This window comes from Heliconius melpomene, chromosome 2 (assembly GCF_056956725.1).
Source record: "Heliconius melpomene rosina isolate 202511_hmr_F chromosome 2, ASM5695672v1, whole genome shotgun sequence".
NCBI classification, from domain to species: Eukaryota; Metazoa; Arthropoda; class Insecta; order Lepidoptera; family Nymphalidae; genus Heliconius; species Heliconius melpomene.
Window position 1 is genome coordinate 5,894,703 of NC_140390.1, and position 123,558 is coordinate 6,018,260.

Genomic DNA, 123,558 nt, shown 5'->3' on the forward strand with positions numbered 1-123,558 from the left:
CGTTGATAGATTAGAATATTAAGAACATATTTAGAAGAGAGTCACTGGTTTTTTGTATTTGCTGATAATTTAGAAAAGCACCAATCCCAATCTTAAAAACATCCTATCCTTTGATAATTCGAGGCGAGTCTCACCTCATATTATCAAAGGATAAATGTCCCTAAGATTTTAGTTGATTTTAGTTAGTTCAATTCAAAGAAATTACTCCCAATAAAAAGTATATTTTTGAAACTAGTAGGCTTTTTGGAAACGTGGGTCATCTATCCCGATTTCCCCTGCTCAGAGGAGGGAACGCTATCGACGTACACATTTGCCTCCCGCTTATCGTATTTGCGTCAACGTCATGTTCTATGGAGGGAGCCCTCACGCCTGTTATCCCATTTACTTCGAATATACTGAGTTGAATATCGTCGGTTAGCACTAAGTGCTACTTGAGGATTAAATGCATATTTCCTTTTTTGGTTTAGTTGTGTTTGGTGGTGGTGGATTCTTCTAAGCTGGTATATTACACAGATTGATCTATTGGACTATCTATATTTCTGTACTAATATTGTTTTAGCTGGTAAGTTTGTATGGTTGAAGGCGGTTAACTCGGGAAGTACCGGTACGGTAAGTATCGGATACTAGTTTCGTGTGATAATATTTTATAATCATTATTGAGGTCCTCGTGGCACAGCGGCACAAGGGTGTGACTGATGTGACCGTGACGGTTGTGAGTTCGTTCCTCTGTCGAGGAAATGAAATATTTATTTACATTTATATTTTCATTTATTTGCTCTGATGTCGAGGCAAAGAGCAGCGTTGAGTTCCGCTACTCATTACGTAATGTCTTCAAAATTTGGCGGAAAGTGGGGAACAGAGTGTCTTAACACTAGATTCCCTGTGTATACCCTGCTTTGTGTGCGATCCATCGTGAACCTGATTTAATTTAATTTTAAAATTTAATTTTAGTCATTATTATCAAATATTATTTTAAATTCATTAAGTTCAAAACACTTCATTCTCCGTTTTCGCTCCATTTAGAGACATAATGAAAGTAATATATTTTTCAACTTTACGCTATATATTGAGTGATGAAACTAAACTTCAACTAATATTAATATTCTGTTAAATAAACTTCCCCTTATTATTATTGAGATCTTCGCCAGATAAAAGTCTATCATAATTATAACAACACCCCCACAGTGTTTTTATTCAGCTCTTTAAGCCTTCCAATTTATCTCCAAGCATGAAAGCTGTGAAGCGAAACACAAAGCGAAATAAACGGCAAAGAAAACCTTTTTCCGCATCCCTTCAGTCAATTAGGTAAATTTAGATTTCAACTTCCGGTATCAATCACAGTGCACAAAGAAAGATTTCAGTTACTGTTTAAATTGCAATGTAACTATTATTAATATTATATTTCTATTGAACAATTGAGTTTCACCACTCAACACGTAACGCCTCCAGGATTCGGCGGAGTGTTTTAACACTAGGTTCTCAGATTCCCATATGCGGGATACAGCGTGAATCTAAATTAAGTAATATATCTATACTAATATAATAAAGCGGAAGAGTTTGTTTGTTTGTTTGTTTGTTTGTCTGAACGCTAAGATCTCTGGATCTACTGGATCAATTTACTTTGTTTTTGTTTTGTATGAAAGCTGCATTATTCAGAAGTGCTATAGGCTGTATAACATTACATTACACATATATACTAATAAATTAAAATACTTTCTAATTTGACATGCAATTTATTCTGCCATGTTAATAACAACCGTCGTTGCTAAGCACCGGTTTGCAAAGTCTCTTTGTTGTTTTAACCTTTAAGTATGGACGTCGGGTCTGACAGACCAGACAGTTCTACGAATTCTACAAATCGGCCACTTCTCGGTGACCTCCGCCACTGAGCCTCTCAGTACCTTTCGTATTAATGACAAAATGAATGTAGATAGCAGTGGTTGTGTCTCTGGGTTCAAAACACGTGAGTATTTAACTTTCTAAACGCGGCCTGGGTCTGTCAGACCCGACGTCCATGTTTCCCATACATGAATGATTTCAAAACGCCATATATTTTTATAATATTACAAAATATACTTTAATATTTTAATTGTATTATTTGTATTCAAATGCTTTTATTGTTATATATCATATATTATTTTGCATTGTTTGTTATATATTTTAGTAATATAAATATTATTTACCTAAAAAAGATTCAATTTTTTTAGTTTTTATGATAAAATGGAAAAAAATTATCGACCTAGCACGTCAGGGACAAAAATATCGGTACTTTATAATCAACATCAAACAAAAGAATTGGACGACGACATTTTATAAAAAAAATAGCACTTTATCAAATAAAAAGACGCGTTTCGTGTACTAAACTACTCTAAGAATTGAAAATGACTTTGACTCGCGTTTCGCGATCTGATCTATCATTTATTGAACATGAAGCTAAAAAAATAGTTTTGGGTTCTTGAAAAACATGTACACTTTGCCCCCAAAAGATATATAGAAAGACAACACATACTTATGTTGACTGCAATCGTCCTGTTAACCAACAATGTTGAAAGCCATTGTGTATAGATGTTCAATTGTAGCTTATCTTGAGGTGTTGTCAAAATTTTTATTTTATACCATAAGATTTAATTTCTGTATTTTTTTTAATCGTTAGACTTTATATTTTGTTAAAAAAATATTTATTTTATTATCTGTCTTTTTTTTATAGTATTATTTTCTTAAGAGTCATCCCATGTGGCCAAAGACTGAAATTGTGACTTTAAGTTACTTAAATCGTTGTGATGCGTAAAGTTTAATAAAAAGCGATTTTATTTATATTGATTTTGTTTGATTAGAGGCTATTCATGTAAACTAAGACATAAAATTGTCTTCTTCCTTTAAAAAACCGACGGAAAATAACCGATAAATACACTGGTCTGACAGACCCGACGTCCATATGTGTGTTATAAAAAAATCACGTCCATAGTTAAAGGTTAAGAAAACGTCACCCAAAATGAACTTATATTTTGATATTCATCCTTATAAAATAAATATATTATATGATATTTAATAAATATTCTTATAGTTCAAGCAGGCGTAGCCGCGTCCGGGTCCACTAGTTCGTAATAAAATAGCAATATCGCACTGGAGGACAAGTGCAGTGAAGTTTAAGAATGTCTTTTTTAAGTATACTCTAGAGGTCCAAGTTTTTTTTATCGGCATTTAATCCATAGTTACTAGAAGCTATTATAGGAGAAAATAAATGTGCTAGTAGAAATCTGGGACTAGACGGATGTGGGTTTCCCAATCGGGGTATGAAGTATTATGAATTCCTTGCTCTGGTCATGACAAGACAGAGAGAATTCTCTGTACCTACCTCATAAAAATATTCTTATTTATGTAAAAGAAGTTCAATCAAAATAAACAAAAGAATAAGATAGACGCATTTTGTTCTAGCAATATTGCAATAAAATCTTACAAATAAAATAAAGAAAAACTTTTCAAAATCTTTGGAGTTTTATTTTCCAGTTAGTTTTTCTTTGAATGAAGCCGCGGGAATTGCTTAGTTTTCTTAAATTGGAAAACTTATAGCTTCGCTTGTTGTACCGCAAGCATTATGATGCTTCCAAAGTGTTATATGTATTATTTCATAGCAACTTTCTTGGTAATATGAAATTTATTCTTCAAGTATCGATTTTTATTGATATTATTTTATTTTTATATTACATACAAAACAAAATATTTTACTGGTAATTAATATGGAGATTTTAATATTATTATTCCTTTTTATTCAGCTTTGAGTGACGGAACTTAACGCCGTTCTTTGTTTTGGCACCAGAGTGAATAAATTAAAATATAAATTCAAATAAATATACGAAAGTATATGGAAATATTAATTCTATAAAGATTACTCTATCAGGAAATAATGTGACATTATTCTTCACCATCACTTCATAAAAAAAAGTTACAAATGAAATTCAATTACTGTAAACATTCTCCTTTTCTCCGTCTCCCTTTTACCGCTTTGTCGAGATTTACAAATCTAATCAATTAAGCTGTAAAAAATGTTGACTTTGGTTTTAGCTGATAGATGCTGAAACGAAATTGTGAAGAACGGAATCCCAATAATTTGTTTTTCCGCCCGCCCCGTTCTTGTTTACAAAGGGGGTTTATTTAATATTGGGAAGCTTTGATATATTTTAAGCATTTTTTTTTAAGTTTTAAGAAAGAAAATATTTTTTTTAGTCACAAGGATGTGACTGTAACGACGCTTGTGGGTTCGATCCCCACTCGCGGAAATGAAATATTTATTTACGTTTATACTTTCATTTCTTCGCTCTGGTGTCGAGGCAAACAGCGGTGTTGAGTTTCACCACCTAACATGCAATGCCTCCAGTACTGGGAAAGTGTCCCACGTTGCTAGAGAAAGTACCGCGTTAAATTCCGCCTCTCTAGAATTAGGTGAAACCAGGAGGAACAGACTGTCAACACCCGCTTAGCTGCTACGCGAGAAGAACAAGAGGCTGTACATATACTATTTTGTGAAGATTCTTCGTAGATATACAAATTACATCTATCTATATATATAAAATCGAAAGGTCACTCACTCATCACGAAATCTCAGAAACTACAAGTGCTAGGAATCTCAAATTTTGCATAAGAGTTACTTATAGGACGTAGGTGCTCGCTAAGACGGGAATTTGCAATATTCGATTTCTAAGGGGTTGTTTTTGGGGTCGAAAGTTTGTATGAAACTTCGTTACTACAAATGCTAGGAGTCTCAAATTTTGCATAGACGTCACTAGGACGTAGTCATGGAGACAGAAATTAATAATAACATAGTTCACGCGGGTGAAACCGCGAGCGGGCCGCTAGTATAGTATATATGTAACATATTTGAACAATTATTAATTAGAAACAAGAATGTTATGTATTGTATATTGTTAAATTAAACTTAGATTGATTTCAGTAGGTCGAGTTATGCTAATTTGCATAACATTAAATTGAACATGTAACTGTAATAGATATGTCGTTTGTAATTTAACTAATATTATGTGGGTAGCTAGTCTTGTTTACTGGAATTACTTATGTAATAAATGATTATATTATAATGTAAACGCGGCGTTGAGTTACGCCCCACAACACGCAATGCTTGGGGAACGGAATGTCTTATTTACGTTTTTGGACCTCATACTTTTGCACAGCCTTCATAAAAAAAAATATTACCAAAAAAATATGTCTTCGTAGCTCAGAAGGGAATTAGAAATATATGGACATACACATAATATATACCTAATATCGGGAAAATGAAGAAACGTAGAGTTTTAACACTAGGTTCTTTAGTGTTTGATACATAGCGCTTAAAGAAGGATGTCCCATTTTAATAACATGTATTTTAAGTAGAATATAAGCCCTAAATATTATTTAGTTATAAAATACTAACACATTTTTCTCAAGAAACACGCGGAAAAACGGTATAATATTTTTCTAATATAAAGGAAATTTATTAAGGAAACTTTTATCTTATGTCCCACAGGAACTCTATATTTTTCTCATACGTACACATTTATTTTTTCTAAGTTTTCATACACTAATATTCTTTTAAATGTTATATTATAGCTAGCAGAATTTTTTTTATAATTTTTTTTTTAGGTTATTGCCAATTTAAACAAATATCATAAATATTTTCAACCAGTGGGATATAGGCAACCAAACTACCCAAATATTATTTCAAATCAAATCAGCTTCACTCCGTATCCCGCACAAAGCAAGGTAGGCAGAAAGATTGTTGAGACACCCCATTTTCCACTTACTGCCGATTGGCATCCCGTGTGGCGTATGGCGGAACTCAACGCCGCAGCCTCGACAGCAGATTAAAACAAATATATAAATTTAAATAAATATTTTATTCCTCGAATGGGGATCGAACCCACAACCAGTTGCGTTTACAGTCACACTTTGTGCCCCAGAGGTAAGACTAGCCTCTGTAATCATAATCTAATGTCAATTTAAACAAATAACATAAAAACCTTTCAACCAATGGGATATAGGCAACCAAACTACTTAAATATAATTTGAGATCAAATCACTTTCACGCTGTATCCCGCACACAGCAAGGTAGGCAGAGAGATTATTGAGACACTTCATTCCCCACTTACTGTCGACTGGCATCCCGTGTTGAATGGCGGAACTCAACGCTGCAGCCTCGACACCAGAGTTTAACAGAAATATAAATTTAAAAAAATATTTTATTTCCTCGTGTGAGGATCGAACCTACAACCAGTCGCGTTTACACTTTGTGCCCCAGAGGCAAGACTAGCCTCTGTAATCATAATCTAATGTCAATTTAAACAAATATCATAAATATTTTCAACCAGTGGGATATAGGCAACCAAACTACCCAAATATAATTTGTGAGGCTCAATTATAAGAATTTACTGCTCGCACGGGAGAGGGCTGACAGGTAGACGGTGAATTATACCTCAACCCGGTCAAGTGGATATGACTTCGCGTAATGCATGCGATTTATATAGCCGTATTAGCGACCCGTTCTCGTTTATTTCGGGTTTTTCTGTTAAAAAATTGATATTCTTTGTTTTTTTTTGTTTTTTGTCAGTCAATACGCAATCTTTTTTTTATTTGACATACCGGTCAAGCGCGAGTTGGACTCGCCATGGAGGTTTTCGTACTAATTTCAGGATTTGTAGGGCATCGGGCAGAACAGCGTATAAAATTTCACAAACTTAAGTTTGCGCACGCTTATTTTATTACGTATGAAATTAACTACAACTGTTACAAGTTTGTAATCTATTTCATCATCTATGGAATACCTATATTTTTCACTTTGAAATGTTTTAAGTACTGAATTATTACTACCTGTAGATGACAGCAGCCTGACAGATTCCGTTTATTTCTTCTTAGATAGGGAACCCTAAAAATGGAAATTGCAGGATCACTTCTACATCTATTTCTATTTAAAGCTTTAATTTTTTACTAACGTGACGTAATGGAGGTTAATGTATTTATCAGTCTTGTTATGTATATTTTAGTGACGATGTACCGATGACCGACGATATAATGCTGTTGACCGGTTAAAATAATTCTTGCGTCAATCGTTTCGAGCTTACAAGTATATATAAGAACACGACTATAATAAAAAGGAAAACCAGTTTTTATATTTAAAAAAAAACAAAAAAAATCGAGAAACTACGTCAATGTGGGGTACCGTTGAAAAGGTAGGTGCTCAAAATTGTTTAGGTTCCTTTAATATTTTTTCACTTTACAGGTACTGGTACTTATTTACATTTGGTTTTCGTTTCTCTGCCCTTATAGCGCAGAGGGTAGTTCTATAGCTGCCGATACGCAATTCCTAGTGGTAAAACATAAATTCAAATTCAAATAATCTGTTTTACGATATCGCCAGTCGGAGTTTAATTATTTTATTTTTTTCTCTGCCTGGCTTTCCGTCACTCTCAAATTTTGAACGGATAACGAAATTTCTCGACACTACACGCATGCTACATGATGCTAAAAATATGCATCGACTATACTACTAGAAATAACTGAGATTGACAAAATTACTAAATATTTTCTGTCATCCAAATAAAAAGCAACTGAGTTGCACGGCCGGACTTTGAGTAATGACGCCACATTCGTGAGGTCGTACGCATATTGCGCTGTGCACTACAAAAACTGTAGAGATACTCATAATTAAAAAAAAAAACAGTGATTATTATTTTGTAATTTATAGTTATTCTATAAATTACAAAATAATAATCACTGTTTTTTTCGAATCGAAAGTTAAAATTAAATTATTAAAATTCATCAAATAAATCATCTTCACGCTGTATCTCGCTCACAGCAGGGTAGGCAGAGGTAGGACCGATCATCTTGGGAATATTGGGGAAGGTCCTTGTCCGGCAATGAGTGGAATTTCAGCTTAACTTGGCAGACCCATATTCTTCAGTTATATATTATATTATTTTACACAAACAACATTACTATAATTAATATCTTTTCTTCTTTTGGTAGTATAATAACAGCCCCCAGAAACGCATTATGTTTAAGCAGTTCGAAGAAATTTAAAAAATTGAACATCTCACCGAATGAAAAATGAATTTAAAATCATAGCGTTCTTTTACACAGTAGGTACAAACGTCAACGTTATTCATTTAATTGATTCAACAAATTAATATGAATGTATGAATGAAATTAAAACATAAAAATGTACATAAAATTAATCATCAATTCAATATCAGACTGGAAAGTGAGTTTAAGCGTGTAATTCAGTTTTGGTTGATTTAGTTAATAGCTGCACGTCGATGAACAATGATATGGCGTCATATTCAATTATAATATTTCAGTTTTTTACAATAAAATATATATGATAAGCAAAAAGAAACTTTTTTTTAATTTTTTTTTTATTATCAGCTTTACGCTGTATCCCGCATACAGCACACACAATACTAATAACATTATTTTTGCTCCTACATCTGCCAAAAAACAAATAAAAATGAAAATTTTCTTCTCTCATCTTTTACTATCCTTTTTCGTAAAACACTGCGTACAATGACTGTGTTCGTTTGAAACATATTATTAATATATGTAAAATGAATATTATAAACCAATCACAAACTAGAAATATAAACGATCATGTCCACTCAAAATATTTTAAAAACAATACGGTCAATAGCTTTCTATGTTCCATTTGAGGATGTCTCAGCAGTATTTCCAGGCAACGTAAGCTATTTTCATTTTGATCAGTCATTCTATTTATCAATCCATCCAATTATTCTACTAAAAGAAGGAATAATATTATCACCTATTAAGATAATTACATAATATGCTAATTAAAAGTCAATTTTTTTATGAAAATAAGTTCGTATAACAATTGTTTTATTTGCAAGAAATGTTTTAAGTACCTTTTAGTTGTATTTGTCTTTAAATTATTAATAGTAATGTATAATTCGGAGATTCTTAATGTAATGCCTTTATTTTTTATGTATGTATAATGTTATGGACGATGTCTCCGTTAAATGTGAAAAAAATATTATATTTTATTTTATGGCGACTAACAAAATTAAGATCTGATAATATATTTATAGCTTCTATATAAAATATAAGCAAAAAAAAACCGGTCAAGTGCGAGTCGTATTCTCCCACAGATGGTTTCGTATCAATTTTAGAATATCGTTTGTGGAACATAAATTAAGTTTGCAAACTTAAGTTTGCGAGCATATGTACTCATTTTGTATGCAATGAATACCGAAAAAAACTGAAATGTACCACAAATATAATTTATTCTCATAATATAAAACATTCTCTTGCCTAAACAGCAGTCCACATAACATCATCTAATCCACCTCCAGCCGTAGGTACCAGTAAAGTTAACTGTGATGCATTGCCTTTCGTCAGGCTCCATTGCGAACACCTCCATTGACAAATGGACTGGATACACGCGTGATTTAACCCTAACACGAGCTGACTTGATGGATCACATATAATATGGTATAGTAAATATGTATATGTAATATAAGCAAATGAATACTTCCTGTTTATCTTTTGTTTTGCTTAGTTATTTGTATTTTTGCGAGAATCCTCTATTTTTCTCAAAAATATAAGTAAGTAAGTTAGATGTCTGTCATCTGTTGGATCAAGAACCAGATGCAGAAGGCAGCGTGTATTGTGAGGAGGTTCCTGTCTCAAAGCAGAGGACAGAGGGTGTAGATATAAGGTTGTTCTGCCTACATTGCAATGAGAGAACTGTAGGCAGAGAGAACCTAGTGTTTAGACACTTCGTTCTCCACTTTCCGCCGAATTCTGTTTTGGGCTTCGCCAGAGTCGCGTATAAATATTTAAAACAAAAACGATCGCATTGAATCCACTCTGTCGAAATTATTTTTCGATAGCAATGGTTAAAGGAATAAAACTTCTATTATTAAGATATAGGAACTGCAAGTTCCAATTTATCACTTCTCCCAAAAAAAAAATTGGCCAAAGATAAAAAAAAGAACTAAGTCTTTCCAAATCCACAATCAAGTGACGTATAAAGAATTCACAAAATGCCTACTGCATTAACAATGACGTGATATATGGCCTTTCGTCGGGCTCCACTGCTACCTCATTCTCTGACAAATGTAGGTACTGGATTTACGTGTCATTTAACACTAACTGGAATTGCTAGCGTGAAGGGCCGTGTCGATATGTGTGGGTTCACGCTTTTTCCCGCATCACAGATCTTTAAGATAATATATTCTTTATTGCACTAAAAAAATTACATAATAAACGATATATAAAGACATTTCGTGTACAAAGGTGGACTTATCTCTATAAGAGATCTCTTCCAGTTGCTGCTCTCTGATTTCTGCTCGATTGCTGTTCACCACCGCGCTCAGTTTTTCAAAACAGTATTAGATATGTTTTCTTGGGTGGTGGACGTTAGCTTTGAACAGATATGTTCATGTATAAGTATTTTTTAAAATCTTTAGTAAAATTTCTGGGCTGGGCTTGTGCCCAGACTTGTGTCTATGGGATGGACAAAGACCAACATGCCCTCCCCAGTCTTGCACCCAAGCAAATCAGAGAAATGAAACTAATTAAATTTAATCAGTGGAGAGCAAGCCCACAACTATAGAATTTTCAGACAGGCGGTGTAGTACGTTTCATAAAAGAATATAGTACGACTATAATTATATACATAGGTCCTTTCCTAATTTAGCAACCTTGCCTTAGTAGAAAATGTCTCTACTCTGCCATATACGTGATACTGCGTGAAGAAAAAAATACATAATTATTTTATATTAACATTTAACGACGATTAATATTGTACGTATAAAATTTTTATGTTGATAGCTCTTATATGACTACAGTGTAAATTTATTATTTTATGCTCATGTTTATTTTACGCTGTTATAGCTCATTTAAAACGCAAATATATGTTTTTATAAATTTTTCTTCGCCAGGATTGTATCAGAATCCGAAATTCAGGTTTTTCATTAAATAGTGCCTTCGAAAAATTACTAATAACAAGAAATAATGTTTCACTTTTGACATTTTTAAAGTGTTATTCTACATCTAGGTAAGAAATTGATTCGTGTCACTTAATTTTCTGCATCTGTTTTGTTAGATTTTAGAGTATTATATTTTAATGTGTAAATATAAAATGTATTAATAAAATACTTAGAAAAACTTCAATAATGATAGGTTAATGTCTTGCTGCCCTAAAATTTTCCACACAATTTTAATATTTCTATACCAAAAATGTATATGAAAGGCGTACTTAAAAAATTAAAAAAATATATATAAATTTAAAAAATTCCAAAAAAAACTTTTCACTCAGCGTTTCAGAAAAGAATACGTGACCTTTGTAAAATAAAAGTCCAATCTCCTCGCGTCCGGAGTGAGGAGCAACTTTTCAATCTAATTCACTAACTCCCATTGTGGAGGTCCATTCCAGGGCTCGTTAAATGGGGGCCCGGATATTACTGTGTTCAGTAGAAAAAACATTATTTGTTTACATAGCCTAAGAATATACTAGTCACGTTATATAAAACTAGCGGACGAACGCACCTTCGCTTGCGTATTTTGGGGTTGAATTCTAATAAATCATAAAACATGTGTTCAATGAAATGTTTTTAAGTCTAAATTTCTAATTTTATATTAATCCAGATTAGATCCAGTTTGTATAGAGAAAAGATTTTTCCATACAAACTTTCAACCCCTTATTTGCACCCTTAGGGGGTGAATTCTAGAAAACCATGAAACACGTGTTCAATTAAATACTTTTAAGAATCTAAATTTATTTTTTTATAAAAATCGATGCCGATTTAAAATTTTTTCCATACAAACTTTCAACCCCTATTTCACCCCTTTAAGGTTGAAATTTTTCAAAATCCCTTCTTAGTGGATGTCCAGATTACAAAAGTAAACATCTGTCCAAATTCCACGTTTCTACGCACAGCGGTTAAAGCTGTGCGTGCGTCTTACCTCAGTCAGTGAGGACAAGTCCTTTTATATACTCGTATATAGATATCTTTTATTATTGTATAGAACTGCTTAACAGTATTTTTTTTTTTATATTTACTTATATATTATGGAAATATTTATTTACGTTTATATTTCCATTGGATCAAGTGTGGTGGCGAGAATTGGGGAAGGCCTATGTCCAGCAGTGGACAAAAGATGGCCGTTGATGATGATATTGATGATATTTCCATTTCTTCGTTCTGGTCGAGGCAAAGCGCGGCGTTGAGTTTTGCTCTCAACACGAAATACCTCCAAAATTCGGTAGAAAGTGGGTATCGGAGTGTCTTAACACTAAGTTCTCTCTGCCTACCGTGCTGTGTGCGGGATACAGCGTGAAACTGTTTTTTTTTTAAATTTAGCTTTTCAAAGTGATTGGAATTATTATACGAGTATATTCTTTCCTTCCTTTTGTTTGTTGAATCACTTCTACATCTAGAGCACTTTGACGGTTTCCAAGTCAGTTATAATTTTTTTTAAAGTACATTTTCATTGAGTCGCGAATTGCTTGCGATATGTTATATCGTGATTACTAGTCCTTTTTAAACGACTTCTGTGAAAGGAGGAGGTTATCAATTCAACTGTATATTTTTAATTATATAGATTAATAAACAATATCTAAAAACTGTATAAAAGTAGTAAATATTTGATATCTCTGATTTATTCGAGATTATAATAGACAAGACAACTTTTAAAAGTATATATAAAACTCAAATAATTGACAAGCCCTGACATAAAAGACAGACTCTCTTTAAAATTTCACTCAACCAATTCGACTGCAAATTGGGAGTTACAAAGAGTGAGTTAACAAATTCAACCACCTGTTCCTAAATTTCTGGCAATTTCTAAATGAGTTTAGTTTTGCTTAACTTTGACGCTGTCCATTTAAATTAGGCATTATTTTGGTATAAAAGAGAAGTTTAGTGCTTCTATAAGACTTTTCTTAAAAGAAATAAAGTATTTTTCATAGAGCAATAAGTTTTTGGACATGTTGATATAGTAAATAACATATAATTTCATATAATATCCAAGAACTCTTAAATATAATATGAAGAATTGTCATAAATAAAAAACTTACTACTTACATCGGTACCCCACTTTCCGCTGAATTCTGTTGAGTTGCCTGCGCGACGATGTCCTCAAAAATAATTTAACACTAGAAGCGCCGAAGATTGAGACCCCTCTTGAACCGCCGTCGAGACAAATTTCTCCTATTATGCTTATTATATCGATTGTTGAAATAAGACAAGAAAGTTAATAATCAAATAATTTATAAAATGTACAGAGCACGTTTAATAATTAATTTAAAATCAATTCTTATTCTTTAAACATAAAAGTAGCACAAACAAGCACAAATTAAAAATCCTATACGTTAAATATATTTACTTACATATACGCACTTACCCTGGATGGAAAAGTAAGGCAGGTTTACTTTTATACAAAAACTATATACATACTAAAATTTTAAAAAGTTAATAATAATGACAACAAAATTAACATCATAAAGAATTAACTGAACCATATTTGTTTTAATCAGCAATATGACGTATACAGAACACTGGTTTTATTATAATTATGGTACAATAAAAATATTATATGGAGGACCCTTGATTTTTGTTAATATTTTTGTATAAAGATTATCATCCATCTGGTTTAGTGTTGCCAGGAAGGATATTTTTTCGGTTGTTTGTATTAAAGTCTATTTAAAATATCATATTATGTAGTAAAAATTAAATTAAAATCAATTTCACGCTGTATCCCGCACACAGCAGGGTAGGCAGAGGGAACCTAGTGTTAAGGCACTCCGTTTTCCACTTTGAGTGGCAGAACTCGTCGCCTGGTGTTTTTGCATTAGTACGAAAGCGAATAAATTCATATATTAATAAAAGATAATTCATTCCCCTGACTAAGAATGGAACCACGACCCTCGCGTTAAATTCACACGCTTGTGCCCATGCGTCGACGGCGTCAATATTAATATATATTTCTAAATTATATTATTTTTAAAAGCATGTAAATAAAAAATAGCCTAGACGGTCGACATTGATCTGACATTACGAGCTCAACGAGTCGTTAAAGGGCAAATGGTCAGACAATCTGTCTATATTTTGAATAAAAAAATAATAAAAAACTTTATTTGACCTTAAAAGTTTCAGTCATAATTTGAATTGATTTACACTGTTCTATTCATATAGGTATATCTACATAAAAGTAGACTCAACGGTTCAGGATTCGATTCCTATTTGGGGAAATGAATTATATTAGCTTTCCACCACTGCCTACCACCCCGTTATATGTTTGTGAGGTATATAGTGAAATTAAAAAATGTTATATATATTAATTTTAAAGTATTTTCTTTCTAGTATTGTAATGAAAATATTTTTCCCAAAAAATAAAAAATAATCTTACAAGAGCCTATATGATGCTTTGAAACGATCTTAAGCACCAATCAGAATTTTACAACTTCAATTTGTATTGATATAGGCATAACCAGTTAGGCAGAAAGAATATTATATACTCTCCATTCTCCGCCAAAATCCGCCAATTAGTGGGACTTCACACCGCAGTTTTCACAAGGAATTTTAAATTAAAAACCAATTTAAAACTATCCTGAGACTGCCAGATTGCATTTTGTATGAAAGTTTAATAAGATCAGCTATTTAAATGGATTCAGGTAGAAAATATCGCGTGGAAATCGTCTAGCATTAGTGGGTACTTGCATTACCGTTGCAATACAACTGCATTAGCTTTATAGTGGGTTCATACAATATTACAACGGATTTAGGCAAAGTGTTTTAGAATCAATGCCTAATGCGCCTATTTCAGTGAATTTCAACTGAAAATTGCATTCACTTTGTGTAAAATTAGGTTTCTATTCAGAATAAATTTCGAATCTGGTTGTTCGTTTTATTTTATGTTTTGGTTGCTATTTTTAGGTTATTTTATGTAATTATTTTTAATTTTTAATTAAAATTGCTACTTTCAATGTAAACTCATAAATTTCATTAAAACATCAATATGAAAATCGAAATGGTTTTTTAATTTCTTGTATCTATATTAAATTGAAAAGAAAGAAGAAAATTAAATATCCCGTGACGGCTCTAGAATTTGGCGGAAAGTGGAGAAGGAAGTATCTCATTGGGAGCCTAGTGTCTTAATAGGTTCCCAAGCTGGGTGAAGCTGAATCCGTGAATTTGAAGTTTATTTTTGTATTAGAATTAAGCATAACATATATTATTTAATTTTATTATATAAATTTGACCTAATTGAAAGTTCTGGATTGGCCTTAAAAACAAATATCCCAGAGTTGTAAAACAACTCCCGCTGTCCGCACCCTCATTTGCAAACTATACACACTGTAGTGACCGCGATGAATATTTAAATACATTTTAGTTGAATTAACATTTAAAATTTAAATTTTTAATACTAAATATTTAAATTGGTAATTGACAATTGTTACAGTGTTTTTTTCTTTTTCACTAACACTAACTAAATAATCACCAAAATATAATAGATTTAGTTCGATTTTGAGTATTTTTCGAACTTTTTCAGCGATTTGGTGGGTAGAGAAGAAGAGGGTACTCCGTCCCTAAGATAATGGTATAAGTGTGTGACTGTAAACGCGACGGGTGTGAGTTCGATTCCCAGTAAGGGAAATTAAATTAATATTTTAATTTTCTCATTCTGGTAACAAGAGAAAGCGCAGCGAAAATTCAGATAATGAAATATCTTAACACTACGTTGCTTCTACACCGTGAAGTTAAAAAAAATTAAGACAGTATGTAAATATAATAAACGTAAAATAGATGGTAAAATAGAATACAAAGGAAATTAACAATTGAAACTAGAAATTAATTACATTAACTGGACTTATAAGTGTCTGACCCTTTGTAGATCCCAACGAGTCCCATTGAAATACGCGTATATGCGTGTTTCCTCTTAATTCTAATAAAATTTCGCTAAGTGATAAATGTTTAAAACAGATGTCCATTTCGGACAAGGATCTATTGTTACTAAAAAGTAATTTTATTATGTTTTTATAATATATAAATAAAGTTTGTAAGATATGTCCTGGAGTGTGATTGTTCTAGTGTTGAGGTTCGCGGCGTTGAGTTACGTCAACAGGCAATGCCTCCAAAATTCGTGGAAAAGTGGGGAGTGGAGTGTATTAACAACAGACTCTCTCGGCCTACCCTGCTGCATGCGGGATATAGCGTCAACCTGAATACATATACAGAGTGGAATTGTCAGCACCACTTTAAATAAAACCACAGTTTTAACTACTCTATAAAAGCCTAATATAATTCGGGAAAAAAAATAATTCCCAAAAATGAAAAAGTTTTTTTTTCAAACAAAATAAATAATAAAATTATCGTTTTAAAATAAAACACCATTTGTATAGTATAACATAGGCACATAAGCATACACTTACCTGTCAAATCGGAAACGTCGCACACGTACGTGTGCGTCACACGAAATACAGGTATGGATAAAAATCGTGAAATGAAAAAAAAATCCTATGTCCAAACTGTTGAGGTACCTTGATTAATTTCTTGGGTGTGGGTTTGAAATATATTACCCTATATGCAGTTTCAATAAAAGAAGCGCTGCCTCTTCCACCCTGTATAATATTCTCACTAATTAAAGCGTTAGTGCTTAGGTACACTACTAAGCTGTGACATATAAAATTCAAATTATTTTTTTAAAGTTTTAGTGTTAAGAAATACAATTAAATATAGCTACTTCTTTAAATTAGACGACCTTTCATCTTTCAAGAAAAAAACTGAAAGAAATTTACATTTCAAAAATATAATTCATTCATTTGGTAAATATACAATTTGTTATACAAACAACCGAATATCGAATACTAAAAACATTTGTGTTTAAAATTTGCCTTAAATAACGGAGGGTAAGCCGCGGTTATTTATTCTGGAACGACTTTTAATCAAGCTTCATTTAAGGTTATTTACAAAATAACAATATTTTTCTGTGGGAGATGAAACTCGAGTGTAAATATTAGCGTTGTATTTGAATGGTTAAATAAATTTAAAGAAAGAAATATGTTGATGATGAGAGACGGAGCCAACCCTCAAAAAAGGTTGTGTGCACCACCACCTTAAATTGGCTAGGTGCGAGTCGAGGTAGGAACTTATGATCTCTTTTCGCTTTCTCGTAAAATATGTATATATTTTCCATATGATATAGATAGTATGAAAATAAATTTAAAATTTTTCAGCAAAGAAATTTGAAATTCTCAGCAATAACATTAAATATTTAAGCAAATCGTCACTAATATTATAGACTGTATTAAAGATAGTGCCAATTCTTTTTCCTAATCACTTATAGAATATATGTGCCATTTTTTATCTTAGTTTTTACGTTAGGCAATCTAGTAGGTATCTATGTGTGCACACGCACACTACAATAATGGACCAATCAGAACAAAGCATTAGTACTGTAACGATATTGACAGATGCTCTATTATAATATTAAATTTCGAATTAGATTATATTACGATGTATTCTTACTTTCTTAATTATTAACAATAACCTGTCTTATAGCATAATATTATAATCAAAGAAATACTGCTAAGAATGTAAATAGAAACAATTTTAATTTTAAATATGTTTATTAATTTCATAGCAATCTGTCTGTTTCTGTTTTTTTATAAAGTTATAATTTTCAAAAAACTTTATTCAATTGTATTTTCAATTTTTTCCCTGTAATCCTTTTAATGAGTTAAATTTTTCAATAAAGTTTGTTTATTTCTTTCCAAGTTAAATTAATAAAGAACTTTTATTTCTGTTGTTGAAAACAATCTTTGATGTCAAGAACAGTGTTTCACCAATAAAATATTTCAAATTCAAAGTAGGTATTTATGCAAAGATGAAAACAATTTCTGGCACAACTTACAACACTTTTAAAGGGAACGATGAAATTATGCCTTTTTAAGGAAATGTTTAAGAACCTTTTATTAATTAAGTTACACTAGTCACTAAATGTTTTTATTTAACTTACTTATATAGACAATGTCATTTCATCTAAGCGAGATTCAAATCTACAACTAACATGTACGTTATTATAAGAGCTTTTATCTTCAAAAAGATTTTTTTTATTATAAAGTAAGAAATTTAATAAAATTGTATTTAGAATATAAAAGAAAAATAAAAAAAATAGTTTTTGGTCGTAGCTATTTCATAGTTACGAACTGTCTGGAGTAGCATCTGGTTCCCGTCACGTGACATCGTTAGTGTTAAGCACTTTTGTCTGTCTTCTACACGAGGGTCTCAGAAAGGGGCAATAAACTTTAGTAAACCTTAAATTATATGTTTTAGGTAATTTAAAAATTACAAGTGCAAGTACTACGCAGCTACGATTCCTTTTCGGGGATATTTTTATATTTATTTTGTTTATTTTCATTTCTTTTTTCTATTTATTTTTATTTTTCTTAAATTTTTTTATAAGGTCGTACGGCCTTTAGTACTACCACCCAATAAACAATGTCTTGGATGCGGAGCTTTGATATTAGCTTTCCTTGTCTTTAAATTGAACTTAAATTAATTTTTAACAAAAACAAAAACCGACTTCTAACAACGAACTAAAAAGTGAAAAATAATTATATAAAGATTTTATAATTTTGAAGTCGGTGTCAAGCTAATGCTACAACACCTTTACTACAATATCTAATTACTAAGCCTGTTTGTTTTACTTGGCACCGACTTCAAAATTATAAAATCTTTGTAAAATTATTTTTCACTTTTTAGTTCGTTGTTAGAAGTCGGTTTTTGTTTTTGTTAAAAATTAATTTATTTTACGATTTTCAGTGATGGGTAGATCTTAAAATGATGCTTCTTGAACGAGTGGTGACGGTGGTGGTAGTGGTTGTCAACGAGTGGTTGTGATTGTTCTATGTAAAACTTCATTTAATTAGGTATTATTTTTGTGCAAAGTTACATTTTGGTATATTGACAAGAACATACATAAAAAGTATTCGGGTAAATTCGGAATCTCCCTTTTTTGCAGTTGGTTGAAAATGAGAACATCCTCTTTTTTGAGATTGGTTGAAAAGAAATGCAACGATCAGGAATCTCATTTCTGACATCAATTTAAAAAGTTTTTGCTTGTAACTATTACAGTATAATCAATTTTTTAAGAAAAAAAACAAACTTTCTCAATTTTCTCCGGATTCCATAATCGAAACCTAACCAAACTTTCACAAAATTATCCTTGAAGTGTATCCTTTCAAATAAAAAAAGAATCATCAAAATCGGTTGGCGCAACATTGAGTTATTCGGCTATTAGTCGCGCACATGCCTAATGCAAATTTAAGACTTATGTGATTTTCTCATGGATACCATTGTCAGACAGGGACCAAAAAAAAATGGGACCATTCGGGAAGCTGTACCTTTCAAACAAAAAAAAAATATCAAAATCGGTTCACCCAGTTAAAAGTTATGAGGTAACAAACATAAAAAAAAAAAAAAAATAAAAAAAAAAAAAAAAAATACAGTCGAATTGATAATCTCCTTTTCTTACAGAAGTCGGTTAAAAAATAATTTGAACTGGATTTGAACCCGAGCTTCTTGGAAACTGTCCAAGCGCTTTAACCATTAAGCCATACGTTCTCATCAAGCTTTTTTTTTATTGCAGATAGGCAAGCATTTATCCGCTGCCTGACCTGGTGGTAAGTGACGATAGGAACCATGGTGGAGCATGCTTGCCTAGATATGCCTATTCACTCTTGCCTTGAAAAGGGCCAAATTGTATTTATCAGGGAACAGTTCAGCAAGCAAGGAATTCCACTCTTTAGTTGTTCGCATTAAGAAAGTGAAGGCGATGCGCTGAGTGCGAAAAGGAAGAATATCGATGGTATATGGGTGCAATCCCAGCCTACGTCTAGTGCCCCGCAGATGGAAAGGAGAAGAGGGTACCAGATGAACTCTTGGGCACTTGCACCTTTATAAATGCACAAAATATTCTAAAAAAACAGAACTGGTCTTTTAAATTGAGTAAAATATTTACAAAGCTATTAAATCTATACTCAACCCAACAATCTAAAGAAACTCTCTGTAGCAAAACATCTCATTAATTCAATCGTTAGACGCGTTTATTTTACTTAAGACTGTAATATATTTTGCAGGTATTAATTAAGTGGACTATTCGCGATGTGTGCTTGTTAATACCTCGCTTTTGAGCATTTGCATATGAATCGTGGAGGGTGCAAAGTTAATGGCCCATGTGATGAGGATGTAGGGAGTAATGTGTGATGTACCCATCAGTGTAAAATGTGAAGAATGATATAAACGGTTCTTGCAAAAAAATTACATTAAGTTACTATGGAAATAAATATTAAGGAAGACCTATTAAGAAGAAAATAATACTATAAGGGTTCTATTTTTAATTTTTGAGATACAGAACGATAAATAACGACGTTGACACAAAAGACAGTGTAAACAATAATGGGTAATAGGTAGGCAGAGGGAACCTAGTGTTATGACACTCGTTCCCCACTTTCCGCTGAATTATGTTAAGTAGCGGAAGCGGACATCAAAGCGAAGAAAAGAAAATATAAATGTAAATAATTATTTTATTTCCTCGACTGGAGATAGAATCCACAACCAGTCTATTTTACACACACTTTGGCTTCTGCGCCACGAGAGGCTCTCTTGTAAAAATTTAAATCTTACTATATGGATTAAAAATCCAGAAATAAAATAAAAATCCTATAAAATTTAATGTTAAAAAATCATCTATCAAAACGTATGCAAAAGCTGAATAAACGTAAATTAGTACTATGACATATGATAACAAACTTTTGAAACCTAACTGACAAAGAACACGTGTTATGCATACAAATGTATGCAAATGATGAATCCAATACGCGTTGGATATTTTTAACAATATAGACCAATTAGAATCAGAGTCGATTGTTAACAGGATGGGTAAAAGAAAGACAGATGGTCCAGGTTCGAATCCGAGTAAAGAAAACTTTATTTAGAGGGAATACAGTTGAAAATAGAAACTATGTATGAGAATTGTAATTTGTTTTAGAATTAATTTTGTAAAACTAATTACATTTTTGTTTTTTGTTATCTATTACAACTATGGATTTAATTCTAGTTTTTCGAGTTTTTCAAAACTGTATTGTTCTATTTTTTATAAAGCACTACAGAGCCGCAAAATCTAATTGTCGTATATACATTAAAAATAAAAAATCAAATCAAATCAGCTTCACGCTGAATCCCGCACACAGCAGGTTAGGCAGAGGGAACCTAGTGTTATAACATTCCATTCCCCACTTTCTGCTGAATTCTGGAGGCATAGCGTGTTGAGTGGAAGAACTCAACGCCACGATTTGCCGCGACACCAGTGCGAAGAAATGGAAATATAAACGTAAATAAATATTTCATTTCCTCGAGTGGGGATCGAACCCACGACCGTTGTGTTACAGTCATTCCCTCGTGCCGCTGGGCCACTATAGCCTCAAATTACAGTATTTTACCTATAAAATAAAAGAATAGTTGTGTAATTACTTTCGTTCGTTAAATTTTATTTCTATTCTAATTCGCAAAGCGCGAGTAAACATTAAACATGTATATATTGTTTTTTTTATTGGAATCGCAAATATTTATTCTGCTGGGATTTCCTCACTTTGTTTACCACCGACAGCTAAGCTATATTTTGTTTTAGATTTAATACTTTTATCCTATTCTAGTCTGCTGGTATAGATATTTAAATTATATATATTTTATGTTTTCTCTAAAATTGATATACCAATTTTAATAATATTTAGAGTTCGTGAAAAATGTTTTTAAATAGTTAATTTAATGTTTTTTATTATTTTACCTCTTATTTTAGTTTCACGCACTATCCCTCACATCGCAGGATAGGCAAAGGGAACGTGGGAATACTCTGTTCCCTTAAAAACACTTTCATTTTCCATTTCCTTCCGAGTGGTGAAACTCGATGCTGCTAAGCTATTATTTTAATTTATTTATTAGCTATTTTTAACTATAATTAATAGCTATTAGCAAAATTAATAATCGTTTATTTAATTTATATGAAAACAAAATCCCCACTTTAGTTTAATAATTAACAACCTATTTTTAACTGAAACATTAGAGATTCATTTCCAAATAACATTGTGTTGAGTTCAAGGAGTTTTAATTAAAATATCTTTGAAGTAGAAAACCGTGGGGTAATTTGCTCCTGACATTAATCTGAAACGTTAAAGCTTAACCGACTTAACCGAGGCAAGAGCACTTTGATTATGAACTGAAAACATTAGTGAATGATACGAATGGAGTATTTGACGTCAAAAACATTTGTGATTTTCTTTGGTTGGCCTGTAAAATATAGTTGTTGAAATAGTTTAGTTTTAAATATTCTGTTTTTCGTCTGCATGCTATAACTGCTTAGTGGCAAGACCTTCCGTTCAATACTTTCAGTTAAAATTTGAGATATTGGCACGAGCGTGTGAACAATTCGATGGGTAGTGTCTGCCCACCCTGCTGATGAAAAAAAAAATTACCTGTTAAATGGCTCAACTTTACGAGGAATGAAAAGAATTTATCTTGGCGAGTGGATTGAACGCCCTACATTTAAATCCAGCCGCTTTTCCACCGTGCCACGATGGTCTATCTAAATGTTAATACTAAAATATTATTTAACTACAATTGTTTTATTTTTTTTGGGAAATTATTGTTGTAATGTATTATTTACGTAATAGCGAATAATTACGATTTATCTATTCATTATTTTAAAAGATTACTATCGTTATTCCACCGGAAAACTTATCAAAGTCCAAAAAATCTAACAATTGCTCTATCAAAATATCCCACCGTTTTAAAATATTGCAAAAAGTATCTAATTCTTTTAAAATTATTATTTACTGTAATTATTAGGTCTTAGGTTGCCTACCAAGGTAGGTATATAGCATAGTAATTATAACAGAAATATAAAAATTATATTATGATCAAATAGTGTCGAGGCAAAGCGCGGCGTTAAGATCCGCCACTCAACATGAACGCCTGCAGATGTCGGTGGAAAGTGGGGAACAGTGTCTTAACATTAGGTTCCCTCTGCCTTCCCAACTGTGTGTGGTATACAGCGTGTAACTGATTTGATTTATTTTATTTACAAAATTAACAAAAATCCTTTAATTTTAATTAATTTAAATAAAAATTAATAGTAGTAAGCTGTAAATCGTTGTCAATTAAGAACAATAACTACAAAAAGTCAGTCAGTCAGTACAGTTTTCTAATTAATATTAAAATTCAATTCGGATTGCATCTCGTTCCAACGCGAACTTTAATTTAGTTTGTCTGTATTCGGTGATCCTATTTACTATAAAAACTGGGGAAATTGAATTTTTATTATTTTTTTAATATCTCCCCGCTTCAGGAAAAACCGGGTCAATTAGTTTGTAAATGGTAACAAATGGGTTCCAATTTGCTCTGGCTATGCTTTTCTCGTTTTTTTTATTTTTATGCATCTCCTGCATTTTATAGTGCACTGAAAGTACCTTATAAAAAGTCACTCGTATAGTGTATACACAACAATCAATATGTTATTTCTGGATGAAAAATAGATGATTTTTGGATGAAATCGTATTATTCATCCAGATGGAAATGGATTTATTTTTAGACCCATTGTATTAAAATGTCTGAATGTAAACGCGACGGTTATCCTTTCGATTCTAACTTGTGGGAAATTTACTGTTGTTGCCTTGCTCTGGTAACAAGGCAAAGCACGGCGTTAAGTTTCGCTACTCATCGTTCCGTAGAATGAAGTGTCTTAAGTTCCGTTTCATCACTAGGTTCGCTCTTTCTACCTTGTTATAAGCGGGAGGTAAAATGCTAAAAAGTATCTCTAGGTTCTCCAGACCTCGTGCCTCGTCAAAAAGTCTAAAATCTCTCTATCTAGTGGTGCAATAATAAATTATGGATCTATAAAAGAGTAGAATCTAGTACCTTTTACAGTATTCACATCACTTTTAAGGCAGTTTTACTATCTGACGTAAATTATATATTTTTGCATTTAGATGGTTTGCCGTCAGTCAACGGTATTCAGATAGGAATAAAACATAATGTTTTAAATCAATATTTAGGTAAGTACCCTAGTGACAATCTGTAATTTTACTGTACTTTTTTTTTACTTCACGCCGTATCCCGCACACAGCAGGATCAGCAGAGAGAACCTTGTTTTCTGGAAATTCTGGACAAATTGCGTGTTGAGTGGCAGAACTCAACACTTTGCCTCGTCACCAGAGCGAAGAAATGGAAATATAAACTTAAACAAATATTTCTTCACTTCATCGAGTGGGGAACTGTTCTTATAGATATAATATAATTTAAATATATTTTAAATATTTTATAAAACCTGACTAATAGCCTTGAGTGGAAGAAAGGGGGGGAAGCAACGATGGTTATAAATATAATAAATACAGATATGAATCAATCAGTAGAACCATAAATCTGAAGAACTCCAATTTCACAAATAGCTTTCAATAAATCATTTTCATACGTTAATGGTCTTTATAATTTGTAACGAGCGTCTCAATATTTGAGTGGTGTTTGTATGTAATAGATGGTAAGTGATTGGAAGCCGATGAAGGAGGCTTCAGTTAAGCTACTTTGGAAAAATTTAAATTATGATGCTATACTAGCGGCCCGCCCGCGGCGTCGCCTGCGTGAACTACGTTATTATTAATTTCTGTCTCCATGAGAACCTACGTCCTATAAGTGACGACCATCCAAAATTTGAGATTCCTAGCATTTGTAGTAACGAAGTTTCATACAAACTTTCAACCCCAAAAACAACCCCTTAGAAGTCGAATATTGAAAATTCCCGTCTTAGCGAGCACCTACGTCCTATAAGTAACTCCTATGCAAAATTTCAGATTCCCAGCACATGTAGTTTCTGAGATTTCGTGATGAGTGAGTGACCTTTCGATTTTATATATATAGATATTATTTTTTATTTATTTATGAATTAAACCACAGAGTGTGATCCAATTTAGGCGACACCTGGTGTACCAGCCAATCTTGAAAGTATACCATATAGTTAATAAATCTAGGATTAACCAGCGAATTTACAAACTTATTGTTTTAGACATCAAATTTAAAGTAAAAAACCTACATATATAATGAAACACATAATTTAGAACACCTTCATTTATATCAATTAGCTATAAACTAGATTAGAAATTATAATACTCTGGAATAATTGTTAAACTTTATTAATAAATTTCAAAATGTTTGTTTTCAACATAATATCTCTTTATTACTAAAAGTGTCATACATTTTCATAACACCAAAACATAATTTCTAACAACATAACATAAATAATTAACTAATTACTTACCCGTATAGTATCTATAGATAATTGTTTTTTAACAAATGTGAGTAATTAGATTAAAAAATATATTTTTATTAAATTTGTCATTAATTTACGAAATACTATTTGTTGTTATTTTTAAACAAATGACTGGACATGAGAACTGAATGGCGTAGTACATTCAACTTAAGGTTGTCCGACCCCGGGTCCTTCTCGCCGTTCTCTCCTCTCTCCCGTTTCGCGGATGACTCTGCTCCCCGCATCTCGCGGGCAGTGGTGGTCGAGGAGGAGCACCGTGAGGTTATATTTCTAGCTAGCGGACGCGCGCAGCTACGCTTGCTTATTTAGGGGTGAATTCTAATAAACCACGAAACATGTGTTCAATGAAATATTTTTAAGAGTCTAAATTTCAAATTTTATAATAATCGGTGGCGTTTTAAAGATTTTTCCATACAAACTTTCAACCCCTTATTTGCACCCTTAGGGGAAGAATTCTGGAAAACCATGAAACACGTATTCAATTAAATACTTTCAAAAATCTAAATTTCAAATTTTATAAAAATCGATGCCGATTTAATTTTTTTTCCATACAAACTTTCAACCCTTTTTTCTCCCCTTTAGGGTTAATATGTTTCAAAATCTCTTCTTAGTGGATGTCCAGATTACGAAAGTAAACATCTGTCCAAATTTCGCATTTCTACCATGAGCGGTTACGGCTGTGCGTGCGTCTTACCTCAGTCAGCGAGGACAAGTCCTTTTATATATATAGATAACCGTTGGAAAGCCTGGCTTTAGTTCAATTTTGTTTGAAGAAGATTTAATTTATATAATAACATTTAAGGCGTAATGATTAATAGAAAATGTATTTGTAATAATTAATAAATGTAATGTAAACTTTTTCTACAAATTTCTTTCATAATTCACGATCCATAAGCAAAACTGTCAAATCTATCATTTCATTGCAACACTGTCAAAATCATCACTCAATATCCATGTCGCAAATATAAAGAAAGAAAAATTTTAATATAAAAAAAAGAAGAAAATTCAACAATTTTGAAAATAATATGAATATTTAGGATCAGCCATAGCCAACCAGCTACAATGTACGAACCGTAAAGTTGTAATATGGGTCGAAAGCGCGACACGAGCTGTGGACTAAGTTTCAATTTGAACCAGCTCCTGATGATAGTAGGTTCTCTAGTCATCCTTGTCTTACTATTTCTTATTGTCTGTCATATAGTTAACGGACGAGTTTGATATGGGGAGGAAAAACGAGGTCTGCTATAATATCGATTTACTCCAAATACTGTTAATAGCGTTCGCTTTCGTAACCCTTCTAGTTGTTATGAGCTGGATGTGCAAATATTTTCAAGGAACTTAGGTATCATCAAGAACCTAAAGTATTTAGATATTTTGTCAAAAGGAAACAGAAATATTATTTTAAATCTTACGCCATACGCCAGGAATCAATCAAAAATGAGTAATAAATGCGGCTTATATTTTAATCTGAACCAACTTTTAACTGTCATTGGTTCAATGGTGGTCCTCGGTATGCTATTCTTCTTAATTTGCAACATATTTATGGGTAAAGAAGGGTAACTATATAAAAAAAATGGCAAACCAGGACGATTCATGTCATTTTATATACATCGCCTTCTCGTTTGTACTGTGGCTTATTTCAATGAAATATTTGTGTAAATATATGCAAGAATTACCTCCATAGTTAAATTTTCATATTATAACCATTTTGCGGTTGACCGCATATTTTGAGATCGCCACAGACCAAAATTAAATTGTAATTGCAATCAACGTTTATGCTCATTTGTATAAACAATCTAAAAGTATTAAAATGTAAGTTATTTGTATACATTGATATGTAAAATTGTAACTGAAATAAAGCTTGGTTAATGTGTTTTGTATTTCTTTATTTAAAAAGTGAGGTTTAGAAAACAGGAAATTTAAATTCAAATAAAAGAAAATATCAAAAAGGGTTCTTCCTCGGTCTGGCTGTTGATTCAGATTTTATTTCGAACTTTTATTAATTAAGCGGATTAAGGTGAGCGAAGGGTGTTAACAGCTTCTCCATTTCTTTAAAAAATATGAATTGCACAAAATTATTATATTCTTAATATTAATTATACAGGGTGTCCCAGGAGCCAACGATAAAACGAAACCAGGTGATAGACCAAGTCGTGACAGTTATGAGAAAAATATAAAAAAAAATCTTTGTCATGTATTTTTCATATTATATTGATTTTAAAAAATATCGCAAAAACCGACACCCTGTGATGGTTTTTCAAGTCCCAGGACTACAAATATTACTCTTTGTTCATTTTTTTTTCTGTAATGTAATCATGAGTAACCCTTCTGTGAATTACAGTTTAAGATTTAAACATACCTGCATCAGTTTTCAATAAAATGTGGTGTTTTTGCCAAACATTAAATTCAAAATATTTAGTACACCCAACTTTAACCGACTGTACTATAAAAAAAATGTACTACACTGTTTTTGCAAGTAACTTTAAAAGTTGGCGCATTTAATCTGGATTCCGAAATGGTACGACACTTGCTGGATTACTTCTTTGTTGAAGAGAGAAAAATCGAAATACACGATAATCGGGATGACGTTCAGCTTTTTGGTATCTTTTCCGATACATTCTAGCTGCAGCATTTGCGTTACATAACCATTCTCTATGAATGAAATGCATATTGGCAATGTGTCAAAGACCGAGTATATCGCCTGCAAGACCCCGGACTCGAGCACTGTCCTTATAAGTCTTGGGTCATCCCCTAAGTTGGAAAAGTTCAGGTACCTTGGATCCGTCATGCACGAGTCTGGAGTCATCGATCACGATCTCTATAAGACGGATAAGAGTTTGGAAAGTATCCTGCGATCACAGAGCACACCAGTGACCTCCCTAAACTAAACACTTAGCCCAGGCAACGCTTATCCGACTTAGGGGCTGGTCCAGGAATTATAAGAACAGTGCTCGAATCCGGGCTCTCGCAGGCCATATACTCGGTTTATGACACGTTGCCAATATGCATTTCATTCATGGAGAATGGTTATGTAACGCAAATGCTGCAGCTAGAATGTATCGGAAAAGATACCAAAAAGCTGAACGTCATCCCGATTATCGGGTATTTCGATTTTTCTCTCTTCAACAAAGAAGTAATCCAGCAAGTGTCGTACCATTTCGGAATCCAGATTAAATGCGCCAACTTTTAAAGTTACTTGCAAAAACAGTGTAGTACATTTTTTTTATAGTACAGTCGGTTAAAGTTGGGTGTACTAAATATTTTGAATTTAATGTTTGGCAAAAGCACGATATTTTATTGAAAACTGATGCAGGTATGTTTCAATCTTAAACTGTAATTCACAGAAGGGTTACTCATGATTACATTACAGAAAAAAAAATGAACAAAGAGTAATATTTGTAGTCCTGGGACTTGAAAAACCATCACAGGGTGTCGGTTTTTGCGATATTTTTTAAAATCAATATAATATGAAAAATACATGACAAAGATTTTTTTTATATTTTTCTCATAACTGTCACGACTTGGTCTATCACCTGGTTTCGTTTTATCGTTGGCTCCTGGGACACCCTGTATATTTATACATTTTGAAGCGTGCCATTGTAAACGAAACAAAAGATAATGGGTTCGATTCCCTCTCGAGGAAATTTAATATTTAATATTATCATTTCTACGCTCTGGTATTAAGGCAAAGCGCGGCTGAATTCCTCCAATCAACACCCAATGCCACACAACTGTTGTCAACTATTTGTCATATTTTATATGTTTATTACTATAGATAATCATTATAAAATAATCTTATAAAGTCAATCAAATATAATAGCATAAGGCACCAATGTCAAAGTTCAAGTGTCAACTAATTACCTATAAATAAATATTTATTTATAAGTAACATAATGCTACATTATAGATTATAATAGTATTTTAGAAAAAGCGGAGAGTTAATTAATATTTCATTAAATTGAAACTTTAAAAACTGAAACTTAGCAGATTTAACATAATTAAATAAATACTAGTTTATTTTTACAAGTAAATCGCGCGACAAGCTTTTATGATCATATAAATTGTGTACAATGAGGTTATGAGTTGATAGTTAAAATTTAAAAGACAAATTTTATTTTCTCCTTTTTAAAGGGATTAAATAAAAGCTTTTTTTAAAAATTATTTTTTGCTTTTAATTTATACATAACGATTTTTTATTAAATAATATCTTAAAATAAGAATATAATTTTATATTTGGCACCTAAATTATACATTCCTTCACTAAAAACATGTTCGACTCTTTAGAGACTTTACTAGAATTAGCGAGACACTTCGTTCTCCGCGGAACTTTGTGTGTTGAATTGCGGCGTTCAACGCTGGCTTTTACTAACACCGTTGGCTATATTTAAGCCCGTATTTATAAACCGCTCTCAAGTGAAGTCGATCTTGAGATGACGTTTTAATTCATAAATATATGAATTCAAACTTGAAAGTAGTTTATAAATACGGGGCATAGTATTTACTGCCTAATATAGTTTTATAGAGACAGTTAAGTTAAAAAAAAAAAAAAAACAGTCGGATTGATAACCTCCTTTTCTTACAGAAGTCGGTTAAAAATTGTAACCAAATTTAAAATGGTTAATAGGTATACATCAAGAAAATTATGAAAGGTCTGTTAGACCTTATACAATTTTGAAGTTTCCCTAGAAGTATTTTATAGTGTTTTCGTATAAAAATAATACCTAATAGAGAAAAAGTGAACAGAACCCGCTACCACATCACCGTTATCACGTTGCAACTCCGCTTTGCTCGCGTATAATATATTTAAATTAGTCTTCTGGAATATTTTGAGCGATTTTGACATAGCATTTTAAAATATACCTTTTTTAAACAAATTATCATAAAAAAAAAACATATTCCACTAGATTTAAATTTAAATTTAAATTATCATTAGATATAATGTCCCATTAATTTTATTATAAATATCCGTGCTCTATACAAACAATACATTTCACATGAAAATATTTTATTCATATTTTTTATAATGACTTTGAATAATAGAATACTTTTAACATTAACATCAGGCGTCCATTTTTGTTTTCCTGTAAAAAAATATAAAATAATTAGATAATTTATAATGTGTTTTTCTTAAGATAATCCCACATTATATATGTACATACATAAATGCCGGCATGGCGCACGTGAGTGGTTTTGGGTTCGATTCCCTCTGGAGGAAATGTTTAATATTTTCATTTCTTCCCTCTGGTATTCATTTCGCTTCTCAATACACAATGCCCTAGAATTTATCGAGAAATGGGGAACGAAGTGTTAAAACACTAGTTTCCCTCCGCCTACTCTGCTGTGTGCGGGGTACAGCGTGTTGCTGGAAAAAAATATTTGTACACAAACTCACACCACGTAATTGTCCTGAAACTGTTAAAAAAATGAATATATAAAATGAAATTATTGACTAAATCCAAAATTATATACAGATATATTATTTTATATTATTTACAAATATTCTAAATATTTTACAATACATATTTACAACTCGAAATGGTTTGATTTGTTAGGTTCTCACTAGATTATAGAAAACCACCATTTATATACAAAAACAGAACCCTTATTTTTTCTTCGTCTTTTTTCACAATGTTAACTTTTTTTACCTTTTACGCTGTATCAAGCACGTATCAGGGCAGGCAGAGGGAACCTGGGAACCTAGTGTTAAGTCACTCCGTTCCGATGTCGACACTTCTCTTCCACACTTTCCGCCGAATTCTGGAGGCATTGTGAGTAGAGTGGAGGAATTCAACGCCGCGTTTAGCCTCGTCACCAGAGCTAAGAAGTATTAAATATTTCATTCCCACAACTGGGAATCGAAGCCACAACCATTACAACCGTTTACAGTTGCACCCTTTTGTACGATACTACCCTCATATAGAACATAATATCATAACAAAATTGGGATATGAACGTCGAAATCGAACAATCCCATGAAATTTACATTTACTTCAGCAGAGTTGACAGAGGGGACCTCATGTTAAAACACTTCCCAATTTTCGAGACATTATGTGTTGAGCGGCGGAACTAAACGCCGCGCTGTTTTTATTAGAGGGCGAAGAAAATAGCTCATTCCCTCTCGTGGGAATCGAACTTATGTTCATATTTACACTTATTAGTACCGTCACCAAAAGCCCACTAATGAAACAGCGATATCAGTTTTAAACCTTTTAATTGTTGAATATCTTAAATTCTAAACATCCCATCAACTACTAATTTACTATTAAAACAAAAATCCTAGACACAAATAGTTTGATAAACTCGACGACGTTGATTATCAGTAAATATAATTAATTAACTCCATTTTTTAAACCCCCGACGCAAAAAACTAAATTATAACTGCATGAGTTTGTTTTTCCAAATGGATGAACCAGTTCTGATTTAGTTTTTTCGTTTAAAAGGTGACTCGAATGGAATCGCGTGTTCTTACTTATGATTTAAGAAAACGTCGGTTCCGTCGTTTGAAGAATATCAGCTCTTTTCTAGTTGTTTGTTTTCCTTTTAAAAGGTTTTTGTGTCGGGGGTTTTGAAATATCAATTATGATAATTGATATTTTATCATGCATCTATTTTTACGAGGTGGGCATAGCGAATATTGGATTAAATGCCATTTTTTTTTCTCCATTCTCTTATGGACTATTTTATATCTTATTAATTACTAAATCTAATTAGCCCGGAAAACATCTATATTTTTAATAAGCCTTATCTTCCTAATGGTATTTAGAGCCACTTAAAAGAAAAACGCAAGACAAACACCAACTTTGTTAAGATGAAGATTCTTGTGTTTTAATTTTAATTACTTAATAGTTAGACTATGTAATTATTTGAGCTTTAGAATATCTTTGCCCACCCCAAATAAATATTATAGATATAACTAAAATATATATTTTTAGACACCAAAAGATTTGAGAAGACATTGCTTATAGTACAGTTTGAGTAAACGAGTATGTCGAAAAGAGTATGTATGTACAAGTTAATAATATAGGAATATTTCATGAGGTTTGGCTTGAAGTTCATATTTTAAAAAGATATGAAAATCTTAAGGAGAACGTTGAAAATTTGTAAAAAAAATTGTAAAATTATTGTTATACAGTGCCAACCATTTTGACAAAAATTGAGTTAAATATTAAATAAATTGACGTAATTATGGAGTATTACCATTTATCTACCTAACCAAATATACTAAAGGAAGTACAACCTAAATATCTGACAAGCGCTTCTTTGGCTTAGAGCATGCAGTGCTAAATCTATACACAAATATTAAATATAATAATATTAGTATAGCTTTCCCGTAAACCCGTAAATTACTGTTTTTTGTACTTTCTGATGGCCTTCCTGCGTGTGTTCTCCATTGTGCGGACGGTTAGCCATGTGACAAATTGACTAGAAATACAATTCAACTGCTCGACTACGCCGAAGAAAATCACGTGAGGGAAGTATCCAGGTGTTCTAGAAGTAATTCCGACCAAAGACAATGCAGATTTGACGAATGTTTTGGCAGTGGGTGCCATAAGGCCACTGCGACGGATGCCGGACATATTGGAGCAGACGAAGCCGGGCAACACGCATTGTATAATAATACCCTGTTTGGAGTATTCCATTTCGAGCCCTTCAGTAAACTTGTCCACGAAAGCCTGTAAGAGAGGGTTATGTTATATAATACAGCTAATGTATCGTGGCCGCCTTGAAGTTAGGCTGTAAGCTATGCGCATTGTAGAGTCGGGATCCTAATTATCAAGAGTGGGAGAAAAATCCTAAAATGAAAACTGCGCAGTCCATCTCCAGCTAACTTCAGTGCGGCCACGAGACATCGGAACTACCTGCTGTACGTATACGACTAAATCAGTACTAGATTAGGTATAGCCTTGTGGAAGTTAATTTACATATATAACAAGTAATATTGTATATATGTATATAATTGATTTGTATGTATGTGTAACTGTAACGCGGCGGTTGTGGATTCGATCCCTACTCGGAGAAATAAATTATTATTTATTAATATTTTCATTTCTTCGCTCTGGCACCAAGGCAAAAGGCCGGCGTTGAGTTTCACCATTCAATAGCGAATGTCTCAAAAAAATTGGAGGAGGAGGATTTTTTGGCAGGAATGTGAATAATATAATATTTATTGTAATTTAAGAGGTTTTTCATTTCAAGCTTAAAATATTCTCGTTAATTGTACATTGATAAATCTTTATTGACGTCAAGAACATAAATATTTTAATTACTTTTTGAAATTCGATAGCAAAAAAATATATAAAATTAAATTTACACACTCACACGATTGTAATATTTTAAGAAAAAAAAAACTTATTCAAATCCCATCACGTTCAAAATATTCTTGTTTTCTCAAAAAGTATTATTCCACTTTATAAGTGTATTAACACTATAAAAATGTTAAAACTAAACTAAACTAAAGAAACAGTATTCTCTCTCTTCTTATATATAGCGCTTAAATGATTTCCGATAGGCGTGGGTTCGAATCCTAGCTGGATTTTTCAAATTTTACAACATTTTCAATAAAAAAAAGTAATAAAATATGTATTCTCATACCTTAGAAGCAGCATATACAGTAAGAAGAGGGCTGGGTATCATAGAGGATCCAGATCCTATGTTAACGACCACACCCTTCCCACGTTTCACCATAGCGGGTAAGACCATGCCAGTCATCCGCGTCACAGATACCATGTTAGCTTTTAAGATATTGCCGATTGATTGCTCCCTGGTGGCAAAACAGATAAATTATAATATGTATTGCGTTAAGTTATATTTTTTAACAGTTCCTTGATTTCTCCTATATATAGATAGATAGCAGAGGAGAAAACCGAGAGATGAGAGCCAATCTGAGAGGTCTAACCACCGAGGCCGCAAAAGATCTTGCAAAGTGGAGTAGGTTGAGTAGGAAGACAGACCCTGGCAATAGCCGGGATTAATGCCAGGAAGAAGAAGCAGAGGAGAAAACCGCCGAAAAAACCCAGTTCTTTCCTTTTACTGATATTTGAGACATTGAATAGCGGTACTCAACACCGCGTATTGTTTTAGCAGTTTATCGCCTTCGAATAGGTACTTGAGTTTCCAGTAGGACGTTGGTAGATTAGCGAAAAGTTCTAGAAACGATGACAATTATGTGAGGTAACTCTTAATTATAACGATATTCCATTAAAATAACTGTAAGATATTGGAATCGAAAGACAGGTCCTATTCATGGCATAGACATTAAGCACCATAAAATTAGAGGTGCATTTTATTCTTACGAAGCCATAAAAATTAACAATTTGAACATTCCCAACAATGAGAATCAAAGCCACAACTAACCATCCCCTATATATTTTTTAGAAAAAAACTGTTCTTTCTTAAGTATAAAATAACACTTTCAAAAATATTCAAGAAGCACAGGTTCAAACTCGTTCGTTTAAAATTTATATAAAAAAATCTTCTTAATCTTTTTTTTTCTAACTACCCACAAGTTGTTGGAACCAATAACTCTCTAGCCATTGATTCTCACTTTCCAAACACTAGGACCTAGGTTAGCATAGAAGGTATAATATTTCAATTTCACTTATTTACAGGAACACCTGCCGCCATTCGTTTCGAATATCGTTCTGAACGCGGTTTCTGTTCAATTTTCAATCGGTTGATATTAAAAGCAACTATCGGTGGTCTAAAATATTTTAGGAAATATTGTATTTTTAAAAAGAACTTTTAAAGTTGAAAATAATCGTATTTTTTTTATATATTTTTTTACTCTTATTTTTATTTGAAAAACATGCTATTTATAAAAAATATAATGAAAATTATCAGGAAATAAAAATCTTATCCGTGACCTAAACTCTTACAATGATACATTTTTTTGTCATTATAGAGTTAATTTAATTGTATCTCAAATCTAAAGTCAATTCTGGAATTAACAAAAATAAAAAAATACAATCCAAAACTGACATCCTCCTTTTACGTAAGTCGGTTAAAAATTCAGCTTTAAATAAAAAAAAATAAATGACTTTTAAAGGTGAATACACTAAACACTGTATAATAAACAAGACTAACCTTCACATTTCCTTGTTATTTACTGTTTATTATTATTATATGAATAAAAATGAACAAAAAGTAATAAAATAGATTTAATGATGTACAAAGATTAATTATTACGTTAAATAAACTATTTTTATGATTTATCTTACATATATTTACTTATTTTTATCTATGCTTATCAGTTACTAATGTTAACATATCCTAATTAATAATCTTTAGCGTAACTCAAATCCGCGTTTCGTCTTATTATCGGAGATAGAAAAAGAAAATATTCTTGGAGGAATCGAACCCACAAGAACGTTGTAAGCGTCTCTGTGTCAAAAATAAATATATCTATACTAGTGGCCCCGACCCGGCAACGCCTGCTTGAATTATAAGAATATTTATTAAATATTATATAATATATTTATTTTTATAAGGATGAATATCATAATATAATTTCATTTTGGGTGACGTTTTCTTAAACCAACAAAAAAACTTTGCAAACCGGTGCTTAGCAACGACGGTTGTTATTAACATGGCAGAATAAATTGCATGTCAAATTAGAAAGTATTTTAATTTATTAGTACATATGTGTAATGTAATATTATATAGCCTATAGCACTTCTGAAGGATGCAGCTTTCATACAAAACAAAAACATAATAAATCGGACCAGTAGATCCAGAGATCTTAGCGTTCAAACAAACAAACAAACTCTTCCGCTTTATTATATTAGTATAGATAGGTAAAGAAACCACAGAAACAACAGAAACTTACCAATTGGGTACATCCAAAAAATATTCAGGATATAAATATGAAATGCCGACATTATTCACGAGAGTGCCTATCTCTAGATCGGCAATCTCTTTAGATATCTTATCGTAAATGCTCTCGTCGTCGCAGAAGTCCACTTGGATTATCTTTGTGCTCACTTTAAAGTCATTTTCTGTGAAAATTATTATTGTAAGTAACGTTTTAATTAAAAAAGAGTTTATGTTTGCATTTTTTATCCATTATGGACGTTCATATTATATTTTTATTTAGCTTCATGTACACATAGCAGGTAGGCAGAGGAAACCTGAGAACCTAGTGTCGAAACACTCTGTCTCCATTTACATACTTTTGTTTCCCACTTTCCGTTAAAATCTGGAGGCATTTGCTCTTGAGACGTCGGGCTTACCGTCGCGCGTTGCCTCGTTACCAGAGCGACGAAGAAATGAAAATTGTTTCATTTCTTCGAGTGGGAATCGAACCCAAAACCTACTTCACACATTTAGTCTATGAAAAAATACTAAGTAATTATTACAATATATGTAAAATAGTTAAAATTAAACGTTTACCAATTTCCGCTGCCGTCGTCTTCAATTTGTCCACAGATCGACTGACTAGAATGATATCACAACCACGTGATGCCAGCTGCAACAAAGAGCATATTTGTACTTTTTTTTTTACACACCGTATCCACATAGGGTAGGCAGAGGGAACCTGGGAACCTTATGTTAAGACATTAAAAAGGAAAATATTTTAATGGGAAAGGAGTCTTTTTAATGGGGAAGGGAGAATTCGTCTTTATCGTACATTATATCGTTATATCGTAAATTAATCTTATTCATTTCATTATTAATATTTTTCTCCGCTTTCCGCTAATAATAAACAAACCATTCCTCAGAGAGAGAGTCTAACAACCACTGTTAAGAGTCCGGTACCCTGGTGATATTGAATTTACCAGTATTAGATATCTATCTATACATCAAATATATTAAGTAGTAGTAATAAGTTTCACAATTGTTTTTTTTTTATTCTGGATAATATTATTATTTTTTTTTTTTTTTATGGTAAAAGGACAAGGCAAACGAGCGTTAGGGTCAATAGATAGATTTAAAATTAGAATTTAATTTTTTTAATTTATTTTAATTTAATAGATTTAAAATTAAAATAAAAATTAAAAGTATCTATATATTTAATTTCCACCCTCTACTTAAGTACTAGAGCATGATAATGCTAGGGACATTTTATAAAATTTTAAATAGTTGAATTATTATTTTGACCGTAAAATATATATCTTAGTCCGAATTAAGCACACAATACCTCCAAAATTCGGGGGAAAGTGGGGAACGGAGTGTCTTAACACTAGGTTCCCTCTTCCTATCCTGCTGCGGGATACAGCGTGAAGCTGATTTTTTATACGAAAGAAATAAAATTCCAAAATAAACATTTAACCTTCCAATAGACCTCAAGCTAAAATACTTAATTACTATACGGAATTTTGAATTTTAATTTCTTCCGTTCTAGTCAAGTTCGTTTCCTGCTTATCTATAAATTTATGTAAATTTAACTAAATCAACGCATCTAGTACCATTATACAATGAATAAGAACTAGGTCGAATAAGTTATTATATAATATATTTTTCTAATACAAAATTTAATAAAAGTAATGTAAACAAATAAAATGAAATGAGACGCTTTTTCTTAGCTTCACGTTTAATATCCTACACATAGCAGGGTCTGCAGAGGGAACCTGGGAGCCTAGTGTTAAAACACTACGTTCCTATTAAGACAAACGCCGAGTTCCGGAGTCATTGCGTGTTGGGTGGCGAATTACGAAAAGAAAATTATAAATATTTAATTTCCTCGAGTGGGAATCGAACTCACAACCTGTCGCCACGGCTGGCCTTGTGTAGTTTTAATTTATTTGTTTACATTAGAATTTATAACTTTATATATAATATATTTTTTATTACGCAGGTATAACGACGATGATATTTAATAATATATTGGAATAATCAAATCCACTTCAACAATTGTAGAATAATTTCAAAACTTGACAAGTATTGTTAAGATGTATGAATAAATATGAATAATTACGTCTGCCTTCAATTTAATAACACAATAATAAACTATAGAAAAAAATAAAAGTTAGTTATTTTATTATAAGGATATTTTTTTGATTTCAAAATTTTGAATTCTATGACCAATTTACTTCTTTATCTACATTTTTTGTTGAATATATTTTCCAAAAATATATATTTACGAAACTTTAAATGATAATTAATAAATATTATTACTTCAAATTAAGCATATTATTGAAAAAATGAAAAAAAAAGGCCATGTTCTAATTTTTTAACATAATTAAACATAATGTTATATTTTCAAATGATACTTATAATTATAATTATTAATTTTTAATTATTACAAGCAAAAAATTATATTAAAAAAATATATACAAACCTGCCTGGCGTATTCCTTTCCGATTCCATCCGTGCAGCCCGTGACCACTGCAACAAAAGAAAACATATTAAATATTTAATTTCTTTGCGGCTTTTCGCACATTTATCTTTAAAATCAAATCAGCTTCACGCTGTATCCCGCAAACAGCAGGGTAGGCAGTGGGAACCTAGTGGTCAGACACTCCGTTCCCCGTTCCCACTTTCTGCCGAATTCTGCAGGTACGAGAGCGAAGAATTAAAAAAAAATCAATAAATATTTCATTTCCTCGAGTGGGGATGGAACCCAAAACCGTCGCGTTGCATTTATTTGTTTTAACGTCCTTTTTAATTAGAAATAATTAGTCATAGGCTTTTCACCATCACGTCTTACCCTGCCTAGAGTGGACCTTCATTTTTCACCAGAATTTCGCGCTTTTGGTACCTATATCTATTATTTGAGAAGAAAAATTAAAACAGGTAATTACTTTTCCAAACATAACGATTTACTTCGATTATTTTCTTAAATAACTCTTAACAACGCAAGAGTCCAAGATGCACTTTTGAAGACCAGACTGGTACAATATCAATATAAACATCCCAAGACGACTACGACTTAATAAATAATGAGAAAATCCAATAAAACAACTGCATAATAATAGTATATATAAATAAAAAACATAAAATCAACATTTGTGTCGACATATATTTACTTTTCAAGTTAAAAAGGAATATCGTTAGCTCTCCCACCTGTTTTTATTTTACTTTAGCCGAGGTTTGTTCTTCGCTCCCATTTGTTTGGATACGTTCAGAGATTCTCTGCTCTATGGCATTGCAGTGAAAGTTTAGGATTTTAGTTGGCAAAAGAAACTTTCTTTGGAGCGTGTGGCGTCCCGAAATAAAAATGTTATTATACTGATAACAGAAATTTTCGCTTAAAAGTGTAAAAAACTTGTTTATTAATTTACTATAGTATCTTCACTTGTTCTAGCTACCAAAATTTCCATTCTTTTGCTGGTGAATTTTCAATTATTTTTTAATTGGTTAAAAGTTAAGGAAATACCGAAACAAACAATATTTTAATTTTAAATATCTGAGCAGTATTTTTTTTATACACTATTATTTATTTATTATTTATTCCTACTACAATTAATTAACAACTAAATGTTAGCTATATGTGAATTTTAATTTTGCTAAATAAATGCATATGAAAAATATAAACGATATATTTGAATGTAGAAACCTTCCTACGTATTAATTTTTAGCCCTGGTGTCGAGGCAGAGCGGTGTTGAATTTCGCTTCTCAACACGCAACGCCATCTAAATTTGACGGAAACTGAATACGGAAAACGGAATTTCTTAACACTAGTTTCCCTCTGTCTATTTTACTGTGCGCGGAATACATATACCTCAATGATTGTATTTACCAAAATTATTTTCACTTCCCCATTATGGTCGACAAAGAATAGCGTATGTACAGTATGGGGAAAGTGAGAGTGTCCTAACACTAACATCTCAGAATCCGCTCCTACAATGTTATAATAAAAAAAAACACCTAATTAAATCATCTTTAATAACATCATCCCAAACGCATGCCAACCAATGATAGTAGCGTACCAACCAATAAGTTAAATCTAATTTCTGTTTCAAATTCAACATGGCGAGAGTATAATCGTATATCCACCGGATAAAGCCAAGTCAACAATTCACGTTGGAAGCTCCAATTTACATAATTTGCAATTGATAACGCCAGCAGTTAGAGCAGCAGACACGTCTGGAGTTTGGGAGTCAACATGGCTGTCTGGATCTTGGTGGGGCTTGATTGGGAATGTTAATTGATCCATATGTATTTGTGATATTATTTAATTATTTGTGGCACAAGCATGTGACGGTTGCGGGTTCGATTCTCATTTTTATTTTCATTTCTTCGCTCTGGTACCAAGGCAAAGCGAGGTTTTGAGATCCGCCACTCAACACGCAGTGCCTCCAGAATTCGGCGGAAAATAGGGAACAAATATCTTCACTATAGCAATAGTTCTTACCACGAGACACTTATTTTCTATGATTTAAAAAAAAAACAGTTTCACGCTGTATCCCGCACACAGCAGAGTAGGTAAAGGGAACCTAGTGTTAGGACACTCCGTTCCCCACTTTCCACCGAACTCTGGAAGCATTGCGTGTTGAATGGCGGTACTCAACGCCGCTCTTTGCCTAGACACCAGAGCGAAGAAATGAAAATATATAGAAGTAAATATATTTATAAAAAAAAAACATTTGAAACAAATACTTTATATCGTTATGTAAGTATTAAAATTAGTAGTACAATGGCATTGACACTTATTTTACATATTAAAAAATCTCCAAGTGAGGACACATTACATAAAATGTGATTATATTTTCAAATATTTTAATTGATCTTTTCAAAGATGACCTTTGAATATATTTTAGAAATATTTTTAGGATTCCGTACCTTAAAAGGAAAAAACGGAACCCTTATAGGATCAAGGGTCAAGAATATTTATCTCAAGAACTCTTGTATCAAGCTAAAGATAATATCACATGTTCAGGTCTATGGTCTCTTGGAGTATAGAAATACTTAGTTTCTAAGTTAAAGCAATCAAAAGATTTATGCAGCGTTTTAGTTGCATATTCTATGAAAGTCGATACGAAATTAAAACTTTTTAGGTACTTCCCGTGGATCTACAGTTATAAAATTTGGCACGAAGTGAGGGCTTAGGTACCAAACAAAAAAGAATAAAATCCAAAATGTGGAAATTTATAGATATTTCAAAGAAAAAAAAAAATATATATTTGTAATTCATACAAAATGAATGCATAGGACCGAGCATTTTCGAAATATGTTTTTTTTTATTTATATACACCGGATAAAAACTAAATGTGGTTCATTTCATACAAAATTAATGCATACGCCGGCATCCTTAAGTTTGTCATCTTTTATAATATATACGTCCCGTTGACCTATAACCTTGAAATTACTACGGAATCCTTGACGAGCGAGTTCAATTCACAACCGACCGGTTTTTAAGTATTAAAACTTGTTTGGTTTCGTATTAATCATTAAGAAGGCACAAGTAAACAAAAACAAATTTTCTTTCAACTTAACATCTCCTGCATATTAGACAATTAAGTGATGCGACACTCCGTTCTCTACTTTTTATCGCAATTAGAAATCTGGTTATTTACGGCCTACGAGAATCCTATTGACAGAATATTGAACCTATAATCCTCCCACTTAGATATATACATCAACAAAATTCATTCCCCGGGTGGTAATCGAACCTAGTACCGTGTTTAATCAGATAATAAACCGCTGCGCCACGACAGCCTATCGTGACGCAAGTTAAAAAATACAACCTACAATATATCTCACAAATAGACAAATAGAAAGTTAATTAGTTAATTAATTAAGCTAATAATGATGATATGTATTAATTACTAATTAGTATATTGTTTATATAAAAGCTGTAATAATTAATTTGTTACTAATGGTAACAACGACTGGTCCTTGTTGCTCAGTGGTTAATAGGTAGGTATTAGAAGAAATAATAAAAAGTGGGTTCCATCCCCACTCGAGGAAGTGAAATATTTATTTACGTTTATATTTCCATTTCTTCGCCCTGGTGTCGAGGCAAATCGGGGCGATGAGTTCTACCACTAAACACGCAACACTTCCAGAATTCAGCAGAAAGTGGGGAACGGAGTGTATTAACACTAGGTTCCCTCTGCCTACCCTGCTCTGTGCGGGATACAGCGTGAAGTTGATTTTTTTTTAAATCATACAAAATAAGTGGCTCCTGTTAAGAAGAAATAAAAATATAAAACATTACAACAAACACAAATATATGTTATTTTTAAATATTAATTAAACATAATATTTATATATATTACCGGTTTTTAAAATCCATCCATCTACTTTCTACTTCCGCCCAAATAATGGATTTACGTAAAAGTACACCTTGCACTCTAAAATTTAAAGGTCATATTACCTCGAACTTACGGCCGGTGAAAGTTACGGCCGAGGCCAAATTACAGTAGTATAGTGGAATTTGAATCTTATAGCGAAATTTAAATAGTAAGATGTTTGTTTACAATATCTAATAAAATAAAAATAATAATAAATAAAAGATATTTATTAACAAATAACATACACAATTTTTGTTACTTCTGGTGGTACCCACACTAGGTATTCCTGTATCGTGGGTTCCAATATATGACTTAACAATTTACGACTAATGTTGACACTCGTTTAACAAGAAAACAGTAAAGAGGTAAATAATCATAACAAAAATAAATTTAAATTTTAAAACAGTTAAATTTTGATTTTTTTTTTTTTTTTTTTTATTGTAATTACAGTTAGTATTAATAAAATGAATAATGATAGGTACTATTGTATATGTGATAAAATATTTTCAGTGGTTTTATAGTCTAAGGTAGCGAGCCATGACGAAATTTTAGTTCTAGCTTTTTTTAACGAGCAAAGCTTAATATCACAAGCACTAGCAATTTTATTATAAATAAATAATTCAACGTAAGGACTGAAACGCCTAGCAAAACAAGACCCTATTCTAGGCAGTGGAACATTAAAGTTTCTACGATTAATCAGATCATTATACTCTTCTGAGGACGCTATTCTTCGATGTGCTTTCAGTGCCATTTTTAAGTAAAATAATGTTTAAGTGCGGGTTCAAATCCCACCTGATGAATACGGTAGGGCTTAGTGTTTCGAAAAAAAATCACAATGGCTTGAAAATTGAACGATCCGTGGAGAACGGAGTGTCTTAACTCTTAACACTAGCCCCCAAAGCCCTTTATATGCGGTATAGGGATAGGGCAAAGATAAAGACAAAAGAAACACCAACAAATATATATAAATAAATAAGTCACTAAAAATATTAACGTTTCAAACATCCATAGAAATATAATACAAATAAATATAATATATATTTTTCCTCAATCATAATAACAATATATACAATAAAATTTTTCCTTTCCCAGTTCAATAAAATTTCATATTAATATAATGTGATATATATATCACAATAGATTATTAAATATGTTGCTATGGGGACTACGCTTCCACTTCCACTTTGGATATATAATATATCTTTGCCAAGTAATACAATTGACAATATAAACATATGTTTTAAATCTCTTTCGTCTTCTTCAGTTCTTCCCGCAGTAATCTCATAAAAGAAAGTATTTATATAAAGAAAATATTTAATTAGTCTCAGTAGTAATGTAGTTAGGTGGTGTCTCTGTCTGAATAGTTTGATGGTTGTAGGTTCGATTCTCACAGTAGAGAATGGTTAAATAAGAAATAATTTTCTTTCGTCGATATTGTATAGTAATACGAGCATTTTTTTATTATTTTTTTTATTAGTACCGTTTAATTTCTACCTAGATAGTGGAAATAAATGAAATTGGGAAAAAATCCTTAAAATGGTCTAAAAGTGGAGAATTGTATGAAAAACAATAATAATAATAGCGTTAAGTTACGCCACTCAACACGCAATGCCTACAAAATTCGGCGAAATGGGAATTATAAAAGAAATTTCTAAGAAACTATTACATACTCATTCTATTCATAATTGTTTGGTATTTGAGATATCTGATATCAATAACAACAAATATTTGACGTATTAAGTAGTGTTGCTACACTTATATCAAATTACATACATAGGCGGCTTCCTCTTGTTAACACATGGAATTTTGGTAGTTTATACGTAAAAGTCAGGATATTAGTATCTAAATACTATTTCTATTTCGAGACCATTCGTGTGACTGTAAAGGGGTCTGGTTCTGCTACACTCGAGGAAATTAAATATTTCATATTTCCATTCATTTTGCTGTGAAGTCGAAGCAAATTACGGCGTTATGTTCCGCCACTCAACACGACGTGCGTCCAGATTCGGACGGAACGGTCTTTAACTCTAATTCCCTTCTGCGTATCCTGCTGTGTGCGGGATAAGCGTGAAGCTAATTTAATTTAATTTTTAATTATAAAACTGAAGAATCGACGAAAGAATGGAGACATCAAGATTTTTCTTTGTGTTGGTTAGTCATTTATCAAGGAATGCTATAGGAAGGAATGCTATTTCGCACCTGCGGTAAGAGTTATCTTAGGGCACTTAGTAAGAATTATAATAATATAATACACAACCCTTCTATTCTCATTTGGTCACGAGAACGAAGCCGCATTGAAAAACTAGTAAAAGATAAAGATACAAAAGGTAAACATAACTTGTATTACAGTTTACAGGTAATTATAAAGAGAATTACATAATTAAAAACAAAATGTTTATAATGTTAGCAAAGTATTTTTAATAAACGCAGATATAATTCACCAAATTCACGTGTTAAATGTGCCCATTAAAATTCCACTAAATTACTTAAGCTGATGTAACACGAGGGAGGGTATCTCGGAAATTTCATTAACTAAACACCTTTAATTTTTGTTTTTAATTGCTCGAGTTTCTTATATTAATTATAATTATTATTTCAAGTTTCACGAAAAGCTCGAACTTTCATTTTAGTATAAGATGCAAAGAAAATATTCTGGTCATAACAATTTTGAAGAAGAAAATGAAAGGATATTTTTTAAATTTAAAAAAGAAAAGACATTTTAGTAGTTGCAAATAAAAAAGTGAATTATAATGTTTTTTTCAATAATTATTATTAAATTGATTAAGGCTTGTTTTTGTTACATTACAAAATAAAATAATAATTTTACAACAATTAACACAAATAACGATATGTTACGCGTATAATTAAAAATTATTTTGTATGCATTTTTTCAAAACCAGTTTAAAGTTTCTCTTTCTGTTTTGTTTATTACTAAAACATTAGGTGTATATGTCTGACATGAGAAGGCCTGCCCCCTAAGTTAATAAGTTAATAAATTTGATATTAAAAAAAATATATAAAAAGGAAAACGAGTTACTGGGAGCATTGAACTGAAGAAAGCTTAATATTATAAGGATAATCAACTATAGATGAAAATGATTCATGTTAGATTAATATAATTTAATATATACTGAGCCGTTTTGACTAATTCTGCATTATCTTTAGCTGTCTGAGGTCAGTCACAGAGCACGGGGAAAAGGTTCGATTCCCACTTGAAGAAATAAAATATCGCTTGAACACGCAATACCTCCAGAATTCGGCGGAAAATAGGGGAACGGAGAAACTAGGTTCCCTGTGAGTGCTATGTGCAAAATCCTTACAGCTGCTAAATGTTAAAAATATCAACTTCAAGCACATACAAAGTATTTTTTTTATAATATTTGTAAGTAAAGGTTCATAAAATATTTATATGAAATCGTAATCGATAAAACATTTGTTCAATGTACTAAGATATAATTATGAATAATTCAAAACAATTATGTACGGAAAAAAATGTAGACAGGTGGAATTTTTGCAACCTGAGAAAAAATATGGTAACATTATATATTATATATATATGTTTTTTTTTATTATTACGTATATTAACATAGTATATATAGGTGTCATATAAACTTCCATTTTTGCAATTTTTACAAGTAAATTTATTTTTATGCTGCAGTGTTCGAAATATCAGGTTTCCAAAAAAAAATTAAATATAATAATCCGCTTTAAGCGTGTCGTTTACAATTGTATATATAAAAGCGCTTGGCTAGATTTTTAATATCTTAGATGATAGTAGATACTTAAACGTCGAATTTACAAGATTTTTGTAAAAATTTCAAATTTTAGAGAAAAAAAGTAATTTACGTAGTGGTTGGAAATATATTTAAAATTAGCTGCACCTGGATTCGAGTCTACTATTACATTATATGGCATAATAGTTGGCGCTTGATGAGAGAGGCCTACGTTCACCAGAGGACCTATCACCAGAGGTCGATGATGACGATTACATTCTAGCATGTAGAAAGACACACCAATAAGAATACCATCGCTTCTCAAGCTTAGATTTAACTTTAATACAAGAGAGAATCATTCAAAATAGATTCGAACAAACAAACACCGATTTAAGGTCAAACACAAAAGGACAGTGTTCAATAAGACCTTAGCTTTAAAGGAATACAAGCGCAAACTCGACTAACCTTCATCTCGTTTCTTTATAAAGCATTTATTAGATCATTAGTAGAAACCGGTCAATTAGAAACGTTTAAAATGGCTTGAAGCTGCATCACGCGCACGAGAGTAGGGTACCCTGAAGAGCATATCAGGAGCATATACTAAGGCGAGCGTAGTGTCTAAACACTCTGTTTGCAGGGTGAAGAAAACGTCTAGTAACATGACTATCATTCCAAATTGGCATCCATAGCTAATACATATATCAACATTATTAAATACAAATTAAGCTTTTGTTATAATATCTAAACATTTTTTATTACTAAAGCCAAAGTCCTAAAAGGAAACTTGGCGTACATACGTATTAATCACTTCACTAACCGGAGATCAGGTTTTTATATACATTTTTATATACATATTATAAAATCATTGATTTTTTTTGTAATGACCTTACATTATATAACCTCATAAGTTTTAATGACCATAGTACTATACATAGTAAGTAAATAGTAAATATTTATGTAATATATTAAGATAAAGAGGCTAATAATTATATTACACATTCACAGGCAAACTGCAAATGTTATTTTTAATATATACTAGCGGCCCGCCCGCGGCTTCGCCTGCGTGTACTACGTTGTTATAAATTTCTGTCTCCATGAGTACCTAAATTCTATAAGTGACGTTTATGGCAAATTTGAGACTCCTAGCATTTGTAGTAACGAAGTTTCATACAAACTTTCATCCCCAAAAACAACCCCTTAGAAGTCGAATATTGCAAACTCACGTCTTAGCGAGCACCTACGTCCTATAAATAACAGCAATATCATAATAAAGCAATATCACGAATTTGGATGCAGAGTCAATATCTAGAGAATTCTTTTGTCTTTCATCATTTGTGTAAGTAACGTATACCTATATTAATTTTTAAAAGAAGGAAATAAGTACCTAAAAACGAGATTTACTCTGTTTATCGTCGAAGAAATATTAATTTTAAATTTTGAAATACAAGCTCAATAAATATAAATTCAAAAAAAATATATTATATATTTTTATTATAAATATAAAAAAAAAATATTTAAATTATGTTAAAAATAAAAAAAATAAGCATTTTTATATTTAACGGTCGAGGTTTTACATATATTTTATAAATATTTTTTTGATATATTTTCAACGTTTTACACAACAAAAGGTAACAGCAAAAAAATTGTTTAAAATATAATCTATACTATACTAATATAATAAAGCGGAAGAGTTTGTTTGTTTGTTTGTTTGTTTGTTTGTTTGTTTGTTTGTTTGAACGCTAAGATCTCTGGATCTACTGGTCCGATTTTCATTGTTTTTGTTTTGTATGAAAGCTGCATTCTTCAGGAGTGCTATAGGCTATATAACATTACATTACACATATATACTAATATATTTTAAAGTACATTCTAATTTGACATGCAATTTATTCTGCCATGTTAATAACAACCGTCGTTGCTACGCGACCGCTACCGCGACATTTTGATATTCATCCTTATGAAAATAAATATAATAGTCACTTTTAGCATTTTATCTAGATTGAAATTATAGTTTACTGTATAACATACTAATAAATAATTAAGGAGATGTCACTGATTCCAAATGACCTAGCCTACGGGCGGCTCAGTATGACCGACGCGAACGGGCAGATGACGTTGACGGTTTTATAAATTTTCATACATTTTCGAACTTTATTTGTTGTTTATAATTAATTTAAAATACACTTTGATTCTCTTCTTATTTTATTTGATATTGCCCGCTAAAATTATCCTGCTTAATAGAGAGAAATGTTTAGTTATTTCGTAGAGTCGATATCTATGTACGCACGCAAGGAAAACTTTAGGTACTTTTTCTAATATTAAGAATATCTATCCTTTAGTTACTTTTAATCCTTTTGTTAGTTCATTTCAATAACTCAGATAATTTTTTCTAATAATGTGTATGTGTGTACTTATTATTCTTTTTGATTATTTGAGCTTATATTTTCTTACTAATTCTATTGAGAATTGAAAATAAATTCATGAATATATTTAATAAATACTCTTATAGTTGAAGCAGGCGTAGCCGCGTCCGGGTCCACTAGTACTAATATAATAAAGCGGAAGAGTTTGTTTGTTTGTTTGTTTGAACGCTAAGATCTCTGGATCTACTGGTCCGATTTTCATTGTTTTTGTTTTGTATGAAAGCTGCATTCTTCAGAAGTGCTATAGGCTATATAACATTACATTACACATATATACTAATATATTTTAAAGTACATTCTAATTTGACATGCAATTTATTCTGCCATGTTAATAACAACCGTCGTTGCTACGCGACCGCTACCGCGACGTTTTGATATTCATGCTTATGAAAATAAATATAATAGTCACTTTTAGCATTTTATCTAGATTGAAATTATAGTTTACTGTATAACATACTAATAAATAATTAAGGAGATGTCACTGATTCCAAATGACCTAGCCACCTAGCGGGCGGCACAGTATGACCGACGCGAACGGGCAGATGACGTTGACGGTTTTATAAATTTTCATACATTTTCAAACTTTATTTGTTGTTTATAATTAATTTAAAATACACTTTGATTCTCTTCTTATTTTATTTGATATTGCCCGCTAAAATTATCCTACTTAATAGAGAGAAATGTTTAGTTATTTCCTAGAGTCGATATCTATGTACGCACGTACGGAAAACTTTGGGTACTTTTTCTAATATTAAGAATACCTATCCTTTAGTTACTTTTAATTCTTTTGTTAGTTCATTTCAATAACTCAGATAATTTTTTCTAATAATGTGTATCTACTTATTATTCTTTTTGATTATTTGAGCTTATATTTTCTTACTAATTCTATTGAGAATTGAAAATAATTTCATGAATATATTTAATAAATATTCTTATAGTTGAAGCAGGCGTAGCCGCGTCCGGGTCCACTAGTAAATTATATTTTGTTTGTGTATACAGTCTTTATTTTTTTATTTTTACGATCAAATTAAATGAGGCCGATTGTAAACGCGACTTTCGTAGCTTCAAATCCCACTTGGGGAAATTAATCAATTTCATTTTCTCGATCTGGTAACAATTACTAAGTACAGGATTAATTAAGTCCAATGCTTTTTTTTCAAATTCGTAATAAATATGATAAGTTTATTAAAGGTGCTATATAAATATTAATAAATATAAACAAAAAAAATTAGGAGCCGTCTTGGCGCAGCGGCAAGTGTGTGACTGCAACGCGACGGTGGTGGTTTCGATCCCCACACGAGGAAGTGAAATATTTATTTACGTTCATATTTCCATTTCTTCGCTCTGGTGTAGAGGTGCGGCGTTGAGTTCTACCACTCAACACTCATGCCTCCAGAATTCGGCAGAAAGTGGGGAACAGAGTGTCTTAGCACTGGGTTCCCTCTGCCTACCCTGCCGTGTGCGGGATACAGCGTGAAGCTGATTTAATTTTTTTAATTTTTTTAACAAAAAAAATGTTGATACGTCGAAAGATTACAAGTCAGCTGATAAGAGTTATCTATATAGTGACTCAGTTTACTTTACTAGACGGGTATATGACAAAAAGATTTTAAAAGAATTGCTTAATGAAGTATATTATTAATTTATTTAGTAATTTAATAATTTTAAAATTTACTTTATCAATTTGATATATTCGAGAGCAGGGTTATAGAATAAGAAGAATTATTAAATTATTCTAATTTACTTTATAAAATAATCTTAGCAAACTCGAGTAAAAGAGGGTAGTTGTAAGTAAAAATACCATTAAAGTAATGAAATTCTGTCAATCATTCTAAGGAAACACCTATGAAGAAAGAAAACATATAATAACACTTTAACATATTTTGTTTTTAGAAATCGTAAACAAATAAATAAATAAATCAGCTTCTAGCTGTATATACACAGCTAGAGTAGGCAGAGGGAACCTACTGTTAAGACACTCTGTTCCCCACTTTTACAATTTTAAATATACAATTGCTTATGTAAAAAATAATGGCATTTTGGCACCTGATTTAACTGATAGGGTATCATTAGCATCCAATCTACAATACACTACGTACGTCATCAGTGCATTTGATGATTTTAGATAAGAGTTTCATTAGTGGAAATGTCTGTATTGAAAATACTTTCATATAAACGGTCTGATTAGATGGATTTCGCGTACTATAGATTTTACTATACTGGCGACCCGCTCGCGGCTTCGCCCGCTTAAGCTATTGAATGTTTTACTTAATACACGAAATTACGATCGTGTTTTTTATATATAATGGTTAAAAAAAACAAAGGACGCGTGGCGGAAGTTTTAAAAATCTAAGCATAACAAAGTTTTTTAATTTGTTTTTTAATTTGTTTCATACAGTTGGCGAGGCTTTAGCTGAGCTATGCACTTGTGTGAGTTATTACAAAGAAAGATTAAGAAAAAACTTTTAAAAATAATGTTTATCATTAGAAATCACTAAAAAATTCCATTATAAAAAAAAAATATCAATTCTTCTATGCCCTCAGGCAGTAGTGTCCACATTTATTTTTATCTACTCAACAAAAGATATAAAGAAGAATAATTTATATAAAATACAAGTCTATTCATTTTGTTTTTACTATCATAACATAATAGAATAAACAAAAAACTTAAACACTAAGGATAATATTGATCTATCATAAAATTATTATGAGACTTCTTGCCATAAGAGTAAATTACCTACGTCATTAGAAACTAAGATGTTTAAAAATGTTATGAACATTTATCTACAGTGCTATTAATCATCAATATTTATTTTTATTTGCCTTCAAGGGGCACGATTAAAAAAAAAGTTTTGTAAAATATTTTTTTAAGTTATTCAATATTTATTTAGGTAAATGCATATTATTAATAATTTGCAATTGAACACAATGACAATCATATTTCAGTGTAGTATAGCAGACTTGCTTCAATATTAAAATATCAAGAGTAATAAAAAAATATATAATCTTTCATCATAACAACACATGGCTATCATTTTGGAAGTAGAAAAAGAGCATAGAGTGCTGACACCAGGTTTTCTCTAATAAAATTTACTTCAAACTGTAATGGAATACACAACATAAAAAATCACAGACGAGTTGCTAAGAAATGTGAAAGTTTTAAATAATAATGTAAAATCACTTCAAAGAAAGTATTGATTATGTAATGGATACCATTTGATTTCATACATTTTATAGCTTCACCATATCTCACACACAGCAGGGTAGGCAGAGAGAACCTAGTGTTAAAACACTCCATTCCCTTATATATTTAATTTCCTCAAGTGGAAATCAAACCCAGAATCTGTCATGTTCACAACGTACACAAAAGCCAGTCACATCCTTGTACTGGCTTTATATATTTTATAGATAACATATTAATAAATAACAACATTAATATAAATTAATATGTAAAGTAGAAAAATCATTATAATATCATCAATCAATATTGTTATTGTTATATAATTATATATAATAAGTAAATATAAATATCTAAAAGCAAATGAATCTACATTATGCTACATTTAAACAGGAAAAGAAAAACTTTAATATTAGAGCAAGCTGGTTGTCAAAAAAAAGATAATTAACTAATCAAGTTACACAACTATTCACGGGAAATGGCTACAATAATAAATTATTAAACTAAATAGGCTACTTGTGATACAGACTTATACATTATTATTAATTTTTATATATTATCTGGATAAATAGATAACTGAAAAATACTAAATTTATATTGAAGTTGAGTAAATTAAAGAAACATCACCACCTACTTTTATTAATTGATAATTTATAAGTAAATATGCTTGATTATTATTACCTGTTTAAGAATATTAATTTTTTTTTTGAAGATAAATGTTAAGTTGTGCATATATGGTTTTATTCAAAAAGGTAAAAATCTTATTAATTACTTTCAAAGTGCAAATGTAGGGTACCTTACACTGTATTTATTGTATTAACAGCTACCCATCTGTTGCTTTTAATTTAGAAAAAGCTATTTATTGTTGTATATAAGGCTTCCTATAAGTTATAATAAACGTTAAATAGTTTTATTTTGTATGATTCATACATTTCTATAACTAAAAGATATTAACGAAAACTAAGTCACTCCCTTTAAAATGAAAAATCAATACACCGGTATCATTCAGCTTATTTATTTATAGTTGCTTCTTCTTTACATAGGTATCTTTTGTATTTTCATATTAAAAACAGTAATTCGTGACATTACGTGCCGTTTTGTATAAAATTAATGATATTCCAATAATACATGTAGGTGCGGAATAATAAATTACGTGACATCGATAAAATATGTAAGATAGGTAATACGGTCAACGGTGAAAGATCAAAACATTGAATGCGAGACTTTATTTTAGATTTTATGTACACTTTTTTATTAATAATAATATAAAAACAACGACTAAAAAAAGAGAAAAAATTGTCTATTTACATATAAATAATAAATTTCAATACTCACAAGCCCACTTTCCCTTCGACTTGAAATCCACTTTATATAGCGCCGGTCCGATGACAAAAGTATACAATAAATTACAAAAATTTTTAATGAAAACGATAGTAATGGCAAAGGCAAAGCCTAAGCCGAATTTTTCCAAATCGGTTAAAGCAGTCATATTTATTTAAAACTGTAAATATTTAATATTTATTTAATTAGACGTTTTTTATGGATGAACCAATTGACAGAACTGACGCATGCGCACTGGCAAAGAAAGTGAGTTTGCGCAACCGGACGATAAGCCCGGAACGCTTATCAGAGAGAAACGGAAGATGTTTGTAGAGCGCTGTCCCGCTCTAACATTTTTGTATAATTTTCAAGAACATGTGAACATGTGTGAATTGCGGAAGTAGTATTTTAATATATTGATTTATTGCTGAATTATACTTTTTAGTTTTATTTTATTGTTATTAATTTTAAATTTAAATTTAATTTTTAATTTCCTTCCACGCGCCACCGAACTGTGGAATGGTCTACCCGCGGCAGTATCTCCAGGTTGGTACGATATGGGTACCTTTAAAAAGCGCGTCTATCTCCACCTCAAAGGCCGGCAACGCACCTGTAGCTCCTCTGGTGCTGCACGGGGTCGTGGGCGGCGGTGATCACCATCTGGTGACCCTAACGCTCGTTTGCCTTGTCCTTTTACCATAAAAAAAAATAATAATTTATGATTTGGGAAACAATCATAATAATTAATTTTAAAAAAGTGTGTGATGGAAACAAGAGCTACTAGCTAGAGGTAGTGGGTTCGATTCCCATCCGAAGAAATTAAAAAAAATATATTTTTGTTTCTTAGCGCGGCGTTAAGTTCCGCCATTAAACGTTAACGTCAATTTTGGTTAACAATCTACCATGTATGGTTTTCATTGGGTAAAAATCCCAATGTCGAAGGGGAAGTTAAAGGCTAGTTTGAGAGATCCCCTACAAAAGAACATGAAATATTTTAAATCTCCATTTCCTCGTTTTGGGGCAAAGCTAGGCGTTTATTCTCGCCGATCAACACACCACCTGAACAAAATTGGGAATAGACTGTTTTAGTAGACATGTAGATACAATACATGCAATAATTACCATTTTTTGAACGTAATTTTCCTCCACATTTTCTATGCCACGACTGGCTTCAATTCTTTTTTAAACTATATCCACAATAGTATATAACAAACATTAACCCTTAATTAAACCAAAATAAGTTAGCTTAATACATAGATTGCCTCTAGTGATAAGTGGCATTGTACTTACACGATTTTCAGAAATGTTATGAAAGTTGTTAACTTGCTAAGTTATCCCGGTCTCACAGCTGAGATCCGAGGATCAGGCTTGGAGTATGGTGAAGAGCTGAAGCGGATTGATATTCCGTTTTGTAAATTGCGTTAAATTCATTAAAATTATTTACGTTTGGGTAATTTATTGTGTGTTAAAAATATATTAATTTCATGGTCGTATAGAAATATTATCCAGGAGATCCTGAAATACTGCTTAATATTTTTATTTTTTTCTGGTAACGAGGCAGGGTTCAGAATTCAGAGAAACGTGTGAAAAGGAAGTGCCTTATTGGTACCGGAGTGTCTTACCTGCCTGCACTGCCTACCCAGCTATGCGGGATATAGGGAGAAGCAAAAAAATATTGCATAGTTTTAGCATTCGTTATGCGAGATAACTAAGAATATTTGATTTGAGTCGGAATATTTTCAATATCATTCATTTGAATTTCCTTGAAAAATTCGAAATTAGCAGAAAAATGCAGAATAGCCCTCGCTACTTGCGGTAAAAACAAACAAAAATAAAATTTAAAATGTTTTTGTAATATATTAGATATAATATGTATATATTTACTAACTTATAAATATTAATGAGGTTAACATATAGTGAGAATATTTTTTTGTCCTCCATTTGTTAAAATACAATATAATAAGTTTTTGTCTACTTTAAATTTAAGATAAAATTTGATGTCAGAAACTAGTTTATGATTATAATTATGAATCTATTGTCTTGGTTCCAAAGCGCAGTACAGGAGAATTGTTAAAAAATATTATATTAAAATTATCCTTTCTAGTACCTACTAGAGCCAGACTGACCTCAAGTGAGTTTAAGTAAATATAATATAGAAACGTATTCATATCTATATTGATTTGCTTAAATATATCTTTAACATAATTATCTTGATGATAGCGTCTGAAAGAAAATTCTAGTTACTAGAGAAATTTTCACCTAAAACGCTCTCTCCTATCACACTGTACAAACCCTCATTGGAAAATTTTAATTAGCTCCCAAAGTTTATTCTCGTGAATTTAGCGATAGTAAGGCTTTCAATCTACTCTTTAAGAGGAAAGTTTGTTAAAATATTTCCTACTAAATTACAATTTTTTTTTAATTGTAAGAGAACTATGTAATTTTGGGTCGGCCGAAGTAAATCTACGGTTATAATTAACTATCGTGAACTACCAAACTTATATTCTTATTTTTTCTATCTACGCAAACTAAGAAATCCTCTCTGGTTCACCCTCCTTATATACCCTCTCCCTGTACCCTCACACTCCCCTAAGGGAATCTACATGTCACATTTTAGTTTCAAATGTATAAAATAAAAGAATTATTAGTTAGATATATTTTTTAACAATTCTAAGTTACTGTCTCGATGATTTTGTGTTGAAAATCCGACTGTGCATAATACGGTTATAGGTTCTATTTCCATCTAAGAAAAAAAATATATTTAAAAGATTAAGTTAATTTCTACGGCATAGTTAGACCTACTTATTTTCTGTTTACATTGATTTAGTTCAAGTTTTTTAGTTTACATTTTTCATTATATTTATTATAACTACTTCTTTACTTTCGGTTTCTTATTTAAGCATCTTTTTAAGTTTTACTTGCACCTACTATTAGATAAGAATATATTTTTTATATTCATATAAAATATTAATTTAGCAGGAGGTTATTCTTTAATCCGTCTAGTATCTATCTATTATTAAAAAAATAATTTATTCTTTTAAAGACTTTAACAGAAAATATTCATCAAATATTGTAAAATTGTGTGCAAATTTAAATTAAATACCTAATTCATAATTCACAGCCTTAATCTATATATATAAAATCGAAAGGTCACTCACTCATCACGAAATCTCAGAAACTACATGTGCTAGGAATCTTAAATTTTGCATAGGAGTTACTTATAGGACGTAGGTGCTCGCTAAGACGGGAATTTGTAATTTTTGACTTCTAAGGGGTTAAAAGTTTGTATGAAACTTCGTTACTACAAATGCTAGGAGTCTCAAACTTTGCATGGACGTCACTTATAGGACGTAGGTACTCGTGGAGACAGAAATTAATAATAACATAGTTCACGCAGGCGAAGCCGCGGGCGGGCCGCTAGTGTTTCTATAATTTTCGGTACAAATTCACAATTTTGGCTGATTTCCGGTACAGTTATTATTTATTTAAATTGCACATACAACCTTCGGTATATTTACCTTCGAATAATAAGATCGTTGACCGGAAACCTTTAATATTATTGTCACAATGTAACTTCCTTTTATTTCCTTATTTAATATGTTGATTTATATATATATATAGATTTTTATTAATCGACTTCATTTGTACTAATTTAACTATCACTAGAAATATATTTATAAGGTATTTCACGCTTTAATCCCGCATATAGGTACGCTCCGTTCACAACTTAAATAAATAGAAATAAAAAAAAATTAACAGAGGAAACCTAGTGTTAAGACACTCCGTTCCCCACCTTCCAATTAATTCTGGAGGCATTGTTTGTTGAATGGCGGAATTCAACGCATCGACGCCGCGAAGAAATGAAAATATAAATGTTAATAAATACTTCACTTCCTCGAGTGGGAATCGAACCCACAACTGTCGCGTTACAGTCACACCCTTGCCGCTGCGCCAAGACGGCCTCAGTTTATTTACTTAAGTATAAGTACTTAAGTTTTTTATTTACTTAAGTATAAGTACTTATATTTCCACTTCATATAATATATTCCTGTTACTTACTGTATGTACTGGTTTGAATGGACACTCGTTAGGTCGCGATATGTATCTCACTAACATATTTAGGCTATATTCACACTATCATACGAAATAGTATGGTTAGACCTTTTGAATCTCTACGCATTTTATGCATAGTGTTATAGAGAATCTAGTGATAAGACAATGATTTACTGTGCCAGGATGTTTTTTTTTTTTTTTTTGATTTATTGAGGTAAACTAACAATATCACAATAACATAATTTATATATAATATACTTTATACATATAATATGATGGTCTTAAACTAAAAATATATTCTTTTTTTTTTCAGCTTCTTGCTGTATTAGGGAGACGTGGAGTGAATAAATGAAGATATTAAATATTTTATTTCCTCAAATGGGAATCAAACCCACAACCTCTAAAAGAAGTATAATCGATAAATATATGTAATCTTGAAATGAATGAAATGAAAATGTAGCACCAAACACCACGACCTTTGCAAACCGCAGCCATCAACTTCTTCGTATATCCTCTGGGGATTCCTCATGCCTTTTACGTGAACTTCTTTCAGTATCATCAATACTTTACTCTCGAAGGTCAACCAAGATGTTTCCCTGCCTATTTTACAATTCTTTTCTTCTCTTTCTTTCCATCTCTTGAACACTGTCAATATAATACTAAACTATATTCTAAAAATGCCCTAACACTGTCCATCTAGAGGACAATGCCTCCGAATTGGTAATAGCAATTTAGAGATCCGTTTTAACGTAATAAAGACCCTTTATAGGAAACTGCTAAGCTTCGTTGTACATTTGTATAATTAATAGCACCCTTTATCGTAGTACGGCTGATAGGAGTTAAGTACTTAGGTCAATTTTCTATTTGATACAGAATATAGAGAATGTCATTGTGATAGAAGTAGGATTGGCTTTAGATGGTCTTGACTAGGTCGTTGAGATCCTCTGAGGCTAGACGTGGTAGGTTGTGGTCATGACAGGATGTGAGTTCGATTCCCATTGCAGGAAATGAAGTATATATTTTTCACATCTTCGCTACTGGAGTAACATGGCAAACTACGGCGTTGTGTTCCGCTACTTAACATGCAATGCCTCCAGAATTTGGTGTTATTTGGGGAGATGAGTGTCTTAACACTAGGTTCCCTCTGTCTACCCTGTTGTGTGCGGGATACAGCGTGAAGTTGATTTAATTTATAATTTATTTAGGTATGTAGGACTTCGCTACAGTCGAGTTAAATCTTCTTTCACTTACCCAATAATATTTTTAGCTTGTAAAAAAATCACTAGCTTTAGCTAGCAATCCCTCAGATTATATTTATAATACATACATAACATAGGGATTATTCACTATGCGATAAATTTCGTGGCATGAATTTTAAAAAGGAACTTTCCATCGACATTTCTCTGTTGGCACGAATAAGCGAGCGTTGGAAAACGAGGATTTTCAGAATATTATTCTCCATGCTGATTGGAAACGAATTCGATTTGGTGTCGGTGTTTTAATTTTTTTAGATTAGTTAGTTGATTTCGTTCGCTTAATGAAGGTTAAAGGTAATTATTTTTCAATTTCTATAATGCTAAAGGTGTATCTTAAATTATATTAATATTAATAGGGAATATAATTTTGTTGGTTCCGCTGTTACGCCATAACTACTCAACCAAGACACCGGCATTTGAGAAATTGTATGCAGAGTTTTTTTTTATGGAAAAGGACAAGGCAAACGAGCGTTCGGGTGCACAGATGGTAAGTTATCACCGGTGCCTACGACTCATGCAACACCAGAGGAGTTACAGGTGCGTTGCCGGCCTTTAAGGTGGAGGTAGATGTGCTATTTAAAGGTTCCCATATCATATCGACCGAAACACTGCCGAAAAAAAAAGAATGTTCCTCAGGGCGGGGAAAGAAAAGTTTGTATTGGGAGAAACTCCAGGTCAAGTCCATAGCCCTTGTGATTAAAGTCAGACGTTGTTCTGCTGTGCAAGGAAATATAAAAAATTACAATCAACAATTTCTATTTAGTATGAACTTTGAAAACATAATTTGGACTACTTTCACTTGTATTTAATTTAAATAAAATTGACTTGAAACTTTGAGAAAATAATTTTATCTTCAAAATTGGGCAATTGGACACCGGAAGGTGATGGAAAAGTTCAATTACATTAAGCAAATTATAAATTTTCTTTAGGCGGACCTAATAAGCGTCATCATATTTTTTTTAGCTTGTATCCTGCACATAGCAAGGTAGGCAGAGTAAAACTAGTGTTATGACACTCTGTTCTCATTTTTTTGCGGAAATCAAGGCATCGACACCAGAGCAAAGAAATGAAAATATTAAATACTAGCGGCCTTTGTTATTATTAATTTCTGTCTCCATGACTACGTCCTAGTGACGTCTATGCAAAATTTGAGACTCCTAGCATTTGTAGTAACGAAGTTTCATACAAACTTTCGACCCCAAAAACAACCCCTTAGAAGTCGAATATTGTAAATTCTCGTCTTAGCGAGCACCTACGTCCTATAAGTAACTCCTATGCAAAATTTGAGACTCCTAGCACATGTAGTTTCTGAGATTTCGTGATGAGTGAGTGACCTTTCAATTTTATATATATAGAAGATTTATCTAAGTCGGAATCGAACTCACAACCCACGCTACGACTGGCCTTAATTAGTCCTTCCTTCTGTTCTGTACAAATATTGACTTCATTATCAACAACACAATGTAAAAAACCTTCGAAGCTTCATCAATTCGGTTATAGTTAAAAATCTTATTAAACCTCTAATGAAGAGAACGTCGCTAAGTAAATTAATTTCCTATAAGCTATTGTATCATCATCGAAACAACTTTCAAAGTTTAATATTTTAATTAAACCAAGGTTTATGAGATAATGGTGGATAAATTACTTTTATAATCTAATCCGAGGCAATCGTGTAAACGCGGTAGGTTGTGGATTCGATTCCCACTCAAGGAAATGAAATTTTTATTTTAATTAATATTTTCATTTCTTCGCTCTAGTGTCTCTAGAATTCGGCGGAAAGTGTGTAGCAGTGTTTTAACACTATGTTCCCTCTGTCTACCCTGCTACGTACAGGATACAGCATGAAGCTAGAAAAACAATCTGATTTGAGACCATCGTGGCGCAGATGCAAAAGAGTCTGACTGTGAACTCGGTGGTCGTGGGTTCGATTCTCACTTGGGGGATTCTCTCTTCGCTCTAGTGGTCAGGCAAAGAAAACAGGTGGAAAATGGAAACAGGAAGTGTCTTAAAGGAAATGGAATGTTTTAACACTTGGCTCCCAGGTTCCTGCCTATCCTGTATATAATATATTTTTCTCACATCTACTTTAAGCTTAGATCTTAGGTCAACTGAAACTCGTCCTCCTCCTCCTCCTCCTCCTACGTAGAAAGTAAGGTCTCTAATTAAGTATAGCAATTTGTTAATGTCATTGTTAGTTAAAAGTTACTGTGTAAAGGACTTTAAACTTCTTGGTGAGAGCTTTCAGGTGTTAACGAGAGCTTTTAGAAATACATGGATATACAGGGTGGAATTAAAGTTTTGAAATGTGGGTTCAAATACCGCATACAACTTTTTGTTCTATATGGAAATTGTTAAACAGAGTGTTAGGACGTCGTGATTATTTAATTAATTTTTTTTATTATAAATTTCATTTAAATAATGAGGCTAGTCGTTCTATAGGTGTACAATGGTGTATATGTAAACACAAAGGATTATTTATGGGTTCGATTTTCATTCGCGGAATTAAAATATTCAATATTTTCATTCCCTCGCACTGATAATGAGGGAAACTCCAGAACTCAATGGAATGTGGGGAGCAGAGAAACTTAACACTAGACTTCTTCTACCTGACGCGTGGCGTTAACGGAAAATAATTTATCGTTGAAACCGGAGTAAAGAATAATTGATAAGAAAATATTCTCCATCAGAATAAACAGTAGCTAACAAATATTCACAAAGCTTTGTTTTAACTTCTCAGCGGACAGCTCTGATAGTGAAGTTAACGAGGAATTGTGATGCAAAACTGCTACATAGTTGAACTTAAGAGTTTTTGCCTTACATCGTTTACAGGCGAAGCTTCGAAAACTTGGGCAAAACACGTCCAACTACCGTGAAGATCACTATTTGCAAATATTACACTGTTATTTTCTTTATAATCTCCGCTGTTTTGTTTGAAATTATCTATTTTAGTATGGAAATTTTCCTTTATGCGGAAATTGCTTAATTTAGCGTGTAATTGAAAATTTAAAGTTATATGATTATAATTTTTAGTAATAAAAAAGTAAATAAGGGCAGGAGCACAAGGGTGTGACGGTAACGTGACGGTTGTGAGTTCGATCCCCACTCGAGGAAGTGAATTATTTATTTACGTTTATATTTCCATTTGTTCGCTCTGGTGTCGGAGCAATGCCTCCATAATTCGGTGGAAAGTGGGGAAGGGAGTGCCCTAACACTACGTTACCTCTGCCTACCCTGATAAAGCGTGAAATACATATTACAAAAACATTCCATCTGGCCGTGATAGTTCAACACCGTTGGACACTCGTCAAATATGACGGGACGAAATTGAATATTATGCACAAATCGAGCCCGCCCAAATCTGGCACCTGTCATTTATAGTGAAATTGCAAGCGGTGCTATGCTTCACAAATACACTGATTTACGATTTGGATTGAACCTAATGGAAGGGACGTGTACAATAAAGCAAAAATACACCTCCCCCCCCCCCCCCACACACCTGATGCCTCCAGAATTCGGCGGAAATTGGGGAACGGAGTGTCTTAACACTACGTTCCCTCTGCCTATCCTGCTGTGTGCGGGATTCAGCGTGAAGCTGATTTAATTTGGATTTTTTTTAAAAACAAAACTCACACGAACAGGCTTATTGAAACGCTGCCATGATATATTTCCGATAAATTTAATTAATTTTCAGCCTAAATGAAAATATTTGTAGCTGATGAATACATAGATGTCCTTAATAAATATTAAACTATATAATAGAATTTTCCATTGAAATCTAGATTATAAAATTGATTATAATGAAATTGAATGGCTACAACGGAATCGGCTCGCGAAATTTAATAACAATAAGGCTAAAGTTCGTAGAACGAAGTAGAAAATAAATAATAAGGGCAAATAAAGGCGTCATCTGCTGCGTCGTCGTCGCATTCAAATTCATGAGTTGGAATGGGTATAATGCTGACCTGGCGTGTACCTAATAAGAACGTATATGTTGCGTATATATATGTATGTTTTTAGATTTCGTTATATTATTATATTTTTAGGGTTTCGTACCTCAAAAGGGAGAAACGAAAGACTTATAGGATCAATTTGTTGTCCATTTGTCGAGAATAAATGAAATTAACTGTGCGCTCAAAATCTATGAAATTTGGCAAAAAGTTAGTTACAAATTAAGAAAAAATCCAAAACGTAAAAATTTATAGATATTTCATAGGAAAAAATTACAAGTTTATAATTGTAGTTCATTTCATACAGAATGATCGCATACGAATGCAAACTTAAGCTTGCAATTTTTTATGAATCGTACTTCCCGTTTACATTCAATTTAGTTATTTTAATTACTGAAATTGTCACGGAACGGTATACGAGTCCAACTCGCACTTAACTGTTTATTTTGTAGTTAGGTCGCCTCGTAGAAACTTATAGCAAATTTTCTTCACTACCTTTTAATATTTTATTATTCTTTTGATTTTTTCGAAACCTGACATGCATACAAATAATACCCCAAAAATGATAAGAATAGAAACCTTATAAGTAATCAACAAAACAAATAAAACTCTAGACCCATAAACCAATTGTTTCAATAAAAATCACTATAATTTCTCTCTATTTAACTCTTATAAGAAAAAACCCATCTCATGTAAATTTCCTCAAATGTATGCCATAGTAAATAACAATGACAAAGGAATACAGTACAGGCATCGTTTACTGCGACGTCGAATTGAGATTCATGAGCTGGAAATCAGCGAGACTAATGCTGATCTAGCTCCAGCATACATACGAGTATGTAGGGAAATGCAATAAAATTTACAATTCTCTTTAAACAGTTAGGTAGCGTTTGCTATGGAATAAGTATTATTTTTGTAATTATCCATACCTCATCTATAAAATCCGAAACACCCAACTGCGTTCTCGCACAAAAATGGCTGACGTGGGTATGAAAGCCGCTACGCTGAAATGGCACTGGGCTGGACACGTCTGCCGCATGCCTGAAGAGTCTTGGGCGAAATCTTCTACCAGCTGGATTCCGAACTCTAAAAGGAGTATTGGTAGAACGGAGATGGCGAGACGAGCTGGACCATTACAAGCCCGACTGGGGCTCAATAACGCGAAATAGACCAGAGTGGAAGAAGTGGAGGGAGGAATTGCCCAACAATAGGACAGTACAGGCTAGGGGAAATAAAAAACAATCTTTGCCTCAGAAATTATATATGAAATATTAAGATAAGTACCTATATTTTTCTTACCTCCAAGACCTTAGAAAAGTTATTGTTTAATAAGCACCTACCATTTCATTCATTTACCATTCGAATATAAATTTGTATTCAACGAAATCCTCATTCTTATTGGGATCGAGCTGATTGGACGCTCTTTCAAATTCGAGATTGATTTCACAAAGCCGAAAATCAGCGTACATATATGCGTAAATATTCTAATAACACACAAAAAACCTTTTATTGGGAACAATATTGGATATTGATATTGAAGAATTGAAGATCGAGCTCAGTGGCGTGCCATTAGAGAGGCCTATGTCCAGCAGTGGACGAGGACAGGCTGATGATGATGATGATGATGATATTGAAAATGTTATATATTGTTTCAAATGCTAATGCCTAATAAAAGAAACTATGTTCTATTTATAGCAATAGAAGGAAATTTAAAAGCCTGAATATTAGATAATAAGAAAAATACTGTAAAAGTATACACAATATCTGTGTCGATCTCCAGTTTGGGGATAGACACAATTTATTTCATATTTCCGTTCTGGCAACGCACGGCGTTGAGTTCCGCTGCAACACGAAATGTCTTGAATTTGTTACTACCACCATATCTTAATTTATTAATCAAATATTCTGGTTCCGGTCAGCTATAAGTCGAATTACTAAAAGCGTGTTCATATTTAAAATGTTATTTAATAAACTATTTTTATATGGGAATTGAGAAGGATCAAAAATAACAATAAAACTAACCTATAGAAAAAAATATACACTTAGGTATTTAAAGAGAAAAAAATAATAATTTTATTGTATTTTTGTTCAGTATAATTGGTACGATAGTATCTAATGACGGAATGATTACATATTTATGTAAACATTTTAAATCATCTATACTAATATTATAAAATTGAATAGTTGGTTTGGTCAAATGCACTTATTCTATGAACTTATTTTCAATTGATAGAATATTTTTTTGTATCCATTTATATAGAAAAAGAATTTCATTATGCTCATTTTTTTCTCTTTTCAATTTTAACTCACTCTCTCTCCGGTCAGAGTTATCTATGGCACTTAGAATATAAGTCATGGCTAATACACAACTCTTAGTTATTTCTATTTTTTTTCAGCTTCACGCTGTATCCCGCATATTATAGATTAGGCAGAGGGAACTTAGTGTTAAAACACTCCGTTCACTCGAATTGGCTGTGGTCTCTTCACTGATGGGTAAAGTCACAGGTAAAAGTTAGTTTTATAATATAACCTTGATTGTTTCCATATAAAGCAAGATTTTTTTTTTTCAAGAGTGCGTAGATATAACAAGTCTCCGTTCTTCTTTCAGTCTGTCTGTCCGTCTGTCACCAGTTGATATCTCGCAAACTAAAGATGATATTTTCGTCGTTGTCGATGATAACAATAATATTACAGTAGAATTTGTTTTTGTATATATTATTTTTATTACTAGCACAACTACTGAGTAGATGTACGTATGTAATCAGATAAGGCGATACTCTGTGATAAAAAGCATTGAAAATATACAATTACTTATATATTTGAAATATTTCTTTCACAATATAAACATCGTACTAGTAAAATATAATATATTTAGTGATATATAAACGATATATTTAGTGTTATAATTTTATTTATTATGCTTCGACTTCGGGGAGAAACGTAAGTGATTTCCAATTTACAATACGTAATATATAAAGGATTCAATTTTAAATTCTCTTCTCTAAAAGACAAATATTGTATTTCGCCCTCTATTTTTCCGGTTATTTTTTAGTTTCACGCTGTATCCCGCATATACAGGATAGGCAGGGCGTATCTAGTGTTAAAACACTCTGCTCACTTTCCGTTGAATTCTGGAGACATCGTTATAAGTGGCGGAACTGAACGCCGCGCTTTTGCTTCGACACCAGAGCGAAGAATAAAGATAATAAATATTTCATTTCCTCGAGTGGGATTCGAACATAGAACATGTCGCGTTTGCATTCGTTGAGTTCTGCCACTCAACATACAATGCCTCCAAAATTCGGCAGAAATTGGGGGACGAGTGTCTCAACACTAGGTTTCCACTGCCTGTGCCAATCCTGCTGTGTGCGTAAATATAAATACTATATTAAATTAATATTATAAATATACATACAGACAAATCTTTATATACTATAGTATATCAAATAATTGAGTACTATTGATATATTATATCAGTAATTAACACTGTATTCAATTATTGTTACTTTGTTGCAAGTTGTCATTGTATGTAAATAGATTAGATATGTTGATTTTCTTTTTTTAATTATTCTAATTGAGGTCAGTTGTGATGGAGGGGCACAAGCGTGTTAGGGTAGTGGGGTTCAATGTGACTTAACACTACGTCCTTAGGTTCCCTCCGTGTAGCCTTATATGTGCCGGAACCAGTGTGAAGACAATATAGATATATAAGAAAATATATATATTGGTGGCATTGCGGCGTTTAATTTCGCAATCTAGAACGCAATCTTAAAAATTTCCGCAAAGAAAGGAGAACAGAATGTTTTGATACTAGTTTTCCTAGCTAGGAAATAATATAAGTGACATTATTTAGGCTCACCTGTAAAATGCCTGAAATACTGTTGGTGTAATACGAAAATTATGAGGAAGGAAAAGTATGAAATATGGCACAGTTATCGCTTTTATGGAGAAGAAGTTCAGAATGCTTTTTTTAGTTCTTTTTTGAAATAATAACCTAAAATAATACACTAAATAAATAAATAAATATAACATACACTACTATATATTTTCACATACCTTGGCTATGGCGTATTTATACGCGTCAGTTAGTTCTATAGTTCAATAGATATTCAAAACCATTAACACTCGCAGGAATGTTATATATTAAATTCTATGAAGAGTATAAAATCTATGGGATATTCAGTTATGGGAAATGTCACAAAGCAGTAGCGGACAAAATTGTATTGACAGTTTTCATACAATTTCAAATAAATAAAACAATATAAGTATGAATAAATTTTAGAATTTTTTGATGCCAATTATGGTGTAAGGGAACAAAGTGTGCCTGTAAAACCGACTGGTTGTGGGTTCGATCCCCACTTGAGGAGATGATGCTGCTTCGCTATGGTGTCGAGGCAAGCCGCGGCGTTGAGTTCTGCCACCCAACACGCAATGCCTTCAGAATTCGGTAGAAAGTGGGGAACGGAGTGTTTTAACACTAGGTTCCCTCTGCCTCCCCTACTGTGCGGGATACAGCGTGAAGCTGATTTAATTTGATTTTATATTTAGAATTTGTTTTAATAAATTCATGTTCCCTCGAACATAGTGTTAACAGTCCGATAAATGGCGAAAATCAACGGCGCGCTTTGCCTCAATAAAAATAAAAATAGTTCGTTCTTCCGATTGGGAATCGAACCGACGACAGTCATGTTTACCGTCCCTTTGCCGCCGCGACGGCGCGTTCTAATAATGTTTATTATTGAAATAATCTATATCTATTCTATTATCTTGAATGTCATACATTTATCATTGATTTAATTACTTTGATTGTTACATTGTAATCTTATTAAATTTAAAAATAAATATATTTATTATTTGGATTTAAAAAAGGATTTTATAGATTTTGATAGAGTTTTAACAAATATATATTCATATAAAGTGAATTTTAACCATGAACATTGGATTATATTTATTCTAGAAATTAATTTAAAGAATCAATAATATACATACATACATATATTGCTTCAAGCCATATCCCTAGCTGGATAGTCAGGGAGAACGGAGCGCCAAATGCTACGGTCTCTACATACCTCTTTCACCTCGTCCACTGTCATCAACCTCTTCATTCATGCCCTTCGGAGGGTCCTCATGTTTGTTTAAGATGACCTTCCTCCAGTATCTTTCCTTATTTTTTCTAGATATAAAGATAGAATGAAACACGCACCAAAACATTCGCTTCTAGAAGTAAGTGAAGATGAAATGGAAAAAGTGCGAAAATTCTACGGTATCGATGAAAATGCAATATTACAAGACATGGAAATTATTGAGGAATGGGGAAAAAAGCAAGAACACTTAGTTGAAGCCATGAAATACTTGCGTAAGTTTTTTTTTAAGTAAAATAGTATAACATACAATGTTATAGGAGGATAGGAGTTATGGGTTCGATTCGCACTCGGGAAATGAATTAATTTTCATTATAGCGATATAGTAACGACGAATGCCTTAAGTAATCGATAATAGTAATATTTATACTAGGTTCCCACCCTGCTATGAGTGGGATATAGCGAGAAGTTAAATAAAAATAATAATATGCGATACAATATGTATAACAGCTATTCTGTAAGGTTAATATTTAAATAAAATTTCTATAAACAGTTTTTACAATTTCCTGAAGAAATTATAATAAAAGTTAATTAAAATATTTGTATGTAAATCTTTTTTTTAGATCGTGAAATTTTGGAACGCATTTACTTGATAGCCAAAGGATCAGTAGAGGCAACTAAAAATATAATTGAAAAACTATTTACAATCAGAGGAATGATGTCTGAATTAACTCTTAACAAGTCAATTGGTGAATTTAATAAACTTTTAGAGAACATGTATGTTTAAATATTAAAAAAAAAATCATCTTCACGATGTATCCCACATATGGCATGGTAGGCAGAGGGAACCTAAGCTTCCTAGCCTAGCCTTAAAATACTCCGTTCCTCACTTTTTGCCGAATCTTTCGAGACATTACGTGTTGAGTGGTGGAATTCAACGCTGGGCCATTGTTTTGAAGTCTTCGTGTAAACGTCGTTTTACTAATTTAGATATAATCTGGGGTGGGCACCGACCATCCGACCCCGCTCTCTTCCTACGCCCAAGGCCCTGGCTTCAACTTCAGATCTGCCCCAATGCACTTGTAACATATTATTTTAGTGTTACCCAAGTTACGTCTCACTTTTAAGTGTGATGATGATAAATTATTACAATTGAGACAAATTCAGTTTCTAAGATTATAATACAAACTTCTATTGTATAAAAAAGAGTTCCTTTATTAAAGTTAATTTAATACTTTTTAGCATTTCCCTCAATAAAATCCTTCTATCAACTTAGGCAACCAAACCAGCTCTTTGGTGCCATTAAAACACTACCGTTCCTCACTTTCTATCGAACTTTGGAGTTTGCCTCGTTCCCAGAGCGAGGGAAATATTAAATATTCCATTTTCTCAAGTAGAATCAAACCCACCACCTGACGTATACAGTTCAAATTCTCCTACTTCTCGTTCGTTCCTCAAATTCTCAATTGATGTTATTTTTGTTTCATATAGAAAATTCGTAGTAATGCCTAAATTAACGGAAGAACAGTCGAGGGTCATTGTAATTCAATTTGCAACTGGCAAATGGGATGATTTCAATTTTCTAACATTCGTACGATATTATTTCATGGTAAGTATAAAGAACGTATAAATTACTTTTTAGTAAACATACAAAAATTGAACGTATCGGGATTTGAACCTGTGACTCTTGGAAACCGTCCAAGGACGTCGTTGATTCGGATCGTATTTTCCTTCATTAAGTGTGGAATAACACTTTAATAAATGGAAAAAAAAACATAGAAACTAGTTCAAACATTGTTACTTTGCAATCACTCTCCTCTATATAAAAAAGACGATACCAATATCACTTTCTAAAATAAGAAACACATAATATTTAATGTCATATTTTAATTTCTCCATACTAGAGTATAATAGCCTAGGATTCCGATACTCGACAAACAATATTCCGAGTTCAGGTGAAAAGCGGAGAGCGCAGTGTTTCGACACTAGGTTCCCATCCCGATTCCCGCAGTGATCACATCACTACTAATATACCGTGTCTAATACTGTTAATTTAGGATCCTATAACCAACAACCCTACATTCTTTACCCCTACTCTATAGCAAAGATTGTAGTGATTTAGAAGTAATATCGCTAAAAATCTGAAATCATATTTCTGATATATTTTTTTGATCTAAGAAATATTCTAAAAAAAAAATCAGTTTCACGCTGTATCCCGCACACAGAGGGAACCTAGTGTCAAGACACTCCGTTCCCCATAGGAAATATTCTAATTATTATGAAATATTTTAATTTTATTAATATTTTTTTAGTTAGCTGATTACAGACTGCATTTCGATTATAACTTATCAGAGACGTTCATAGTGGATTTAAAGAATTTGGGTTTTAACGATATAACAAAATTTAATCCAATGATCATAAAAAAAGGAGAGATTCTAAGTTTGGTATATATATTTTTATGAATTTATTTATTTATACAAATTATACATTAATCATGTTTTTGCAAATATATGAAAACGTGTAAAAATACATGCTAATTATACAATTCGCGTATTATTATTTCTTGTGCAATAAAATACTTATTTGCTGTATAATATTCTATGTACTAGAAGTGTGTGTCTGTAAATGCGCGAGATTATGGGTTCGATTCCCACCCGAGGTTATGAAATATTTATTATTTTCCGCCACTCAACAGACAATCCAGAAATTGGCGGAAAGTGGGGACCGGAGTGCCTTACTACTAACATTAGACTCCTTTTCACTAAATGTTCATTTTAAATTATTATTCATTTCATATTCTCTTTGAAAAAAAATACATTTTTAAATTACACACATACTAACTTCGAATATTTTACAATAAAAATACATATATTCTTATATCTTCTAGAATATTAGTGGAAAATGCCAATTAGTGAGGTTCTAGTCGTAGAAATATGTATATAATACGAGTAAATCTGCAATAGATTTGACCAAAACGTAGTCTTCTAGTACCAATTAGTACGAGGTATACTTCAGGGTTCTAATTGTTTATGTTGACTTTGAATTGCAGAGATATATCCTACAAATACTGTTCATAGACACTCCGTTCCCAGTAAGACACCTACGTTACCTTTTTCCATCGAATTCTCGAGGTATTGCGTGTTGAGTGGAGGACCTCAATGACACTCTTGGACCCGTTACCAGAGCGAGGAATTGAATATATTAAATATTCTCCAGAGCGGAAATTGAACCCACAACCTTCGCGTTTACAATCGCACGGAAAATGGAGAATGGAGTATTTTATGATGCAGCAGGAAGCTGCAAAAAAAGAAATAGATTTGAGCAAAGCAAGAAAAATTAGCTAGTTTATATTACTTAGCATTACCAGCACCACATTTTCATTTCTCTTTGACTCTGTGAATAACATAATGCTTATAAAACGTGTGCATACACGTTTTACTTAATAATTCTTTAGATCTCTTACATCAATTAAATTAATTGGAATTCCCATTTAATTATATAAAGAAGAAGATTCATATAGAAATATATATTTCTAACATCGATTAAATAATCTTTAACAATTCCCAGGGTTGTTACGGCGTTAAAATAAACAGTATCCACATAGTGAATGCACCATCATTCGTGGACACCTTAATAACTATACTTAAACAGGCTCTGAGAGAGAATCTGGTTGGAAGGCTCCATGTCCACAGCACTTACGAAGATCTACATAAGGCTATACCTAAAGATATTATACCAGAAAATTATGCTGGCAACAGTTTAAGTGTTGAAAAATTGTCCGGTAAGAAAATAAAATCGGCTTCACGCTGTATCCCGCACACAGCAGGGTAGGCAGAGGGAACCTAGTGTTAAGACACTTTCCCACTTTCTGCCGAATTCTGGAAGCATTGCGTGTTGAGTGGCAGAACTCAACGCCGCGCTTTGCCTCGACATCACAGCGAAGAAATGGAAATATAAACGTAAATAAATATTTCACTTCCTCGAGTGGGGATCGAACCCGCAACCGTCGCGTTACAATCACACCCTTGTGCCGCTGCGTCACGACGGCCTCAAGACAGCCGGGAGCAGCAAGAGTGGATTAAACCTATATTTTCCAGTCTTAATGTCCAAAGAACAGCAAACAAAGTTGCTGGTGACGACTAGTTTCAAATATAAACAATTTCCAGTATGGAAATCGAACCCACATTCATCGCTTTTATTCTCAATCGTTGTTCCCCAGAGCTACGATAGCCTTATAAGGTAATAACTGAAAAATTGTCTTTATTTTCCAGAACTCTGGCAAGAGTGTTTTACTTCAGAAGAAGCCAGACAGATCGTAGAAAATACCAATAAACTCGTCAGCGACGAGTCTAAGCGGAGTTCGTTTAAGTTCAACGAAGAATACTTAGGAATGCCTGGCTCATTTAAAAAACTGGCGGTAGATTAAAAAAAAATATGCAAAAAAACAGGAAAATTGTGTTTTTAGACATGTTTTTGTAATGTTTTTTTTTTTTAAATATAAAAAAACTAAAATCTTAACCATATTATTGACTGCTTTCTCTATAATATTTGAAATATCTTTTCAACGTTTTTTCAAGGTTGTATATACATATATAGGTCTAAGAGGATACAATTTCAATTTCAAAATTTATATAGTGCTGTTTCTAAAAGATGATGAAACTTAAAAAGGAGTCAGTGAGATATCAAAATGAAGTTTTTTAAAAGCTCACAAAAAAGGTAATAAAAGTATTTTTAAAAGTAATTTAGAATGAGATATCGTAAATAAATACCATAATAAAACAAATTCATATATTTTTTAGCTTATGCAGTCAGATTTTTGTTTAGTTTATTTTAAACAATAATTTTTTTATGAGCATTAACAACATGACCTGGCGTTTTCGAAATCTTTACAAAAATTGACCTACTTTCTATATTTATTTAAATATTGTATAAGTTTATAGTCAAATATTATAATATTCTTCAGTTTACTTTCATCACGATAACGTATAATTACAAACGTAATGTATATCAGGGTAATAGAGGGAACCTGATGCAAACGAGGGAACCTAATAACCGCCGAATTTACAAGAAATTGCTTATTAACTTCCTTGACGGAAGTCAACGCCGCGTTTTGTGCTACCAAGGCGAAATTGAATTGAAACTAGAGGACGTAGAGTCTAGACGTTTGACAATACTTACTAAGCTATGAGGAAAAGGCATGAAGAAAAAAATAAAATATTAAATAAATTTAAAATATTAATATAAAATATAAAATATAAAATTAAAATATTAATATTTTACCTGAATCATAAAGTCTAAGAATGCATAATGTTATTGTTGACTCGTAAAATACTCGTACAAGTCTTAACGACTGTGTCATCTTATAATATGTATGTAATAGTGTATAGGATACGTTTTAATATTTTTTTAGCTGTATTCCGTACATAGCCTGGTAGGCAGGGGACAAGACACTCCGTTCTCCATTTTCCACCGGCAAGAGGAGGCATTGCGTGCTACCTTGACACCAAATCGAAGAAAATCTAAATTCGATACCCACTCGAGGAATTGAAATTTTTAATATTTTCATTTTCTCGCTCTTGAAACAAGGTAACATGGCGTTGGCTTGCCCCATTCAACATGCAATGCCTCCAGAATTAGAGATAAGATATATGGCAATTAGTGGTTCAGTGGATACTTCCACAGCAGGGTAATACGTGTTAACAGAAGAAACCTGAAAGAGTAGTAGGTATGCCATCAAAAATAGCCCATATAGCTGATTTGATAAGTTTTAACAGTAAACAAGAACATTTCGCATGCTGTCTTTTCAATGTAGTAATATTTATTGAATAAAAATGTAATAAATCATTTTATATTTATTATTTAGTTTGTGAAATAATAAATATAACTGATATAAATTAAAATAAAAAACGAGGCAATCCGTAGGAGAACCAAGGTTACCGACATAGCCCAAAGAATTGGTAAGCTGAAGTGGCAATGGGCGGGGCATATCTGTCGTAGAGCCGACGGCCGCTGGGGCAGACGTCTCGTAGAATGGAGACCCCGTACAAAACGACCGGTGGGACGACCCCCTGCCAGATGGGCCGACGACATAAAGAGGTTGGCGGGAAGCGGATGGGTCCGAAAAGCTGAGGTGGTGGCGAGAATTGAGGAAGGCCTATGTCTAACAGTGGACAAAAGATAGCTGTTGATGATGATGATGATGATGAAAATAAAAAAAAAAACAATTTCATGCTCTATCCCGCACACAGCAGAGTAGGCAGAAGGAAACTAGTGTTAAGACACTCCATTCACTTTTATTTTATATCTAAAGTCAAAGTAACATTTAAAAACGTCATTAAATATTTCTTAATTATAAACATTTCACGAAACTTATAATAATCGCATAAAATTGTAGAATTCAAAATTACTTCATTACAATGAAGATCGCATATCGAAAATATAATTTTATTTATAAGGATTACGCTGACATATATAATAATTCTTATGAAATTGGAAACTCAATTAATAGTGCTTGTTTCTTTTTTATCATGGCATAAAAAATACAAAAACTATATAACGCTATTTATGGAAGCCAGCCTTTACTTTTATAAAGAAGATTTTTACTATATATAGCGGCAGTACCGTCGCCAAACACAGTTTGTGCAAGGGTCTCTATTAACCCACAATGGAATCCATACCGAAAGACTCTATCCTGGAGTTCAATCCTGACACGTTACAGTTCTTGAGGCAACAGTACAACTTAGACAAGCCAGGGAGGATACAAGAAGCCATCGACTTGCTGGAAGAATGGATTAAAAAACAGCCACATTTTAGAAAAAAAGATTTTTGTTAGTATATGTTTTTTTTATATTTCAAATAAAATTTCTACTGATATAAAGAATTCTGGGTTATAAATTTTTCATATATATTTTGGAAATTTTGTACAATCAGACAGAAGAGGAAATAAATAATATTTCACAATTTTAAACCTTTTTTTACCTTACCTAAGTAACAAAATCATTTTGTTACTTAGGTAAGGCAATTTTATAATAAAATACTATAATATAAAAATATACCTCTGTCAATCGAATTTGAAGCGAATGATTACATCTCAATCTCGATTGATGATTTCTTTACAGAAAATTAAGTTGCTTTTAATAGCTCAATTTCCAACATTAGAAGTTGCAAGTGTAAAAGTATGTAATGAGGTTAAAGAAGCGTCATTTATCTCATTTCATAAACATATTTCTAATATAAGTTTCATAATAACTATATTTACATGATATTTTGCAAGATGCTAATTAAAGAATGATTCATGTTTATTTTGTTTTATTATCTTTAATTACTAATATATGTATGTTTTAGCAAGGGATTATTTGGAAAGAACTATTATAATTACTAAAGGTTCCGTAGAAAGAGCTAAGATGAAGTTGGATAGAATATGCACGTACAGAACGTTGTATCCAAGCTTTTTTGGAGTTCGCGATATGAGGAATTGTGAATCATTGTCATATATGTAAGTTAATATTTTTGGATTTAGTTATTCAGATGTCTAGAGTGAGGGCAGAATTTATTTTTTATTCTGTAGCTTCACGCACATAGGCAGGATAGGCAGAGGCAACCTTTGAACCTAATGTTAAGACACTCCTTTCTTATTAAGATACATACCTACTTTCCAGTTGAGTAGCGGAACTTAACGCCCCGCTTATGCTTCCTTATCCAAGCGAGGGAAATTTTATTTATAAGTTTATTCCAGTTTTTATTTTATATTTTAAAATTTTAGAAAAGGTGCATTTTTGCCTAAGCTCACAAAAGAACATTATAGAACATTCATGATAAAAACTACAGCAAAAACGTATCCGAGCGGATTCATGGAAATGTATCAATATTTTTTCAGGGTAAGATTTTTCATTACAATTTTTCAGCTGCAGTAACACAACGTAAAAGAATTTATCTTTCGATGTATTTTCTATTTGCTCTCTTTATATCTATGATTTCTGGTAATTTTTCTCATTTCAATAGTAACTAGATGTTAAAAATCAATAATACTAACCCTAGTTTTAGAGTTTCCAAAAATTAGGCATGAGTAAGGGCTTCCTGCGGATGTCTGTGAACTTAGCAGAGCATTGTCCAGCAGATCAAAAAAAAAATGGAGTTCTCTTCGCATGCACCTGAGTTCTATAGTTCCTGATAGGTTTTATAAATAGTTCTGTCGTTTTTACCCCTGAAAAAGTTATGTAAAAAAATGATCTGCTAACTTCCCTTGGCAGATCATTTTTTTGCAAATAAAAATCGGGGCGAGATCTGCACTCATAGGGATGAGTTAAATAGTTCCTGATAATTTTTAACAATAGTTCTGTTAATTTCACGAAGAAAAAAATTTTTAAAAAGAAAAAAGAACGTTCGTTTCGAAAATAGTTCAAAAGGTAAAGTAATTTTTAAAATTAATAAAATGATATTCAGACGCGAGAACTCTTCATTTTTAAATAGATTATAAGTAGTTCTACGATATTTAGCCTGAAAGAAAACCAGAACTCTGAAAAAACTGCCAGCAGAGCATAGTTGATTGTTTGAAATATTGAAAAATGTCCATTTCAACTCTTCATATGTAAAGGTACTAAATAATTTCTTTCTGAATGTGCTCAAACACGGGAACTCTTGGATTTTGAATAGAATATGAGTTGTTCTATTATAAAAAGTCAATAACAAAACTAGAACTCCTGTAAAAATGCCAGCAGAGCATAGTTGAAAATTAGATTTGTTGAAAAATATCAAATTAATTTGTTGAGATGCAAAAATATTTTTAAAAAATATTAATATCTTGCTCAGAAGCGAGAACTCTTCATTTTTCAACAGAATACAGGTAGTTCTACGATATTTAGCCTGAAAGAAAACCAGAACTCTGAAAAAACTGCCAGCAGAGCATAGTTGATTGTTTGAAATATTGAAAAATGTCCATTTCAACTCTTCATATGTAAAGGTACTAAATAATTTATTTCTGAATGTGCTCAAACACGGGAACTCTTGGATTTTGAATAGAATATGAGTTGTTCTATTTTAAAAAGTCAATAACAAAACTAGAACTCCTGTAAAAATGCCAGCAGAGCATAGTTGAAAATTCGATTTTTTGAAAAATATCAAATTAACTTGTTGCGACGAAAAATATTTTTTAAAAATATTAATATCATTCTCAGAAGCGAGAACTCTTTATTTTACAATAGAATACAGGTAGTTCTACGATATTTAGTCTGAAAGAAAACCAGAACTTAGCATAGTTGATTGTATGAAATACTGAAAAATGTCCATTTCAACTCTTCATATGTAAAAGTAGTAAATTATTTTTTTTAAAAGTGTTCAGACACGGGAACTCTTAAGTTTCTAACAGAATATGAGTAGTTCTATTATATAAAGCTAACTATAAAACTTCTGTAAAAATGCCAGCAGAGCATAGTTGAAAATTCGATTTGTTGAAAAATATCAAATTAATTTGTTGAGATACAAAAATATTTTTTAAAAATATGAATATCTTGGTCAGAAGCGAGAACTCTTCATTTTTCAACAGAATACAGGTATTTCTACGATAGTTAGCCTGAATGAAAACCAGAACTCTGAAAAAACTGCCAGCAGAGCATAGTTGATCATATGAAATGTAGAAAAATGACAATTTTAACTCTACATATGTTAAAGTACTAAATATATTTTTTTAAAATGTTCAGACACGGGAACTCTTGGATTTTTAATAGAATATGAGATGTTCTATTATACAAAGCCAATTACAAAACTAGAACTCCTGTAAAAATGCCAGTAGAGCATAGTTGAAAATTAGATTTGTTGAAAAATATCAAATTAACTTGTAGCGACAAAAAATATTTTTAAAAAATATGAATATCGTGCTCAGAAACGAGAACTCTTCATTTTTCAACAGAACATAAGTAGTTCTACGATATTTAGCCTGAAAGAAAACCAGAACTCTGAAAAAAATATTTAGTATTGGTACATATGAAGAATTAAATTTGCCATTTTTCTACATTTCATATGTTTAACTATGCTCTGCTGGCAGTTTTTTCAGAGTTCTGGTTTTCTTTCAGGCTAAATATCGTAGAACTACTTATAATCTATTTAAAAATGAAGAGTTCTTGCTTCTGAGCAAGATATTAATATTTTTTTAAAATATTTTTGCATCTCAACAAATTAATTTGATATTTTTCAACAAATCGAATTTTCAACTATGCTCTGCTGGCATTTTTACAAGAGTTCTAGTTTTATGATTAGCTTTTTATAATAGAACTACTCATATTCTAATAGAAACTTAAGAGTTTCCGTGTTTGAACACTTTCAAAAAAAATAATTTAGTACTTTTACATATGAAGAGTTGAAATGGACATTTTTCAGTATTTCATACAATCAACTATGCTCTGCTGGCAGTTTTTTCAGAGTTCTGGTTTTCTTTCAGGCTAAATATCGTAAAACTACTTATAATCTATTGAAAAATGAAGAGTTCTTGCTTCTGAGCAAGATATTAATATTTTTTAAAAATATTTTTGCATCTCAACAAATTAATTTGATATTTTTCAACAAATCGAATTTTCAACTATGCTCTGCTGGCATTTTTACAGGAGTTCTAGTTTTGTTATTGACTTTTTAAAATAGAACAACTTATATTCTATTCAAAATCCAAGAGTTCCCGTGTTTGAGCACATTCAGAAATAAATTATTTAGTACCTTTACATATGAATAGTTGAAATGGACATTTTTCAATATTTCAAACAATCAACTATGCTCTGCTGGCAGTTTTTTCAGAGTTCTGGTTTTCTTTCAGGCTAAATATCGTAGAACTACTTATAGTCTATTTAAAAATGAAGAGTTCTCGCGTCTGAATATCATTTTATTAATTTTAAAAATTACTTTACCTTTTGAACTATTTTCGAAACGAACGTTCTTTTTTCTTTTTAAAAATTTTTTTCTTCGTGAAATTAACAGAACTATTGTTAAAAATTATCAGGAACTATTTAATTCATCCCTATGAGTGCAGATCTCGCCCCGATTTTTATTTGCAAAAAAATGATCTGCCAAGGGAAGTTAGCAGATCATTTTTTTACATAACTTTTTCAGGGGTAAAAACGACAGAACTATTTATAAAACCTATCAGGAACTATAGAACTCAGGTGCATGCGAAGAGAACTCCATTTTTTTTTGATCTGCTGGACAATGCTCTGCTAAGTTCACAGACATTTCCTGCAGCCAGGTTAGAGCAGAAGCATCTATGCAATAAATAACAAATATATATTTAATAATTCAAATATTACTTTTATTTAATAAGACGGAAGCACCAAGCACTTTGAAAATCAGTATGATTTCTAAATATTGTACCTCTATAGCGAGGCCTATACCTGTACGTACTGATAAAAAGATCTTCGTTGATGCCAGTTCGCTCATCTTAGTGGCTTGAAATTTATTCCAGAAAGAGAGATACTTTAATTACAATTAATTTGTAATATTATTAGTGTTAAGTAGAGACTAAACAATATAATTTTAAACAAAGTTAATTTTAATTGTAGCAATGTGAGTATATACAAGCCCACGATTACTGCAATGGCCTAATCCTCTTCTTGGACGCGAATGAAGCAAATATTATGGAGACGTTGAAGGCATATAACATCTCTGAGTTACGTCAACTATTACTTATAATTAAGGTAAAGCAAAAAAGAGAAAAATGGTTTTATAAATAAATACATGTATTAGGCACAGTATTAGATGCCAGTCCTGGCGCAGGGGCCTAAAGTGATTGTAACCACGACTGGTTGCGGGTTCGATCCCCTACACGATGATATGAAATATCTATTTAAATTTATATTTCTATTTTTTCGCTCTGGTGTGGCTTCGGCGGAAAGTGGGGAACGAAGTGTCTAAATACTAGGTTCCCTCTGCCTAACCTGCCGTGTTACATCGTTACGTTAAAAGAATTAATAAATTATATTTTATAGGAAGGATATGCGATGAGATTGAAAGGCGTACATCTTTTATCAGAATCCAAAGCTATAGACGCAATTGTTTCTTTATTCAAACAAGTGTTCAGCGTAAAGATTGCATCTCGAATCGCTGTACATAAAACAATAGATACATTCTACGAATATGTTCCCAAAGAGACACTACCAAGAGACTATGGCGGTAATGAAAAGTCGCTAACAGAACTTCATGGTATGTTTTTTTTTATAGCTTCAAGCTGTATTTCGTCAGGCTAGGAGTGAGTTAAGACACTCCATTCTTTATTTTTCGCTCCTTTTCAAGACATTGCATATTGGGTGGCGAAACATAACGACCCTTATTGTGTTGTCACCAGAGTCAGGGCAGAGTGGGTGATGGGTAAGGTCTCAGTGGGTTCAATTCAGAATTGGGGAAATGATTTAGCCAGAAAAGATATTTATTTAGTAGAGGAGTGGAAAAGCTTCCCTTGATCACGTTACGCCGGCTTTCGTCACTATTATCTTGAATTCAGACAGAAAGTGAAACGAGAGGTCTTGTCACGTGACACAAAAATTAACTTCACTCTTTTTCCCTCAAATTTGTTATGCGGAAAAGGGATGAATCTGTTTTTTTTTAATTTTTGATTATAGATCAATTTCAAGAAATTTTGTCAGGGAAGGAGTTTTCAGAATATCTGGCAGAAATGCATAAAGCGAATACAAACGAAGACTTGAGGGTATTAACAGAAGATGATGAAGCTTTAGGTGTACCGGGAACGTTTAGAGCTTTGGCTGTCGATTAATAAACAAAAAAAAAATATAATAAACAATTAAAAAACATATATTTGAAGAACAAAATATAATTTTTGTGATGGAATAGGTTATGGGATGTGTAAAGTGAACATGAAATTACCTTTTACAATATGTATATTTCTTTTATTACTTAAATAATAAATTATTTTTATTTATTAATAAATTGTCTTTATTTATGTTTTATATCACAACTAGCGACTCAAACTTGTTTTATTACTGTAAAAAAAAATTGCTATTTTTGTGCGAATTTGAAGTAGTCATAATGGAAAAGAAATGGTCTCAAGCAAATAACACACTATAGACTTTTACTTAAAATAAACATATAACAAAGTAGAACGACACAGTTTTCATATCTTATTATGTTTTGTGGAAAGAAGAAATACATCTCCTTTAGTAATTTTTTCTACGTAGCATTTGTTTCGGTTTTTGTAGGCAAAGTCTTGGCCGGCATGTGGACTTCAACATCCTTGACATTGTTGGTGGTCAATCGATTGGCTCTTAAATATCCTGCATCACATTATCCAGAATTTAATTCTACAGATAGATATAGCAAGGCACTTCTTTCCGGCTCTGGCTACACTATCTTGGCCGATGTTCTTAGAAGTTAACTGCAACGTTGCAAGACCCCAAACTAACTTAAAATACGTACGTACCTATGTGTCACATACTTATCATCTCCGTATCTTCCTTTCCGTGAGGTGAAGCTGCAGTTTTTACCGTCAGAATTTACTGCTGTATACAAGACCTGGTCGGAATTTGCTCATGTATTACACACAACTATAGAAACGCCTATTCGGCCCAATTTGGACAGCTGGAACATCGTGATCGATTATTTAAGTCTCGTGTATAATGCATTCAAAATACCTGAACTTTTTCAACTTACCGGCTGGTTTAAGATCGTATAAATAGTGTTAGAATCCAAGTTCTTTTAGCTTTAGACCACCTATTAAAAGCCTGTTCTTTTCCTTTACGTATTCACACTTAATTTTACGAAAATTCCATGTTTCTCTAATGTGTCATTTTTTAATGGTAAAAATTGCACCCTAATCTTACTGCAATGACCGAAAATAATTTTTACCATATTTTCAAAAACTATATTTTGCCGTTGTGTATATTTTTCTTTTTAAGGTTTCGTACCTAAAAAGGAAAAAAACGGCACCCTTATAGGGTCACTTTGTTGTCCGTTTATCAAGACAATTTATCTTAAGATCACGAGAACGTGCTAGGCCGAAAAGACCGTCTTACGTTATAACTAAATGGGTTTCTTGATTTTTAAAATAATAAACAATATTATTTTTATATAATACTATATGATTTGAAGAACATAAAATCGATATTTTTATGCTTGTTTTTATTACTGTACGTATTGACTGGCGTTTTTGAAAACTTTACGTAAATTGTTAATATTTTCCAATAAACGAAATGATTTAGGTTTATTCTTTTCTGACGGTAGTTACTAGCTTTGAGTGCTAAGTCGAAGGTTATCGATTCGATTTCTTTAAGTATTTAGCGCCAATGATATTTACTAGAGATGTATGGAAACTTCGTTATCGGTTCGGATGCTATTCAATCGGAGATGGCTCGATGGCCCCTAGATTCTTGCAAAATGAGCTGAACGTATCCTTGATTTGGTTTTTGAAGAATAGACTTATGTCAAAGTCAACTGTTTGATTCATTATATAAACCTAACTATTACATGTGGTTTGATAAAAATTATTTCATCACAAATGAGACTAGATATACTCCATAAAATGACCCGGAAAGCTGTTTAAATACAAAAAATATTATTTTTAATAGAGAACATCTTTTGAAAAGAAACCAAATTTAAAAAAAATAAAAAAATAGTATCGCTGCTAATGGACGACAACGACGACCTTCATCTCTTCATAATATAAATCTTTGTAAAATTATTACCAAGAACAGTTGATCAAATCATCTCCACCAAAGCACAATGGAATCAATACCTAAAGATTCCATCCTAGAGTTCAATCCTGACACGTTACAGTTCTTGAGGCAACAGTATAACTTAGACAAGCCAGGGAGGATACAAGAAGCCATCGACTTGCTGGAAGAATGGATTGAAAAGCAACCACATTTTAGAAAAAAAGATTTTCGTAATTATAATTAAATATATTTTGCTTATGGATTTCTATTTACTCTTAAAGATATTTTTTTCTTGGTTTGTTGTTTTGAGTGAGATTTTAATATAAATATTTACATACGATGACAGAAATTACATTATATATTTACTTTTGCAAAAACTGTTGTTTTACGGCTTTTTTTATAATAAACTGGTGGATAATAATATAATATAATAAACTTTTTTAAAATAAAATGCTTTTTTAAAGTGTAGTGTTAAGACACTTCGTTCTCGTGTATTAGATCAATATTGCACTTTGCCTGCCAGTTACTAATGAAAATTAAATATAAGAATTCCTCCAAATGAGAATCGAACCCACAAAAATCGCGATAGCGGTTACGATGTATCATCTGTTTTTTATGTTAATTTCTTTTAGCAAGGGATTATTTAGAAAGAACTATTATCATTAGCAAAGGTTCCGTAGAAAGAGCAAAACTGAAATTGGACAGAATATGCACATACAGAACGCTATATCCTCATTTTTTTGGAGTACCCGATATAAAGAAATGTGAATCATTGACGTATCTGTAAGTATTTGTATTTAATATTATAACAAATTTCAGTTTTAGAGTCCTGTAAAGCACTAACAATAGCCTTATAGGATCATTTTATTGTCTGCCTGTCTGTCCATCTTTCAAGACAATTTTTTCTCAAAAAGTATGCTTTTTATTTTGATGAAGCTAAAATTAATATTCAAGACTACAGTCCCTTGGGGTATAAAAAAAAACTGAATTAAAGCAATAAAGAAAACCGGATAGAAGCGAGTCGGGCTCGCCCACCGGGGGTTCTGTACCAAAATTGGAGGTCTGTGATACATCAGATGAAAGGACTCTGGCTAAGCTAGGCTTGAATTTCTAAAATATATATATAGAAGTATAGTCCGTCGCATCAATCAATCAAATCATCATCATCAAATCATCATCAGTGATTGGGAACCCACCACAAATTATGTCAGGCTCTAGAGGGGGAAGGGTTCGGCAAAGATCACGACATATCGAGGGGGGGATCTTATTAGTAAGATTAGTGTTGTTATCGTGCAAGGTGCTTGCGAATCCGTGATCCGAGGACAATGTTTATATATAATGTTTGAGGTGTGACTGTAAAACCGACTAAAGATGAAATATTAATTTAAATTTATATTTCCATTTCTTCGCTCTAGTGTCGAGGCAAGAACGCGGTGTTGAGTTGCACCACTCGAATCGCAATGTCTCCCGTATTCGGCGGAAAGTGGGTAACGTAGTGTCTTAACACTAGATTCCCTCTGCCTACAGATTACCCTGCTTTGTGCCGGATACAGAATGAAACTGTTTTACTTGTAATTAAATAATGTTTATGTACTCGTGCACATGTTTTTAGCATGATTACGCTATTAATTTTATTATTTTTAAGCCAGGAACAACAACTTGCTAGCTTTCTGCTTAGTCTAGATATTTTTATCGTGGTCTTTAATTTTCTAGATTAAAAAAAAACTTTTTTACCTGTATTTTATTAAAGATAGTAAAATTCTAAAACATCCAAATGGGGGAAAGGAAGTAAACATATTAATAGAAACATCACTTGAGTAGTGAACGGCCATTTTTATAAAATTGTATAATAATAATTATTATTTATAATAATTATTAATTAATATAAATATACATTCTTCTTTATTTTTTGCAGTTTTCTTGTATTTTTTAAATAAATCTTTACTTTTCAGGCGAGGGGCGTTTATGCGTAAACTAACAAAGGAGCATTACAGGACATTCGTATTTAAAAGTGAAGCGAAAACTTACCCGATTGGGTTATTACAAGCATATCAGTATTTTTTCTTGGTAATACTTTTTTACTATACTATTAAATTTATAGATAGATTTATTTTTTAGTATACTATTAAATTTTTATAGCTTCATGTTGTATGTCGCACTAAGGTGTCGGTAAGCAGATGGAACCTGGGAACCTAGTGTTAAGATATTCCATTCACATCCGTTCTCCACTTTCCACCGAACTTTGGGGCACTGTGTGTTGAGTGGTGGAATCCAATATCTCACTTTGCCTCGATACCAGAGCGATGCAAACAAAAAATTTTGAATATTTCGTTACCTCGAGTGGGAATTGAGGCCACAGCCTGGCTCGTTACAGTTCCACACTTGAGCCTCTGCGCCACGACAGGCTTCTTCATGATATAATATGTACCTTAAGACTGTTAATTATCTTAGAAAGGATCATTTGTGTATGTGTATCATATATATATATATATATATATATATATATATATATATATATGTGTATATATATATATATATATAAGTGTATATATATATATATATATATATATATATATATACACTTCTTTCTTTGTAAGGCATAAAAAAATTATTCTGGTCATATAAAAGCATATAATTTTCATCTAATTTTATTCTATTTATAGCAATGCGAATATATACAAGCACACGATTATTGCAATGGATTGGTACTTGTGGTAGACTTCAGCGAGGCTAATATCATGGAAACATTGAAAGCGTACAACCTAACGGAACTACGACAAGGACTAAATGTTATAAAGGTAATAGGGATGGCTAAATAACAATAAATGGTCAAGTGCGAGTCGGCCACGCCCACTGAGGGTTCCGTACCAATTATAAGATGGCTTATAAAAGTTGACAAATTTAAGTTGGCTGGCGTTTGCTCTACCCATGTTTTGTATAAAATTCGATTATTTTAAATTTATATATGTAAAAAAATGGACCTAGGGACCATAGTGTTAAAACTCTCCGTTCTCCACTTTTTACCGAATTCTGGAGGCAATGTGTGTTGAGTGGCGAAACTCAACGCCGCGCAACAATAGAGCGAAAAAAAATGGAAATATAAATTTAAATAAATATTATATTTCCACAAGTGGAGATCAAACCCACAACCAGTCGCGTTTACTGGGCCCTGCGCCGCGACTGGCCTTAAAACATGGACTGGACCTCTAAAACATTACCAATAATAAAATTTCGACTTTATAGGAAGGATATGGTATGAGAATCAAAGGATTACACCTTTTATCCCAATCTAAGGCTATAGATGCACTAGTGGGCTTGTTCAAACAAGGGTTCAGCGCCAAGCTTGCATCTCGGATCGTCGTTCACAAAACTATGGACACCCTACACGAATATGTGCCTGCAGACGTATTACCAAAAGATTATGGCGGCAATGAGAAAACATTAATTGAATTGCATAGTAAGTTTTTTTTTAAATTGCTGCCTCTAGTTAATAGACTATATTAAATTTAACGGGAACGGACTCTGTTCCCGTTAAGACATGTTCGTTCTCCACTTTCCGCTGAATTCTGGAGGCATTGCGTGTTGAGTGGTGGGCGTCAACGTCGCTCTTTACCAAAGAGAGAGAGAGAGAGAGGTAGTCTCGTTACCAGAGCAAAGAAAAGCCCATATTAAACATTTTATTTCCTCGAAAGGTTCTAATGTTCTAAAAACCTACTAGCATTTTTTTAAACATATTATTTATAATTTTTTTTCTACAATTTATATTACAGATGAGTTTCTAGATATACTTACAGCCAAGGATTTTTTAGAATATATGGATGAAATAAATAAGGCGACCACAAATGAGGATTTGAGGGTGTTGACGGATGAAGACCGAGCTTTGGGTGTTCCGGGAACTTTTAGAGCTTTGAGTGTCGATTGATAATAATTTGAGTGTTGAGTTACTAACTTAACCTATTTTATAATGAAGGATAACAGAAAGTTGAAGAGAGAGAGAAGAGTTAGAGAAAACCGGTTGTGGAACACAAAAATATAAAATATACTTCAATAATGTCTTTTTATTGTTTTTTTTTTTATTTGTTATTTTTATAATTTTTCAATAAATTATATTGTTATTTATTGTTACTTTTAACAGGCTTTTACTTAACTTGTAGTGTTAGTTATTTACTGTACCTACGTATGTGAAATCTTGCAAGCTCAAATTGTCAAATTCCCAGGGCCCCATTGAGCTGAAATATGAATTACTTATATCTGGATTTGGATTTGTTGGAAGGAACCTAGTGTTGAAACACTCCGTTCCCATTAAGACATTTTCATTCCCCACTTTACTCCAAACTCTGGAGACATTACATGTTGAATGGCGGAACTCAGAAAGAGTAAATAAAAATATTTAGGTAAATATTAATTTCCTCGAATAGGAATCGAACCACCAACCTACCGCGTTTACAATTGTACGCTTCTACGTCTTATTTGGTTTATTACGGCTTTAGTTATATTGATAATTCTATGACAATGAAATTACATATAATTAATATTAATATCATTTATATTACAATTATGCATAATATTCTTCAAAAAATCATTTTTAGAAAAAGCTTTTATTTAAACGCTTCAAAAAGGAGAAAATAAAATTTGTCTTTTAAATTTTAACTATCAACTCATAACCTCATTGTACACATTTTATATGATCATAAAAGCTTGTCGCGCGATTTACTTGTGTAAATTAACTAGTACTAATTTAATTATGTAAAATCTGCTAAGTTTCAATTTAATTAAATTTTGATTAACGCGACAAGCTTTTATGATCATATAAATTGTGTTAGTTTTCTTAAATAGATAAAAGTTTAGAAATATTAAATAAAGAAAAATAGATAAAAATATATATAAAAAAATATACACAAACACGTCGAGGCTTAGGGGAAGACAACTCAACACGCATTATCTGAAAAATTGGGCGAAAAGTGATGAATAAAGTGTCTTAACGCAAGCTTTCTTTTGTTTTTGTTTACCCTGCTTGCAGTAAATATAACCAGCACAAAGCTAAAACAATAAATGAAATAAAAACAAATCTATTAGAGATGAAAGGTAAAGTAAATTAAAAATAAAGATAGGAAGAAAGGTGCAAGACTGACAAGGTCTCTGGAATCCGTTGGATGAGGGCATCTTGAAACGAGACCTTACGTCCAGCAAGAGGCGTGAAAAGGCTGGGATGAAGATTATAATGATTAAATATATAAACATATTATAAATTATCTTTAATTATAGTTTATTATTTAAGTACTCAAGCCTATATTTACTATAACAAATAATTTTCTAATAGGTATAATTAGTTTTATTGGCATTCATGGCGCAGGGGCGGAAAGTGTGGTTGTAAACGCGACTGGTTCTGGGTTCGATTCCCACTGAAGGAAATATTTATTTAATTTTTTTTTTCCATTACTTCGCCCTTTAGTCGAGGCAAAGTGGTATATTATAGAGACAAGAAGTAAAAGAAGTAAAATGTTTTTTCTCAAAGGACATTTAGAATATGTGATATTTTTTATTCCAAGTTCTACTTGGTTAAAGCTAGTCTTCCTAAATAAACATAAAAAAATCCATGCCAGGCCATTCACCGTTTTACTAACAACTAAATTCGTGTTTTTATTATTAAAATAAAATATATACCTACAATTTTATTTTTATAATACTATATTATTAGGAGGGCATAAAATCGATATTTTTATACTCGTTTTTATTACTGTACAGATGTACATATGTAGTTGTGCTGTTTTTAAAATCTTCACATAAACTTGTTATATTTTTCAATAAATTAAATGCTATATGTTAATTTTTTTCTGTATGTAAAGGTCGATTAAATTTCTTTTAGTATGTAGAGCTCATGGTATTCTAATATGATAAAAAGGAAGAGTTTGTTTGGGTGAACCCACTTAGCTCAGGAACCTTTGGTTTGAATTAGTTCTTGTATAATTCTTTATCGAGGCTCGCTACAAGATGTTGATTTAGAATTATGATTTTAGTTATAATTAATTAATGGTTTTAAACAAAAATCCCAACATTTACGCAGCCTAACAATATGAAGTCTAGTTGTTATCTATAAATATAATAAACTAGCGGCCCATCCGGGGCTTCGCCTGCGTGAACTACGTTATTATTAATTTCCGTCTCCATGAGTACCTACGTCCTATAAGTGATGTCCATGCAAAATTTGAGACTCCTAGCATACGTAGTAACGAAGTTTCATACAAATTTTCGACCCCAAAAACAACCCCTTAGAAGATGAATATTGCAAATTCCCGTCTTAGCGAGCACCTACGTCCTATAAATAACTCCTATGCAAAATTTGAGATTTCTAGCACATGTAGTTTCTGAGATTTCGTGATGAGTGAGTGACCTTTCGATTTTATATATATAGATAATAATAAATTTTGATGAAATTATAGGAATTTCAGAGTACTCCAGTGATATTGTCAAGTCTACAGTTAACTTGATAAATATCTAAAAACGCTTATATATATTTTTTTATATCTAGACTTCTAAAAAGAAAATTCTTTCCTCTTTATTTCATTTAATAAGAAACCAAAATAAAAAATAAAATTATAAAAATATAAATACTAAAAATAAATAATATCTATCGCTTCTAATAAGGAACAAATGGCCTTCAATTCTTCTTAATATAAGTGTTCGTATTATTGTCGTCAAGCACAGTTGATCCAAGCATCTCTAATAATCCACAATGGAATCAATACCGAAAGACTCTATCCTGGAGTTCAATCCCGATACGTTACAGTTCTTGAGGCAACAGTATAACTTAGACAAGCCAGGGAGGATACAAGAAGCCATCGACTTGCTGGAAGAATGGATTAAAAAACAGCCACATTTCAGAAAGAAAGATTTTTGTTAGTATATATTTTTTTTATATTTTCAAATCATATTTTAATTGATATAAAGAATTCTGGGTTATAGATTTCTACATATATTTTGAAAATTTTGTACATTCAGACTGTAAGTTAACAGAAGAGGAAATAAATAATATTTCACAATTTTAAATTAAAATCTTTTCGTTACTTATGTAAGGTATATAATAAAATACTATAATATAAAAATATAATATAATATAATATATAATAATATAATAAAGCGGAAGAGTTTGTTTGTTTGTTTGTTTGTTTGTTTGTTTGAACGCTAAGATCTCTGGATCTACTGGTCCGATTTTCATTGTTTTTGTTTTGTATGAAAGCTGCATTCTTCAGAAGTGCTATAGGCTATATAACATTACATTACACATATATACTAATATATTTTAAAGTACATTCTAATTTGACATGCAATTTATTCTGCCATGTTAATAACAACCGTCGTTGCTACGCGACCGCTACCGCGACGTTTTGATATTCATCCTTATGAAAATAAATATAATAGTCACTTTTAGCATTTCATCTAGATTGAAATTATAGTTTACTGTATAACATACTAATAAATAATTAAGGAGATGTCACTGATTCCAAATGACCTAGCCACCTAGCGGGCGGCACAGTATGACCGACGCGAACGGGCAGATGACGTTGACGGTTCTATAAATTTTCATACATTTTCGAACTATTGTAAATGTTTATGTAATTATTTGCTGTTTATAATTAATTTAAGCTACACTTTGGTTCTCTTCTTATTTTATTTAATATTGCCCGCTAAAATTATCCTACTTAATAGAGAGAAATGTTTAGTTATTTCGTAGAGTCGATAGCTATGTACGCACGCTCGGAAAACTTTAGGTACTTTTTCTAATATTAAGAATACCTATTCTTTAGTTACTTTTAATCCTTTTGTTGGTTCATTTCAATAACTCGGATAATTTTTTCTAATAATGTGTATCTAATTATTATTCTTTGTGATTATTTAAGCTTATATTTTCTTACTAATTCTATTGAAAATTTAAAATAATTTCATGAATATATTTAATAAATATTCTTATAGTTGAAGCAGGCGTAGCCGCGTCCGGGTCCACTAGTATAAAAATATACCTCTTTGTCAATCGAATTTGAAGCGATTGGTTTTTGGAACAAAGCAAGAGAAGCTTAGCGAGCGAAGCGAGAAAGCGAAACCTCCAACGTAATAATAATTACATCTCGATCTCGATTGATGATTTCTTTGCAGAAAATTAAGTTACTTTTAATAGCTTAATTTGCTTTTAATAGTAGCAAGTATAACAGTATGTAATGAGCTTAATGAAGCTTCATTTGTGTAATTTTTATGTTTATATTTTTCACATCTGATGACACTAAATAAATAAGTTTTATAATAACTATATTTAAATTATATTTTGCAAAATACTAATTCAAGAATGATTCATATTTATTTTGTTTTATCTTTAATTACTGTACAATGTTATACCTAATATATGTATGTTTCAGCAAGGGATTATTTGGAAAGAACTATTATAATTACTAAAGGTTCCGTGGAAAGAGCTAAGATGAAGCTAGATAGAATATGCACGTACAGAACGTTGTATCCAAGCTTTTTTGGAGTTCGCGATATGAGGAATTGTGAATCATTGTCATATATGTAAGTTAATATTTTTGGATTCAGTTATTCAGATGTCTAGAGTGAGGGCAGAATTTTTTTTTAATTCTGAAGCTTCACGCACATAGGCAGGATAGGCAGAGGCAACCTGGAAACCTAGTGTTGAGACACTCCTTTCTTATTAAGATACATACCTACTTCCCAGTTGAGTAGCGGAACTTAACACCCCGCTTATGCTTCGTTATCAGAGCGAGGGGATTTTATTTATAAGTTTATTCCAGTTTTTATTTTATATTTTAAAATTTTAGAAAAGGTGCATTTTTGCCTAAACTCACAAAAGAACATTATAGAACATTCATGATAAAAACTACAGCAAAATCGTATCCGAGCGGATTCATGGAAATGTATCAATATTTTTTCAGGGTAAGATTTTTCATTACAATTTTTCAGCTGCAGTAGCACAACGTAAAAGAATTTATCTTTCGATATATTTTCTATTTGCTTAGGTATGATTTCTGGTATTTTTTTCCATTTCCACAGTAGCTAGGTGCTAAAATTAGGTTTTTGGTGAATATTCTGAAGTGCGTCATATAATATCTAAAATACTAACATTTAGGGTAAAGTTATAAATTTAAGCTACCAATATTTGGAGAGTTTCCAAAAATTAGGCCTGAGCGAAGTGCTTCCAGCGGCCAGGTGAGACCAGAATGCAATAAATAACAAATATTTACTTAATCATTTAAATATTACTTTATTTAAAAAGGCAAAAAGGATTTTTTAGTAAAATTTAGTAAAACGCAAGCAACAAGCACTTGGAGACCAGGAGTTACTGATATTGTACCTCTATAGAGAGGATAGAGAGCAGATACAATACATTCTGATAAGAAGATCGCTCAAGTCTATATCAGCCCACTTTGCCCTATTAAGAATTTTATTATCTTATTGATTTTGATTTTACTAAAAGAATTAATAAATAAAGGACTGTATACCCATTAAAATTAATTTATAATGCGTCATCGGTGGTTGCTGGGTGGCAAGAGACCATCGCGAGGGCTGGCCATACCCTCGTGCTCTTTACTACTGCGACAGATCTGAGAGACTTGAAATTTATTCCAGAAAGAGATATACTTTAAATATAATTAATTTGTAATATTATAAGTTTTTAGAACTAACTAAAAAAAATAATTTTAAACAAAGTTAATTTTAATTATAGCAATGTGAGTATATACAAGCACACGATTATTGCAACGGCCTGATCCTCTTCCTGGACGCGAATGAAGCGAATATTATGGAGACGTTGAAGGCATATAACATCTCTGAGTTGCGTCAACTATTACTTATAATTAAGGTAAAGTAAAAAAGAGAAAAATGGTTTTATATATATATATATATATATATATATATATATACATGTATTAGGCAGAGGCATTATATTTATAATTTTCGCTTTGGTGTGGCTGCGGTGGAAATTGGGGAACGAAGTGTCTAAATACTAGGTTCCCTCAGCCTACCCTGCTGCGTTACATCGTTACGTTAAAAGAATTAATAAATTCAATTTTATAGGAAGGATACGCAATGAGATTGAAAGGTATACATCTTTTATCAGAATCAAAGGCTATAGATGCAATTGTTTCTTTATTCAAACAAGTGTTTAGTGCAAAGATTGCATCTCGAATCGCTGTACATAAAGCAATAGATACATTCTACGAATATGTTCCCAAGGAGACACTACCACGAGACTATGGCGGTAATGAAAAATCGCTGACAGAACTTCATGGTATGTTAATTTATATATTAATAGATTCACACTGTAAAGCTGTTCCGTTAAAGCAGGCTAGGCAGTTAGGAGTGAGTTAAGACACTCCATTCTTTACTTTTTGCTTCTTTTCAAGATATTGTATATTAGCTGGCGAAACACAACGACGCGTATTGTGTTGTCACCAGAATCAGGGCAGAGTGGGTTCGGTTCCCATTCAGGGAAATGATTTAGCCAGAAAAGATATTTATTTAATAAAGGTGTGGAAAAGCTTCCCTCGATCACGTTACGCCGGCTTTCGTCACTATTATCTTGAATTCAGACAGAAAGTGAAACGAGAGGTCTTGTCACGTGACACAAAAATTAACTTCACTCTTTTTCCCTCAAATTTGTTATGCGGAAAAGGGATGAATCTGTTTTTTTTTAATTTTTGATTATAGATCAATTTCAAGAAATTTTGTCAGGGAAGGAGTTTTCAGAATATCTGGCAGAAATGCATAAAGCGAATACAAACGAAGACTTGAGGGTATTAACAGAAGATGATGAAGCTTTAGGTGTACCGGGAACGTTTAGAGCTTTGGCTGTCGATTAATAAACAAAAAAAAAATATAATAAACAATTAAAAAACATATATTTGAAGAACAAAATATAATTTTTGTGATGGAATAGGTTATGGGATGTGTAAAGTGAACATGAAATTACCTTTTACAATATGTATATTTCTTTTATTACTTAAATAATAAATTATTTTTATTTATTAATAAATTGTCTTTATTTATGTTTTATATCACAACTAGCGACTCAAACTTGTTTTATTACTGTAAAAAAAAATTGCTATTTTTGTGCGAATTTGAAGTAGTCATAATGGAAAAGAAATGGTCTCAAGCAAATAACACACTATAGACTTTTACTTAAAATAAACATATAACAAAGTAGAACGACACAGTTTTCATATCTTATTATGTTTTGTGGAAAGAAGAAATACATCTCCTTTAGTAATTTTTTCTACGTAGCATTTGTTTCGGTTTTTGTAGGCAAAGTCTTGGCCGGCATGTGGACTTCAACATCCTTGACATTGTTGGTGGTCAATCGATTGGCTCTTAAATATCCTGCATCACATTATCCAGAATTTAATTCTACAGATAGATATAGCAAGGCACTTCTTTCCGGCTCTGGCTACACTATCTTGGCCGATGTTCTTAGAAGTTAACTGCAACGTTGCAAGACCCCAAACTAACTTAAAATACGTACGTACCTATGTGTCACATACTTATCATCTCCGTATCTTCCTTTCCGTGAGGTGAAGCTGCAGTTTTTACCGTCAGAATTTACTGCTGTATACAAGACCTGGTCGGAATTTGCTCATGTATTACACACAACTATAGAAACGCCTATTCGGCCCAATTTGGACAGCTGGAACATCGTGATCGATTATTTAAGTCTCGTGTATAATGCATTCAAAATACCTGAACTTTTTCAACTTACCGGCTGGTTTAAGATCGTATAAATAGTGTTAGAATCCAAGTTCTTTTAGCTTTAGACCACCTATTAAAAGCCTGTTCTTTTCCTTTACGTATTCACACTTAATTTTACGAAAATTCCATGTTTCTCTAATGTGTCATTTTTTAATGGTAAAAATTGCACCCTAATCTTACTGCAATGACCGAAAATAATTTTTACCATATTTTCAAAAACTATATTTTGCCGTTGTGTATATTTTTCTTTTTAAGGTTTCGTACCTAAAAAGGAAAAAAACGGCACCCTTATAGGGTCACTTTGTTGTCCGTTTATCAAGACAATTTATCTTAAGATCACGAGAACGTGCTAGGCCGAAAAGACCGTCTTACGTTATAACTAAATGGGTTTCTTGATTTTTAAAATAATAAACAATATTATTTTTATATAATACTATATGATTTGAAGAACATAAAATCGATATTTTTATGCTTGTTTTTATTACTGTACGTATTGACTGGCGTTTTTGAAAACTTTACGTAAATTGTTAATATTTTCCAATAAACGAAATGATTTAGGTTTATTCTTTTCTGACGGTAGTTACTAGCTTTGAGTGCTAAGTCGAAGGTTATCGATTCGATTTCTTTAAGTATTTAGCGCCAATGATATTTACTAGAGATGTATGGAAACTTCGTTATCGGTTCGGATGCTATTCAATCGGAGATGGCTCGATGGCCCCTAGATTCTTGCAAAATGAGCTGAACGTATCCTTGATTTGGTTTTTGAAGAATAGACTTATGTCAAAGTCAACTGTTTGATTCATTATATAAACCTAACTATTACATGTGGTTTGATAAAAATTATTTCATCACAAATGAGACTAGATATACTCCATAAAATGACCCGGAAAGCTGTTTAAATACAAAAAATATTATTTTTAATAGAGAACATCTTTTGAAAAGAAACCAAATTTAAAAAAAATAAAAAAATAGTATCGCTGCTAATGGACGACAACGACGACCTTCATCTCTTCATAATATAAATCTTTGTAAAATTATTACCAAGAACAGTTGATCAAATCATCTCCACCAAAGCACAATGGAATCAATACCTAAAGATTCCATCCTAGAGTTCAATCCTGACACGTTACAGTTCTTGAGGCAACAGTATAACTTAGACAAGCCAGGGAGGATACAAGAAGCCATCGACTTGCTGGAAGAATGGATTGAAAAGCAACCACATTTTAGAAAAAAAGATTTTCGTAATTATAATTAAATATATTTTGCTTATGGATTTCTATTTACTCTTAAAGATATTTTTTTCTTGGTTTGTTGTTTTGAGTGAGATTTTAATATAAATATTTACATACGATGACAGAAATTACATTATATATTTACTTTTGCAAAAACTGTTGTTTTACGGCTTTTTTTATAATAAACTGGTGGATAATAATATAATATAATAAACTTTTTTAAAATAAAATGCTTTTTTAAAGTGTAGTGTTAAGACACTTCGTTCTCGTGTATTAGATCAATATTGCACTTTGCCTGCCAGTTACTAATGAAAATTAAATATAAGAATTCCTCCAAATGAGAATCGAACCCACAAAAATCGCGATAGCGGTTACGATGTATCATCTGTTTTTTATGTTAATTTCTTTTAGCAAGGGATTATTTAGAAAGAACTATTATCATTAGCAAAGGTTCCGTAGAAAGAGCAAAACTGAAATTGGACAGAATATGCACATACAGAACGCTATATCCTCATTTTTTTGGAGTACCCGATATAAAGAAATGTGAATCATTGACGTATCTGTAAGTATTTGTATTTAATATTATAACAAATTTCAGTTTTAGAGTCCTGTAAAGCACTAACAATAGCCTTATAGGATCATTTTATTGTCTGCCTGTCTGTCCATCTTTCAAGACAATTTTTTCTCAAAAAGTATGCTTTTTATTTTGATGAAGCTAAAATTAATATTCAAGACTACAGTCCCTTGGGGTATAAAAAAAAACTGAATTAAAGCAATAAAGAAAACCGGATAGAAGCGAGTCGGGCTCGCCCACCGGGGGTTCTGTACCAAAATTGGAGGTCTGTGATACATCAGATGAAAGGACTCTGGCTAAGCTAGGCTTGAATTTCTAAAATATATATATAGAAGTATAGTCCGTCGCATCAATCAATCAAATCATCATCATCAAATCATCATCAGTGATTGGGAACCCACCACAAATTATGTCAGGCTCTAGAGGGGGAAGGGTTCGGCAAAGATCACGACATATCGAGGGGGGGATCTTATTAGTAAGATTAGTGTTGTTATCGTGCAAGGTGCTTGCGAATCCGTGATCCGAGGACAATGTTTATATATAATGTTTGAGGTGTGACTGTAAAACCGACTAAAGATGAAATATTAATTTAAATTTATATTTCCATTTCTTCGCTCTAGTGTCGAGGCAAGAACGCGGTGTTGAGTTGCACCACTCGAATCGCAATGTCTCCCGTATTCGGCGGAAAGTGGGTAACGTAGTGTCTTAACACTAGATTCCCTCTGCCTACAGATTACCCTGCTTTGTGCCGGATACAGAATGAAACTGTTTTACTTGTAATTAAATAATGTTTATGTACTCGTGCACATGTTTTTAGCATGATTACGCTATTAATTTTATTATTTTTAAGCCAGGAACAACAACTTGCTAGCTTTCTGCTTAGTCTAGATATTTTTATCGTGGTCTTTAATTTTCTAGATTAAAAAAAAACTTTTTTACCTGTATTTTATTAAAGATAGTAAAATTCTAAAACATCCAAATGGGGGAAAGGAAGTAAACATATTAATAGAAACATCACTTGAGTAGTGAACGGCCATTTTTATAAAATTGTATAATAATAATTATTATTTATAATAATTATTAATTAATATAAATATACATTCTTCTTTATTTTTTGCAGTTTTCTTGTATTTTTTAAATAAATCTTTACTTTTCAGGCGAGGGGCGTTTATGCGTAAACTAACAAAGGAGCATTACAGGACATTCGTATTTAAAAGTGAAGCGAAAACTTACCCGATTGGGTTATTACAAGCATATCAGTATTTTTTCTTGGTAATACTTTTTTACTATACTATTAAATTTATAGATAGATTTATTTTTTAGTATACTATTAAATTTTTATAGCTTCATGTTGTATGTCGCACTAAGGTGTCGGTAAGCAGATGGAACCTGGGAACCTAGTGTTAAGATATTCCATTCACATCCGTTCTCCACTTTCCACCGAACTTTGGGGCACTGTGTGTTGAGTGGTGGAATCCAATATCTCACTTTGCCTCGATACCAGAGCGATGCAAACAAAAAATTTTGAATATTTCGTTACCTCGAGTGGGAATTGAGGCCACAGCCTGGCTCGTTACAGTTCCACACTTGAGCCTCTGCGCCACGACAGGCTTTTTCATGATATAATATGTACCTTAAGACTGTTAATTATCTTAGAAAGGATCATTTGTGTATGTGTATCATATATATATATATATATATATATATATATATATATATATATATATATATATATATACACTTCTTTCTTTGTAAGGCATAAAAAAATTATTCTGGTCATATAAAAGCATATAATTTTCATCTAATTTTATTCTATTTATAGCAATGCGAATATATACAAGCACACGATTATTGCAATGGATTGGTACTTGTGGCAGACTTCAGCGAGGCTAATATCATGGAAACATTGAAAGCGTACAACCTAACGGAACTACGACAAGGACTAAATGTTATAAAGGTAATAGGGATGGCTAAATAACAATAAATGGTCAAGTGCGAGTCGGCCACGCCCACTGAGGGTTCCGTACCAATTATAAGATGGCTTATAAAAGTTGACAAATTTAAGTTGGCTGGCGTTTGCTCTACCCATGTTTTGTATAAAATTCGATTATTTTAAATTTATATATGTAAAAAAATGGACCTAGGGACCATAGTGTTAAAACTCTCCGTTCTCCACTTTTTACCGAATTCTGGAGGCAATGTGTGTTGAGTGGCGAAACTCAACGCCGCGCAACAATAGAGCGAAAAAAAATGGAAATATAAATTTAAATAAATATTATATTTCCACAAGTGGAGATCAAACCCACAACCAGTCGCGTTTACTGGGCCCTGCGCCGCGACTGGCCTTAAAACATGGACTGGACCTCTAAAACATTACCAATAATAAAATTTCGACTTTATAGGAAGGATATGGTATGAGAATCAAAGGATTACACCTTTTATCCCAATCTAAGGCTATAGATGCACTAGTGGGCTTGTTCAAACAAGGGTTCAGCGCCAAGCTTGCATCTCGGATCGTCGTTCACAAAACTATGGACACCCTACACGAATATGTGCCTGCAGACGTATTACCAAAAGATTATGGCGGCAATGAGAAAACATTAATTGAATTGCATAGTAAGTTTTTTTTTAAATTGCTGCCTCTAGTTAATAGACTATATTAAATTTAACGGGAACGGACTCTGTTCCCGTTAAGACATGTTCGTTCTCCACTTTCCGCTGAATTCTGGAGGCATTGCGTGTTGAGTGGTGGGCGTCAACGTCGCTCTTTACCAAAGAGAGAGAGAGAGAGAGGTAGTCTCGTTACCAGAGCAAAGAAAAGCCCATATTAAACATTTTATTTCCTCGAAAGGTTCTAATGTTCTAAAAACCTACTAGCATTTTTTTAAACATATTATTTATAATTTTTTTTCTACAATTTATATTACAGATGAGTTTCTAGATATACTTACAGCCAAGGATTTTTTAGAATATATGGATGAAATAAATAAGGCGACCACAAATGAGGATTTGAGGGTGTTGACGGATGAAGACCGAGCTTTGGGTGTTCCGGGAACTTTTAGAGCTTTGAGTGTCGATTGATAATAATTTGAGTGTTGAGTTACTAACTTAACCTATTTTATAATGAAGGATAACAGAAAGTTGAAGAGAGAGAGAAGAGTTAGAGAAAACCGGTTGTGGAACACAAAAATATAAAATATACTTCAATAATGTCTTTTTATTGTTTTTTTTTTTATTTGTTATTTTTATAATTTTTCAATAAATTATATTGTTATTTATTGTTACTTTTAACAGGCTTTTACTTAACTTGTAGTGTTAGTTATTTACTGTACCTACGTATGTGAAATCTTGCAAGCTCAAATTGTCAAATTCCCAGGGCCCCATTGAGCTGAAATATGAATTACTTATATCTGGATTTGGATTTGTTGGAAGGAACCTAGTGTTGAAACACTCCGTTCCCATTAAGACATTTTCATTCCCCACTTTACTCCAAACTCTGGAGACATTACATGTTGAATGGCGGAACTCAGAAAGAGTAAATAAAAATATTTAGGTAAATATTAATTTCCTCGAATAGGAATCGAACCACCAACCTACCGCGTTTACAATTGTACGCTTCTACGTCTTATTTGGTTTATTACGGCTTTAGTTATATTGATAATTCTATGACAATGAAATTACATATAATTAATATTAATATCATTCATATTACAATTATGCATAATATTCTTCAAAAAATCATTTTTAGAAAAAGCTTTTATTTAAACGCTTCAAAAAGGAGAAAATAAAATTTGTCTTTTAAATTTTAACTATCAACTCATAACCTCATTGTACACATTTTATATGATCATAAAAGCTTGTCGCGCGATTTACTTGTGTAAATTAACTAGTACTAATTTAATTATGTAAAATCTGCTAAGTTTCAATTTAATTAAATTTTGATTAACGCGACAAGCTTTTATGATCATATAAATTGTGTTAGTTTTCTTAAATAGATAAAAGTTTAGAAATATTAAATAAAGAAAAATAGATAAAAATATATATAAAAAAATATACACAAACACGTCGAGGCTTAGGGGAAGACAACTCAACACGCATTATCTGAAAAATTGGGCGAAAAGTGATGAATAAAGTGTCTTAACGCAAGCTTTCTTTTGTTTTTGTTTACCCTGCTTGCAGTAAATATAACCAGCACAAAGCTAAAACAATAAATGAAATAAAAACAAATCTATTAGAGATGAAAGGTAAAGTAAATTAAAAATAAAGATAGGAAGAAAGGTGCAAGACTGACAAGGTCTCTGGAATCCGTTGGATGAGGGCATCTTGAAACGAGACCTTACGTCCAGCAAGAGGCGTGAAAAGGCTGGGATGAAGATTATAATGATTAAATATATAAACATATTATAAATTATCTTTAATTATAGTTTATTATTTAAGTACTCAAGCCTATATTTACTATAACAAATAATTTTCTAATAGGTATAATTAGTTTTATTGGCATTCATGGCGCAGGGGCGGAAAGTGTGGTTGTAAACGCGACTGGTTCTGGGTTCGATTCCCACTGAAGGAAATATTTATTTAATTTTTTTTTTCCATTACTTCGCCCTTTAGTCGAGGCAAAGTGGTATATTATAGAGACAAGAAGTAAAAGAAGTAAAATGTTTTTTCTCAAAGGACATTTAGAATATGTGATATTTTTTATTCCAAGTTCTACTTGGTTAAAGCTAGTCTTCCTAAATAAACATAAAAAAATCCATGCCAGGCCATTCACCGTTTTACTAACAACTAAATTCGTGTTTTTATTATTAAAATAAAATATATACCTACAATTTTATTTTTATAATACTATATTATTAGGAGGGCATAAAATCGATATTTTTATACTCGTTTTTATTACTGTACAGATGTACATATGTAGTTGTGCTGTTTTTAAAATCTTCACATAAACTTGTTATATTTTTCAATAAATTAAATGCTATATGTTAATTTTTTTCTGTATGTAAAGGTCGATTAAATTTCTTTTAGTATGTAGAGCTCATGGTATTCTAATATGATAAAAAGGAAGAGTTTGTTTGGGTGAACCCACTTAGCTCAGGAACCTTTGGTTTGAATTAGTTCTTGTATAATTCTTTATCGAGGCTCGCTACAAGATGTTGATTTAGAATTATGATTTTAGTTATAATTAATTAATGGTTTTAAACAAAAATCCCAACATTTACGCAGGCTAACAATATGAAGTCTAGTTGTTATCTATAAATATAATAAACTAGCGGCCCATCCGGGGCTTCGCCTGCGTGAACTACGTTATTATTAATTTCCGTCTCCATGAGTACCTACGTCCTATAAGTGATGTCCATGCAAAATTTGAGACTCCTAGCATACGTAGTAACGAAGTTTCATACAAATTTTCGACCCCAAAAACAACCCCTTAGAAGATGAATATTGCAAATTCCCGTCTTAGCGAGCACCTACGTCCTATAAATAACTCCTATGCAAAATTTGAGATTTCTAGCACATGTAGTTTCTGAGATTTCGTGATGAGTGAGTGACCTTTCGATTTTATATATATAGATAATAATAAATTTTGATGAAATTATAGGAATTTCAGAGTACTCCAGTGATATTGTCAAGTCTACAGTTAACTTGATAAATATCTAAAAACGCTTATATATATTTTTTTATATCTAGACTTCTAAAAAGAAAATTCTTTCCTCTTTATTTCATTTAATAAGAAACCAAAATAAAAAATAAAATTATAAAAATATAAATACTAAAAATAAATAATATCTATCGCTTCTAATAAGGAACAAATGGCCTTCAATTCTTCTTAATATAAGTGTTCGTATTATTGTCGTCAAGCACAGTTGATCCAAGCATCTCTAATAATCCACAATGGAATCAATACCGAAAGACTCTATCCTGGAGTTCAATCCCGATACGTTACAGTTCTTGAGGCAACAGTATAACTTAGACAAGCCAGGGAGGATACAAGAAGCCATCGACTTGCTGGAAGAATGGATTAAAAAACAGCCACATTTCAGAAAGAAAGATTTTTGTTAGTATATATTTTTTTTATATTTTCAAATCATATTTTAATTGATATAAAGAATTCTGGGTTATAGATTTCTACATATATTTTGAAAATTTTGTACATTCAGACTGTAAGTTAACAGAAGAGGAAATAAATAATATTTCACAATTTTAAATTAAAATCTTTTCGTTACTTATGTAAGGTATATAATAAAATACTATAATATAAAAATATAATATAATATAATATATAATAATATAATAAAGCGGAAGAGTTTGTTTGTTTGTTTGTTTGTTTGTTTGTTTGAACGCTAAGATCTCTGGATCTACTGGTCCGATTTTCATTGTTTTTGTTTTGTATGAAAGCTGCATTCTTCAGAAGTGCTATAGGCTATATAACATTACATTACACATATATACTAATATATTTTAAAGTACATTCTAATTTGACATGCAATTTATTCTGCCATGTTAATAACAACCGTCGTTGCTACGCGACCGCTACCGCGACGTTTTGATATTCATCCTTATGAAAATAAATATAATAGTCACTTTTAGCATTTCATCTAGATTGAAATTATAGTTTACTGTATAACATACTAATAAATAATTAAGGAGATGTCACTGATTCCAAATGACCTAGCCACCTAGCGGGCGGCACAGTATGACCGACGCGAACGGGCAGATGACGTTGACGGTTCTATAAATTTTCATACATTTTCGAACTATTGTAAATGTTTATGTAATTATTTGCTGTTTATAATTAATTTAAGCTACACTTTGGTTCTCTTCTTATTTTATTTAATATTGCCCGCTAAAATTATCCTACTTAATAGAGAGAAATGTTTAGTTATTTCGTAGAGTCGATAGCTATGTACGCACGCTCGGAAAACTTTAGGTACTTTTTCTAATATTAAGAATACCTATTCTTTAGTTACTTTTAATCCTTTTGTTGGTTCATTTCAATAACTCGGATAATTTTTTCTAATAATGTGTATCTAATTATTATTCTTTGTGATTATTTAAGCTTATATTTTCTTACTAATTCTATTGAAAATTTAAAATAATTTCATGAATATATTTAATAAATATTCTTATAGTTGAAGCAGGCGTAGCCGCGTCCGGGTCCACTAGTATAAAAATATACCTCTTTGTCAATCGAATTTGAAGCGATTGGTTTTTGGAACAAAGCAAGAGAAGCTTAGCGAGCGAAGCGAGAAAGCGAAACCTCCAACGTAATAATAATTACATCTCGATCTCGATTGATGATTTCTTTGCAGAAAATTAAGTTACTTTTAATAGCTTAATTTGCTTTTAATAGTAGCAAGTATAACAGTATGTAATGAGCTTAATGAAGCTTCATTTGTGTAATTTTTATGTTTATATTTTTCACATCTGATGACACTAAATAAATAAGTTTTATAATAACTATATTTAAATTATATTTTGCAAAATACTAATTCAAGAATGATTCATATTTATTTTGTTTTATCTTTAATTACTGTACAATGTTATACCTAATATATGTATGTTTCAGCAAGGGATTATTTGGAAAGAACTATTATAATTACTAAAGGTTCCGTGGAAAGAGCTAAGATGAAGCTAGATAGAATATGCACGTACAGAACGTTGTATCCAAGCTTTTTTGGAGTTCGCGATATGAGGAATTGTGAATCATTGTCATATATGTAAGTTAATATTTTTGGATTCAGTTATTCAGATGTCTAGAGTGAGGGCAGAATTTTTTTTTAATTCTGAAGCTTCACGCACATAGGCAGGATAGGCAGAGGCAACCTGGAAACCTAGTGTTGAGACACTCCTTTCTTATTAAGATACATACCTACTTCCCAGTTGAGTAGCGGAACTTAACACCCCGCTTATGCTTCGTTATCAGAGCGAGGGGATTTTATTTATAAGTTTATTCCAGTTTTTATTTTATATTTTAAAATTTTAGAAAAGGTGCATTTTTGCCTAAACTCACAAAAGAACATTATAGAACATTCATGATAAAAACTACAGCAAAATCGTATCCGAGCGGATTCATGGAAATGTATCAATATTTTTTCAGGGTAAGATTTTTCATTACAATTTTTCAGCTGCAGTAGCACAACGTAAAAGAATTTATCTTTCGATATATTTTCTATTTGCTTAGGTATGATTTCTGGTATTTTTTTCCATTTCCACAGTAGCTAGGTGCTAAAATTAGGTTTTTGGTGAATATTCTGAAGTGCGTCATATAATATCTAAAATACTAACATTTAGGGTAAAGTTATAAATTTAAGCTACCAATATTTGGAGAGTTTCCAAAAATTAGGCCTGAGCGAAGTGCTTCCAGCGGCCAGGTGAGACCAGAATGCAATAAATAACAAATATTTACTTAATCATTTAAATATTACTTTATTTAAAAAGGCAAAAAGGATTTTTTAGTAAAATTTAGTAAAACGCAAGCAACAAGCACTTGGAGACCAGGAGTTACTGATATTGTACCTCTATAGAGAGGATAGAGAGCAGATACAATACATTCTGATAAGAAGATCGCTCAAGTCTATATCAGCCCACTTTGCCCTATTAAGAATTTTATTATCTTATTGATTTTGATTTTACTAAAAGAATTAATAAATAAAGGACTGTATACCCATTAAAATTAATTTATAATGCGTCATCGGTGGTTGCTGGGTGGCAAGAGACCATCGCGAGGGCTGGCCATACCCTCGTGCTCTTTACTACTGCGACAGATCTGAGAGACTTGAAATTTATTCCAGAAAGAGATATACTTTAAATATAATTAATTTGTAATATTATAAGTTTTTAGAACTAACTAAAAAAAATAATTTTAAACAAAGTTAATTTTAATTATAGCAATGTGAGTATATACAAGCACACGATTATTGCAACGGCCTGATCCTCTTCCTGGACGCGAATGAAGCGAATATTATGGAGACGTTGAAGGCATATAACATCTCTGAGTTGCGTCAACTATTACTTATAATTAAGGTAAAGTAAAAAAGAGAAAAATGGTTTTATATATATATATATATATATATATATATATATATACATGTATTAGGCAGAGGCATTATATTTATAATTTTCGCTTTGGTGTGGCTGCGGTGGAAATTGGGGAACGAAGTGTCTAAATACTAGGTTCCCTCAGCCTACCCTGCTGCGTTACATCGTTACGTTAAAAGAATTAATAAATTCAATTTTATAGGAAGGATACGCAATGAGATTGAAAGGTATACATCTTTTATCAGAATCAAAGGCTATAGATGCAATTGTTTCTTTATTCAAACAAGTGTTTAGTGCAAAGATTGCATCTCGAATCGCTGTACATAAAGCAATAGATACATTCTACGAATATGTTCCCAAGGAGACACTACCACGAGACTATGGCGGTAATGAAAAATCGCTGACAGAACTTCATGGTATGTTAATTTATATATTAATAGATTCACACTGTAAAGCTGTTCCGTTAAAGCAGGCTAGGCAGTTAGGAGTGAGTTAAGACACTCCATTCTTTACTTTTTGCTTCTTTTCAAGATATTGTATATTAGCTGGCGAAACACAACGACGCGTATTGTGTTGTCACCAGAATCAGGGCAGAGTGGGTTCGGTTCCCATTCAGGGAAATGATTTAGCCAGAAAAGATATTTATTTAATAAAGGTGTGGAAAAGCTTCCCTCGATCACGTTACGCCGGCTTTCGTCACTATTATCTTGAATTCAGACAGAAAGTGAAACGAGAGGTCTTGTCACGTGACACAAAAAACTTCACTCTTTTTCCCGCAAATTTCTTATGCGGGAAGAGGGATGAATCATTTTTTTTTTATTTTTGATTACAGAACAATTTCAAGAAATTTTGTCAGGGAAGGAGTTTTCAGAATATCTGGCAGAAATGCATAAAGCTAATACAAACGAAGACTTGAGGGTGTTAACAGAAGATGACGAAGCTTTAGGTGTACCGGGAACCTTTAGAGCTTTGGCTGTCGATTAATATAAAATAAAAAAAAAATATAATAAACAATTAAAAAACATATATTTGAAGAACAAAATATAATTTTTGTCATGGAATAGGTTATGGGATGTGTAAAGTGAACATGAAATTACCTTTTACAATATGTATATTTCTTTTATTACTTAAATAATAAATTATTTTTGTTTATTAATAAATTGTCTTTATTTATGTTTTATATCACAACTAGCGACTCAAACTTGTTTTATTACTGTAAAAAAAAAATTGCTATTTTTGTGCGATTTTGAAGTAGTCATAATGGAAAAGAAATGGTCTCAAGCAAATAACACACTGTAGACTTTTACTTAAAATAAACATATAACAAAGTAGAACGACACAGTTTTCATATCTTATTATGTTTTGTGGAAAGAAGAAATACATCTCCTTTAGTATTTTTTTCTACGTAGCATTAGTTTCGGTTTTTGTAGGCAAAGTCTTGGCCGGCATGTGGACTTCAACATCCTTGACATTGTTGGTAGTCAATCGATTGGCTCTTAAATATCCTGCATCACATTATCCAGAATTTAATTCTACAGATAGATATAGCAAGGCACTTCTTTCCGGCTCTGGCTACACTATCTTGGCCGATGTTCTTAGAAGTTAACTGCAACGTTGCAAGAACCCAAACTAACTTAAAATACGTACGTACCTAGGTGTCACATACTTATCATCTCAGCATCTTCCTTTCCGTGAGGTGAAGCTGCAGTTTTTACCGTCAGAATTTACTGCTGTATACAAGACCTGGTCGGAATTTGCTCATGTATTACTACACACTACTATAGAAACGCCTATTCGGCCCAATTTGGACAGCTGGAACATCGTGATCGATTATTTAAGTCTCGTGTATAATGCATTCAAAATACCTGAACTTTTTCAACTTACCGGCTGGTTTCAGATCGTATAAATAGTGTTAGAATCCAAGTTTTTTCAGCTTAAGACCACCTATTGAAAGCCAGTTCTTTTCCTTTACGTATTCACACTTAATTTTACGAAAATTCCATGTTTCTCTAATGTGTCATTTTTTAATGGTAAAAATTGCACCCTAATCTTACTGCAATGACCGAAAATAATTTTTACCATATTTTCAAAAACTATATTTTGCCGTTGTGTATATTTTTCTTTTTAAGGTTTCGTACCTAAAAAGGAAAAAAACGGCACCCTTATAGGGTCACTTTGTTGTCCGTTTATCAAGACAATTTATCTTAAGATCACGAGAAGGTGCTAGGCCGAAAAGACCGTCTTACGTTATAACTAAATGGGTTTCTTGATTTTTAAAATAATAAACAATATTATTTTTATATAATACTATATGATTTGAAGAACATAAAATCGATATTTTTATGCTTGTTTTTATTACTGTACGTATTGACTGGCGTTTTTGAAAACTTTACGTAAATTGTTAATATTTTCCAATAAACGAAATGATTTAGGTTTATTCTTTTCTGACGGTAGTTACTAGCTTTGAGTGCTAAGTCGAAGGTTATCGATTCGATTTCTTTAAGTATTTAGCGCCAATGATATTTACTAGAGATGTATGGAAACTTCGTTATCGGTTCGGATGCTATTCAATCGGAGATGGCTCGATGGCCCCTAGATTCTTGCAAAATGAGCTGAACGTATCCTTGATTTGGTTTTTGAAGAATAGACTTATGTCAAAGTCAACTGTTTGATTCATTATATAAACCTAACTATTACATGTGGTTTGATAAAAATTATTTCATCACAAATGAGACTAGATATACTCCATAAAATGACCCGGAAAGCTGTTTAAATACAAAAAATATTATTTTTAATAGAGAACATCTTTTGAAAAGAAACCAAATTTAAAAAAAATAAAAAAATAGTATCGCTGCTAATGGACGACAACGACGACCTTCATCTCTTCATAATATAAATCTTTGTAAAATTATTACCAAGAACAGTTGATCAAATCATCTCCACCAAAGCACAATGGAATCAATACCTAAAGATTCCATCCTGGAGTTCAATCCCGACACGTTACAGTTCTTGAGGCGACAGTATAACTTAGACAAGCCAGGGAGGATACAAGAAGCCATCGACTTGCTGGAAGAATGGATTGAAAAGCAACCACATTTTAGAAAAAAAGATTTTCGTAATTATAATCTATATATATAAAAGGACTTGTCCTCACTGACTGAGGTAAGACGCACGCACAACCGTAACCGCTGATGGGAGAAACGTGAAATTTGGACAGATGTTTACTTTCGTAATCTGGACATCCACTAAGAAGGAATTTTGAAAAATTTTTACCCTAAAGGGGTGAAATAGGGGTTCAAAGTTTGTATGGAAAAAAAACTAAATCGGCACCGATTTTTATAAAATTTGAAATTTAGATTTTTAAAAGTATTTAATTGAATACATGTTTCATCGTTTTCTAGAATTCTCCCCTTAAGAATGTAAATAAGGGGTTGAAAGTTTGTATGGAAAAATCTTAAATCGCCACCGATTTTTATAAAAATTGATATTTAGACTCTTAAAAGTATTTAATTGAACACATGTTTCATGGTTTTCTAGAATTCTTCCCCTAAGGGTGCAAATAAGAGGTTGAAAGTTTGTATAGATTTTTTTTTAAACCGGCACCAATTTTTATAACATTTGAAATTCAGACTCTTAAAAGTATTTAATTGAACACTTGTTTCATGGTTTTCTAGAATTCTTCCCCTAAGGGTGCAAATAAGGGGTTGAAAGTTTGTATAGAAAAATTCTTAATACGCCACCGATTTTTATAAAATTTTAAATTTAGACTCTTCAAAATATTTAATTGAACATACGAGTATGTTTCATGGGTTATTAGAATTTACTCCTAAATAGGCAAGCGAAGCTGCGCGCGTCCGCTAGTTAAATATATTTTGCTTATGGATTTCTATTTACTCTTAAAAATATTTTTTTCTTGGTTTGTTGTTTTGAGTGAGATTTTAATATAAATATTTACATACGATGACAGAAATTACATTATATATTTACTTTTGCAAAAACTGTTGTTTTACGGCTTTTTTTATAATAAACTGGTGGATAATAATATAATATAATAAACTTTTTTAAAATAAAATGCTTTTTTAAAGTTCACACTTCGTTCTCCACATTCCGCCCAATTTTTATGACATTGTGTATTGGATCAATATTGCACTTTGCCTGCCAGTTACTAATGAAAATTAAATATAAGAATTCCTCCAAATGAGAATCGAACCCACAAAAATCGCGATAGCGGTCACGATGTATCATCTGTTTTTTATGTTAATTTTTTTATGTTAATTTCTTTTAGCAAGGGATTATTTAGAAAGAACTATTATCATTAGCAAAGGTTCCGTAGAAAGAGCAAAACTGAAATTGGATAGAATATGCACATACAGAACGCTATATCCCCATTTTTTTGGAGTACCCGATATAAGGAAATGTGAATCATTGACGTATCTGTAAGTATTTGTATTTAATATTATAACAAATTTCAGTTTTAGAGTCCCGTAAAGCACTAACAATAGCCTTATAGGATCATTTTATTGTCTGCCTGTCTGTGCATCTCTCAAGACAATTTTTTCTCAAAAAGTATGCTTTTTATTTTGATGAAGCTAAAATTAATATTCAAGACTACAGTCCCTTGGGGTATAAAAAAAATCTGAATTAAAGCAATAAAGAAAACCGGATAGAAGCGAGTCGGGCTCGCCCACCGGGGGTTCTGTACCAATATTGGAGGTCTGTGATACATCAGATGAAAGAACTCTGGCTAAGCTAGGCTTGAATTTCTAAAATATATATATAGAAGTATAGTCCGTCGCATCAATCAATCAAATCATCATCATCAAATCATCATCAGTGATTGGGAACCCACCACAAATTATGTCAGGCTCTAGAAGGGGGGGAAGGGTTCGGCAAAGATCACGACATATCGAGGGGGGGATCTTATTAGTAAGATTAGTGTTGTTATCGTGCAAGGTGCTTGCGAATCCGTGATCCGAGGACAATGTATATATATAATGTTTGAGGTGTGACTGTAAAACCGACTAAAGATGAAATATTAATTTAAATTTATATTTCCATTTCTTCGCTCTAGTGTCGAGGCAAGAACGCGGTGTTGAGTTGCACCACTCGACTCGCAATGTCTCCCGTATTCGGCGGAAAGTGGGTAACGTAGTGTCTTAACACTAGATTCCCTCTGCCTACAGATTACCCTGCTTTGTGCCGGATACAGAATGAAACTGTTTTACTTGTAATTAAATAATGTTTATGTACTCGTGCACATGTTTTTCGCATGATTACGCTATTAATTTTATTATTTTTAAGCCAGCAACAACAACTTGCTAGCTTTCTGCTTAGTCTAGATATTTTTATCGTGGTCTTTAATTTTCTAGATTAAAAAAAAACTTTTTTACCTGTGTTTTATTAAAGATAGTAAAATTCAAAAAAATTGAAATGGGGGAAGGGAAGTGAAAATATTAATAAAAACATCACTTGAGTAGTGCAGGACCATTTAAAAAAATTGTATGATAATTATTCCTATTTATTATAATTATTAATTAAATAATATGAATAATTATTTTTATTTTTTTATTTTTGCAATTTCTTTGTATTTTTTATATAAATCTTTACTTTTTAGGCGAGGGGCGTTTATGCGTAAACTAACAAAGGAGCATTACAGGACATTCGTATTTAAAAGTGAAGCGAAAACTTACCCGATTGGGTTATTACAGGCATATCAGTATTTTTTCTTGGTAATACTTTTTTACTATACTATTAAATTTATAGATAGATTTATTTTTTAGTATACTATTAAATTTTTATAGCTTCATGTTGTATGTCGCATATACCACGGTAAACAGATGGAACCTGGGAACTTAGTGTTAAGATACTCCATTCACATCCGTTCTCCACTTTCCACCGAATTTTGGGGCATTGTGTGTTGAGTGGCAGAATCTAACGCCGTGCTTTGCCTCGATACTCAATAACAGATCGCGAGTGGGAACTGAGCCCACAACCTGGCTTAACAGTCGCACTTGAGCCTCTGTGCCACGGCAGACTTCTTCATGATATATGTTCCTTAAGACTGTCAATCATCTTAGAAGGGATCATTTGTGGTCTTAAATAGAAAGATATATACACTTCTTTCTTTGCAAGGCATATAAATTTATTCTGGTTATATAATTCTTATCTAATTTATATATCTTTATATATCTTTATAGCAATGTGAATATATACAAGCGCATGATTATTGCAATGGGTTAGTACTCGTGGTGGACTTCAGCGAGGCTAATATTATGGAGACATTGAAAGCGTACAACCTAACGGAACTACGACAAGGATTACATGTTATAAAGGTAATAGGGATGGCTTAATAACAAAATCTGGTCAAGTGCGAGTCGGCCGCGCCCACTGAGGGTTCCGTACCAATTACAAGATGGCTTATAAAGGTTGACAAATTTAAGTTTGCTGGCGTTTGCTCTACCCATGTTTTGTATAAAATTCGATTATTTGAAATTTATATATGTAAAAAAATGGACCCAGGGACCCTAGTGATAAAACTCTCTGTTCCCCACTTTCCGCTGAATTCTGGAGGCATTGAGTGTTGAGTGGCGAAACTCAACGCCGCGCAACAATAGGGCGAAAAAAAATGGAAATATAAATTTAAATAAATATTATATTTCCACAACTGCGGATCAAACCCACGACCAGTCGCGTTTATCCCGGTGGCCCTGCGCCACGACTGGCCTTAAACCATGGACTGGCCCTCTAAAACATTAACAATAATAAAATTTCGACTTCATAGGAAGGATATGGTATGAGAATCAAAGGATTACATCTTTTATCCCAATCTAAAGCTATAGATGCACTGGTGGCCTTGTTCAAACAAGTGTTCAGCGCCAAGCTTGCATCTCGGATCGTCGTACACAAAACTATGGACACCCTACACGAATATGTGCCTGCAGACGTATTACCAAAAGATTATGGCGGCAATGAGAAAACATTAATTGAATTGCATAGTAAGTTTTTTTTAAATTGCTTCCTATATTTAATAGACTATATTAATTTAACGGGAACAGACGCTGTTCTCGTTAAGATATGTTCGTTCTCCACTTTCCGCTGAATTCTGGAGGCATTGCGTGTAGAGTGGTGGGCCTCAACGTCGCTCTTTACCAAAGAGAGAAAGAGAGAGAGAGAGAGAGAGAGAGAGAGAGAGAGAGAGAGAGAGAGAGAGAGAGAGAGAGAGAGGTAGTCTCATTACCAGAGCAAAGAAAAGACAATATTAAACATTTTTTTCCTCGAAAAGTTCTAATGTGTTTTTGTATAATTTATATTACAGATGAGTTTCTAGATATACTTACAGCAAAGAAATTTTTAGAATATATGGATGAAATAAATAAGGCGATCACAAATGAGGATTTGAGGGTGTTGACGGATGAAGATCAAGCTTTGGGTGTTCCGGGAACTTTTAGAGCTTTGAGTGTCGATTGATAATAATTTGAGTGTTGAGTTACTAACCTAACCTATTTTATAATGAACAATAACAGAAAGTTGAAGAGAGAGAGAAGAGTTAGAGAAAACCGGTTGTGGAACAAAAAATATTAAATATACTTTAATAATGTCTTTTTATTGTTTTTTTCAATTTGTTATTTTTATAATTTTTCAATATATTATATTGTTATTTATTGTTAGTTTTAACAGGTTTTTACTTGTTAGTTTTTTACTGTAACTACGTATGTGAAATCTTGCAAGCTCAAATTGTCAAATTCCCAGGGTCCCATTGAGCTGAAATATGAATTACTTATATCTGGATTTGGATTTGTTGGAGGGAACCTAGTGTTGAACCCCAAACTCTGCATGTTAAGTGGCGGTACTCAGAAAGAGTAAATAAAAATATTTAGGTAAATATTAATTTCCTCGAATAGGAATCGAACCCATAACGTACCGCGTTTACAATTGTACGTTTCTACGTTTTATTTGGATTATTACGGCTTCAGTTATATTGATAATTCTATGACAATGAAATGACATATAATTAATATTAATGTCATTCATATTACAATTATGCATAATATTCTTGAGGTCATAATTAAACATTAAATAAGCGTATATAAGACGTTTTATTTGTTTATTCGTTCCTTATATAGTTGATACACTGGCCCAGTTAGTTTTTTTAAATAGATAAAAGTTTAGAAATTTTAAGTAAAGAAAAATAGACAAAAATATATATAAAAAATATACACAAACAGAATTGACGTCGAGGCTTAGGGGAAGACAACTCAACACGCATTATCTGAAAAATTGGGCGAAAAGTGATGAATAAAGTGTCTTAACGCAAGCTTTCTTTTGTATTTGTTTACCCTGCTTGCAGCAAATATAACCAGCATAAAGATAAAACAATAAATGAAATAAAAACAAATCTATTAGAGATGAAAGGTAAAGGAAATTAAAGATAAGGAAAGGCGGGAGGCTGGAAGAAAGGAAGGCTTACAAGGTCACCGGAAGCCGTTGGATGTGGGCATCTCAAGACGAGATCTTACGTCCAGCAGGATGCGTGAAAATGCTGGGATGAAAATTATTATAATGATGATACTCATAGATAAAATATATAAACATATTATTAACTAGCGGACGCGCGCAGCTTCGCCTGCTTATTGATACCCTTAGGAGTGAATTATAATAAACCATAAAACACGTAAATGACATATTTTTAGGTCCAAATTTCAAATTTTATAAAAATCGATGGCGATTTAAAAACTTTTCCGTACAAACTTTCAACCCCTTATTTGCACCCTAAGAGGGAGAATTCTAGAAAACGATGAAACACGTGTTCAATTAAATACTTTTAAAAATCTACATTTCAAATTTTATAAAAATCGGTGGCGATTTAAAAAAAAATCCATACAAACTTTCATCCCCTATTTCACCCCTTTAGGGTTAAAATTTTTTAAAATCCCTTCTTAGTGGATGTCCAGATAACAAAAGTAAACTTTTGTCCAAATTTTACGTTTCTACCATCAGCGGATACGGCTGTGCGTGCGTCTTATCTCAGTCAGTGAGTACAAGTCCTTTTATATATATAGATTATTTAAGTACTGAAGCCTATATTTACTATAACGAATAATTTTCTAATAGGTATAATTAGTTTTATTGGCATTCATGGCGCAGGGGCGCAAAGTGTGATTGTAAACGCGACTGGTTCTGGGTTCGATTCCCACTGAAGGAAATATTTATTAAAATTTTGCTCTTTGGTCGAGGCAAGCTTTTATGATCATATAAATTGTGTACAATGAGGTTATGAGTTGATAGTTAAAATTTAAAAGAAAAAAAATATTTTCTCCTTTTTAAAGCGTTTAAATAAAAGCTTTTTCTAAAAATGATTTTTTGCTTATAATTTATTTTTTACTTTTTAGTTACCACTGGCTAGGTTTCTCACACTAGAGACATTTACCACGATTCCTCTTCTATGGTTAGGAATGCTGTTGGCGACACTAGACCCTTCCTGATTACAGTGGGGGTTCACCAGGGCTCGACTCTTAGTCCGTTCTTATTCAATGTAGTGCAGCCTCCATAGCTGATGATGTATGCTGACGACATAGCACTCATTGACGAGAACCGACTGACGCTGGAGCGTAAAGTGAACCTCTGGAAGGGTACGCTTGAGAACCGCGGTCTTAAACTAAATGTGTCGAAGACCGAGTACATGGCCTGCGGGAGCCCGGACTCGAGCACGATCCTTATAGGTCCTGAGCCAGCCGTTAAGTCAGAAAAGTTCAGGTACCTAGGATCCGTTATGCGCGAGTCTGGAGGCATCGATCACGATGTCCATGGCCGGATAATGCTGCCTGGGCCAAATGGCGGGAGGTCACTGGTGTGGTCTGTGACCGAAGAAAACCGCCAAGCTCAAGGGACTGATATACAAGAGCATCATACGACCGGTTCTTTTATACGGCAGCGAATGTTGGCCAGCACTATCTCGGCACACTCAGGAGCTTCACGTCACGGAAATTAAGATGCTGAGGTGGATGTGCGGCGTAACGCGGTCTGACCGCATACGCAACACATTCGTTCGAGGTAGTCTTGGGGTCCGTGACGTAGCGGATAAGCTCCAAGAGCGCCGCCTGAGATGATATGGCCACGTTACGCGCCGGTCTAAGAACTGAGTCGGATGCAAGTGCCTTGCTATATCAGTTCCTGGAGTGAGACCTCCTGGATGCCCAAGGAAGCGCTGGTTGGATGTCGTGATGCCGGATATGAGAGCCAATGGTCTAACCACTGAGGACGCTAAAGACCGCGCAAAGTGGAGTAGGTTGAGTAGGAAGGCAGACCCTGGCAATAGCCGGGATTAATGCCAAGAGGATTCTTCCTCCTGGCATTTCAACCTTCAACCTTCTGGTTTCTCACACTCGATGTCATATTATTTTTCTAATTATTCTCGGCAAGCTCTTTCATTTGATACCCGTATTGCAGATGTGCATAAATAATAACTATTCCGCCATCTTAGATGTTCCGCCATATTGGATTTAGAAAAATGTCACATTTTTCGAGTTACTCTCAACGAGCCCTTTCAATAGATATTCATATTGTACAAGTAGACTAAAATTACCTATTTGGCTATCTTGGATGGTCCGCCATATTGGATTTAGAATGACGTTAGATTATTTTTCGAGTTGCTCTCAATGAGCCCTTTCATTTGATATCCATATTGCAGAATTGCAAAAATAATAACTATTCGTACATCTTAGATGGTCCCCCATATTGGATTTAGAATGACGTCACATTATTTCCCAAGTTGCTCTCAAGAAGCCCTTTCATTTGATTCCCATATTATAGAAGTGCATTAAATATAACTATTCCGCCATTTTGGATGGTCCGCCATATTGGATTTAGAATGACGTTAGATTATTTTTCGAGTTGCTCTCAATGAGCCCTTTCATTTGATATCCATATTGCAGAATTGCAAAAATAATAACTATTCGTACATCTTGGATGGTCCCCCATATTGGATTTAGAATGACGTCACATTATTTCCCAAGTTGCTCTCAAGAAGCCCTTTCATTTGATACCCATATTATAGAAGTGCATTAAATATAACTATTCCGCCATCTTGGATGGCCCGCTTTATTAGATTTAGAATGACGTCACATCATTTTTCAAGTTGCTCTCAAGAAGCCCTTTCATTTGATACCCGTAATATACAAGTGCATCAAAAAAAACTATTCTGTTACTTTGGATGGTTCGCCATATTGGATTCAGAATGACGTTACACTATTTTTCCAGTTACTCTCAACAAGCCCTTTCATTTGATACCCATATTATAGAAGTTCATGAAATATAACTATTCCGCCATCCTGGATGGTCCGCCATATTGTATTTAGAATGAAGTCACAAACCTTATCGTGCATTGTCATCCAAACCAATCGTGTATACAAAATTTCAGCTCAATCGTACGAACATACCTTTCATTATATGAAAGCACAAAAAACTTGAATCGGCACGATTCTATTGGATTTCAAGTGATGTCACATTATTTTTCTAATAGTTCTCGGCAAGATCTTTCATTTGATACCCATATTGCAGAAGTGCATAAATAATAACTATTCCGCCATCTTAGATGTTCCGCCATATTGGATTTAGTATAACGTCACATTATTTTTAGAGTTACGGTCAACGACCCATTTCATTTAATATCTATATTGTAGAAGTAGACCAAATAGATACTCGGATATCTTCAATATCCTCCTTATGGGATTTAGAATGACATCACATTATTTTTCAAGTTGCTCTCAACGAGCTCTTTCATTTGATACCCATATTGTAGAAGTACATTAAAAATAACAATTCCGCCATCTTGCCTGGTCCGCCATATTACATTTAGAATGACGTCACATATTTTATCGTGCATTGTCATCCAAAGTAAACGTGTATACAAAATTTCAGCTCAATCGGTTGACGATATCTACTTCAAAATTGAGCTCTAAGATTTCACCCGAACCCACATACATACATTGCAAGTTAAATAAAAGCTTTTAAAAATATACCTCTTTGTCAATCGAATTTGAAGCGATTGGTTTTTGGAACAAAACAAGAGAAGCTTAGCGAGCGAAGCGAGCAGAAAGCGAAACCTCCAACGTAATAATAATTACATCTCGATCTCGATTGATGATTTCTTTGCAGAAAATTAACTTGCTTTTAGTAGCTTAATTTCCAACATTAATAGTAGCAAGTATAACAGTATGTAATGAGCTTAATGAAGTTTCGTTTGTGTATTTTTTTTAATTATATTTTTTACATGTGATGACACTAAATAAATAAGTTTTATAATAACTACATATATTTCCATTATATTTTGCAAAATGCTAATTCAAGAATGATTCATATTTATTAAAAGCTTTTATTTAACTTGCAATGTATGTATGTGGGTTCGGGTGAAATCTTAGAGCTCAATTTTGAAGTAGATATCGTCAACCGATTGAGCTGAAATTTTGTATACACGTTGACTTTGGATGACAATGCACGATAAAATATGTGACGTCATTCTAAATGTAATATGGCGGACTATACAAGATGGCGGAATTGTTATTTTTAATGTACTTCTACAATATGGGTATTAAATAAAAGGGCTCGTTGAAAGCAACTCGAAAAATAATGTGATGTTATTCTAAATCCCATAAGGAGGAAATCGAAGATAGTCGAGTATCTATTTGGTCTACTTCTACAATATAGATATTAAATGAAATGGGTCGTTGACCGTAACTCTAAAAATACTGTGACGTTATTCTAAATCCAATATGGCGGAACATCTAAGATGGCGGAATAGTTATTATTTATCCACTTCTGCAATATGGGTATCAAATGAAAGATCTTGCCGAGAACAATTAGAAAAATAATGTGACATCACTTGAAATCCAATAGAATTGACACGATTCAAGTTTTTTGTGCTTTCATATAATGAAAGGTACGTTCGTACGATTGAGCTGAAATTTTGTATACACGTTTAGTTTGGATGACAATGTACGATATGGTTTGTGACTTCATTCTAAATACAATATGGCGGACCATCCAGGATGGCGGAATAGTTATATTTCATGAACTTCTATAATATGGGTATCAAATGAAAGGGCTTCTTGAGAGTAACTGGAAAAATAGTGTAACGTCATTCTAAATCCAATATGGCGAACCATCCAAAGTAACAGAATAGTTATTTTTGATGCACTTATACATTACGGGTATCAAATGAAAGGGCTTCTTAAGAGCAACTTGAAAAATGATGTGACGTCATTCTAAATCTAATAAGGCGGACCATCCAAGATGGCGAAATAGTTATATTTAATGCACTTCTATAATATGGGTATCCAATGAAAGGGCTTCTTGAGAGCAACTTGGGAAATAATGTGATGTCATTCTAAATCCAATATGGCGGACCATCCAAGATAGCCGAATAGTTAATTTTAGTCTACTTCTACAATATGGATATCTATTGAAAGGGCTCGTTGAGAGTAACTCGAAAAATGTGACTTTTTCTAAATCCAATATGGCGGAACATCTAAGATGGCGGAATAGTTATTATTTATGCACTTCTGCAATACGGGTATCAAATGAAAGGGCTTGCCGAGAATAATTAGAAAAATAATATGACATCTAGTGTGAGAAACCTTCTTCCTCCTGGCATTAATCCCGGCTATTGCCAGGGTCTGCCTTCCTACTCAACCTACTCCACTTTGCGTGGTCTTTTGCGTCCTCGGTTGTTAAACCATTGGCTCTCATATCCGGCATCACGACATCCAACCAGCGCTTCCTTGGGCGTCCAGGAGGTCTCACTCCAGGAACTGATATAGCAAGGCACTTGCATCCGACATAGTTCTTAGATCGACGCGTAACGTGGCCAAACCATCTCAGGCGGCGCTCTTGGAACTTATCCGCTACGTCACGGACCCCAAGACTACCTCGAACGAATGTGTTACGTATGCGGTCAGACCGCGTTACGCCGCACATCCACCTCAGCATCTTCATTTCCGTGACGTGAAGCTCCTGAGTGTACCGAGATAGTGCTGGCCAACATTCGCTGCTGTATAAAAGAACCGGTCGTATTGCTCTTGCATATCTTGTATATCAGTCCCTTGAGCTTGGCGGTTTTCTTCGGTCTTAGACCACACCAGTGACCTCCCGCCATTTGGCCCAGGCAGCACTTATCCGGCCATTGACATCGTGATCGACGCCTCCAGACTCGTGCATAACGGATCCAAGGTACCTGAACTTTTCTGATTTAACGGCTGGCTCAGGACCTATACGAATCGTGCTCGAGTCCCGGCTCCCGCAGGCCATGTACTCGACACATTTAGTTTAAGGCCGCCGTTCTCAAGCGTACCCTTCCAGAGGTTCACTTTACGCTCCAGCCTCAGTCGGTTCTCGTCAATGAGTGCTATGTCGTCGGCATACATCATCAACCATGGAGGCTGCACTACATTGAATAAGAACGGACTAAGAGTCGAGCCCTGGTGAACCCCTACTGTAATCGGGAAGGGTCTAGTGTCGCCAACAGCATTCCTAACTATAGAAGCGGAATCGTGGTACATGTCTCTAGTGTGAGAAACCTAGCCAGTGGTAACTAAAAAGTAAAAAATAAATTATAAGCAAAAAATCATTTTTAGAAAAAGCTTTTATTTAAACGCTTTAAAAGGGAGAAAATAAAATTTGTCTTTTAAATTTTAACTACCAACTCATAACCTCATTGTACACAATTTATATGATCATAAAAGCTTGTCGCGTGATTTACTTGTGTAACTAAATTAGTGCTAATAATATACATACTTACTTCCCAGTTGAGTAGCGGAACTCAACCCCCCCTTATGATTCGTTATCAGAGCGAGGGGATTTCTACTACTACTTTTACTTATAAGTTTATTCCAGTTTTTATTTTATATTTTAAAATTTTAGAAAAGGTGCATTTTTGCCTAAACTCACAAAAGAACATTATAGAACATTCATGATAAAAACTACAGCAAAATCGTATCCGAGCGGATTCATGGAAATGTATCAATATTTTTTCATGGTAAGATTTTTCATTACAATTTTTCAGCTGCAGTAGCACAACGTAAAAGAATTTATCTTTCGATATATTTTCTATTTGCTTAGGTATGATTTCTGGTATTTTTTTCCATTTCCACAGTAGCTAGGTGCTAAAATTAGGTTTTTGGTGAATATTCTGAAGTGCATCATATAATATCTAAAATACTAACATTTAGGGTAAAGTTCAACAGTAACTAGGTGCTAAAATTAGGTTTTTGGTGTATATTTTGAAGTGCGTCATATAATATCTAAAATACTAACATTTAGGGTAAAGTTCAACAGTAACTAGGTGCTAAAATTAGGTTTTTGGTGAATATTCTGAACTGCGTCATATAATATCCATAATACTAACATTTAGGATAAAGTTATAAATTTTGGCTACCAATTTTAGAGTTTCCAGAAATTAGGCCTAAGCGAAGTGCTTCCTGCGGCCAGGTGAGACCAGAATGCAATAAATAACAAATATTTACTTAATCATTTAAATATTACTTTATTTAAAAAGGCAAAAAGGATTTTTTAGTAAAATTTAGTAAAACGCAAGCAACAAGCACTTAGAGACCAGGAGTTATTGATATTGTACCTCTATAAAGAGGATAGAGAGCAGATACATTATAATAAGAAGATCGCTCAAGTCTATATCAGCCCACTTTGCCCTATTAAGAATTTTATTATCTTATTGATTTTAATTAATTTTAATTTTACTAAAAGAATTAATAAATTAATGACTGTATACCCATTAAAATTAATTTACAATGCGTCATCGGTGGTTGCTAGGTGGCAAGAGACCATCGCGAGGGCTGGCCATACCCTCGTGCTCTTTACTACTGCAACCGATCTGAGAGACTTGAAATTTATTCCAGAAAGAGATATACTTTAAATAGAATTAATTCGTAATATTATAAGTGTTTAGAACTACCTAAAAAATATAATTTTAAACAAAATTAATTTTAATTGTAGCAATGTGAGTATATACAAGCACACGATTATTGCAATGGCCTAATCCTCTTCTTGGACGTTACGTCAACTATTACTTATAATTAAGGTAAAGTAAAAAAGAGAAAAATGGTTTTATATATATATATATATATATATATATATATATGTATTAGGCAGAGGCATTATATTTATAATTTTCGCTTTGGTGTGGCTGCGGTGGAAATTGGGGAACGAAGTGTCTAAATACTAGGTTCCCTCGGCCTACCCTGCTGCGTTACATCGTTACGTTAAAAGAATTAATAAATTCAATTTTATAGGAAGGATACGCAATGAGATTGAAAGGTATACATCTTTTATCAGAATCAAAGGCTATAGATGCAATTGTTTCTTTATTCAAACAAGTGTTTAGTGCAAAGATTGCATCTCGAATCGCTGTACATAAAGCAATAGATACATTCTACGAATATGTTCCCAAGGAGACACTACCACGAGACTATGGCGGTAATGAAAAGTCGCTAACAGAACTTCATGGTACGTTTTTTTTATATATTAATAGCTTCACCCTGTATTCCGTTAAAGTAGTCTAGGCAGTTAGGAGTGAGTTAAGACACTCCATTCTTTACTTTTTGCTTCTTTTCAAGATATTGCATATTGGCTGGCGGAACACAACGACGCGTATTGTGTTGTCACCAGAGTCAGGGCAGAGAGGGCTGATGGGTTCGGTCTCCACTCAGTGGGTTCGATTCCCATTCGGGGAAATGATTTAGCCAGGAAAGATATATATTTAGGAAAGATGTGGAAAAGCTTCCCTCGATCACGTTACGCCGGCTTTCGTCACTATTATCTCGAATTCAGACAGAAAGTGAAACGAGATGTCTTGTCACGTGACGCAAAAATTAACTTCACTTTTTTCCCGCAAATTTGTTTATGTGAACCTTTAGATATTATAATAGTTCTTTCCAAATAATCCCTTGCTAAAACATATATATTTATAACATTATATATTAATTAAGAATATCATCAATGGCGTAATTATGATTATTTAATTTGTAAATTTATTAGTGGCGGTTGATATCAAATATTTATAGTGAAATTTAGAAAATATATACTAACAAAAATCTTTCTTTAAAAAATGGGGTTGCTTTTCAATCCATTCTTCCAGCAAGTCGATGGCTTCTTGTATCCTCCCTGGCTTATCTAAGTTATACTGTTGCCTCAAGAATTGTAACGTGTCAGCATTGAACTCTAGGATAGAGTCTTTTGGTATGGATTCCATTGTGCTTTGGTGGAGATGATTTGATCAACTGTTCTTGGTAATAATTTTACAAAGATTTATATTATGAAGAGATGAAGGCCGTCGTCGTCGTCCATTAGCAGCGATACTATTTTTTTATTTGGTTTCTTTTCAAAAGATCTTCTCTATTAAAAATAATATATTTTTTATTTAAACAGCTTTCCGGGTCATTTTATGGAGTATATCTGGTCTCATTTGTGATGAAATAATTTTTATTAAACCACATGTAATAGATGAGTTTGTACACTGTATCAAACAACTGATTTCGACGTTCAGCTCATTTTGCAAGAATCTAGGGGCCACTAGCCACTAGCCTATTGAATAGCATCCGAACCGATACTGAAGTTTCCTTATATCCTTAGTAAATATCATTGGCGCTAGATACTAAAAGAAATCGAATCGACAACCTTCAACTTAGCACTCAGAGCTAGTAACTACCGTCAGAAAAGAATAAACCTAAATCATTTCGTTTATTGAAAAACATTAAGAATTTACGTAAACATTTCAAAAACGCCAGTCAATACGTTCAGTAATAAAAACAAGCATAAAAATATCGATTTTATGTTCTTCAAATCATATAGTATTATATAAAAATAATATTGTTTATTATTTTAAAAATCAAGAAACCCATTTGGTTATAACGTAAGACGGTCTTTTCAGCCTAGCACCTTCCCGTGATCTTAAGATAAATTGTCTTGACAAACGGACAGCAAAGTGATTCTATAAGGGTGCCGTTTTTTTCCTTTTTAGGTACGAAACCTTAAAAAAATTTACACAACTATTAAAAAATTTAACAATATAGCTTACGGCTAAACGAAACATGGAATTTTCATAAAGTTAAGTGTGAATACATAAGGGAATAGGGATAAACTATAATAACGATAAGGGAAAGAACTTGCTTTCAATTGGTGGCCTTAAGCTAACAGAGCTTGGACTCTAACACTATTTATACGATCTTAAACCAGCCGGTAAGTTGAAAAAGTTCAGGTATTTTGAATGCATTATGCACGAGATTTAAATAATCTATTACGATGTTCCAGCTTGTCAAGCCAAGTTGGGCCAAATAATCGTTTCTAAAGAGTGTGTAATACATGAGCAAATTCCAACCAGGTCTTTTATACAGCAGTGAATACTGATGGTAAAAACGGCAGCTTCATCTCAAGGAAAGGAAGACGCTGAGATGATAGTACGTACACACATATGTACGTATTTTAAGGTAGTTTGGAATTTTGCAACGTTGCGGATAAGTTCTAAGAGCATCGACCAAGACAGTATAGCCACGTTACTGATTAAACCCTGGATAACGTGAAGCAGGATATAAGAGCCAATCGATTAACCACCAAAAATGTCAAGGATGTCCATGTCAAAATGGTGTAAATTAAGTTGAATTCCAGACATTGTCTACAAAAACCCGAAACAAATGGTAGGTAGAAAAATTAACCAAAAGAAATGTATTTCTTCTTTGCACAAAACATAATAAGATGTGAAAACTGTGTCGTTCTACTTTAAATAAATGTTATTTATTTAT

General features: G+C 32.4%; 6 protein-coding genes and 2 pseudogenes across 8 annotated transcripts; 7 read left to right on the forward strand and 1 right to left on the reverse strand.

The window, feature by feature from the left end:
* Positions 1 to 29,535: 29,535 nt before the first annotated feature.
* Positions 29,536 to 53,444, reverse strand: spidey (hydroxysteroid 17-beta dehydrogenase 12 spidey). Of its 2 annotated transcripts, XM_085199238.1 has the most exons (7): positions 53,202 to 53,444; positions 38,654 to 38,700; positions 36,766 to 36,841; positions 36,203 to 36,371; positions 33,970 to 34,138; positions 32,737 to 33,050; positions 29,536 to 30,458 (listed from the first exon to the last, which is right to left on the reverse strand). In XM_085199238.1, exons 1-7 carry the CDS (start codon positions 53,353 to 53,355, stop codon positions 30,437 to 30,439), a joined length of 951 nt encoding a protein of 316 aa, XP_085055364.1. In that variant the 5' UTR covers positions 53,356 to 53,444; the 3' UTR covers positions 29,536 to 30,436. The 2 variants fall into 2 exon arrangements, with proteins under 2 accessions (XP_085055364.1, XP_085055373.1); XM_085199247.1 differs by lacking the exon at positions 29,536 to 30,458 and having other exon boundaries at positions 31,572 to 33,050.
* An 11,779-nt stretch (positions 53,445 to 65,223) lies between these two features.
* Positions 65,224 to 72,046, forward strand: LOC146540582 (uncharacterized). Of its 2 annotated transcripts, XM_085200896.1 has the most exons (7): positions 65,224 to 65,382; positions 67,620 to 67,798; positions 68,147 to 68,300; positions 69,015 to 69,132; positions 69,836 to 69,967; positions 71,091 to 71,304; positions 71,795 to 72,046. In XM_085200896.1, the coding sequence occupies exons 1-7, from the start codon at positions 65,360 to 65,362 to the stop codon at positions 71,947 to 71,949; spliced, it is 975 nt and encodes a 324-aa protein (XP_085057022.1). In that variant the 5' UTR covers positions 65,224 to 65,359; the 3' UTR covers positions 71,950 to 72,046. The 2 variants fall into 2 exon arrangements, with proteins under 2 accessions (XP_085057022.1, XP_085057031.1); XM_085200905.1 differs by lacking the exon at positions 69,836 to 69,967.
* Positions 72,047 to 74,163: 2,117 nt separating this feature from the next.
* Positions 74,164 to 80,391, forward strand: LOC146540583 (uncharacterized). The gene is made up of 6 exons (XM_085200918.1): positions 74,164 to 74,350; positions 74,868 to 75,018; positions 75,286 to 75,400; positions 79,061 to 79,195; positions 79,487 to 79,700; positions 80,117 to 80,391. Exons 1-6 carry the CDS (start codon positions 74,188 to 74,190, stop codon positions 80,266 to 80,268), a joined length of 930 nt encoding a protein of 309 aa, XP_085057044.1. The 5' UTR covers positions 74,164 to 74,187; the 3' UTR covers positions 80,269 to 80,391.
* Positions 80,392 to 82,212: 1,821 nt separating this feature from the next.
* On the forward strand, positions 82,213 to 86,219 carry LOC146540584 (retinaldehyde-binding protein 1-like). Its single transcript, XM_085201131.1, has 6 exons — positions 82,213 to 82,392; positions 82,795 to 82,945; positions 84,115 to 84,229; positions 84,826 to 84,960; positions 85,406 to 85,619; positions 85,933 to 86,219. The coding sequence occupies exons 1-6, from the start codon at positions 82,230 to 82,232 to the stop codon at positions 86,082 to 86,084; spliced, it is 930 nt and encodes a 309-aa protein (XP_085057257.1). The 5' UTR covers positions 82,213 to 82,229; the 3' UTR covers positions 86,085 to 86,219.
* A 2,676-nt stretch (positions 86,220 to 88,895) lies between these two features.
* Positions 88,896 to 93,316, forward strand: LOC146540585 (uncharacterized; annotated as a pseudogene).
* A 1,655-nt stretch (positions 93,317 to 94,971) lies between these two features.
* Positions 94,972 to 98,932, forward strand: LOC146540586 (uncharacterized; annotated as a pseudogene).
* A 2,676-nt stretch (positions 98,933 to 101,608) lies between these two features.
* LOC146540587 (uncharacterized) lies at positions 101,609 to 105,908 on the forward strand. The gene is made up of 6 exons (XM_085205255.1): positions 101,609 to 101,771; positions 103,284 to 103,434; positions 103,701 to 103,815; positions 104,606 to 104,740; positions 104,958 to 105,171; positions 105,588 to 105,908. Exons 1-6 carry the CDS (start codon positions 101,609 to 101,611, stop codon positions 105,737 to 105,739), a joined length of 930 nt encoding a protein of 309 aa, XP_085061381.1. The 3' UTR covers positions 105,740 to 105,908.
* A 1,319-nt stretch (positions 105,909 to 107,227) lies between these two features.
* Positions 107,228 to 112,324, forward strand: LOC146540588 (uncharacterized). The gene is made up of 6 exons (XM_085200806.1): positions 107,228 to 107,870; positions 109,041 to 109,191; positions 110,370 to 110,484; positions 110,953 to 111,087; positions 111,537 to 111,750; positions 112,071 to 112,324. Exons 1-6 carry the CDS (start codon positions 107,708 to 107,710, stop codon positions 112,220 to 112,222), a joined length of 930 nt encoding a protein of 309 aa, XP_085056932.1. The 5' UTR covers positions 107,228 to 107,707; the 3' UTR covers positions 112,223 to 112,324.
* The last annotated feature ends 11,234 nt before the right edge of the window (positions 112,325 to 123,558 follow it).

Coding starts and splice junctions, on each gene's coding strand:
- LOC146540587 (XM_085205255.1), top strand. CDS start 101,609: ATGGAATCAATACCGAAAGACTCTATCCTGGAGTTCAATCCCGATACG. Junction 103,435..103,700: donor TGTGAATCATTGTCATATAT/GTAAGTTAATAT, acceptor TTAAAATTTTAG/AAAAGGTGCATTTTTGCCTA. Junction 104,741..104,957: donor AACTATTACTTATAATTAAG/GTAAAGTAAAAA, acceptor TCAATTTTATAG/GAAGGATACGCAATGAGATT.
- LOC146540583 (XM_085200918.1), top strand. CDS start 74,188: ATGGAATCCATACCGAAAGACTCTATCCTGGAGTTCAATCCTGACACG. Junction 75,019..75,285: donor TGTGAATCATTGTCATATAT/GTAAGTTAATAT, acceptor TTAAAATTTTAG/AAAAGGTGCATTTTTGCCTA. Junction 79,196..79,486: donor AACTATTACTTATAATTAAG/GTAAAGCAAAAA, acceptor TATATTTTATAG/GAAGGATATGCGATGAGATT.
- LOC146540588 (XM_085200806.1), top strand. CDS start 107,708: ATGGAATCAATACCTAAAGATTCCATCCTGGAGTTCAATCCCGACACG. Junction 109,192..110,369: donor TGTGAATCATTGACGTATCT/GTAAGTATTTGT, acceptor TTTACTTTTTAG/GCGAGGGGCGTTTATGCGTA. Junction 110,485..110,952: donor CATATCAGTATTTTTTCTTG/GTAATACTTTTT, acceptor ATATCTTTATAG/CAATGTGAATATATACAAGC.
- LOC146540582 (XM_085200896.1), top strand. CDS start 65,360: ATGCTTCGACTTCGGGGAGAAAC. Junction 67,799..68,146: donor TGAAGCCATGAAATACTTGC/GTAAGTTTTTTT, acceptor TCTTTTTTTTAG/ATCGTGAAATTTTGGAACGC. Junction 68,301..69,014: donor AATAAACTTTTAGAGAACAT/GTATGTTTAAAT, acceptor TGTTTCATATAG/AAAATTCGTAGTAATGCCTA.
- LOC146540584 (XM_085201131.1), top strand. CDS start 82,230: ATGGAATCAATACCTAAAGATTCCATCCTAGAGTTCAATCCTGACACG. Junction 84,230..84,825: donor CATATCAGTATTTTTTCTTG/GTAATACTTTTT, acceptor TTCTATTTATAG/CAATGCGAATATATACAAGC. Junction 84,961..85,405: donor AAGGACTAAATGTTATAAAG/GTAATAGGGATG, acceptor TCGACTTTATAG/GAAGGATATGGTATGAGAAT.
- spidey (XM_085199238.1), bottom strand. CDS start 53,355: ATGACTGCTTTAACCGATTTGGAAAAATTCGGCTTAGGCTTTGCCTTT. Junction 36,372..36,765: donor GACGACGGCAGCGGAAATTG/GTAAACGTTTAA, acceptor TAATTTTCACAG/AAAATGACTTTAAAGTGAGC. Junction 34,139..36,202: donor TTTTTGGATGTACCCAATTG/GTAAGTTTCTGT, acceptor TTTTGCCACCAG/GGAGCAATCAATCGGCAATA.